Genomic DNA, 144,179 nt, shown 5'->3' with positions numbered 1-144,179 from the left:
ACATCACAGCAGTAGTCTGGCATCACAATTAGTAGCCTTATATCATAGGAGATAAAAGAGCTGGGTGTGAGTGGGCACACACCTGCATATATATATATTAAGCATTCATGAAATCACAAAATGAAATATCTGGTTATGAAAAATTAATTAATATTTCACCATGTCTGTTTTCTAGCAATACTATGTGTTACTATAAATCCAGAAGCAGCAAAACAGGACAGTGAACAAAAAGGGTGCATTGAAAGGTGTCTGACAGCACGAAGTTCACCAGAGGAACACTGACAGATAAAGTATGTTGCTTACCTGGTATGCTTTCTTGAGAAAGATAATTGCTGTTGACGATGAAGGTGGTGGTGCTGACTGTGAGAGCTGTGTAGCGTTGCTGTTGGCCACAGGCAGGTGAGGAACAGAAGTTTCATGACCAGGACCATCTCTTCCAAGAGAGAAACACACCTGATCACCCAATCCACCTTGCTGACTTCTTGTTTTCAGTGTTTTTACTGCTTAGCAACAGCATAGCATACAAAAGATGCACGTGAAGCAAGGCATCACTGAAGTGAGACGACAGGGGCATCCCAGTCCTGACGTCCTCGCCGAGTTCCCCTCATACTTTGGCAAATCATAAATATTTCTTCAGCTGCACATCCCCGCAGCATCTGCTGTCAAAACAGAAGCACCTGGTTCTCAGAAACGTGGTAGATCCAGCAGTTTGTTTGAGCAGGCTGCAGTCTGACCCATTGCTTCCACTCCTTCAGCATAGGCGCGTTTTTAAATTCTCCATCACCCGCTCAGTAACCTCTTCCACATCGCCTGTGCAGGCAAAGTGATGTCAAACATTTAATCCCCCTTAAATCCCACACAAAACCATACAAAAATCTGCCTTAATGACAAAGGTCTCTAAATTAATCTTGCTTTATGTATATGTGTGTCTATCTGCTCAGAATCATTTTCTGTGCAGATCAAGCTCTTCTGTTAACTGGCTACATTGCACTGTCTTCCCAACATCATTTCTGTCTCTGTCATCTCCAAGCATTTTATCTGCACATGCAGAACTACTTTTGGACAGAGCAATATCACAGAACAAGTCCAAACTAAAAAATGAAGTCTTGTTTCAATATTCCCTCTCTTTCTTTCTTTTTTTTTTTACTGAGCTCTGCAGCTATTTAATCTATGCTAAATAGAGGTATGTGCATGTCTAAGATCCAGTATCTTCCACCAACCCCAATTTTATCTTTACCTCATTTAGCCTGCCCTCTGACTGTTCAACAGCAGGCTGAATTGCAAAGCATTTTATTAACAAATTGTTGCTTAAGCAATAAATTGTGCATGCCAGCTACAAAAGATGGTAAGATTTCTTCTGGGCAATGCTGGGGACACATCTTCTTAGATGTCAAATTTATCCTTTTCAAGCCATCAGCAAGTTCAGTCATTATCACAATTGATAGCGTATGTTTATTTTTCTTTATTTAGATAATCAGAGATTTGAGACTGAAAGTCTGGGAAATTAAAACACTCAACCTCTGTCTAACAGATAGAGGAGTAATTGGGGTCTCCCAGCAGTAGATTTCTTCCTAAGTAAAACAAACAGAGGAATAAAACTAAGCCCAACACTGTGTCTGCTGAGATTGTTAACACCCAGGCACCCTGGGACAATAATTCTGTGATGTGGGCAACTGCCTCCTCAGGAGTTTCCTGAGATTTCCAACTAACTTCAGCTGAGCCAAGAAATAATTCCCAGATGTAAATTACTTCCACATGGAGGTTACCAATTGACAGCTAATTCCCACTGGTTTTTTCCATTTGGAGTTGAACAGCTATCTGCCTGTAACTTAAAAAAACATGGAGGGGGGGAAAGAAGTTCCTTCCCAACCATCCATAAAACTTTAACCGTGTTAGATTGAGTTTGGTGGCCTAGATCAATGGCTTTCAACCCTATAATCCATCTCATTCAACTGTTCATTGTTTAATCCTTTCCTGCTCAGCAAACTTAGGGAAGATCACTTGTAGCCTGACCTAGGGATAGTCAGATAGTTCTTCCAGCAGATCTTGTGTATTCCCAGGAGGGAGTTTTTAGACAAGGTAGACACAACCTGTAGTTAATAAGACCTTTAACAAACTTTTAATCATTATCATTTGAATGGAAAAGGGAAAATAAACAATAACTCTAATGAGAATTTATTCCAGGAGGAGATAATACGAGTTCCTGAGCCAGTCTGGTTAAGTTCCCTAGTCTCACCCAGCCTACATATATCAAAGTGTCAGACCATTGATTAAATTACCTACAAGAAAAAACCAAAAGCCTTTGGATCCTGTTCTTTCCCCACCCAAGCACAGGTCCAACAGTAGCTGAGGTTATCCACCAAGAGCTCTGAAGGGGTCTCTGGTTAGATCACGTCATGCTACTGCAGAAATTTTGTGTACTGACCTCAAGGAAGTCAAAGGAGTCCATTAAAAACAAGTAAGGAAAAAAAATTGCTTTGTGAATGTATTTCCCAACTGGAAAAGCGGGTGCTTAGAACCCCTGCTCCAGAAAAATGCAAAATGCATATGCAGAATGACTGGCACACCTCTGGCCAAGCTGCATATGGATGTCTCTCCCTCCAGAAGAGGGGAGCCTTTAGCAGAGAAAGAGGCAATCAGCTGCTGTTTTCATTCAGCTCTCGGCACCCTGCTGTTTTATTACTCCCGGCTGTAGCAAGAACTGTGGTGCTGAAAAGACTGCTCCGTGGAGGGTTTCCAAAACATGCTGAATGCTCCTTTGACTGCCCCTGCTAAAACCAGCTTTACTGAAAAAAAAAAGAAGGGGCTTGGGTGCACTGACACATTCCACACCTTCACGAGGTTGATGCCATAAATACACCCTGAGGGTCCTTGCCTAAGCACACTGAAAATCTAAGCACTACCCCTCTGTCCTTGACTGTGGTATGTTTCCAGAAACGGTCCGGCCCACACACGTGGAGTCCTCAGGACGGATTCCTGCAGAAGGGAATGGCAAACACTTCCACTGACCAGCGGGAATATCAGTGAGGGCAACTCGCTGTCACCCACGGCGACGGGGTTTCTTCATGCTAGAGCTGTTTTCTTTTCCTCGGGGCAAGGGAGCATTACACAGAGAAGATTATAATATCACTATAAATTGCCATTAAGAAAACAGGTTAATCTCCTAGGCATTTGTTGGTAATAAATTCTAAGAAGATCCATCTTTGCAGAAGAATAAAGACAAGGTAATATACTTTGCTTGTGCTGGGTGAGTCGCTGATTGGTTCTTGTGTTTAAACACAGAGCATTTTCTCTTTGCTATCAGTAAAATATTTCTTTAAAATTATCCCTTCTCTGCAGCCCATGAAGAATTTGCAGTGCTTGTCTTTCCAGGACAAAACCCAGCAGAGGGTGCATAAGCTCACTGGAACAGTTTACAAACAAGCAGGGAAAGAAAAGAAACAAAGGTGAATAAACCACCTGATATCAAAAAAATGAGATGCCTTCTTTTAAGTCAGCAAAATAAAACATTGCTTCTGGTAACTGCAATCTGGAATTACCGACCCCTCTCCACCACAGATCACGAGGCAAAGCAAATTGACAACAGCTATTATAAAAATGAAAACAGAAGAATGCCAGGGATGAAGAGACGTTTCAGAGGCTGGAATTTTGCAGGAAATCTGATCACACCTAAAGGCCACTTTAAACACATGGAGCTGAAACACCACAGCACACCAGCACTTACCAACCTGTAAATTAGCTGCAGTGAGAAGAGATGCCAAGTGGAATAGGTAGTGTGGGTTTAAATGGCAGGTCATTTTTTATTCTCCTAATCAGAGAATGAAACACAAGGAAGAAAAACCTCATTAATAAGAGTCTCATAGGAGGCACTCACTTCTGATAAACAACCAGCAAATCACAGAAAGCAGATTAACCAGAGCTGTGTCTGTGAGAGTGTGAATGCAACACCACAGCACAGGAATAGGCAGCATTTTGCTTTTCTATGGTAACAGGCTTGGTATATAAATGGTAACTTACCATTTATATCGTGGTGACTTGCAAAATTAATGTCAGAATTAAGGACAGTTTGTCCCGCTTATATTAATGCAAATGACAAACCAAGTTCCCAGAATAAGGTATCTGTTCACATTTCCTAACAGGATGAAGTGGGAAGGAAAGCAGACACTTGATTCCATATTTGAGTAAGCACATCATATATTTCTGATAAATGCTTAGTTATACTGTTTAAAAAAAAAATCCTGAATGTTTTTCTTTTCCCTTTTACAGGACATATTTTTTTGTGGTCCAAGTACGAATTCCCTGTGAAATCATGGGTTTGGACTTACTGTTTCTTGTATTTTCTTAATACCTCACTGTCTGTGGCATTCTCATATCATCAAAGGGAGCATTCCTGATATGAGACAAACACTGCTGTGAAGGAAACCAAAAATCCAAGCATTACAGATGCACAGTCCCCACCTGCAGTGGGCTCATCACATCACCTGGATCCAGACTGAGCCCAGGAGTTTGGTCCTGGTTCTGATGCCTTGGGAAGTCTGGCTCGACTCTAAACTGCTTTAGTGTGTTGAACACACAGTCTTGAACATGTTTTCCAAAGAAATTCTCTGTTCTGACAGCTTCTCCAGCCATGGATCTGAGGCTATTCCTCTTTTTGAACCCCCTCAATCATTCCCATTAGTAGTAAAGTTAAATCTCAGACTTGTAATCTAAACTCTAAAGCAAAACTGGGAAGTAATGTGAATTCAGAAACCCCTGCAAGAAATGCAAAGTATCTGGCATCCAGTTGGCTTCATTAGCAACTGAGTGGCCAACATATCTTAAAATCAGCACTCTGAAAACCATACACAGCTGACAAGAGATCAAAACTCCAGAAATCAAATGTAACTTCAGTGGTCTGCCTTTTCTTCTCATTACAGAACAACTGTTTGTTATTTTTCATTAAAGTGCTGCACATTTTTGTACAATCAGATATTTGGGTGGAAAAAGTGTCATCTATAACAAAGAAAAGCCACACTCTTCTCCAATTATTTGCATTCCCTACTTCCAGAGCTTTTAAGTCGGGGATTCTTTCCCTTTCATCATTCTTCCCCCGACAGAACAATCACTGAATTAATTTCATCCCTTAATCCCTTTACTTAGGTTCTGCAGCAACAATTCTGAAAGTAAAACAATCAGTTTTACTGCCTCTAGTTAAGGAACAGCTGCATCTTTAGGGTGATCTCTGGCAAAACAAGCAGCCACATTTTTTACAGATTTACACTTCTCATAACCTCAGGGGCAGAAAACTTTGCCTTTCTGCCACCTCATGTTGACCACAGGCATGGGATACAGCACCCTACTCCTGCATTTATGTCCATCTTTTCCCAGGAGGAGTTACTACTGTTTGCTTCTTTATCTTTGTAGGATATATTTCTTTAAAAAAATGTTGGCCTCTCTCCCCAGAGAGGGAAGATCAAGGGGATGACCCATAAGCCCGAGCAATTCACAGTAAGACCATGGTGTATCCCCAGAAAGTAAGCTAGTTTGCCATACTGTGCTTCAATCCAAAAAGCAATATATACTGCATGAGATTATTTTTTTCCTTATTTCCTTGGCAGTCTGGCAAGTTGAGTGGTCTCTCAGCAGTGCTTACCAGCCAGATCCTAACTGCTACCTGAAGTTCTTTTGGCTCATTTCCCTCCACAGATTGAAACAAAACAATCCAGCAACTGTGTTTACTCTTTTCTTGCTGCCACACTGATGCTTATTAAGCACTTCCTGCAGTGTGCCCAGTTTGCTGTCCAGAAGTCAACAATATCTCCGATGGGAACTAATTTATGAAATGTATTGCATCTCTACAAAGCTCCTGTTCTGTCATCAATGAACATGAAGAGAAAAAAAAATGTTGAATAGTGAGGGAAAAAAAAAAGTGCCTTTCAGCTTTGGCACTGCAAACTTTTTTCATCTTGCAGTCAAAACAGAGACAGATTTATTGATTAAAGTCTAATCTCTATTGGTCACAAAACAGCTTCAGAAGCCATCAGGCACAACTCTCTGTGGCTGTTTTCCAGGCTTTTCTTTCCCATTGATATCTTCCAGAGAAACATATGTTAACATCACAGAGCAGGTGCTCATTTCAAACTGGAAAGCCAATTTTAACTACGTGAATTGTACACTAAAGTAAATATATATTTAAGTTTTATAGATTTAACACTTCTAGAGGGTGTTCATGTTTGGGACTTCTAAGGTTTCACAACTTCTGCTTTCCTAGTAGCTGACAAAAGAATGTATTCCTAAATCAATAAACATCTAAACAATTTGCATCAACAAAATCTTGAAGGAGAGGAAAGCAAGGTGAATGGCAGCAGCAATAAAGGTTGGTGGGAAATTTGCTCACAGAATCACAGAATGGTTTGGGTTGGAAGAGATCTTAAAGATCACCAAGTTCCAACCTCCCTGCCATGGGCAGGGACACCTTCCACTAGACCAGGTTGCTCAGAGCCCCATCCAACCTGGCCTTGGACACTTCCAGGGATGGGGCATCCACAGCCTCTCTGGGCAACCTGTTCCAGTGCCTCACCACCCTCACAGGGAAGAATTTCTTCTGAAAGCTTTATCACTTCTGTTCATTATTTCACTGTTAACGTAAAGATAACGCCATTCAAATATTTGGTCTGGGAGATACAACGCAGGTATCAGGGCTATGCCACGTTCCATATGTAAAAAGATATGTAAAGCATAGCTGAGATCACCAGGAAAATGAAGCCACCTTCACTCCAAGATCACCGTGCTGTGCTGCCCTCAGCGCAGAAATCCTGATCCAGTAAATTGCCTTCAGGCACAGGAAAAGCTGTGGGGGATCCCAGAACCTGTGTACCTGGTTTCTGTAAGACAAAACAAGCACGCAGAGAAATCCAAAGCCACAGGTCTTCCAGCTCTGCCTCCTCCTCGCCCCTGGGTGCCTGACACGGGACTCAAGGCAGACCAACTCTCCTTTCCTCCCACTTTTATTTTTGCGGGGGAAAAAAGCCCAAAACCCAACAAACAAACGAACAAAAACCCAAAACAAAACAAATCTTAAAAAAAAACCCCAAAAAACCACAGACAACCCAGGGTTGCTGGGTTGACTATTTCACTAAACTCCTTCCCCATCCTCGAAACATCCTGGGGGAACCACAGGTATTTCCCCCTGCCCGTTCCCAGCGATGCCCTCAGGCAGCGCCTTCCCGGCCGCTCCCACCGAGCGCCGCGAGATGGCAGCGCCGGCCGCCGCCGCCGCCCCGCCCGCCCGCAAGTGCCTATCCCCCGTCTGCCGGGAGCCGCCAACCTTTAACCATTCTGTGATTCTGTGAGCACAATCAGCTGCCCTGCCCTTCCCCTCCCGCGGCTGCGGTGGGGAAGACGGTGAGAGGGCGAGAAGGGCTGGGGAGGCGGGGAAGGAGAGAAAATGGCCGCCGCTGGTGGGGAGGGAGGGCGGTCCGTCAGCGCACCTGAGGGAGAGGGGCTGCGCGTGGAGGAGCGTGTGGGGCAAAAGACCAGCGGGCGGGAAGTATAAGGTGAGAAAAAGAGAAGGGGGCAGCAACAAGGGAAAACAAAAAATGTGCTTGTGAGGCTGGCCAAACGTCCAAGACCATCCAAGGGGACTCACGAGTCCGTATCCAGCAGCCTTGTATTTTCCAGCGGGCTTCAGCCACACCTCGTCCAGAGCAGCTTCCCTGACATTCCGTACAGAGACTGGCTTCCAACCCCTTAGCGTGCGGATAAAATAGGCTCTGGTGGCTGTAATTTAATTTTAATCCCTTCACTAGTTCTTGGTGTATTTTATGATGCAAGAGAACATTAGAAGTAATGAAAAACTGAAATAAAGGTAGAAGCTTCAGAAAGTATGACAGAAGTGGTAGGGGAACAGATGGGCTCTGGTCGGGCTGATCGGAAATGGGAACACTAGAAAAAGGTGAAGGCGTTGATTAGTAAGAAATGAGCACACTCCCTCACAAATAATTTAAGTATGGTAATAGCCTAATTACCTTATGTACATTAAGAATGTTTTAGTTTGTGATAGTACACAGGAGAGGTCTGCTCAAAAATGGTGTTCCTGGCTGCAGCCTGAAGCAGGGAGCTCCACATCCTCCTTACCCAGCCCAGGGATAAATATTCCCTTTATTTGTTCTGAACGTGCCACTGCCACCATCTCTTACTGCCATTCTTTGCACATTTGTTTCGATCCTTATTTAGTTGTGGTTGCTGGCCTTGAACATCTTAAGTAAAATAATTTAATCTGTTGACTGCAAGAGGCCCAAATTTCTCTGAATCCTTGTAATTCACGTTCCACATAAAGCGACCCAGGCCCCAGTCCGGATTCCTGTTTGTTGCCATCAGGCTCGAGCACATCCTCAGTTGTATAACCTGACACAGACGGAGTGTCCTAGTATCGTATGGCCCCTGCCAGGTTACATAAGGTGACACACCATCTGCACTGACATCTGTGACCTGACGCAGGTGGTATCACTCTGTAGCACTTTTTAAGAAGGGGAAGAGGCTCCTTACATCCAACGTCCTTTTTTTCACTTTTAATCTTGATCACGTTAGCACAAGGCATTCCTGGTGACTCAGCAGCGGCCTTCATCTGTCACCAATATTAGCAGGAGTGTCAGGATATATATGGTGGAAATAAACATCACAGATTTGCTGATGTGGAAGTAATATGAGGGCCAACATCAGAGGCACTTTGCCCCCAAAACTTCAAAAGTTGTCAAGAGTGAAAATTCAGGATGACTTGAAGACTTGAAGATAAGTGATTTTAAATAGCAGATATGAAATGCTGTTTTGCTTGCCTTCTACTTCATTAGTCTTGAGTGATCACATTTAAAAGCTTTCCAATAACAAGAGTAAACAAAGCTTTGTTTTACAGAGAATGTAGGTTTGTCAAGTATTATGTTACAGCCTGTTCTAGACCCACAGTGTTCAGAAACATGGAATGGAAGGGAAGGTGATATATATTGCTTTGAGGGTCACCACAGTGTGTGGAGTCCAAGAATATGAAGAAAAATAAAAAAGAATTATGCTTGGGAAATTCGGAGACACTCCAACACCCTGAGATGGCAGGAGTATGATTAATCCTGTGTGGATGGAGGAATGTATGTGCTAACTCTGGCTGAGACATTTCCAGAAGTATGAGCTGAGACTTGACCTTGAGTCCTAGTCAGAAATAAGGTTAATTTGTAGGGGCACTGGCTTTATGCCCCTTATTGAATAAACACTGAGATGAATAAAACCTGTAGCAAAGTACTAGGTCTCACAGGCCCGGGGATTCAGCATCTAAGAATCCTCTCCAATATTTTTGAAGTGGAATTTTTTTCTTTCTGTAACAAAGGAGCTTCGCTCAGCAGAGGGAGGACAACGTGCAGCTGTTATCAGTGTAACTCACAAGGGCTGGATCGTGCCTGGAGAGCGTGACCCTCCCACAGCAGGAGATATCACTCAGGCCCAGGGCAGGCAGAGTCTCCAACACACCCAGAGGTACAGTCAGCAGCCTCAATCAACACCCCACAGCTCCCAGCCCCGTCAGCTGCTCACAGACACACCACATGTACATGCACTGCTGGGATTATTGGGGGTGTGGGTGCCTCCCACCAATGGCGACAGGGAGGGATTTTATTCCTAGGTGTTTTTTAAAAAAAAAAACACAAAAATTGCACTGCAAATACATGTGAGAGCATCCCCGTCTGCATCATGTGAGTCTCATCCCACTGCATCTGAGAGAGAAGCTCAGGGCTCCATTTCACAATTTGTGAAATGTCAGGGAAAAAGAAACTGATTCCGGTTGTGTCACTGAAAAATTATTTCTCTCTTTTCTGCTTTTCACAATGCTTCTTTTACCTCTTTGCTTTTCAGGCTGCAGATCAAGGTTTCCATCAACAGAGAAAAGGATGGTGTAGAGAGCCCAGCATATCACGATTCAGTGCAACAGAGAGACAGGGTCAGTTATTAAACCATCGTCAGCCTGCAGGGTTTTCAGCATTTGGTAAGGAAAGCTGTTGGAAAACTACTTTCTCTCCTGTAGCATTTAAGTGAACATACATACTTTTGTATTTTTTAGCATATTTGTAGTTGAGGCCATTGAGCAAACACCCACTGCGTGGTGTCCCTACAGATTCTGGCCCGTCTGTGTCAGTTCCCTGATGCTGCAGGATCTTAACTCCATAACCTGTATAAAACCAGTACAAAAATATATATAAGTACAAATATTACTACTACAGTAGGAGTGAGGTAGTCAGCTGTATCACTACTGCTAAATACTTTTCCTTACTAAACACTAGGTCAGCAGAGCTCTGATATGCAGCCTTATCTATAAGGAAAATGTAGGGATTATAAAGTTTGTACCTCGTCACCAAGAGTCAACCTGAAAGTACAACTATGCAAATTGAAGTAAAAAGGAGTCATGAAGCTTGACATCCACTGGCAATGATTCACACTTTTGTTTACACTTCGAAAATCCTCTTTGCCTTAAATTTTCTCTTGGGGACATGTGTTTTTACAGGACAATTTCTCACTTCTTCTCCTGCCCAGAACACAGCTAGTCAAGCAAAGGCTGTAACTCTCAGCAAACCTTCCCAAGTATATAAAAGGATTAGGTAAGGGTGTTATTATTGGGTTTGTCATTTCTGGAAATAATGCATCTTCATTACACTGGAATATCATACTTTTTCTAAGATCTTACACAAGGCAAAGAGTTGATTTCTACCATGATGCAGGTAAGAGAATTCAAATTTAAATGGGAAGTATAGGTCAGGATGGAACAACAGTCATGCTGAAGTAAAAGCTCATGAATCATCTCCAGTGTGTCTTACACAGTGTCAAAGCATTTTTTTTTAATATGAAGACATAGTATTTGTTATTCATGCAAAAATTCCAGATAGAAACAAGGGATTGCCAAAAATCCATTTTACCCTTTCTGGTGGTGGTGGGAGACTTTATAATGCTCTAAAAGGACCATCCAGTGTCTTGGCCACTGGCTTTCATTTCACAACAAATGTAATATTCCACTTCCTCCATTTTAGGTAGCCCAGTGTTTTGAGTAAGAGACTGTAAGGAGAAAGGGAAGAGAACAAATGCAAACACACCTCATCTGAATAGCTCCATAGCCCAGCAGAATGAAATATGTCAGGCCAAACCCAATTCCTGTTTTCTTCATTACTGAGTTTTAGAGGTAAAACACAATGGTTTGTGATTTTTATTGGATTAGAAGGCAAGTGATTTTCTATATGTTCTCAAAGCCCCTTGAATATATTTTAAAAAAAATTTTAATAAAAATTAGTCTTTTTTAATATAGGCAAGTTTCAAAAGACTTAAGTAAAAGAACAGCAGCAGATGGAGATCCTGGGGATGGATACTAAAATATTACAAACTCCATCCCAAAAGAACACGTAGTATAAGGCAGAGTCTTTAAATGATAGCGCAGCCCTTCACCATCACTTGCAGGCACAGGAAATTAAAGAGCTGGAATTGAAGCTGACAGGCAGAGCCAAGCATAGAGCTGTCTGCAGCAGGTTATTTCCTCGGTGTCATTGCCTGCAGACTCCTGTGATCCATCCATCTATGGATCTGCTGCCGGCTCACGACCTGGAGCTGCTTTGATGCTGCAGACCCCGAAAAGCAGGGATTCACGAGCGGTCTGCCAGCAAGGCTGGTTTCCAGGAGCAGCCTGGCAGCTCGGGCAGGGCGGTGGGAACGAGCTGCCATCGTGGCTGCTGCAGCTTCTGGGACAGCTTTAGTGTCTCACGGAAGCGAGACCAGGCAGAAATTGTTGGCCGTTCTTTACAATAATCTGCAAAGGGGAAACTGATTTCCCTCTTCTTGCAATATCCTCCTCTCTGCTGTCGTCAAAGAAAATACTTTGCCGGAGCACAACTCGCGCGGTTGCTTCCTAATCCCTGTCCGAGAGCCGCCAGGCTGTGGGGACGGGCAGGGAGGGGACCACAGCTCCCTTCCCTCAGCACCCTGTGTGGAGCTAAGCCACGCTGCTGTCTCTGCCAGGCAGGGCTCACAGGCATCTCCCCAGCGTGGAGGACCGTGGGGAGCCCAGCAGCAGTGAGGGGAGGAGGAAGGAGGACCCACCATCAAATGGACACTTCACGTGTTAAACTTGGCTCAGAGCTGAAGGCAACACACTCATAACAAGTTTGCCTCAGTCTGGCATCTAGACTAAAATTAATCAAATATCTGCTTGTATCTCATTTTATGCCTCCAGCAAGATTAAAAAAGAGTTACAGAAAGGCACTTTTACATTTACTCAAAACCAGAAAATACAGTTTTCATGGAAAGGAAAAGCCTTTCTGGAGACTGAACTGGGCTGATGGAAGAGGTTGTTCTCAAAAGTTTCTGATATGAAGGGGTTTCCGCCATGAAATGAGCTGTTAAATAAATACCCATCAAAATACCAACACTTTTTTTAAAGCTACCTGGCTCTAGGGCTTAAAAAAAAAAAAGGATAAAGTGGTGATGTTCTACCACAGATACCTGTTCATCTGTGAAGGATGATAAGGGAAAAACATCTCTCAAAAGCTAAACTTCTCCTGATGGTTCTCCTCATAAATGAAGGACTCTGTTTCATTCAGAATTTTTCCTAAATTTAGGCTGGCCTGAAACCAAGACACAATTTCTCCACTGATTTAATGAGATTTGCTGCCAATTAATAGCACAGCGTAGCCAATGAGCATTGAGAAGTCTGAGACACAGTTCCCTGGAATTCTTCAGACTCCATGGTCGTGCAAACACCCCAGAACAACTCAAGTGTCCCCTGCAAGCTCTTGGTTCCAGAGGATTTAAGAGCTGGAAGTGTGGGTGAAAACCTAGGGATGTTTATGTTGTCTCTTTAGGAATCACACTGATTACAAGTAAGTTTAAAAGTGCGTTCTATTTTTGAATTAGAATTTTGATGCTGGGTATTGCCTCGATCCTCATGTCTTTTCCAGTGGGCTGGGGCTGCCCAAGACCACTTGCTCCAGCAGCACTTTCTCCTCCTCAGAACCTTGGAGGAGTCTCTGGGACAACCCTCTGACCAGACATGCTGATATAAAGCTGCCATTCCACTCTTGCTTGAATCTCAGCAGTTCTCTCTCCTGGTCCCACAGAAGAGCATTACTACTAATAAAAAAAAAAAAAACAAACACATAATTGACCCAGGCAGGCTCAGAAAAGCTTGGATGTTTGGACAAAACTCACAGGAGGAGGATTACACGGATACTCTGCAGCTGGAACCGGGCAGCCAGAAGTGATGAGCCAGCACAGCAGAAGGGTTGAGCAGGGATCACCAGCTCAAATGCAAGGTACAACAGGATGGAGAAAGTGAGTATGTGTCTGCTTGGTACCTGCCATAGTCAGTGTGGGGGTCCAGGAGAGGCAGAATTTGAGAGAGAGAGGAACACTGTAGGCAAACCGTTGGAATTGGCAGCTGCTTTGCACAGATCACTTCTGAGAACATTTTAATTCCCTGGTTTTACGAAACGCATTTCCCCTTCCTTTGTTGCGCACGTTGTTACACCCAGCAGCCCTGACAGCTCCCGTGTGAGCGAGCGTGGGGGGCTATTGCTCATTCCGAGCCATATGCTTCTGTCAGATGTTTACTTGCACGAGTGACAAGTCGTTCTGAGCCTTTGAAAAGCTACGGGAGGCATCGCTGTTCCCCACTCCCACCTCATTCCTGCAGCCACAGCCCGTGCTGCAGGCAAGGAGCAGGCGGATCGCAGGCAGGCAGGGAGAAGGGACGAGACTCACAGCACAAGCAGATGTGGGCCATGGAGCAGCCCCCCTAAACTGGGAAGGATGATATCCTGGAAGTAACATAACCCCTCAGCAGTTACAGAAGCACCAGTCACTCCAGAGAAGATGATGTTCCTTTCTGTGAAGGAAAAGCTAGCGAGGAAAAGGAGAGCGGTGAGTGCCTGGCACTTCTGCTGCTGCTGCTCTCTGTTGAAGTATCAAAGGCTTTTTAAAACCTCTGCAGTTAAGATCTTGTATCCCCTTAGTGCCATTATCCCTAGGTGCAGTGAGGCAAATTAAGTTTAAAGGTAATACTTCCATTTTCTCTGTGTTTTCTTTTAAAGAGTAAAGGCCCTATATAACTAAATATATTAAAATATACTTCTAATGTCCAGGTTACTTACTGGCAAGTTTGGATGCCCACAAGACCTTAAAACAAAGAAATTCTGTGCCACGAGCAGACAAGGGAAGAAGTGCTCCTCAGAGAGAAGCTGATGAAAGGGACAGCTGTAATATAAAAATTTGAAGGCTCTCACAGAATGAGATGTTCACTTTGGGGCATGTCCTTGGCACAAGCTCTATTGGTGATAGTGTTTCTTTTCTAAGATGTGCTTAACTCCTGAAAAGAGTCTTGGAAGCTCTTATTTGATCAAAGACTGGTCTTACCCAGCAGCATCACCATGAAAAAGAGGAAGAATTTCTACTCCTTCTAAGGAAAACCACAGGTTTTTGCTTTTCTTTGTCATGAAGAGCAGGTGGAGGTTACAGTATCTTAAGTGGTTTGGGGGGTGATGGAAGGTGGAATAGATCCCTCTGACAGTCTGGTCATCCCAGTGCCTGTACATTAGAATACTGCTAAATGTTATTGAAATCCAGTAAAGCAGATATTTTCTAGCAATTTATGATCTGGTAGATGTTGCTCTCAGCTTTCAGGAAATTCCGTTTTCTACAGATATATCAGCTATGCTAAGAGCTTTGTCTTTACGACACCTCAGGGAAAGGTAATCCATTTTGCATCTTCTTAAGCTGTCCCTCTGCCTTTCCATGTCCTAGTGTTCTCTCCATGATTTTACACCGCTTTATCTTCTTTGCTTACAAGTGCTCTACTTCTCTAATCTTGGAAAAGATTGCCCTTCCTTACACTCTACCTTTCTGACTTTCAGTAAATTGGCTGGTGACTCCATGACAACAGAATTGATCATCTCTCCTCAAGCTGTCTCCACAGGTCACAGGCAATCTGTCTGTTTGTGGGACCTTGTCTTCCCCGACAGCTCAGGTCCTGGTTATCCTGCAGTGCTCTTAGACAGTGACTGCTGAGCGAAAGGAGACATTTCTGGTGCTGTTGTACCTGATTGTTCTGCCACTTCAACAAACATTCCTTCCCTGGCTCTCAGTGATTGCTCTCATTTTATCCTCTCTGCTTCACAGACTGCTCCCGCTTGACAGATTTGAAGTTTTGCAACTTTCTGGTTGTTTTTCAGCCAGCACCAGTGTTTCCCCTTTCTTACTTGTTACATTTTCTCACTGGAGCCCCAAAGCCTGGGGTAGTTTTGTACTTCCAGCCATTTGCTGAGCATTTTCTCACCCATATCTCTCACAAAACTGGATTAAAAAGTTCTTACTTTTTAGATCCAGATGTGATAGCTAAATGCAGGTGGTAATTCAGCTTTTACACTCCTCCCTTACAGTTTAAGCAGCTCAGCTGAGTCAGGAAACAGATTTCATAACTCAGTGTTGTAGACTTACTGCCTAGTTTTCTAATAAAGCCAGTTGAGGAAGATTGCTTCTCATATTTTCCAAGATCATTTAGAGTCATTAACTGTTCCACAAGGGAGGTGTCTGTCTGCAAGCCAGCAGTAGGGGTAGAAGACCAGCTATTACTAATGTTCAGCACTTCAGCCAAATCAGGATTTTGAAAGGGCTTTAAAAAGTATTATTATCATCATAGCCTGGATACTCTTACCTAAGGAGGATCTGGTAAAAAATGAAGGTGAGCAGACCACCAAATTACCCACTGAGTAGCCCAAGCTTCCTGCAGTATGAGCAGAATGCAGTCTGAAATCATTTGGCTTGGCAGGCCTGTGAAACTTAATCAACTGTTCCATTAATTGCCTTGTCACTTTTTGAACCACAAGGATATGGTGCTCTGTAGTTGCTGTTTCTGCAGACAGCAGGAATCCAGTACTAATGTCAAACCTGTAGCTTGGACAAAAACGAGGGACACTTGGGTGGAGCACAGCAAGAAACAAAGTCTGCGCTGTCCAAAGGTAGACCAGAGATGGATCAGATTTTCTCAGAGGTAGTAGGTCCAGCCCCTGCAAATTAAGGTTGAAAAAGCCTTTTGATTTAGAGTGAGAAAAGGAGCCATGGTCAGCAAGGCTCTATCTCCGAACCCCCTATGGGGTAATAAATCCTCTTATCCCACAGAGGTTAAAAAAAATGAAGTCCCTCACTTTATTAGTGATTTTTGTAGGCAGCAGTTTGGGCTCTTTTTTGCTCAGGGAATGCTGTGGTTCATGACTATCTAGCTGTCAGTCCCCTTTCCAGAGAGAGCACGCTGCAATCTCATTTATTCTCAGCTTCTGGAGAGCATGTTTCTGTTCTAAACATCTTTGAGAACACTGGGAAGCACCTGTTGAGTAATGGGAAAAAAAACATGTGCAGACACACCCTGGCCAAGTGGAGGTCCATGCTGATGGCCTTGGCCTGGTTCACTACCTCCCTCAGGCCCCTGGATGTCCTTTCTTCTGAATGAATTGTTCAAAATGCTGTCTGTAATCAGCTTAGCAGTGTTCTGCCTGCTCCACACTCGCAGCAGTTTCCATCCACAGCCACACTGCAGATTCCTTGCCCCTCGCTGTGCAGTATCAGAGCTATCGGCTTCTTGCTGCTCTAAATAGCTCCCGTGCCTCACGTTTGAGTGGCTCTCCTGCTCCCAGCTGACATTCCCAGCCCACAGAAACCTGAACGTTCCTGCTCGGCTCCTCAGCTCGGGAAACCTAGAAATAACATGCTGTTTTACTGACTTATCCCTCTGCAAGTTTTGACTTGTGTTTCTTCTGGAGAAAGTAAAAACAGGAGGAAACCCCTGCATGTACAACACTAAAATTCAACAATACACGAGTGAGCTTTTTAGCTGCTTCACAGGCTCATTTGTCACCATGAGTCCCCAGGATAGTTGTTGCCTTGCGTAAGAGGAGCCAGGATCATTTGGCTGCAGACTTAGAAAGGTGGCTCTAATTTCAACTAAAAATACATTTGCATTCTTTCTGCCTTATTCTTAACCACAGAGCTCCCCTCTCACAGTGGCACAACCCTTATGCACGACTTTCCCCTGTCCAGACTTTCTTTACTCAACACTCCTCCTAAACAGGACACAACCCTGTTTGCCTCTTTCCCAGCTCCCACTTTCAAGCCCCATGTTTCTCCCAGCTGAAAGTGATACAGATTTAAGGCCCCAAAACCATCCAAAACTTAATTGATTTTTCCTTGTTTAGGCAAAGACAGAAAATGTTTCTGAACTTCAGGGTTGTATTATATAAAATACATCAGTAAGATGTTATATTAAAATAAGGTCATGAAAGTACAGTTTCATTCCATTTGCACTAAAATTGATGAATTTTTTGCAATTCTTGTTTGACCAAGACAAGTTTCTTTCTCAGAAGTATTTCATTACATAAAATACTGAAGTACATTGTATTGAATCACACTAATTACAATGGCTGGTGCCAAATTAAAAACCAAATGTGCAGTGGGATTTTGGTGATGTGAGTTAAAACAGAATTGGGTTTAAAATCTGTTAAGATTTTACTGAGCAATCACCCTTCTCACAGAGGGAAGATCAGGTGCCAAAGCTGAGGGTCCTCAGCAGTACTAGTGCTGATGGTTTTACTTGCTTCCTTACCCATTTGGATGCTTAAAAAGACACAGATTTGGGACTGGCTTTGCCACCCTAAAACCCCATCCCCTGGGCATGGCTCCCCAAAGCTCGCAGGTGACCAGGAAGCGAAGGTCAGATGTGTGCCAAGCTCTCTCTCTTATGGATATCCCTTCTCCTAAGGCTGTGCATCAACAGAGCTGCTCGCAAGTGCTTTGGAGGGGAAACTGAGAAGTGTTTGCAGTTAGCAATTAGCACACATTGCAAATGAGACTGTAAACAGGTTATCTGGTAATTAGCAGCTGCAGTCCATTTTCCCCATCCTAACACAGTCTCACTTCTTTTTCAATCTGTGTCCCAGAAACCATCAAAGTGATACTTCTGTGAGCTGTCATTACTGATAAACAAACAAACAAAAAGCAATAATCATGATCTTCTTGAGAAATTTCTTCATGTTTCACATCTCCTCGGCAGACATACTGGGGATCAGTTCTTTAAATTAAAAATCAAAGCAAACAAAACAACCACCTTACTTTCCCCAGTGTTTGGTTTTGAAGAACTAACATAATTTGAAAAAGCTGGCTTAATGCATTTTTTTTTTAATATGAAATTTCCTTACAGAGCTTTTGCCCTGTCAGTAATTAACAGATTCAAGTAGTTTTAACTGGATGGGGTTTTTTTTCCCTTGTGTTTATTTTCTTCTATTGCTCAGCCAACTCGTAGTTGGCTGTCAATTCATTCAAGACCCTTCAGTATCTTTGCAGGCTTCTAACAAGAAAATGTGTTTTCTTCATTAATTATTCTTTAAGAAGATAATTTGGATTATTAAAGGTTCTTCAGGTCCTCTTCTCTGTGGTTTACGAGCTATTCTAGTTTCAGTCATCTGGAGAAAAATGAGGGATGTAAGTCTCCAGAAAACAATATTTATTAGTAGCTACAACAAGCCACACAAGTGATATCACTTTGAGACCAGCAGTTATACAAATTTTATGCTAAAATATCTCTGTAAATTATAAATTAAGTCCATTGGGATTTTTTAAGAATGAAAATATTTTTCCTGGAGAAAACATTAGTGGCACCGAAAGAGCTGTGCGCTGCCTCTGGGGACCCATTTTGCTAAAAGCAAAGATAGGAGGTGACCAGCTGGCTCAGAGACATCAAAAAGGCTTGGAAAATCCTATTCCTGTGTTGCTGATTTGGCAGTAGCTTGCTCACTTGAAAAGTCACGATACGATCAGGAACCTTTTCTCACTGGCCAGCCGTGACCTCAGGCAGTTTCCATTTTGCAGCTTGTTGGCAGCATTTGTAAAACTTTAATATCTGAGAGTACAGTTGCTGATACCTTGAATCAAATGCTACAGACACTGAAGAGCCTCCTGAGAGCATCATGTAAAATATGCAAAGGCATTATGTGTACATCTCTCTAAACCCAATGTGTGTACTTCATCTTGCTTTTCTTCTGCTGTAAAGTTGGTGTTCATCTGCATCATTCCATACATTATCATTATTTTTAGGGTCTGCATTTCCTTAGTTCTCAGTGTACATTACATTTCATATTAGCTGTCTCTGTTTGAGACATTATTATTTTGTGCTGACATCTCCACCACTTTGATTCGTATAATGAAATTTAGCCTTAAAGCCATTACAACAGGAGATAATTTATGAAACACTGAACAAGAAGCCCTCCCTTCCCTCAAGAGTTGACTAAGACAGGGACAAAAAGAGGAATCACGGGTGATAATTGCATTGTCTCATTCCATTTTCCTCTGAAACCTTATTACAGCTGTCCCAAGAAAATATGCATTATACAATCCAAGTAATGAAAGAGCAATTCTAAAAGCTAATTGTCTATAAAAATCTAGAGTTGATCCTTTACTCCACGAAGTAGGAAGGTGATTGCATTAGTATGCCAATTCATGGAGATCATCACTGGGTTATTATATCCAAGTTCGGAGTACCAGCTTCCCTCTCTCATAAGGTGTTGGAAGAATAAAAGCACATTAAAATATTGCAGTGAGAGCATTCTAACACAGAGATGACTTCTTATAAAAATGCATACAAGATCCAGTGGCGAAAAACTGAAGAAAAATTCCGTGGCCTGGGGCAGGAGGATTATCCTGGCACCTTCAAGCTTTAAAATCTGTTAAACTGGTAGATCAGTTAGGAAAACAATAAGAGCTCTTCAAGCACTCCTTCCAAGACACAGGAAACTAGAATGAGAAAAGGAAACATATCGAAAGTGGTTACAGACAAGTCATTTTTTGTTGCTCCATTGGCTATATTTCATGCCACAGTAGTGACCTCAGATTGCAGCACTTGGGGTTGTTGCAGAGGTCTGATTGAAGACCACACCTGGAAATGGTCTTCACTCAGCAAGTGAAAAGACAGCGAAAGAAATTGAGAACCATTGCTGTTCACCAAGGGAAATGAGGATACCAAAGATAAGGTCTGGAATGCTTTCTGACTGAAATTTAACCCTGTGAAAGAAAATGCATCAACTCTGCTTGTGAGGGGATGAAGAAAAGCCTAAGCAAGGAACATGAAACAATATCTCAAATTATCCATTATTTCCACAGATTTGGGGTATGGGGTTTTGTTGGTGTTTTTTTTTTCCAGAAGAAATCATTAAGAGACTAAATTTGGACTCCAACCTGCCACTTATCACTGCCTCTCCTACTACCAAGGCCCCAAGCTGATGGTACAACAGAAAGAGACTGACAGCCAAAATGGAATTCAGCTGACACCAACATATCTCTGCTGAGAGGTATCACATGAATGTCTTGGTGCAGACCAGCAGTACAGACCCTTAACAGTGACATTTCTATATAGACAATGTTTAAAAGGCCAGGAACAATGCACACAAATGCAGTACCATATTTTATAGCAGAAAGAACTAACCAGGCTCATCTAATGAAAAAAACAACCCTAAAATCAGCATTACATACATCCTAGTAGACAATGCCATAATTATTCATCTTTACAAGTGAAACTATGGACTGATAAGTATAATCTGTTAGCCTGAAATTCAACTCTGTTTAGTGCTGAGGTAGAAGAGTTTCAATAAATGTAGATGTATGTGAGAAAATGGTATCTGGAAATTTATATTACTTGAAGATAGATCATTAGGTATATGCAAATCATTGTATATCAAATAGAAGTTACAGATTATTATTTTTTTTCCAGAAGAAAAGAAAAATCAGGAAACAGATACAGTAATATTTTCACAGTGATTTAGTGAAATCCTGCTGCCCAGGCAGGTCACGTAACCCTAACAGACCTAAAATGCAGTCACAGTGTAAAGAGTACAAAAGTTAGAGATAACGGAAGATAGCTAAAGGATGTTGCACTGCTAAAGTGTTATGCATGGTTTAAAAAGAAACACACAAACACCTGATTGTCTTTTCTGTATTTTATTTTCTCAGGAATATCCTGAGCATAAGGGCAAGTGATCTTTTTATGCAAGACAATAGCATGTCTCCTAGTAGCCTGAAGAACTGAACAAGTCATACTCACAAAAATGACAAAAAAACCAGTGATGCTAGGTTTTGATCCAAATTTGTTCTGACTAGTAGTAGGATTTTGATCCTGTGCCTTTAAAAACTGGCAGTTTAGCAAAAAATGTCAAGCTGCATAATTTCCCACTGGCGAGAAAAATACTGCTGATGATCTCTCCAGTGAAACCAAGCAAAAAACTTTATCTCATGCAAACAGTAAGTTCTGTGGGATTGGTTGGTTGGATTTTTTTTCTCTGTGTTATATAATAAGAAATCAGGTGCATTCTTCACTTTTCATTGAAAGCCAAACTGCACTATGACATTGGGAAATCCTGATTCCTTTTACAACTGCTGATTTTTGAGAGCTCCACCCCCCAATCTTGTTTATAGGATTGAACATTAATCTATAAAAAAGGCCTAGAATTTGATTACTACTCTCTCAATACAGATTAATTAATCTGCAGATTCTGCTACGTAAGACCCCTGAACTCACCCCTCAAGCAGGGATGATGATCAATGAAAAAAACCTGGTGTATTTGTCCTGGACTTTCCAGGTTGTACCACCCAAACAGAGCCCAGGTGTGATGAGGGAGCCGGGGTGAGGGTTTCTCCCAGGCAGCTGGAACTCCATTTGCACAATATTTGAAAGTTGAAGCTTCACAATGTCTTTATGAGCGCTGAGATGCTGAAGTCCTTCCTCCCATCAGAAACTGGGAAATAGGACTACACTCTCTTTTCCCTCCACTACCCCCTAAAAAACAAAATCTGCCTTTTTTTTTTTTTTTGCCATAACAAGACCACATGTTGTTCACAATGGCAGAACCCAAAGTCAAGCACATGGAATTATGTAGAGAACTGAGAAGCCTCTCTACGCTGCTGCTATTATGGGGTAATTTTTAGTCACTTACTTGGAAGAAGGGCTGGTTTTAACTCTTCCCTTTCCTGTCCTCTCCTGTGTTCTCTCTCCTTCGTCCATTACCAGAGGGACCTTCCTGGTTCTGCCATTTCTTAAAAACCCAGTTCACTGATGAGAAGTTTCAAGTACAGCTTGGCAAATCCAGAGGATGCTGGGGGAAGCAGCTGATACAATTCACATGTTCACTCATCTGCTGCATATGGAATATAAGGAAGAGGAGTCCAACAAAAGGTAGTTTCTAAAGAGCACACCAAAAATCACACACCAAAAATCACACACCACCCTTGTTTCCAGCTGGGGAATTGGGGAAAACTTCCTCCATTTGATGTTTGATGATGATGATAACAAACTATTACATGAGTTTGGGATCTCTGCTGCATCCACCATGATTTTAACCTCTCATCTATCATTTTTGTGTGGCCTGTCTAATGATACTGATTTTGGTGCATTATACTTATGTTTTGCAGTCCTGATGATACTTTGGTCCAGTTTCACCTGAAATCAAAAAGATTGTATTGCTGCAGTCTGTCCTTGGGAAACCACTAAGACAAGAAATGCATTTTCAGTTGCATTAGGGCTTGTGTTGGACCCCAGAGCCCAGAATGACTCTTAGGATTAGGACAAAAAATCAAGAAACTCAGTAAATACAAGTGAATTCAATTGAAAGGATGGAATACGTGCAGGGTTTCAGGTGGGTTTGCTGAGCTCTAAGTACAGTTAGAAGATGGGTAAAGAGAAGTTCACTGTGCTGTAAACAAAAAAAGATTTCTTTTTTCCTGAAGACTGAATTCACTTCTTCATAATCTGCATTTTTCAGCAAGTGAATCCGATTTTTTTTGATGTTCTTGTAAAGCCAGGAAAATGTATTAGAAATTACTAACATTTATCATGTTTCTTGGCAGAATAGTTAGATACTTTGGTTAAAAAAAAAACCCACACTGATGGTCTCTCTTGAATAAATACTTGAAATAAATACTTGAAAAGTAAATAACGGGGGCTGTTGAATGGATTAAAAATAAAAACAGAAAAAAAGATAAACAGAACGTTATTTCTGCAAGAAACCAGTGTCCAGATTTAGCCCATGCAATTTTTTTGTCAGAAGAGAGAGGCTAAAATTATCTCCAGCTAAACCAAGGCTCCCATATCCTTGTCATTTAGGAACTCTTTCAGTGACATGCAGGCAAGGACTAGAACTGACAATTATTTGCAACAGAAAAAAAAGAACAACAACACGGGGGTCAGAGGACGTGTTATTTATTGTGCCCATCTGACAGCCCAAATGCAATGAGATGAGGCAGAAGTGCCCAGGCACTGTTTACAAGAGGAATCATCTCTTGAAATAGATTTTCGTTTCCCTTTGCTCTGTCATAATTAGGAATGTCAAATTTCTTCGGGGGGAAAAAAAAAAGAAAAGAAGGTACGGAAGAAGTTTTTGCTTCTTCCTCTTTCTCAGAAAATGGAAACATGAGTAAGAATTGAAATATCTGCCTGCAAAAAAACATTTGTTTGCTCGGCCTAAAATTTATTTACATTTTTGAAAGTGTAGAGTGCACTGTATATAATCTGGTTAGTTCAAAGAAAGTATATTCAGATCTGTTAAACAAATATGAGGTCTTTACCTTTGAATGATAATAAATCTGTTATCCAATGTACTTAACACAAGATGCCCTTAAACGGGAAAAAATTAAGAAATGCTGCAGGTGGAAAGCAACAGTGTAGCTGAGCAGTGCAGGGAAAAGGTGGTACATACAAGTTTTCCATAGATTTTGGATACCGAGGCATATTGTGTTTCAGAAAACAATCTTGGAAAATGAATTTAATGTAACAACACATTTATTACAATGGGCTTAACACTGCACATGGTATAAAGGAACCACAATAAATGTGGTTCCCGAAACCCCCCGACCCAGAGCAGCAATTATTTAAAACTAAGCTGACTTTTTTATACAGCTAAGGAGCTGGTTATTTTGGGTCGATGGCTGGTTTGTTTTTCTCCTGATTTCTGCCCTTAGATACAGATGTTTCCCCCATGCTCAGGTCCTGAGGACTCCCTACAGCTGGCTGACAAAACAGGATAAAAGATGGGTCTGGGCCATGTTGTAACAAGATGTTTCTTCTCTCCTTTTTTTTTTTCGTTTCAAATTGTTTTGTGAACAGAAAATCCTAAGGACCTTTAGTTTTGGAAACATTTCTGCAACAAAATATGTTGCCTGTGTTTTAAGAGAGGTTCGGTGACTCCAACAACATCAATTCCAGCTCACAGCTGCGTTTGGATCTGGAGTCCTTGGCTCCGCATGTGTGTAAGGCTGCCAAAAGCTTAACTTCCCAGGAAAAATGGGAAGCCCTCCCTGTCTCTGCTGGCTGCTCCTGAGAAAGGGCTGTGAGTGCACCGAGTCCTTTGCTTGGGGCAATCCACAAGGCTTGGATTACATGGGAATTTATCTAACCCTGCACGTTTCATGGCTCAGTGAGCAAATCTGGGAACACACTGATGTTTTAAATTAAATTTTGCTTCTGATGTGCCAAATCGACCACCTGGGTAGATTCCTGAATCTGCATGTCTGGCTGTGGAGCACCACCCTCTGAGGCAGCTGAATCCCATCCATCTGCCACCCTCCAGCCCACAATTTAGCCCAGAAGTTGCGTTTTTCTTAAGTGCACCCCATCCTAGGCAGTTACCATGGCAACCCAGGGCCCGACTGTCAGACATCAATCCTGCTACAACTGTGCTGCTGTCAGGATACAGCTAAATCACTAAGGAATGGAAGACATATTTCATGGTCTTCATTGTAAGGTCTGAGGTGAATGCAGAGCTCAGGTCACACCTGCACTAACCCACCCCATTCAGAGCTGATACTCCCATATTAAATGACAATTACATTTTTTGTACCAGCCTTTTTACATTCCTGTTTTGAGAAAGAGCCCTTGGAGCACTCGGCTTTGCTATCACACAGCTCACCAGGCAGCACATCTGTGCAGCAGCAGTGCCACTGATGGCTTACCAAGGAATACACTTTTTCCCTCACCTCCAGAGGTTAATATGAAGTTGCCAGGGTAGAGGAACATCATTACAGACTGAGTCACCTCCTATTTTTAAAAGGATGATGGGATGGGGGCTTGCCTCAGACACGTTAAAGGGTCCAAACTATGGTTTTATTATTGGGCTGTTAAGGGGTGATGGGCAAATTTTTCATTCCTTCTTGCCCACTTCTTCCACCTGTTGAAAGGGAATTCTGGTGTTGGTGTCTCTCTTTGTAAACTGGATCTGACACCATTTTAAAGCTAAGCTGCATAAAAGCTAATTATTAACATCATGACCACTTACATCATCACTTAGTTGATCTCAGAGCACAGTCAGAAGAGAATGGCGGCATTTGACTCAGAGCCTCACATCTGGATGTTTGAGCATCCCCTTTGCTCTCTTTTACCAGAAAATTTAGTTATACACTTCAAAACCCTGGTGGGCACAAATCTGGGGCTCTGCTGCCAGACAGAAGAGGTTCCCAGCCTCGCTTTCCCATCTCCCCTTTCTCCAGTAATACATCCTAGTGGATGTCCCATATTTTTCAACCTGCAGTGTCACTGAGGTGCCAGCCACACTCTCATGGAAAGAAGAGCCTGTTTCTCTTGTAGATACATAGCACAGCAGTTTGTTATCCTGCATAGCTCTGCAACATGAAAATATTTTGTTGTAACAGTGTCATATGGCCATTACACAGCAGCACAGGAGGTCACATTAATCTGACAGGCAGCTTTAAATGCAGGATACCCCCTGCCATGCCGTGGGCAGGTGGCATTGGAGCTTTCCCTGCAGCCCAGCTACACTTAACAGTCTTCCCTATAGCATCCCTCTGTTTTTAGACTCCTTCAGTGAACAAAAAAAAAAATCACTGCTGCATTGAAAATTTTCCCCTTCCTTGGGTCTGGTTCATCTTTAATTTACCCTCACCTTGCTTGCTTTCAGCTGCTCTCTGCTTTCCAGGGAATGAACACGCAGGGGGAAGTGGAGTCCTTTCTTCTCCTGCTCCTCCTGTCTGCTCTCTGCCTGTCCACTGTCAGTCCAAAAGGCCAGGGGTCCAGCTACCCCTGCATCTCAGGCTCACTCTCACACTTTTGAGTCACTACTCTGAACTACTTGATAGAATGCCAGCAAACAGAATGCCAGAGGGGAAAGATAGTGTGAGAAGTGGGGTGAGAGAAATTAAATTATGAATCTCATTCAGTTTCTCATTTTTGCATCTTTTGCCCAGCTCTCCTCCGTAAGAGTATGTAACAGACCAAATTTAGAGCCTCCAGATTGCAATCAAATCCATTCAGCACAGGGATGTGAAATTCCTTTGGTGTGAGTGAGGCTGAATTCCTGAGGCATCACATGGATTTTCAGAGTGGTGGGGGAAGGCGTGCGACTGTCACCCTCGGTGGCACCCACGGACCCGGAGCGGGCACACGTGGCCTGGCTGTGGCTGTGAGGGAGTGAGGGGCTGGGAATTGCTCCTACCACGGTGAGGGGGTGTTGGTGGAGGTGACGACTGGAACTCTGTGGCTGTGTGAGAGTCTCCCTGCTCTTGGACTGAGCAAGAGCTGCTGCCACAGGGAGAGTCACACTCTTCACAGTACTCACTGCACAGCAACGGTAGCAGGTGCACAATATAATTATATTTTTGAAGAGAGAAAATTCACTTGAGAAAAATTGGAAAGAAGTTCGAAGTCTTGTATGTAACATCCTTGAGCCTGTAAAGCTTCTGTAGTGCAACCAACATCCAAGCCAAATGGCTTTGTCACAGTGCCTAACTTTATTTTAAAAGCCATATTAATTTAAAGATTTACAGAACCCTTCTTTACTCTCTGTAATCCTGGGTCAAATAACCATGAATTATTTTAAAGTGCAGTATTTTCCCTTTGAAATGTTCATGAAATTAAACAGATAATGGTCCCAGACATGTTTTTTCCATGAGCAGAAGTGGTGCATGGATCATCCTATGCCCTCAGAGCCGGCTACTGACAACCATGACAACTTTAAGTCAGCAAGAATTGAAGTGAGATCACCAACTCACCTTGCACCTACTACCTAAGGGTCATCACACTCTGAGGAACAGAAATCCCACCTGGCAGCTTGGCAAGTGTGACATTCAACCCACCATTAAAAGTACCTTCTATTAATTATCATTTCTTTAGATGATTTAACAGTTACAGGTTCATTTTTAATGTATGTAGTTTTTAACCAAAATCCTTTAGGTTTGCAAGGGGATCCAGGACAATAATGAAGACTAGATATGCAAGAAATATTACATAAAAGATAGATAAGGAACATCAGATAGATAAGGAACTGGTGAATCCTGCTCAGTGATGTATCTACCCCTGGAAATAAGTGAGAGCCAGAGAACAAAAAGGCCAATTAACAATTATTATTATTATAGAACACGAAGCAGCTCTATTCAGTTAGAAACAAATGGCCAAGTAACTACTAGAAGATTTGTCTACCATAGCTGGTTTCAAAGATGCAGAGTGGGGCCAGAACTCTTTGTCACGGGGCTGTGGCACTGCCATGGCTGCCCCAGATCAAGTTTGCTGGTGTCTCATCAGAGCAGGAGGGTCCTGGCAAGGGCTGGGGCACAGCACTGTCTGCTGCTGCTAAAAATTCACCACTGCAACTCCTCATCTTTTTGACACAAGCTTCACCATCCACGTTTGAGGTGTTGCTTAGGAAAGGAGTCTTCAGGGTCACTAGGAGACAGGAGTTAGGGAGCTGAGGGTTCTGAGGCCACTGGGGGTAAAGAAGCCAGAAAGATTTTGGGGGTTGCCTCCTTGGCTAGGCAAAAGCAGAGCCCATTTGCCCCTGATCCCTTCAACTCCCTCCCAGCTCTCCTTCTTTCACTACTCACCGGGAATAAAAATAGTGGCTACGGGTGGCCAGATTGCCTGGGGCAGGTCAGGAAGGAGAAAATACTGGGAATGGGGTCTGAGCATGGAGTCATCCCACAGAGAAGAAGATCTACAGTGCTGTTTGTTAACAGCTGCAGATCCCCTGGGATTTGTTTTCCAATTAGTAACAAAGCACATTAACAAAGTCTATTTAGAAGGTTTTACACTTGAGTGAGATTTTCCTAAATTAGTAGCCATCAGTTCTTATTCGGAGAGTGAATCTGTCAAATTCCATGGTTTATACCAGTGTACAGCCCTCCTCCTGCAAAAAAAAAGGGCAGTGAGTCACAATCAGAAAAAAAGGAACTTGCTTTAAGAGTAGCATATCCCTGTTTTTCCTATCAAAACACTTTGTTGTGTCTTTCTGTAGTTTTAGTAGTTGCAGTTTTTTGGACTTCAGTAATGGGAAATTATTCTAGAGGGGAACCTTAACAGAAAGTTCTTAAAAGGCACTGAGAAGGTAGATGGTACCTTTTCATCAAAAGAACAAACCAACTGCAAATAAGAAATGGAACATTTAAACCTAAGGAAAATAAATGTCTATTACCCTAAACAACTCGGTCTCAATAGTAGAGTGTCGCTGAGAAGGCAAACTGGATGCTCACACAGATAACATGCATTTGTGCATGTTACAATTAATGAAAATAGCTTAAAATTGATTTCACCCCACATTTCAAAGACTAAATCAATCTCTGTTTAGGCAGAGCAGATGACCTCAGACCTGCCTCTGTGTCATGTCCTGCACTTCAACTGAGGATTTAGAGTTGGCCTCTTGTAGGGGTGTGTGACTGGGGACCAGGAGGAATATGGGCTTTGACCCAACTGGTGCTAATTGCACCTCAATTTTTCAACAGTGTTGCCAGGTCTGGCCCATGAAACAGTGCTGTGTGGAGTATCCCTAAGGATTATCAGTGATGGCCTTAGCAATAGGCCCGAGCCTCAGGGACTGAACCTGGCTCATAACCTTTCCATAAAAAAAAATGCCTGTAGACATGGCCACTCAGCTCTCCAAGGCAGCACCTCTGAGTGTGTGTGTCTATCCATCCATCCATCCATCCATCCATCCATCCCTTACACACAAGCACACAGACTCAAGAGTTATTTTGCTGGTCCAAGGAGAGTGAAACCTCTACTGAACATTTACTTGTGGAATTTCTTCCTCGAAAATATCATCTGGGATGTTCTCAGAGACCTGAAGGTGTACACAACAGTTCACTGCAATGTTTATCTACTGATTAGGTGGGAAAAATTCACAATAAAAGTGATGCAGGATGCCATTAATGAAACTTGTCCTCCTGCCATCAGGGGAAGGCACGAAGAACTGAACCTAAGAGCGATTTGAACAACCTCAGAATCTTCTACACTTAAAAAAGATATTGTGTCCTACAGGGAACACCAGTTTATTTACCAGGAACTGTAGCAACACATCAAAGAAGTTGTTTTTGGTCTTTGCAATGGCCTTAAGGAATATCTGTTCTAGGAGTGAGCTCAGTGACACCTGATCCCTCACTCTTCCCAGGATTTAAGCACTGACAGCAGGCTGTGGCAGGACACAAGGACCAGCTTTAGCATATCTTCAGTCCACAAAGCAGGAAGAGAAGGTGTTCCCTGTGCTCTTATCACCACCCTGTCCATCAAATTTTGGCTGTTATTAGAAGGTAAAGGGTTTGGATAGGTCTTTTAGCTTCCACCCAAATCACCTGGTCATTTGATGCTTAGCAGGAGTATTATGGTCTACAGGTGCAGCAGGAATGGTGGCACTAGAGGGAGCTATGGCAGCATCACCCACCTCCAAGCCCCCCAGTCTGGAACCAGACCCAGATCACAAGATTTGCCTCTAAAATTGTGAGGGTTTGGACTGTCTGGTGGTTTATTCCTTATATTACCTTCTGTGCACATTTGAATAACATTTTCAAATGGCTTTTTGCTGCTACAAACTCTGGAATTACCAGCATCCCCCCTGTTCCTGCCAACAGCTCCTATGATTGCATGGTTCTAGGAACTCAGATTTAGCCCACCAACTAAATGTTTATGAAAAAAAAAATAACCCAAACACTATGGATATCTTAGTTTTCAAAAAACTACTTGAAAGCTTCACTGAAGTTTAAGAAATCTTCCAAGTATTCAACTTTTTTCCCTTATTGAGATTCAACCCTCCTTTTAATCAGTAAACCCACAGCTAAGCATTGCAAATTAAAGTTAATATTTAGCCTTTGAATAAATAAGAGACATTTTGGGAATAATGTGCTTATTGGGGAACTCTGAAAAAAAAAAAAGACGTACAAAATTATTGCTTTTGTTTTATATTCTATGATCTTCACTGGCAATTGCTGTGACTAAAACTAAAGTGGCAGAAGCAGCTTTGTTATTTTTAGAAAGACATCCGCAGTGATTTATTAAACCTCTCTAGGGAAGACAAAAGGTATCCTCTCCAGATACTTACTTCAGGAAGAATTTATTTTCAAGGCAAAAGTTAATAATTTCTAAATGAGAACAGTCAGGCTTCTGTTGAAACACCACAGTCACTCTTTTTGAAAGCAAATACATCTCAAATATCATCTATAGAGGACCTAAGAACTGCAGCAAACACTGTGCTATTGGATTTAATTCACAGAACTGCTCAGAGGGCCCAACAGGGGAAGAGGTCCCCCTTTGCCACACAGAAACATGGCTTTATTCCTCTTACTGATAACAGATAAAGTGGAGCAGACAATCCTACCTTAAGTATATACTAAGTATCCCATATGTATTTATCATATAGTTCTTTTAAGTCTAATAAGAGGAGAACTCCCATTATAAAAATTCAAGGCTAATTTACATGTGGTATTAAAAATATTGCTCAGTGCAGTGAGCCAAACCTCAGCAAGATTCGAATAATTCTAGACCACTGTGTTCCCCCTGTTCCCAAATAGATGTACCACAAAATCATAAAATATCTTTAATTTCTTGCTGCTCTAAAAATGCTTGCCCAAAATGTTATGCCATGAGGAAAAACAAAAGTTTTGCTCCCTTCTCCAACAAAAGGGCCACTTACTCCATCAGAAAAGACAGATATCAGCTGTTATTTTCACTCCATTTCCCTAACAAACAAGCAACTTACTTTGACTTCTTCTCCCTTGTTCACATTAGATCTGTTCTCAAACACCAGATTTCCATCCTCTGGTGCAGTGACTTCCTCTGGGTGCGAAGTTCCCTGTTTTCCACAGGGCTCCAGTGTTTTTAGACAGCCTTCTTCTCAGCACCCCCTGCCTCCAAAAACTTCTTTTCCCAACAGTTCTCTTCTACTTTTCTAAATTTTCTTCACTGGATCACTTTCAAGGCTTCTATACTTTGCTCTCCCTCAGTAATTTCTTATCTTCTCCTTTAAAATAACAAACAAACAAACCCACCCACTCACCCTCGTCCATCTCCTCACACTTTTCCTCTCCCCTCATGTTATTCTTCCCTTGCCCAAGTATCTACACTGTTGCTGGTGGCTGAGTTCCATGTTAATTCTCACTTCTCCTCCCTCACAAATTCCTCTTCATCTCTTCCAATTGTTTTAGTGTTCCCACCTCCCTCTACTTCTGTGCTTTATATCCCTTCCCCACATCCCTTCAGCCTGCCTGCACTGTGAATCAGGACATCAGAAAGTTGGGCTAATGTTCTTTTTCATTTAGTGTGGGGAATTCTTTTTGTTGAGGTAAGCAAAGTCGGTGAAGGCTGTGTGATGAATGTGTATTTTAATGACAAAATAAAGCCTCCAGTACCCTCACCCCCCTGATTTAGAATTCTTCCCAGCATTCTGTAATCCCCAAAGGAGCCTCTCAGCGTCTGCCATCCTGGCAAGAACTGCCATTGAGCAAACCACTCTCCACTGCTCCACCTTCCTTCCTTCACTTGCTCTCCCCCATTGCCATCCAAAAACGTGTGGAGAAAGGGGAAAGCCTGTTATGCAGACTGAACTACCTTCCTTCCCAAATAATTGGGAAATTCCCAAATAATATTCCTTCCCAAGTAAGTACTCCTATGGAGCAATGCATGGGAACTTTCAAATTCACGTTCCTTTGCACTTCATTTAGCCTTTCCTAAATCCAGTGGAAATGAAGATATATCTGCTGATGTTGCAAAGAATGGAAACTCACAGATCAGTGAAATACAACTATTTCACCAGCATTACAGATTCAATTATTATTACAGATTCATTACAGATTCTCTCATTACAGCCTGGAGAATGGGAAGTGGCACCATAAAACTGATGGCACCATAAAACCCACAGATGTGTGGGTTGCCTGCGGAAGTGCAAGAACCAAGAGATATGGGATCCCAAAGTCACAGAGAATCCCAGTGCTCACTGTAAGAAATAACTGTATTTGTCACTCCACAAACATTGTAAGAAAGAATGCAAATGAAGGCAGTAATGGGGTTATAGTTACAAGGTGATAAATCGCAAAGAAAAAAACCACAGAACTACTTAAAACAACCAAATCTTTTAATTAGAAAGCAACAAACATGCAAACAGCAGGTATAGAAATTTATTTGAACCAACGTTTTTACTATAATGAAAGTTACTTTAAAACATTGATCCAAGCTCCCACATTTGCAGGTTAAGGAAAATATTGCACTTTGCATCTTCTAGCACCCCTCATACATGGCAAAACGTTTGAAAAACATTTTTGCTTATTTTAACTTGCACACTCTCCCCAAGTCATGCACACAGTCATTCGAAAACAAAAGGTTAGGTTATCCAAAAGCAATACCTTAGAATTGCACTAAAGCTCTGTAAGGAAAAATATAATTAATGTCTTATACAAATTCCACTGACGTCTCGGTGCTCGCACACAACTGCCAGTTACTCTTCGTCTTCATTTTCGTTCTCCTGACCAGATCCTTCTGATCTGTCGCCTTCCAATCGGTCTGTAAAACACAGAGATTTAGTAAAGAGAACTTGCAAAATTGTCATTTTCTGGTAACTATAAAATACTGTCTCCCTGGGCTGTTACAGAAGGGGCAGTGGCTGTGGGTTATACGGTAGAAGAAAGTCTGTGTGGACTGACAAGCAGAGAGTGGGTAGGAATGATGCCACAAGAAAGCAGAAGAGGAGAAAAGCCCTAAAGGATTTCCAGGCATAAAAGGGAAATTTGTGTACAGAAGGAAAAACCTTGTAGCTGCTGACTGGCTGTCAGCACAGGGAAGATGAATGCAAGCGTAACATTAAAATGAGATGGTGAGTGCAAGGGACTGAAGTGCTGTTCTGGGGAACTGACACTAGAATAGCTGCAGTTAGAAATCTGAATACTCCAGAAACTGGGAGATCACTGTCTGTGACTGAATATATCAGAAAAAGTACCTTTTGATGTGCATGTTTAGAAAAGGGCAAATACAGAAACGTGCGAGGCAACATGACTGGATCAACATCAATCCCTCAAACAACGTGCACTGTCGGGTTAAGAAACACTCCACTCAGCCATAACACAGAGTTTTGCTGAAATTGTTGTAAACTCAAGTGTTGGGCAGTTCTTTTGGTGTTTTATTCCAAAGAGACTCCCCATATTCAATATCTACAGTCACCTTCACCTTCACCTACAGGTCTGTCAGCAGCTCTGTCAGGATGGATAGCGTGGTGAATATCTAAAAATAAATTTTGATCTTTGTTTTGGGGTAAAAGCAGCTACAAGACTGTTGCAAGCCTCACACTAAAAAGCAATTCCTAAGAACTTCTATTAAGAGGACCTTGAACAACCCTTGAATCTTTTCACCAGCCCCAAGTATAGCCACAGACAGCTGAAGGTCTTGATGATTCTCCAGTCCATCTGCTATTTCACAGACCAGTGTCATGGGCGAGCTGTTCAGGAGTCTCTCACCTGCTCTTATGTGATTCAATGAAGCCAACATTCGTAGCATGAAAGAAGCTGGAACAGTAATAGTGTTTCTGGTCTCTTCCAGCATTAGTTCATTACGGGTTATAACCTGGAGGCAGGGAAGGATAAAAAAACAGCACCAGAAATAAAGACAAAATTGTACTGCATCAGTATGGGGTTGTAGATACAAAGCTCCTATGCAAAAGCCAAAATTACAATAAGGGACCAATATTTTAATAATTACTATTGAATACAGTTACTTCAACTGTATATGGTAAGAAAAGCCAGTCAGTGGACTCTGCCTACAGTATCTAACTGTCTGTCTAAAGAACATTCTAGTAAGATCATCATTCATTGTCCACATGCACGGTAGATATCTGAGAAAAACTTCTGAAATGAGTTCTTGCATGAAGTAAAGCAGAGTGATGAGAGAAAGTGCTGTTCCAGATGGCAACTGTTGGAGAGAACAAGTTCCAGCACCAGCGCTGGCCAAGAATGTGGGAAGGAAAAGAGCTGAGGTTACCCTAAACTCCTACCTTCATGCTGCTTGAAACTTTTGGAGAAAATCCAAGGAACACAAGCAATTTTCTATCCCAGTTCTGGAACATTCTTCAGCTCCATAATTCTTTCTAAACAGATCTACAGCTTGCCTCTAAATTACTTGAAAGAGCCAGTTCCTGCTGTCTTAGTTTAAAGGAAAAAAAAATCCACTAATGAATACTTTTAGCTCTCTTGCCTCATTCCTTCCTCATGGTACTTCCTTGCCATCCTTCTTTCTTCCCCATTAAGTTCTAATCCCACACTGTTGCTGGTCTCTCAGCTTTTTGACTATGTTCTTCCATTTATCACTAAGCACAAAAGTTTCTTTAGGTGGAGACAATTTCTGCCTGTTATTCAGTCCTTCCTCCCAGATCAGCTGCTGTAAGACAGGAAAATAATGCATTTCTTTTTCTCCTTGAGACTCCTCCAAGCCTGTTCCTCATGTAAGGAACAAGTTCTTGCAAATGTTTGCAGTGCCCTTCTCCCAGCCAAACCAAATCACCTCTTCCCTGTCATTCTCAGCTGTTCACCAGGTACTTTGCACAGCTGATCACTCCCTAACAGAAGCAAGCTGAGAAGGCAGCAGGAAGCCATTTTTTCCTCTTTCACCCCCTATTTCTCCAGTGCATCATCAGTAACACCCCCTGACAACCTCCTTCTGATGCTTTTTCTCTATTGAGAGGTTTGTTCCTGTCTCTGCTGTCTTTTCCTATTCACTGAGGTCACGGCCTCTCTCAATTTCCCCAAACACAATACCGCCTACCTAGGTCTTCCCTTCCATGGAAAATTCAGTTTAGGTGTGTTCAACATTTACTGTACCTAATCTTAACATGGTGAACACTGTTTTATTGCTACAAACATCTCCTGTCCTCTACATAGGTGTTTCAATACAGGGATTAAATTAAAATACAAAAAACATGTCAAATTACAAACTGCACTGCAGTCAACTTTTCTACAATTTTTAGTAAAGAAAAAAAATAATCAAATCTCTAAATGTTTTTTTATTATTAAAAATCAAATGACAGAAGTAACAGTACATTAACTACTTTTAGCACACGTTTATGTTTAGCAATATTTCTAAACTCCAAAGGCTCCAAAACACATCACATACTAAAGCTGTCACACAACATTACAAAGAAGTGTCACTTCTCTCAGTGTCACTCCTGCTGCTAAAATAATGGGAAAGGTTCAAAACCCATAAGTGAATGGTTTGGGGTTTTTTTGGGGAATGTGGAATTGTGACTAAGGGTTGTGGGTTTCTGTTTAAAATATGTATAGCATTAATAACAATATATATATATTATCTATAACAATTAGAAACCCCCCCCTTTACTATATCCCTGCTGCCCAAGAGATTTCACAAAAAAACCCCAAACTAGCCACCCCACAACCAAATCTGTCCTGTACTATTAGTTACAGAAAAACATAATATTTTAATAAATTATGTTATGTAAGACACTGATATGATTATTCAGCACTCAGCTATATGATCACCCCAGGCCAGTTGCTATATACAGTTATTGCTCTGAGGGCACAAAAACAATGTGTTACATAACTTCACATACAGACAGACTTTTATAACTGGTTGGGCTTGCAATGTTTGCTTTATTCCAGGAAGTTCCCAATTTGCAATCTTAACCTCAACTCCCCTTTATGCCACTGAGCATTTAAGAGGCTTGATTTTTGCACTCTCTGTTCTCCTGTATTTCTCACTGTATTTCCTTCAGTTTATTTCCTTCAGTTTTCCCTTCATTTATTTGTTTAGAAACAGGGACTACAGTACCTTAATTTATTAATTCCTGCCAGTTTTCCTTCTGTATCTGCCTGTTCACTTCTTCCCTGTACATAATACATTTCTAGGAGAGTTGATGAAATGCAAAGTGCCTCTGTGTGCTGCCAAGGATGTGAAAGTTAACTATTCTAAAGGGCAGCTTTTTATTTGTAGCTCATTTGTGGAGCATTAAGTAACTCTGCTAATTCAATATCAGTAATTTGTACCAAAGGCTTTTATAGCCTTAGAAGATGCAACATTATTATGAAAAAGGAGGAAAGGTTCTTACCTCATCTGCAAGTTTTCTGTTAAAAATCTTGGATTCTTCCAACGGTGACCAGATTTTTATATCATAATCAATACCCGAAGAGGCCAGAACTGGAAGTAAGTCACAGTAATTCTTAAGTGTGTTATAAATTACATGAAGAAAACACATGCAAACATCAATACCCTTCTTTTTTAAATTAAAAAAGCACCAGACTGTGCAAAAGATAGAAGCAGAAAGTAAGAACAAACCCAGCCACTACTAAAGCATTTCTGCTGACAGCCTGATAATACATTACATACATTAATAATAAAGCCTTAGGATTCCTAGACCCAGATACAAAAGCAGAACCAAGATAATTTCAAATGTATTTTGACATTTTATCATTTCAGTGTATTTCATGTAAATTTATTTTATATTTAAATATGAAGATGCAATGGATGTTCTTATAAACACTTATTAAAATATGAAAAACAAAAAGTTGCAGAACATTCTCTAGGTCATTGCACAAAAACCACTACAGGAATTAGAATTCCATAGAAACATCTCAGTAGCTGGAAAACTGTACAAGATTAACTGTCCTAGAAGGAGATTGACCTCTCCATTACATTTGCAGTGTGTGACAGGAGGAGAGTTGCACTCCAACAAGAAATGAGCAAAAAAATGAGGGCACTTGGAAAGATGCTTCCAAAGGAAGTATCCAACCCAGCCACACACTCAAGACATGTCCAGGAACTCAATTTCAATTAAAAATTTAAAAGTTCAAGGCTTATCCAATGTAGGGCAGTATTCCATGTTTCTCCAAACTGTCCAAAAAACCCTCAGCCTCTTTTGGTATCATTATAACAGCTTTTTTTGCTAATTTATTTATAGCTGACTGTTCCTATACAGCCATGTAAGCTATGAAAGAAGAAATAACGCAAATACTTTCTCTGACTGTGTCAGAGGCTGCAGAATGGTTCAGATTTTCCAGCTACATGTGATTCCTTCTACTGCTTTAGTCCATCTTTCCAATAAATATTTTCCTCTAAATATAAATTAATAGAATTTCTATGAATTTTATTAAATTCTTCTAATCTCACAAAGCCAGTGAGATGGAGACACCTACTTCACTCAATTTTTTTAATAGAGCCAAGCAGAGACCAGATTCCAATATAAATTCCCAAAGTGTTGCTGGCATTTCAGTGACCTCACGTTTCCCTCATTAGTGGCATGGAAAACATTTGATATATTGAGGGCAGCAAGAAATGGAGATTCTTCTTGCTACATCTGACAATACTCCTATAAATACTATGTCAGTAATAGTTTCATTTCAATACATTATTGAGTAAGGAGGGGTTTCAGGGCCAAAGCTCCTTTAGCAAGAGGCAAAATTAAAAGCAGTATTATCTAATTTATATGGGAAAAAATGAACAGTAGTTCATTAATCTTTGCAATTCTCTATTGAGCACAGAGTTTAGGAGTGAGCTTTAAAATGCTCTACATTACAGATGCAGAGTGTGAAAAATTAGGATCTTACTTGGGTCAAAGGGATGAGGCTGAAGACAGTTCACCACGTGATTATCAGCTTCCAGCAGCATGAGATGCTCAGCAGTGTGTCGGTCCCATATAAAAATATGGCCACAGTCTGAACCACTCATGACAAAGTTAGATCCCCAAAAGTTGGCTTCCTTTATCTGCAATAAAAACAAAAATGACTTTGTAAGACTATCCAGTGAAAAGCTCAGAGCATGCTCCCATTTCTGCAACAACACTGCTGCTGAAGGAAGAGCCCTGCATATGCAGAAATAAAATTTAAGAAAATTTAAAGGAAACGTTTAAAGAAGAATGGTTGGGATAAAAAGAAAGTTCAGAAGGTTATAGATCTCCAGAGCAAAGTAGTTGCTAACAGAAAGAAAAAGAAAAAGAAAAAGAAAAAGAAAAAGAAAAAGAAAAAGAAAAAGAAAAAGAAAAAGAAAAAGAAAAAGAAAAAGAAAAAGAAAGAAAAAGAGAGTTGGGGTAGATTGAGCAGTTTGAAAATAAATGTCAGCTCTGCCACTTTCTAAAGTGACAGGAATGATACTGGAGACAGGGGTATGTGAAACAGATTTCAGGAAGAGTTTGGTGAGTTAAAGTGTGTGACATAAATCCCTGGGAGGATTTATGAAAACTGGATGGTGGGAGTTAACTGGGTCTGACAGATAAAAAAGGCTCATGAAATCAAACTTAAGGATTTTTTCCTCCTCCCCCCTCTATAATAAATAAGATAAAAACTAAGACCTCTTAGCCCAATGCCAAAATTCAAGTTATAAAAATCACTGAACAATGAAGGCATCCAGGTTGAAGTGACCCTTCAGCTATTACAGTAACAGTAGATGAAAGTAGAATCATCTCTCCCTGCAAGTGGAACCAATAATATCCCAGTTTTCATGACACAGCACACAGTTGTTCCTATCATTACTTTGTTGATGCATTTGAGCAAAATGTTTGGAATGATCTGGCTAACATTTGTCTCCTTATCAGAAGTGTCCCCATGATATCAGCAAAGAGTACGTGGCCAATTTATTATTTCAATTTTTTTTTTTTTAAATGACACATATTGCTGTGTATAAATTTAGAGAGTGAGGTAAAACTGATCTTGCAAAGGCAGTGAGTTGTTTGAGGGCCCACAGTTCACACTGAAGGTCATTCCAGCACCTTGGGCCAGTTTATGGAATTTTACTTTGCACTGACTAGACTGGCATCACACGAATGATATTAATTCTTAAATCACCTGTCAGAAATTATAATTGGGTGATATTTGGGTTTGGCCTACAGCTAAATCCTCTATAATGTTATTGTTAATGCAGTAGTTTGACCCTGGATTAGAATTGGCTGTAATTAAACATTCAAGGGAGGCTTCTCTGATTAGAGAACATTTGAAGAAGGAAATCGTAGAGCTCTGAGAATAACATGGCAATCATTTCTGCATGAAAGATGCACAAATTACTCGAGAATTTTTCATAAACCAGAAAATCTGGGAGGCAATTCACAAACACAGAACTGTGATTTAAAGTGTGCTCATCTGTGAGTGAACACAACTGGGCTGGATGTGCCATTGACTGAAGGGACTGGAGAAAGGTCCAAGGTCCTTGGGAAGGCTTCCAGAAAACCAGATCCCGGGGTTTTAGGAAACACTACGCTCATGCTCCAGGCTACCATACTATATAATGATTTATTACATGATCTATTTCCCTTTCCTTTTGTGAAGGGCTCTTGAGCTCTGTAAGATATTCCTGGGCTCATCAGCCTGGTTGTTCTGGGCACACTTTTGCTGACAATGCTGTGATGGTCAGACTGTCTTGTCCCTTACTCTGAGAATTAAACAAAACAGAAGAGATAGTCAATGACAAGAGAGCTAACTTGACATGTACTTGACTTGCAAAAGTCTTTGGGAGACAAGGGAGTCAATAAATCTACACTTTTCCCCCCCTTTGTTCCCATCCCTATCCCCGAAATGTGGTATTGCCATAGTATTATAAGAACAAAGTTATTATCTGATAACTTATAAATATGTTATACTTCGGTATGGAGTCACACATTTATTATTTATATTAACTATACTATTTATATTTCTTAAATGTTATTTATAAGTAATTAATTGTGTAGCAAATGTAGTATCTATTAATGGTGTATTTACTAATTGTGTATTTACTACTCCTTGAGAGTTTCAGAGATCTGCAGTCTCAGGAGTTTTGGAACTGACAGCAGCTGAAGCAGCCTCTGTGCATTAAACAGAGCAGCATTAGAATGGAAATGATGGAAATTGCAAGCCAGGAAAAACGGTGGTAGTATCAGATATCCATTTCCTTGAAATATAATGTTGATACTATGCTACACCTGCTACTTTCAAGATACCCTGATGATCACAGCCTGAAAGAATGTGACTTATTCAATTTCTGAGCCAAAAAAGCCACCCTAGAATATTTTTTTTCCAAGAAACAACTCTTAGGTTTGCTAAATGTAGAGTGATCTTTCCGTGCCAAGGCCCCTCTTGCCCTCCCTTCCTAAAAAAGTTGTAACCCAAATGATGCCCAGCAATTAGTCTGAACAAACAAAAATGGGCCACTTCCCTCACTAATAGTAAGAATCTTCTTCAGAAATCACTTCTGGTTTCACTCAGAGCAGGACTTCAAAATAACCATTGTTAAATATATGCAACTGTGTCATTGAGGGGAGAGGGGACATTGCTTCAACAACAGCCAAAACACTCAGCCACGAGATGTGAGCTCTGAGCTCCACAACAGTCTCATGTTTGTGCAGGAGGAAAGAGTCTGGAGGGTTAAAGTGTTGTCTTGTGTGCAGGATTGTTGTTTGAAGAGTTCCCAGTGCCTCCTACCAACTCTTTAAATTGACACACACTGGGCAAGTTTACACTTCTGTGTGGACAGAAGTTCCCAGTGCAGCAGCTTCCAGAGTTCACACAGGTGAGTTCCAGTGTTCGGAGTCTACTTTGGTATTTAAGAATGACACTGGCATAAGGGGCAGAATTTTGCATTTGAGACTATTTACACAGGATTCTACTATGAATTATTTTCCAAGTAATGCCTTGTAATAAAGCTCTAAAGAAGGCATTGCCCATATCCTTACATTTCTTTTTGCAGTTTCCTCAGAAAATGCACTGAAGAAAAGGACAGGGATGTTGTCTTCCCTGTGCTTTGCCTCAGCTATTTTGATACAGAATCACTAGTAAGTTGAACACTTAATGCTGTTAAAAATATGTACTTTATTTCCAGCACAAGTATATCCAGTTTTAAATTTCAGGCTTGGTAGATCTTTGTCTACAGAATATGTACCAGTGATTGCAGGCAGTGCAATAAAGTCATCCTGATGTCTAAAAATAGGCCAGAGAAACTGCATTCCTGAATTCTGTAGTGAATTCCAATATATTAACTTTTGGCAGCTTTTGTCTTACAGCTCCTCTTAGTACATATTTTCATTATCCTGTTACATCTAAATTATCCCCAATAATAAATAACTTTATATTTTAATTTTCAGTTATGACCTCTTCCTGTTTCATTTGTATTCTTTTATGTAACTGCTGATTTTACCTTTCTAATGTTAAAAAAATTCAATTTTAGCATCACAGAAATAAACAGAATTGAAATTCACATTTAAAAATTTTGGAGGTTTTTTTCAAGCTCATATACACACTCACTTCTATTGTATGAATACACAACTTATCCCATTTATCCTTTACACTCTGATGCTCCATTGAAGAAAAGTTACTTTGAAGCCCACACTTTAAAAGGGGGAGTCTGGACTTAGGAAAAGTGGATTAAAGGAAGAATGTCTTATGTATAAAAAAATAAGATTATAGAAACATTCTAACCCCACAAATGATACAAGCAAAGATCAGTATAACAGTACTTATCTTTTGCTTTCTGACAATGCAAGAATTACACTTGAATGTGCTTATTAAAAAAAAAATTTAAGATTACCAAATTAAATTCTCAAAAGTAAGGAACTGTCAGAATTATTCAATTTGCCTTCATAATCTTAATTCACTATATATATTGGAAGGGAAATGTCATCAATCCTTGCCTTGCAGGAAAGAGGGGATCACTCAAAACAGTAAATCAAAATGGAGTTTGAGACCATAGACACCAACAGGGAACATTACATTGTCTTTCGTTGTGTGTTCCTTGTCATAGGTGCTCATGTGAAACAAAAGCAAAAAGACCAACACACAACCCGAAGAAACTAAAGAACAAAATCTGTGAAATCATCTGTATAATAACACATATGCAGATGGAGACTGAATTAAGACCCCTTAGATGAGCTCTCCTTTAATATCTCTGAACTACAAAGTGCTTCATGCTAGGACATTTAAATTAATGGGGGTTTGAGCAATTAAAATTGATTTCTGAAATACAGTGCAAAACTCCTTGTCATTAATCAAAGTTTATTCTAAGCCCTGTTGCTTACATAGCCTGAAATATGCATTTATTGAAGCATTTTCCCCAGTGCAATCAAACCTATTCATACAAACTCTAGAAAATTGCTTTCGGAGGTTGGGGGACTTGTCAAATCATCTGCAAAATAACACACCAGCTACTTCTGCAGAACACCACCTAGTACTCAGAACTTCACAGCTTCAAATTACTGTAAAAAGCAAAACAAGAAATAGCAAGGAAAGCTGCATTTGTTTTTCATGCACCGTTGCTTTACAAACACAGTAGTTGCATTTTTCTTAAAACGCAGTATTTTGTATGAAAAAGACCAAGTGTCTGGTAGCCAGGTTGTGATTTAATAACTGGCACTAGTTCCTTTTTTAAATTCAGAGATGTCAAGTCTCTTCAAAACTGTGATTTAATTCTCACTTTCCCTTCCAAGCTGTTCAAAATTATTATTTAATCTTAAACTTTAAAGAGCTTGGAAGGGAAAGTGAGGATTAAATCATAATTTGGAAGGTAGGCACGTTTTATACCATTTAAGATGACGGACAAAATGAAAAAGAAGTCAAGAGAAAATACCCAAAATTTCAAAGGAAGTAAAGAGGAGAGAGTCTTAAACTCAAGAACACTAAATGCTGAGCACAGTGACATTAGTCACATTCATTTTAATTTTCATTTAGAGCAAATTATGTGCCTTATAAATGAATACAGAAGAAAAAGTGCTTGTAATGTGCTTCCCCTTTTTTGGGAAGCACATCAATGGAGCAGCTACACTGATTCAGTGCCTCAAACCTGTACAGTTCCCAAAGGAGACAAAGCGTTTGTACCATTGTCCGGGAGTTCCGATGACCTTTATAAACCATCTTTATTAAAGGACGTCTGATGTTCAACGTTTCCAGTTCTTCCATCTCCTTCCTTTCTTTCCTCCTCCTGAAGAGCTCCTGGATTCGGGCGACAGCGGATCGTCTACAAAGTGCAGACAAAGAGAACAGCACTGAGAGTCCCCCCCTAAACACTGAGCTGGGCTATCGAAAAGGACTATACAATAATAATTAGGCACTCAAACACATTCTCCATGAGTTCGAAACAGACATCAACATTATCCCAAATGTAAAATTACAGAGTTGAATTTTTTCCATCCTGGCTTAGAACAAGAATAGCATGCAAGGCAGTGGAATGTCAAGTGATGCCAGGTTTTATTCCCCCTCTGTAGAACAAACTTCAGCTGTTGGCAAGTTTCACATGCTATTTTATTCTTCAGTGCTAGGGAAATCCCTCCACCCATAATGAGGTAGCAAGGTTCTGAAGTGAAAAAACCTTTGCCAGGACAGAAGGTTTTAAATTTTAAAACGTTATTAAGGATCTGGTGAGCCTTCCAGAGTGATTTGGTTTTTCCATAAAATTTTGTTCAATGTATTTCTCCTCACTGTTTCTGTATGAGAAGACTGAAGATTTAGGCAGCTTATAAAAAGTTCCTACTGAGGCAAAAGATGGTTTGAGATCAATTATTGCAGCAGCTATCCCTTATGTTGGCAGCTAATATTTCCTAGAATGACAGAGAAAAAAAAGTTAAATTACATATTTTGTTTTGTGAACGTTTAGTTGCAGGAATCTGTTTTTTGATTAATCTGTGAAAAGACCTTGGCGCCAAATTTTTCCTGTTTAGCTTTTTAGTTTGCAGATCCTCATAATTCCAGCTATAACCAGACCATCACATTCCAGCACCTGCACCTAGTTCTTTTCCTTCTGTCATTCCTTGTCAGGGTTGCTATGGGCTTTGAAGTCCGGAACACAATCCAAGGGGAATGTTCACTCTCAAGATGGACCAGGTACAGATTTTAGCAGAATGCAAGGTGTCAAAATACTACAGGAATTTATATGATCCTAAGAAGTAAACTGAGCCAGAACAGAATATATTTGGAACCTGATTACACTGCTTCCAGAAAGTAACCTGAATTTGTTCACAGGTAATGTGGTCTAGTGTTTTAGTCATTGATCCTGGAGACTCCAGCTACAAGTCCTTTAGTCCAGAAAAAAACCCCACCACATCTGTCTCATCACTCATTTTCTCAGCCAGTGGTCTGCTTAGATTTTTGTTTAATCTTTGCCACAGAAGAAAGCTGCACCGAAAAGTTAAAGTGAAGTGTTATCTTACAGCCAGGCAAAGAAGGAAAATGAATGCAGGTAATGAGTCATTAATACAGATTTATTATGAAAACAAACAAACCACAAACTGTCATATGAAGACAGATAATACTGCTAAGCTTTTAAAATAAATTTTAATACTTTTTTTTTATAGAAACTAGAAGAGATTTGAAAGCACTAACCAATAGATCCACTTAACACTGTGCTATTTATTATAATATATTTCTTAGATGTTTGCCAAGCAAACAGTCCCAGGGAAAATTGACTACTGCTACTTCCTTGGTGAGAGTTTTCTATCCCCTCAAAATCTCCTGTCTAGGAAATTTTCTGGTTCCTCCTTCTTATACTACACTAAATAAACACATTGTATTTGTTAGTCTTTATAATACAGAGAGTTTCAACTTCGATCTTCAATAGATTTAAGAAGAGGGTTCTTCACAACATCTTCATACAATAGAGGGAGGGGGAAAAGAAGCCCATATTCTTTATCTACCATGCTTTAAAGATCACAGAATATTCTCCTCACCAGTTTACTTCTACATGAAGGAAAAAGGGTGGCATGTACACGATAGGCTACACCAAACACTTGCAGAAACTTCAAACCATTATTTGTGCATATTTGGGTTTGTATTTGCTTCCAAAAAAAGATGGGTTCTGTGTGAGAAAGTAAAAGCAAGAATCACGTAATAACTGCTCTGCTACCAATCCCATCAGTGATCCCACGGCTTTGGAAAGGGCACACACAGCTCTTCAGCACAGTGAGACCCTTTGTGATCGCTATTTGTATTTTTGCTGTATTTATTCACATTAATTAATTAAAGATGTGCAGTGAAAAAGCTGAGAAGTTAAACATCACTAGGACTGACAAAGCAGTAGACTTGTCCAGCTCTTTCAGAAGGGTGACTTGCTGGATAGCAGTAACAAGTATTGGGATTAGAAGGTGGTATTAAAGTAACTAACTGGTAAGGCAGGGTAGTTCCCTGCATATTTTTTCATCTAAACATCTCTAGAAAAATTAATCTCCTCCTCTAAATTCCCCTAGGCTTGAATATGCAGACATTTCAAAAAAACCCTCAATACTACTCAGCAGTCGGAATCACGCGTTTTTAAATAAAAGCAGAAGCACAGAAGCAACTTTTGGTAAAAGCTGCCTTCCAACTAAATTGAGCTCTGAATTTAAAATCCTGATTTTGGGCCTTATTTTAAAATGCATAACTGGATTTACATTTATTTGTCTTGTAAAGGGAATGATTACCCTCAACAGGGAGAATGCAGCCAAACACACACGGCTCTAACTGCGAGACTGTTGTGTGGAGCCCTCTAACAACATACTGCAAAAAGCAGACACCTGGCAGAGGCAAGTCTGCTCCAGAAAAGATAAATATGAGCCCAGTCTAATGGCTTTTCAGAACAAAGAACATTACAGGAAAAAGGATTCCCCCTGAGAGGCATTACTTTTTCATGACTACAGATTTTCTATACATTTTTTTTGTCGCGCGCGCACAAAAAATGTTAAAAATCCAGCATATCTGTTTTCATGGTGTTTTAATTTTCATTTGTATTTGTGGTAAGCAATTCCTGTCCGTGCCAACACGAATTTAGATAGCAGCCTAGTCACTTGGAGCATCAATGGATACAGAAGCATGCTGTGCAATTTGTTCTGTTCTGGAGTTCAGCTTAAGCTAAGCCTGACCGGGAGCTGCTGCTTCCCTTCCAAACTGTGTGCTCTTCCAGGCACAAAATGTCAGACAAGGAGGTTTATGCACAGCCAGCTCCATCAATGGATACAGCTGTAGTATGTATTCACTGCTTTTCCCCTTATGATCAGTCAGGTTTGAAGTCTTCAAAGTCAATTGCAAATATTAATTATCAAAAGCCCGTTTAAATGAAGCCCGAGATGAGGGGAATAGGGATTTAGAAGTGAAGCTGTTATTTTTTTTCAGTTAAGCATAGCTTACAAACAACAGCAACAAAAACCCCACAAAGTCTGTGATGCAGACTGATGCACAGCTATATATCCTACATGGAGAGAAATGGAAAAGATGTAAACATGGAAGTTAAGCCTTAAAATAACTAAATTGTCACGTAGGGTATTTTCTGTATGTTTAGAACTTCTAAAGTGTAATGAGGATATTTTTTATACAAAAATCTGTACAATTTGCACAGTTAAATAACTAGTTTGTTAAAGGACAATAATGCAGTGGCTGCCATAAAATTAATCTGGTACCCCTGATAATCCTGCTTCTTCCAAACCCATTACCCCAGACCAACCATCCCCTGAGCTGGGCTGCAGAGCTGGATGCAAGGCTCACGTCCACCTGCTTCCTTTTCCCATCCCTCTTGTCTCAGCTCTGCATTGAGTGCTGAGCTCAGTATTGATTCCTCCAGTATTAAGGCTTTTTGCCACTTCTGAAGTTTCCAAATTTACTTTCACACAGACAAACTGTCTTTTTCCTGGCAGGCTGCTTTGTCTTGGAGGGACCTTAAAGATCACCTGGTTCCAATGCCCTGCCAGGGGCAGGGACACCTCCCACCAGACCAGTGCCTAGCACAAGCCCTGGTTCCTTCTCTTGTGCTCTTTCAAGTTTAAAATATTATTTTTTCCCATGCTGTTGCCATCTTCTTGTTTGAACTATTTTCCCTGTCCAAAGCAATTGCAGGGAACCTGAGGCTTATAACCATTAATTTAGATCCTATTTCTCCAATCCCTTTTGCTCATTTGGACAACACTCTTAGGCACAGGGTGTGATACCTGGGCTTGTCCTGTGCAGGGGCAGGAGTTGGACTCAATAATCCTTGTGGGTCCTTCCAACTCAGTATATTCTATGTTTCTAATAATATTTTGTGAGTGTGTGTGTGTATCTAGACCAGTACAGCAAACCCTTGATCAAGCTCTGCCTTTTCTTTGTTGATCTTCTAAAGGAATCCACTTGCCAGCTCCCATGCTCCTGCCCAAGACTTCCAAAGGCTTGTCGTAACAAGCTGGTTATCATCACCAAAGTCAAATCTGGCTAATTAATCATTGTCCAGGTCTGCACCCCAACCCATGGCTTCTCTTGCAATTTTTCTCCCTCCTTGGGGGAGAGTGATCCTGGAGCCATGTGGGGCTGAGCTGCCTGCTGCAGTTAACCCACAACTACCATATTAAAATAGATCCCTCTTCTAAATACCAAGATTTGATTATATTTCTGATATTAATTACTAAATAACCATCTTCTTTTAGAAACCTCTGAACCTATGGAAGAGATTTACTACTGCTGTCAAATTTCAAGCACTGAGATAATTCAAAACCAAAGGCAAACCCATCATGTTAACAGCACATTGACACTAACCTAAAGCCCAAGTTATTTCACTGCTGATCCTATAAAAAGAAATGTTTACTGTCACTCACTCCTAGATCATTTCCCAGCCTTCAAACACAATCAATGTTTCAATTATTCTCAGCTCCAAAACATTTTTAAGTTTTCACCTGATATGCTGCCAAATGACAATGAAAATTAGAAAGAAAAAAAAGCCACTGATAAAAAAATTGTATGCTGGATGCGTCATTCACTTTATATTAAATTCATAGCGATATGAAATAAATGTCCCCCTGGGCTGTGCTGAAGAGCTGAAGAACTCCATGGTAGGCGTGTTTAAAGAATGCTTATTGTGAAATTTAAAGTACAAAAAGTACCCAGATTCCTGAACCTCTAAGAAAGTTGACGAGTTAAATCCAGGTATTCCAATTGCAGCTAAGATGAAAATATAAGACAAAGAATTACACATCTGCACTATTTTCCTGTAGGCATTTAAAATATAGGACTCAGGGTAAGTCTTTATGAAGCACATCCTGAGTCTTTGCCCTTCCAGCCACACAAGGCCAAGATGTTAATTCTCATCCGTGGAGTGACTCTGTGCCATTTCCCCTCTATATGGCCTTTGACTTCAATCACAGTAGAGTTTCTCCCTCTTATGGCATGTGGCCAAACACAATTACCCAAATTGCCTTATATGTTCTTACAACTTCACTCAAGTATTTCAGTGAAGAATATGAGAGCGAGTGACTTTTTCATTTAACTTCATTAAAAGAAGTATCATCTAAGATCCAGCGTGTATCTTGCTCGATATGGATTGCCAAATACAGCTCTAATAATTATGCTCAGTTCCATAACCTTGTTCAGACAAATATAAATAGTCTTTGATACGTGTATTTTTATATTTTTGTCTAGAACTGGATGTTCTCTACTACCAGACAAAGCAACTCAGCAGTGGCACATGCAAATATAACTCGTTCCTCAGCAGCTACATTTAAAAAAAAAAAAAGGTATTTCTTTTCACAAACTACACACTTTTCAAATTCCATTAATTTCTATGGCACACAGTAAACAGGTTAATAGGTTGTTAAATGTATACACTGCCATTTCTTTTCAATTTCCATGCAACACATGCAGCTAAATATAACTCAAGCAATATGCTCTGTAATTCATAGCAATTGAAGTATAGCAATTCTTAAAATGCCAGTTAGATATGAAAAACAAGAACCTGAGAAATCCAATATATGGCAATAAAAAGGAGGAGGGGAGGAATAAAATAATTAATTACCTCATTATTCTATCACCTATCGCTGTTCCTCTGATATTATATCTAGTAAAGGGAATAACAACTGAAGTCATTCAAAAATGCTGGGTATCATGTTTTTAAAGGTTAACATCTATTACAAAATGTGCTCTATGTATTCCAGCTGAGAAGATTCCTTCTCAGGGTGTCAGTATATAAGACTACTTTGATTTCAGCAAAAATATTCAGATGACATAACAGTACACAAAGTTGATCTTATAAGATACAGTACTTCTTCATAGATCACAGCAGACATGGAAGCAGCTGCATAATCATTTCCTTTTTACATTCATATTTCTTTAAATTTGAACCTGCCAGTTGTAACATTTTCCAGGCTTAGCCTCTGCTCACAGATCAGCTTCTGTCAAAGTCCAAACAAAATTAATTCAGTTGTTTATGTAGGAAAGCAGCGCCCAGAGAGCTTTTTTGAGTAATCTGTGAAAATTAAGATCAATCTATTAAAAACTGCACTCTGGACAAGAAGAACATACATTTTGCCTAGATTTCTTCCCCCTCCCACAGATTACAATGTACAGTGCTAAGGCAAGCCATGCTCCCTCTCTCTGTTCCAACTCAACTTGCTGGACTCAGTAAGTTTTAAACAAGATATGCTTTGTGCAGACTTGCACATATTTGTAATTTATACATATCCTCAGATTTGTAAGAGAAGGGATCTTTTCCTCTGGGTTCCCCAAAAGGTAGAGAAGGTTATTTTCTCTGATGAGTATCTGGCAAAACTATTTGGCTGTACAAAACAGGTTTCTTTTTATTATTATTATTTATTTCAAAACATTCTGTGCATTTCCTTACATAATTTCTTAAAAAGAACATGTACTGACTAGCCCAGTGATGTGAAAAAATGAAATAACTATTTAGCTTATTTTAGTCACCTGTGAAGGACATTCCTATAGTGATGCTCTAGAAATGCTACTGAAAAAAAAAATCAGGTGTCACATCCTCAGTTATTCCTTTTAAAGAAATGTCCTTAGATGTCCAAACTATTCCCAGCTGATTCCTAGTCAACATGCAGCTGACTTAGCCAACCAACCAAAGGATCATGATATTCCCACACATTTTGTTGATAGTATTTAAGTCCTTTTCAAAATATTAAAGCAGCTGCAAACCTTGCACAATCTTTCCTGATAGTTCAGTTTCAGGTGAGTTGGTGAGAAACCATCTATCCTCACTGTGTTTTGAGATTTATGAGCATCCCCAAAAAGATATTATGTGCCTTGTATCTATTTTTAGATTATTTAAATAGAGAAAAAGATCAAATCCTCAGCTTGAGAACATTAAAAGTTGGATTTGTACCCGAATAAAATTCAAATAATGGAAGCCTTGTAAACATTAGATATGCAAAATGGACAACATTCTGTTTATAAATCTGAAATCTACATCCACCTTACTAAAAATAAAGTGAGACCAGCAGCATTGATGCAGCAGGAAGTTGTCAATTTATTTAACTGCAGGTACTGCCAACAGAGCAACCAAAAGGATATTTCTGCCACTTCCTTTCTTTAAGAGGAAGCTAAAGATCATAATTTCAGAGTACAAAAGAAGAAGTTTACCCTTCTTTTCTCAGTGGAGAAAGTTGTACTTTACAGTGGGGAAGTTACTCTGAGAGTTTCCTTTATCTTAATTTCTCCAACTGTGGAGTTTCTCCTCAATGTAAACAAGAGCTATCAGGTTAATAAGAAAACATAGCCTAAAGAAAAATAAATTGGTTGTAGTAAAGGGAAAGTAATGTTACATACTGGAAGAGGTTTATTAGTCAAACAGTTTTTAGAATTGTTTCAGAAGGCTGTGGCCTCTTTTTTATTTTTTTGTCCTATAGAAAAATTAAACATTTTTTTTCTCCACTGTATAAAATATGTTCACAAAAGGTAGATTATTGCAGGCCAGTATTATAACCTTCAACAGAAAGAGAAAATAAAACAAAACCACAAAGGAAAAAGCCCAAAGCAGCTTCCCCCTCGATATTCTAGAGAGAGAAAAATCTACTTTATTACTCATATATTAACGGCGTTAATTATCTTATAGGATGACACATTGGAAACTAAATTATTAGGTAAACTTGAGAAAATGAGATTTAGTAAAGGAATTGTTAGGTAACACAATTTACTAAGTGAGAAAAGAGGAAACATAAGCCTTTAGAAAGCATACTGGTGGAGTTAAGCACCAGTCTTGCAGGCAGTTTTGTTTAATATATTGCTAATAGTCTTAGAGCAGGATGTAGGAATGTATTCATGCAGGATGTGAGGCTGGGGAACTTTATGAATGTAGAGGGGACTGAAGGATCTTGAGAAAAAGAGGTGGGTGGAAAATCAGTAGTATAAGACTGAGTTATACAGTTCTGAGCTTCCTGCTGGTGAAAGATAACACACATTAATTAGAAATGACAAAATGGGAAAGACTGCAGTGCACTAATTGAGCTTGTGTCTGACCACGGGCCACCACTGAGACAGCCCTAATCAAAGAGGGGAGAAGGATGTAACTGCAGCTCACTTGTGTCTCAGAGAATCCTCTCTAGGCCAAGGGTAACACTCACAGAATTAATCCCAGCAGAATCCAAACAGTGCTGGTCTACCATATTCAGGAATGATGTGAAACATGGAGGAGAACTGACAGGAACCAGCAGGATGGCAGAAAACCCACAGATTTTTACTGCTAAGAGTGAGAAAAACTTGGCACTCTTAAGTCTAATGAGACAAAAGCTGAAAATGGACAGGATGAGCATCATTCAAATGATAAGCACTGGGCGTGAAAAATTATTTCAATCCAAACAGTATGTTAGCACAGAACAAAATGACTAATTTTAGTTAATTTATGCCCATCACAGCAGCAATGTTTTGAGTTGGCTTCCTACTCGTTAAGGAGCCAGGGGGGTTTTATATAATTCTGATCAGTTTGTGAAAGGGATTATAGGCTATAACATCGTAGTAGTAGAGAGGACTTCCAGTTCCTTTCACTCTGTTTCATATGAGATATAAACACTCAGAGGGCTTATAGCCAGCCCTTAAGACCATCAGTGCCTGCTTTCTCTGTGGAAATCCAAATTCCTTTGAGCACACACAGGATGTCTTACTTTTCCTCAGTATCTCAGAGGGCATAGGAGGGAACGTAATGCTCGGAAGTTAAACTAGAAAACCTCACTGCTTGCACACACACAAAAGCAGAACAATATGAATTGGTCAGGCATTAAACCTGAGTGATGGAAACCTGCAGGCAATCCTAAACCAACACTGATTAAAAAACTACTTTTTTTTTCAGATTTTATCTGGGAAAAGAATAAGGGAGCAGAGGGCTGCATAGGGAATTTTAATTATACCATTCATTTAGTTGAATGCTCTTTCCTTTATGATGAATTTAAACTGTTACAGGAAGAAATCTCCCTGCACACAAAGAAGCATGTCAGATGAATTGCAACTTCATTTAAGATGTCCCCACTAGTGGGAAATTGTAACTGCTCTATGATACCTGGAAGTGTCATTCTTATCACATTACTACAAAAACTATTACATTGTAGAGGCAACGTGGTACATGGAGAGGAGCTCTAACTCCTGCTCGGAAATGGAAATGGGATTTAAATTGCAGGGCTTTTCACAGCTTGCTCTTCAATCACTGGATCATAATGAACGTTGGCTCTGCAGTGGAAAATATTTCTGCCATTTGATATTTATCTCCAGTTACTTGGTATTGCATGGGAAGCCAATGGATTAAGACAGGATCTGTATATATTGGCTTCTTCATAAAAACTGTCCTTTGGTGAGCAGAGTTGCTCGTGCTTTGTAATAAACAACCACTGACTGTTCTTTTTGTCACTGCTGACAGTGTGGTGGCTTACAACTTTGAACTGCAAATTACTCAAAACCTTTTCTGTACACAACTATTAAATTCTTACTGATTTCCTAATGAATACATGTTGTAAATTTCTGGAAAGAATTTGCTTTGCCAGCAGAAGGAATTAGTAGCAAGATGATGCTGCCTTTGAACAGGATAGGAGTAAAGCTAAGGAACCTGACACCAGGTTACATCTGAAACTAGTAAAAAAGTTATTGTCTTATGTCACACAATAAAGATGTTGCTTAAATAATTATTACAGCTTTTTAAAAGTCCAAGAATTGAAATTAGTGAACAGAGGTGTTAAACCAACAATACCAAATGGGGGGCTGAGTTTACTGAATGATTAAACAAGTACGTACAGCTGTTTATATTTTTTAAAAACCACAAAGCTTACTAAATACATCTTTTAAAAAAGCACAAAGCTTACTAAATGCCTTTTATTAATAATAACTAGTAGTCTACTTTTTTTTTTTTACTGGCATACACACTAATATTCAATGACCAACAAAAGTAAAAGGATTACAGTTTCTCTTTCAGAGAAAAAGTAGAGTGCAAAATTGAACACACCAGTCTTAATTTATGTACTACAAACACAGCATTGCTGAACAACAGCAGTTAAAAGCTCTTGCTTTGTCAAAGTAAGAACATCTAAAGTTTTGGTTGAAAGAAAATATAAGTCCCTGTACCCTGCATACAAATTTATGAACTTTCTATACTTATGACTACAGGGAGAATAATAAAAAATTAACTGCAAATATTTGGCACTGAGGTATTCAGCAGTCAAGAAATAACCACAAAGAGTATTAGATCTGTAAGGGCCTGTTGGGGTAGGAGGGAAATTATAGCTATACATGTCTTATATACAGGCAAATTAGACTCAGCCATCAAGCTCTTGGCTATTTTAATTAATGATATGAGGCATGAGCTTCTAGATCTTTCATTCAAACAAACAAACAAAACAATTAAAAAAAATTATAAAAAAAGCCTTTTGCCAAGCACCAGCAGAGCTCAGTGTTCCCCTCACCTGTGTCCTGGTCCTCCTCGATACCTCGCCCCTGGGATCAGAACAGGATCATCGTCGCTGTCATCGGTTTCTTGGAGAGCTGAGGTCCTGGTGGAGGACTCATCTGGAGTTGCAAGCCCTGAGGGTTCTGGGTGTGACTGAGGTTCATCACTTGCAGCAAGCAAGTTGGCAGTGGATTCAGTACTTTGATTTGAAGTGTCTTGGTTCACACTCCTTTCACAGGAGGCTTCTTCCTCTACGTTCCCAGAGGCAGCGTCAGCGTCGGGACCATTTTTTTCTGGTTGAGTTCCAGAATGCTCAGGACCAGGTTTATCTGATACAGCTAACAGAAAATATTGGGGAAAATAAATCCACCATTAATGACTATAGTCTATTTTAGAAGACACCAGAAACAGTCACAGAAGTTAAATTATGCATACTGAAATCTTATCAAAAATTTAGATTTTCATTCTCTACTTCTTCCTATAACTATTTGAAAGAGTATAGATACATACTTGCTTCTGTTGTCTCTACAGCTTCATCTGTAGTTTTCAGGTCTTCAGCACTCACATCTTCCTTGTTGGATTCATCAGGAACTCCTGAATTAAACAATTTAATAGTCAATCACATGATTTTATTTGGATGCACATCTATAATGCAAGCAAGTCTGAATGATACCAGCGCTCCCAGGTCAAACCAACCAAAGCAATGCCCTCAAAGTCCATGTGTCATTTTACTGAAGTCTCAGATATCAGTCACATAAAAGTCAATATATATAAACTTATCCAGTTGACCAGGTCAATACACTAACAAAGAAAAAACTATTTCTTTTATGTTCCTTAATCTACTTGACATCCTATGAGAACTTTAGCTGTAAAAATAGCATTAATACTCTTGATACAGATGATCACTTACTGAAAGCTATTATTTCTGAAGACAAATTAAGTTATCCCTCTCTTAAAAGGAATTATTTTTTTTAAACATTTCTCTGGAACCAGTCATTTGACTTGACTGCCCTTTTGGCAATGAATTGACCAAGACAGCCCCATGTAACAAAATCCAGCGAGAGCTTGGAAGAAATGTAACAAAACACTGAGCACTCATTTATGATTGCAAAGTGCAGTTGTCCTATCTTTTGATACAAGTTGTGGCACAGTATGCCCTTAAGAATAAAGAACAATGGTTTTAGAACTCAAGACAGGATAAGTTAATTTTGTTTCTATTTACTTGCAACCATCTCAGGTTGGTGTCTTTTCCTTTCCTAAAAAAACTCATGCTCTGTGATGGCTGCATTCTGCCTTCACATGCACGGCTGTGAGGCTCCCATTGTGTCCACTGATAGTCATGAACACACAAGAGCAGCATTTTTGCCTTGGCAATACAGAAATAATGCTGGATCTTACCTGCTTCTTCACCTTCAGGCCCCGACTCGTCCAGAGCTTTTGTTTTTACAGAGTCTTCTTGGCCTTCGGTTTTGCAGTGAGTTCCACTCCCTCTAGAGCTTGAATTTGTGCTGCTCCTGTCAACGTACACATGAAAGGAAAATGATTTACAATCATGCAAAGCACAGCCTGACACCATTGTCCTTCTCATGCAGTCCCACTGTTCTATAACTCCTGGCAGCAGCTACAACCAACAACCTCCACAGCAATTTCAAAATTCTCTTTTATTATGTCCATTGCCACTCATCCCACACTATTCCTCTGCATCACAGAACCCTGTTCTCTCCTTCTTACCTTTTTTTTAACCTTCAAAGAATTTATTCATTGCTTTTCCAACTATTGTGGGAACTCAAAAGGATTCAGTCTTTTTCACTATTTGCACATTTTTTACACGTATAAATATTCAGAGGTCTTATTAGAGGTATGACAAGCTATCAGCTGAGCACTAATAAATAACCTTATCCCATTCAATTAAAAAATTTGATTCAGATAAAATTCCCCAGGCCCTTCACCCTTAGTTATAATTCCTGTACCTTTTGAGGTATGGACTTTCAGTTCTCAAAGTTTTGTTATTTCTCAGGATTTATTATAAGCTGGTATTTGACATTTACTCCCCATTCATATTTAGATAACTACTGTGGAACAGTAATTTCTGTTTACAATAAGGAAAATGATTCCTCTGGAAATATGTGAAATGCTGTCCTGAATGTCATCAAAACTAATGTTTTTAGACTTTCTAGCAAAGATCTTCTTTTAGGAAATGCAAAGTCTTATTGCTGAGCTCTCTCAGTCTCTCCTGTCCCACTTCTGCGATGTGGCCTCAAACTCATGCAAATCACTGGACAAAAGCACAAAACAAAGATGAGTTATGACAATTGTAAGCATGATTCTCAAGAATTTAGACTGACTCTTTACAAATATCTTCTTACCTCTGTAGGTTATTATTAAATATTTCATATGCTACATTGCTAGAAGCAGCACAGACCATGCTTAGTCTAAATTCTTGAGAATCTAGGACTTGAGAATCAGTACTTTTATTTTTTAAATTAAATGAGAGCTTTGACTCATCTTGATGAGCAATATTCTTTGCTCATTCATGTCATTGCTGTACTGAATTTGCAGAACATAGGGAAGTTTTTGGTAGTCCTTTTAGTATTTCTTCTAAATCAAGGATTTTCAGCATTGTTTCTGAATGGCCAGAAAAGAAGGGTACTGCTAGACACCAAATTGAGCATTTTTACTATTTCATGCCTCATTTATAAACTTAATCATGGTCTAAACACTAAGATTTTTTTTAACTCTTAGTAATCTACTTTCTAGCCCAATGCTCAATTTACATTCACTTATTACCCTGCTTTAATTTTGACTTCAATGTTATTTTTCACCCCACCAGTTACACAAAGAGGATGTTTTTGAGAGAGCAAAATAACCCCCTATGCTTTCATTACATTAAGCCCTGCTGTCTGCTTCCATAGCAGGTTTTCCCTTTCCCCAGTTCTCCACACAACCCTTCTCTGAACCTCTGCCAACACCACCCACCACCAAAGCTGCGTTCAGTTCTCTGACCATCATGTTCACTTTCTTTATTGATTTCTCTTGTGAAATCCGTCTATCCTAAAGCATTACACAAACATGACTACAAAACTAAATGCAGAATTACTTAAAAGCATTACAGCAGAACTGGTTTTTTCAAAGCTTGCTGGATTTGGACTCTAAATAGAGCGTTTCAGATTCACACAGGCAAAATCTTCATTCTTATGAATCACTGTCTGAAGTTTCCAAACTGCTGTGGTCAAAGTGTATATTTTATGTCTAAAGCCACAGCACTTAAGAGTAGCTAAATATGCTTGGATTTGTTGGTTTTTTTCCCCTTTCAATAACAAATGCCAGCAAGCTTTTCTATTTACTGTCTTCTACAATAATTTTGAAAACATAAGCAGAGGAATAGAAGTAAGATGAAATGAAGTAAGGATTGTGGTTATTATGGGAGATCCTGAGATGCTCTGCTGATAGACTGATACAAAACCAAGTAAGTCAGGCCATTAGACAGTGCATTTATTATCTAAAAAGGATGTAATCACTTTTGTGTAACATCTAAGCAGTCCACAAAGTTGATATTTAAACCTTATGCATTCATCAACACTCCTAGGACACAGAAATACTAATTTCAGTATTTTATAACTCAGGAATTGGGCCACAGAAAGACTAATTTGCAGAATACCATATGAGAAGTCCAGTAGAGCAGAGAATTAAAACATAAGCACCAGCCCCTGGACCACCTTTCCATCCCTGTACTACCCTGCTTTATAAGCCACTGATATTATGCCAGGTTTGATGAAAATAGCACATTTCAAATCATGTTTGCATTAAAGAGATTCACAGTAAATATACACACAAAAAAAACCCTCTTGCATAAATGTGATGTTAAAGTATGGCTGTCTCATGTTCTGAATGCATTATGGACTACAGCCATTTCATTTGCCTATACACACCTAAAACCAGACATAAATCATATGGAAAATGATTTACCTACAGCTGTGCCTGACAAGTATTATTGATGGGCTGATCATGAACCACTCAAAACCAAAATTAACTTCTTACCACTCGTCAGTGAAGTCCAGTTTTATTGTGCTTGTCGTCGTTCCTTCTGTGCTGTAGTGCAAACTTAGCACTGGTTCACCTGTTCCTGCTCGTGGCTTATCACTCTCTGTAAATATGGGGTTGATAAAATTTGAATGGGAATTAGTGACACACACAAAGTTGTTCTAATTCTGAAGGTTCATTTAGTTATCCTAGCAAAGCCAAATGTAGCAGTAACATGTATAATATCAGCTTAAGGTCTCTTACAGGCCAAGCAAAAAGTTAAAAAGTTTCAGAGTGAACACACCGAATTTGCAATGCTTGAGAAACCATCTAAAATTATTTCTAATTATAAGAGCAAACAAAGGAGATGCTGTCCTTCAACATGCAAGTAAATAAAATTGCAGATAGGTGTGTGTACACACAATCTAATCATTAATAAGCAGATCCCTTTTCTAATAAATATATTAATAAGAAGACTATAAATTACGTGGTGTTCAGTCCTTTTGCCTCAGTAAATACACAGGAAAAAAAGATGATGAGATCTAGACACAACCAGCAGTCTAGAAAAATCACCATCCCCTTTACTTTGCTGCCTACTTAGAAACCAGACAACTACCAATACCCTTAGATCTGCTGTAAATTGTCAGCCAGTTGTCATAAAACACTGTAAGTTCGTGTTCCAAGAGCTTCATGTTTAAAAAAAAACCCTTTCATATTATAAGAACTGCAAGCAGAAGGGGAGCACTGGCAAAACAAACTGTGCACGATGTCCAAAAGCAACAGAAGTAAATCACATTGAAACGACAGCAAGTCCATGAGTCCTCTGCTGCATGTGAGCATGTAAGATTTGCTTTTCATGAATATTGAGCTTTTTATTTGGACAAAACCATCCCATATTTTCCTATAGAATATAGAAATTTGACTATAAATATACATGCAGTATTGGCAGCACTCTGACAAGTATAATAAAGTAACAGCTTCAGATCATCTTTGTGTAAATCCATTAAAACTTAACATTTGATTTAAACACAAACCTACAAATTTCCCCACTAAAAAGGCCATTATCATACCAGTAATGGCTACAATACTGCCACGGGATATTTATTTTAGAAGATGTAATTAAATTATAGTAACTGTGAAATAGCAAATAAGAATTTAACCTAACAATCAGTGCTCATATTTTTAAACTGCTGACAAGCAGAAGCCCACTCACAGGATCAGAGCTGTGATCGACTGTGCCAAAGAACTTTAAATACTTATGTCTACGTTCTGAAGAGAAATTAAAAAAACCCAAACCATACCACAAAAACCCTGAAAGAAAAAATAAAATATTTTTATGTGAAAGGGAATTAACCAATTACAATGATCCTAATACCAATTACCATGATCCTAATTATGCACATGGTTTGGGCCTCATTCTGTGCAAAGAAAAGTTCATAGTCCTTCTAAAATAAAGATTCCTGTTACACTCTTGTCAGAGTGGATAAAACTGATCAAAAGCAGTGTCTCCAATTCCTGAAATAAACTAAGAAAAAAACTAAGAAAATATTTTATAGTTCTATACAGATAGTTTGAACAAAAATGACATGTTCTTTCTTAACTAAACAGGTGTTTTCTCTATTTTTTGACAACCTATGAGCAAATATCTCCTTGTATAAAAGTCTGGTCAAACTGTAAGCACCCCTAAACAAATACAAATACTGATCCTTCCAATCACTGCACAAGTCATCAGGAGCTGACACTGAAAGAGTCAAAAGAGACAGAGCTGGGGAATTCTTTAGCTCCCTTTTAATAGGTACAGACAAGACCTGCCTTGGAATTGGGAACCCAGATGAAGAAAGACCACTCAGTGCTGTGAACAGTCCAAGACAAGCACCAAACAATGTCTGTGCTGTGACTTCAACATTGCTGTGCAATGTTTGCTTCAGCACAAACCCAGCTAATGTTACCAACCACAGTAACCAAACATTGCTACCCTATAATGAATTTAATTCAATATTAGGCCTGTGTTATAAAGCTCAGATCACATTATCATTACAGTGCTTTCCTCTCTCAAAAATCTCAACACCTGAAAATTTAACCAAGATGCATAAAGACTGTCCTGTGCCTACACTTACCCTGGAAGCAATGTTGATATTTGTTCACACCCAAACAGGTGGAAGATTTGCTGTAGACTTATCCAAAGGGGGCACTGACTGAGAAATTACTTCTACAAATGTCCGGAAACAGAGAGCTGTTAAAATATATCGGGTAATAGAGTTTTCTTAAACCTACAACAACATGAGCTACAATTGGGACTGGGTCAGTTTTTTCTTTAAGGTAGCTTTAGGGCATAGCACAGACACTAATAAGGACAAGAAACATTTTAAAAGGCAGATGAGACAACAACCTGGCAATAAACTGCACAGAATTAGTTGTGCTGTTCAATATTTTGTATAAAACTTACACTGCTTATGAAAGCTGAATGGGAGCCTCTGTGAAGAAAACAAATAAATTTTGCCTAATACACAACTGAACATTCTTTCAGAGAAGGCACATAAAACCCAGAAGTCATGAACTCTTTGTTTTCAGGAAAGGACAATATGATTGCCAAAGACAGCCTAGAGCTGAATGAAGAACTGTTCTCTTTCTCTACTCTGTTCATCCCATCAGGACAGATCTACTTCACACTGATAATGAAGGGAAGAAGAGCAAAAGCTTCTGCCATTTTTTTAGGGGACAGCTATTGCCAAAACCATTTCTGAATGCAAGCTCTAGTAGGGTAATAAACTGCTTCAAGCAGAAGTTGTAGCTTGTCAACACCTTACTCAACTATTCCAAATTCCTCAAAAATGCCTTGAAACTTTATTTAGTTTCACAGCCAAACACATTATACTTTAAAGATACTACCAACAACTTACAGTCTTATTTCATAAACAGCCCTGTCCTAAAGCACACTCCCCATTAAATTGTCCGTTCTCCAGGTGCCTACAGGAAGAAAGCACTTTTAAACTACCACCCTTAAAACTGAAGACAGAATTTCATTCATAACCCTAGATTAAAAAAAAACCCACAAACCCAAACTGCACAATTGACAACAATACCCCTCAGAGACACTTTTTCCCTTAGAAAAGAAACCTGTGCAAGTGTAACTTCACAAAGACTGGGGCTCCCAGCTCTGAAGTGGAAATGCATGAAGACAAGCTTACAGAGTGCATTTCCTAGCTAAACTAACACCCTAAGGAACTTAGAGCTGGTTTCCCACATCTCAAATGCTGTCCTAGTCATTAGTCTATTGGCAACCCCATGAGAAGAGGATAGATGATTTCTCATGGGAAAAAAAACCCCAAAATAATTCCTATACAGCATTATATTCTGTGTGAAGACCAAAGAAAGATTCTTCCGAAGGCAGAAAAATTGATCCAAAGAGGAAAAAAATAGGTGGTGTGTTTCAGAAAATAGGAATTCACTAGGAATGCTTAGCACATGAAAATTCATCAGAGGCAGCTGAACTTGGAGGGAAGTGTGGAGATTCCTTTATCCAGTGAGGAATTCTGACTAAACACTGTTACACTGATACCAGTCAGTATAAGGGAAGACTGAAAAATCAAATAATCAAATAATAAAAATAAAATATAAATTCTTTGTCTAGATGACCCCATCACCATAACAGATTACTAAACCCTCACAGTAATATCTAGAAATATCAGTAAACAGCATGGCTTCTGTGTCTGTAGGAAGCAGCACTGTGATGCTTTGGGATACATGGACACATTTACAGTGTGAGCCTCAAGTTCCCTCTTCACTCATTCCAATTCAGGCAGTACCTTAAAGTCCTAACACTGCAAGAGATCCAACAGCCAACCCTCCATTGTTACAATCACAGTCCAAAAATCCCCAAAATTTAAAAAAAAAATCCAGGGTAGGTCACTGTAATGCATTTGAAACCATTTTGTACAGACAGGAATGACTTAGAGCTTCTGCTGGACTGCCAGAATTATGGCTTTATAAATGTATGTGCTTCCAATATGAGATCTTTAAACCCAAAACCAGTCTTAAAACATAAATGCCAACAGGAGAGACTGGTTCAACAGAACACAGCAGCTGATTCAGTACTAAATTAAGAAAAGACAGGAATAAGAAGGAAATATTTATATATCTATATGAAAAGAACTATTATAAATTCCTTCATTAGCTACTTACAGTATTTTGAGATTTCTGTTCAAATACTAAGTGAAACTAAAGCAGTTTAACTTCAAAAATCCAACTGGACATCAGCAAATTATTCTTTCTGGTTATCATTTGAACAATGGATTTCCTAATAAATTTGCTCCCTTTTCAAATTCCTGGTTTTCAAAATTAGAAGTAACTTTGTCTACCAATGAAACAGAAAAACTGGTGTACTGATAAACAAATGTGTTTTGGGGAGGTGTTTTTGCATATTAAAAAACCTGGAATGCTTCTACAAAAGGAAAGCTCTTCACATTAGTTCAAGTCATTTCTTATATGCAGAAAAAAAACTACTAGAAAAAAAGCCCTAAGAGTCTATTAAAACTATGAGTTTATTACAATTATGCAATTAAAAATACAAACTAGCTGTTAAGACAACTAATCCTGCTTGAGGAAGAATATGATACAAACTTAGCAACTGATTCCTGGGACCAAAACTTCTGGTTTTATCTTTGTTGTCAGTTGGGCTGATTTCATAACTTCACAGAACAATTTAACAGCTTCCCAAAACTTTTACAATTTTAAGAACCTCAGTAAACACACAGACTTTTAACGTTAATTCTACGTTATTCTACTCTGATCAAATAATGTGTTATCCTGTGTTCCTAACAGAAAAGCATAACTTGGCCACTAATTATAAGCAAGTTTTCCAGCTAAACCTGACTATTGGGTTGATGTTGGCTACTGAACCATGGAGAATTAGCAAATTTATACACTGAGGTTTAAGGCTATTTCATCACAAAATAGAATTCCACAAATTGAGTTTATTTTGTCAATATGAAACACAGCTTGATTATTTTTTTTCCTCCTCTGTTCTGGCACCCTAAAATAAACCACACTTTCAACAGTTGCCAAACGGGCTATTTTTCAGAAGTGGGATTTCAAAACGGCTTTCTAGTTTAGAATGTGCAACAAGACAACAGAAAGCTCTTTTGTGGGATTTGAGCTATTAAATCTCTACAGAGGCTTTGCTATGGAAGTAAGCATGATGCAGAGTGTATGGAAATCTATTTTTAAATTAGCATCTATCACTCATTAATTATTCAGGCGTAAATACTCCCCACAGGTGGCACTGGTTCAGCTGGACTGGGGTCACCTATGACCCAGTTCACTGCTCACAATTTGAAGACTGGGCATAGGGAAAGCTCACAAATGTCCTTTCTACCCCCAGCCCACAGGGATCCTACAGGGCAACACCAGTCCTTGTTTAGCAGGAGGGGGGCAGGACAAGGGGTTACAGGGGTAAAGATGCACCCGAGTGCCACAGCTGCTCCTCAGTTACTCAAACTGCAAGAATAACAAAGCTGCACATCTCTCTTGAGATTGTAAGATAAACTAATTTGGCATCATGTGATTATACATTACTTCAATCTTGGTATTTGCATTCTGATCCAAGAACCATGCAGAAAAACAAACCAAAACCAAACCTGTTTAAAGAAGTAATTTTGATTCTCATTTTAGAAAATTATTCTAAATGTGTGTAGAGTACATAAGACATTTACTGCACCTACATTGAACTTTAGTAATTGCATTAAGCATTGAGCATAGGATGGCTTTTGAAAACCTTACTCTGTTACTCATACTGAGAATTAAATAATTAATGAGTTTCCAGCAGATCTGCTTACAGAACTCTACTTTATGCAGATGAACAGCATTTTTAGACTGTTTATCATCATGAAAGGCAATCTGAAAAGGAAGCATTGCAATCAGCTATGGCTGGGGAGAGCGCATTTCCTGTCACACGCACCCTGTTGCTCATCAAGTGACATGGATCCAAGCTGTTTGTTAACCACTGAAGAAGGAGAATCTGAAACAAAAACGAGATTTCAACTTAAAACATAAGCAGCAGAGAACTGCACAGCAATGTCACGATCATAGGTTAGTTTAAAATAAAAAAAAGCAGCAACATAAGGAAGCTTTGGGTTTGTTTTATGAGCAGCCAGCCACATTGCATTTTCTAGGCATGACAGAAGCAAAGCCATTTGTTTCAAGTCATTATTTATTCACTGAACAGCCTGAAGCTTGCTGACATCTTGATACTGAAAGTTCCTGTCCATTACCAAAGATTTTACTGCGTTCTTCAAATTTTTAACACCTCAGGAAAAACACTGGAAAGTCATGGCTTGTAAAGCCTTTGCTCCGGCTACCAAATGACACAGTTATTTCAAACCATGTGATAAATGTAAGTTTCAGAATACTTATCCTTCAACATGGAATATTCAATGGCATACCAGCACCCTCAGTATTTAAATACTGTTTTAATAATAATGTTTTAAAGCATCAAAGCACCAAAATACCTCCCACTTGTGTGAGTTTGGTAGTTCTGCATTCCTAGATGCTGCACCTCTGAGGCACCTCATAACTGAGAACAAGTCTATGAGTTTATCACAGCACCCCTCCACTCTGTCTCATAAAAATACCAATTGAAATAAATGAATAAATAAATAAAGTAATCAACCTCCCCAGCAGTTAAATGCACTTTTTTTCCCCCTAGACACTACCAGTTAATGACTATCACCAGCACTACATTCATTGTGCAGACACATGACAGATGCAACATTTGGTATCTCCTGGGAGTCTCTTTTCCTTGTCACCCCTGAAGAGCAGATCATATTTCTGTATTATCTTAAGATGAGCTGATGTACACAAATGAACACAGTATTCCAGAGATACTGGCTAGACTATCATATTTTGGTTCCACTTGTTAATCTTCTGTTATAAACAAATTCATCCTAAGCTAAAAGGATTTAATACCCTGTATTACAAACTGAGTCACAGTTCATCAGCATCACAGCATGCTAAAGGAATTTTAACATAAATTTAAATCCTACACAAGGAAAGCAATGAAATAATACGCTCTCTCCTACACAAAGCTCCCTTCCAGGTTTGGGCCAGAATCACCAGCATGACCTATTTTGTAGTACAGCCATAAAACCTGCTAAATTGTCAAGCTGATTTGAATAAATATATATATATATCCTCAAGCACTACGTCACTCCCAGCCACTGGTGCAAGAATCACAGTCTGTTCCTTGCTTACACTGATACCAGGGATAGGGAAGGGGAGAAGGAGCAAAGAACAGAGACCAGGACAGTCTGGGGCACTGTGTTTTGGCTTGTTTTGGTAACTGGGCTTATAGATTTTATTTGCGTAACTGAGGAACATAAAATTGCTTCTGTTTGGTCTTCTTTGTTCAGCCATGCCTCTGCCTTGCACCAAACACACCCAAGCCTGACCACAGAATTTACCCCCTAGATTCAGGTGGGATGCAGCTCTTAAGTAGCAGACTTGTTAACACGTTTCACTCTGCAAAAGCAAAGCGTGCTTTACATAAGATTTCTAAATTAGAACAGAAGTCTTTACAGTGTAGTTTTTCCAGTGCAGTAGTAAGCCACTTTTTGGACCATAAATCAGAGCAAAAAGCTGATGTGTAGATGCTTCATGTAGTAAGATGATCTACTTGTATTCCAGCTGACTCAGCACAGGAATCAATCTGCTGCCTCGTTTCCAAGGCTGGCTTTGATTTCTGACTCACAGTTACAAAGTCCATGCTTGGGATTAACTTGTATCAAAAGCGGCAAAGGAGGGGAGGTGCTGGACTGAAAGCTGAGAAGCCCAAAAGGCAGCACAGCGATTCCCAGTCGTGCTCTGCTCCTGCACTCCAATTCTTTCCGTAGGTTTTATGCCCTTGTTTAAAATGCTTATCATGCTGCCAAACATTCCACTTGGCTGGAAAAGCCAATATCGTCAGCTCTTTCATCCTGACCCCGATGAACAGAAGAAACATGACTGAACTAACATATTTTTATTAGAAGCATAAGAAATTACATTTGCTAACCCTATTATCAGCACTTCTGATTTTATTAAGACCTCATGCTATGCAACAGTAACAAAGTAGGTGTGTTTTACCATGTGCATCATTGAATCACAGCAAGTGAAAATGAAGATTTTTCTAGGTAGTAGTCCATGCCAGTGCAGGCTTAAACCTCCTGCATCTCACTATGACTTTGATGTCTTCATACAACTTTGTGAATGCATTTTACTTGTAATAAGAGAATATTTAATCAACACAGAGGAAGCATCCTAAATATTCAAATTGACATGGTTAAGAGCTCAGTTTGTAGCAATTTTAAACTCACTTGTGTCCTTTCCAAGTTCCCTGAAGCCACAGATCACCAGCACCTCTTGAAGTGGCACTGCAGTCTGGGAAACAACCATGACTATGAAACCAGCCTAGGGAAGTTCAGGTAAATGCCTCTTTTTTTAATATATGGCTTTGTTTTGTAAAAAAAAAAAAAAAAAAATCTGAAAAAATACTTTCGTAATTTCTTATAAAGCTTTTGGGAAAAAAAAAAAAGTATTACCAAAACTGTGCCATATAGTTAAAAAAACAAACAAAAATCCAAACTCTTACCTGAGCCTTCACAGGCTGGGTCTACATCCCAATGCAGTTCACCACTGGTTGTAATGTCACCAGTACATTCTAAACTGGAGCACCACTTAAAGAGGGAACTGGAGATTCATAAATTTGGGGAACCTCAAACAGAAAATAGAAGATAATTTTAAGGTCAGTTATATGCTGAAGGATCTTCCTGTAGTTTGGGCAATCAGCAGCTGACTTCATCAAAATATTAGCATGCCACCTCTGTTGTTTTGGCTAAAAAAATTTCCTCCTTATACCACTGTAACACCAGCTCCAGGGTCAGAGCCAGGCCTAAAGCAGTGGGACCTGTTCTAAAAGTCCCAGACACGGTATATACAGTGGACTTTAATCTAAAAAATTAAATACTTGTTTTAGTAATTATGACTAACTGCTTTGCACAGTGAATAAGCTCTCAGTTACATATTTTGGACTTCAAATGGACACGTTTTTACACCTGGGTGTTTACAAAGAATGCAAAGGATCTAGTAAGAAAAGCTACAGTCCTTCCCTTGTTCTTCTCCAAAAGCTTTAACACAGAAATGAAGGTCCAATTTGTTCTGCTTTAAAGACATGGACCATATAGACTTTTGAAACAACCCAAGAGTAAAGAAGAAAAAAAAAAAAAGTCGATTTGCAACACAGGTTTTACAACAGGCCTGCATGCACATGTCTATATCTTTATTCTACAATAAATGAGGTCTAAATCAAATTTTTTTCCTCAGAAAAGAAGGGTTGACATTAGTTTTTGTGGGTAAGATTATGTACACTGATCACTACAGGAACCCTTGATGCACACTGATCTATAATGTGGAGTTTTTTCTCTTCAAGTTTGGCTGGTTCATGTTTCTGTAACTTTTCAAATTGCATTTGATTTCCTAAAAGTTCTCAAAAGGAGAAGTGATGAAGGTAATGGTGATGCATACCTGGATATCAGCACTGGGCAGAGCAGCAACAACAACATGTTAAAAGGGTTTATTTTCTTTGTTGTTTGCATATAGCACATAGATGCTGTTGTTTAAATACTGCACAGGATCTAAATATTATGAAATGCCACAAAAATGTAAGTAAAAAGTAGGCTTTGTGGGAGAAAGTATATAACAACCCCCCCCCAAAACCAATAAACTAAACCAAAAAATTTACCATAGCTCCCCTAATTAAATTGGCTATCAAAAAAAAACCTGAATCTGTTCAATACCTAAGCAAAGGCTTGAAGATAAAACAGACCAGCACATACCTTCTAAAATTCAGCCAAATTTACACAATAATTACGAGAAGTATCCACTAAAACAAAGGCTCACTGCCATCTGAGGAAGTACCACCTTTTTTCTCAGTGTCAAACAGTCCCACTGTGAATCATTACTCACTTAACTCACCTTCATTTTCAACAACAACAAACTTTGGGCCATATTTTTCTAAATGGTGAAGGTTAACTACTATAGACAGAGCTTACAAATCCTCATGGAATTACTACACTTCATTAGACTGGGAGACAGAATAACTACCATACAGTCTAATTTTATATTAACACTGTAAAAGCTTTCAGCTCTTGACGTTTTCAATGGGTAATTTCTAATATGGATGGAATATTTTTCTTCTCCTCATAATTGAGCTTCTGTGATTGCAAAGGTAAGGATTAAAAATGAAATACAAGTTGGAAGAAATGGCCTCGGTTTCACACTGAATTCCCTCCAAAATTGCAAGTGCAAATTATACAAGTTTACCAGAGTAGGGACTGAGAACTTGCAGCCCTGGGCCAGAGGCTCTGATGCCATTTCACAAAGTGGCAGACACATTTTGGAGGGTAATTTTTTGTTTGAAAATTTGAATATGTGCCTGAAAACTGAACATCTGCCTCATGACAGAGCAACAAAGGCAGCCTTGCAGAAAAAAAATAAAATATAGATATTGTCTCTGTATAGGAACTTATTATTAAAAAAACCCCTCCAACAACCCAAAACTAATAACTTCTTTCTCTCTTACCATATTTCTGAAATGTCAACTTACCACAGGGTTAGAAACCAACTGTGTTTATGGAGAAGCGAGAGACCAAAAGTCTGAAGCTCTGGTTTTCCAAATGAATAGACTGTGAATACACAACTTCCAAAAATAAATCTTGGGAGTTCAGAAAAAGGTAACAAAACAAAGCAACTTGCATAAACAGAAATGAGCAAGTACAGAGAATATTTCCATATCCAGAGAGCAGAAATCTTATGAAGGAAATAACGATTCCCCAATCCAAAGAAATGAGCTTCACTTGTTCCCTCCCACAGCAGGGGTAGGAGGAATACAAGGAAAGAAGCTGATGAAGTGCAACGAGAATTTCTTCTATTTACATAGACAAGTAGAAAGGAAAAGGCAATGCAATCTTTTATCAAATTTCTTGAGGAATAATTGACCAAATATATTAAATATTTCAATTTGAATTCCTCATTTTAAGTCTTCCACTGTCCATAATACTGAAGGCAACAAATTCCACCCATCAGACCAAACCTCAAGATACACATCCTCAGGATCTGGAGGTCAGCTATAAAAATGCTTCCTTCTGTTTCCACAATGCTGAGTGAATTTGTCTTTCAAAGCAATTACTTACTAAATAAAATGGTTTAATTTGCAGATTCACTGTCATCACCTCAAGAAAGAGGTAAATGCTTGAATATTGAAATTTTGAATGCCAGTTTCCTCCAAGGCTATATATGTGTTCTGCTGGTGATTCCAAACAAAAGGATCAGACATTCCCACTAGTTCCCTTAAAATTCAGAACATGTGCAAGCTCACAACTACAAGAGGCAGTGGTGGGGCTCCAAGCCAAGCACAATACACCTCTGACTCCCAGTCAAAGCAATTCCTCAGCTTAAACCTTCAAGTTTGAGGCACTATGGATCCTACAGGATGTTGACCCACAAGCAACTGGGAGTGAAAAAATTACACTGCATTCTTGAAAGTGCACTAAAAGAGAAGGACAAGATGCATCAAGTAAAATCCAGACCAACACACACTTCAGAGGTAGTAAAACACCCACAGACAAACCTCCAGGTGAAAATTTACAGATATGGTTGTAACCAAACTTTTTTCCCCCAACCTCAATTCAATGGGAAGCAATTTAATGGGAAAAAAAATAAAAATCTTTTAAGCTGTTTTGAAAAGAAAATGGAAGATCAAGACGTGATGACTGTTTTAGTTATGGTTTTGCCTCTATCATCACTCAATATCTTTGAGTTAATAAATTGTGATGTTCGGTTTGCTGAATAAAAACCTCAAACATTGCTAGTTTTTTGGTTGGGTTTTTTCAGGTTTTTGGGGTTTTCTTGGCCTGGCAGGAAACTGCAGTCACCTCCAAGGACACTGTTTTTCTTGCTCTTCTCCTACAGGTAACAGGCACTCATGGTTGCCATCCCTAGGATAAGCACATATCCTTCCTGGATATACTGGTTTCCAAACATTCTGAAAACTCACAGTAGAATTTTCTAGTGAAGAAAGTTATTCAAAATTCAGTAACTACATATTTGCATTAGCCACTGCTATAACAAGCTGTTCTGGAAGGCTCTAGATAAAGGAATGGAATGGACTGAACTATAGCAAGACAGCTGTGAATTTATGACACAATCCTTGTAATAAGCAATTTAGCCACATCTCAACTGTCACAGAATTTATCCACAGAGGAAACATTGCCAGACACGACTTCTCAACACAAAATATACTGATTTTTCACACAGCATGCAGCTCACTCGTTTTTACATGGTGCCATGACAAAATTTGCTTCAAGTTTATGCTTTAGGGTTTGCCTCTTGGTTCATATGCATGCTTCTACCCTAACTTTCTCAAATATGTTATTATAAACATATCTGAGGCTTTCTTGTAATAATTTTTATACTCCATAAAACAAGAGAGAGAGGGTGGTGAAAGGAAAAGTCGCTCTGTTCAAAGAAGGGGAGCATTTCTGGGGACTTTGGCTTGTTAAAAGTATTTTCACTGTACTTACTGTAAAACCATAGCATTTAGGAGTGCCAAAATTCTGTTTTACTGAGTTGTTACTCTGATTTGGAACATATGCTAACCCAAAGCCAAATCTCAAATGTTGCTTTTGGATACAATTAACAGCAAAATAAGATTTCAAGTACATAATTCTTATTCTATTCAAGGCACGGCAATTTCTTGCTCAGCTGCTCTGACAAACATTGCACAAACCTGATACCATGCACCTAGAACACCTTTTCCACATATTATCATTGTAATCCAAACATGTTAGATAAATCAAACCTGGCAACACAACTCTTTTCCCTAACCATGTGATGATAGACACCACCACATGCAAGGCAAGACAAGCAGCAAACGCATTAAACTGCCTTGTTCTGGAGGAGAAGCATCTCAGCAAACAACAGCAGCACAAACTGGAGCTTTGTTATCTGCTCAAGAAACCTGGGCAAAGGACAACCTGATGCCTGAGGGTCCTGTGAGGAGCCCTTAGAGGAGGACTGAGCAGAGGAGGATGCCTGTGGAGCAGAACCCTCAGCTAGTTCTCGTTCTCGCTGTCTCTGTTGTTCTTTCTTAAGCCTCAGTCGCTGCAGACCCCTACGGATTATTGCTAACTCAGGTCCCATCAACTCTGACAAACAGGGAGGGGGAAAAACAAACAAAAAAAAGTATGTAAAAGAAAGAATAATTGAACATACAATATATAGAACAGTGAGGAGGGGTGGGGGGGCTAACCGAAGAGAGAAGCAACAGATACCGAGTGTAATTACAGTGAAAAAAAATTATGTGAATAACAGATACTAGATGCAATTACAGTGGAAAAAAAAAAATATGTGAGTAATTTATTAACATCCAGAAATTATAAAATGAAATACTGAAATTGTTTTTTCTCTCCCTAAAGGCACAAATCACTGGACTTAAACGTTGAGGGTTTATGTCCTTCAGTGCAAACCCCTCCCCATCTCCAAGAATTAAACTACTTTACGAAGAATTCTTTAATGAAAATAGATACAGCCTGACTGAGTCAAAACAAAGCAAACAAGAGAAGTATTCATTTTCATGTTCCTAACACGTAGAATAAATTAGTATGTTTGTGGTGTAAAATTATGCAACTGTGGTTTCCTGAAAACAGGTAAGCTGTCAAAATTAATGTGATAGCTTCCTGATGTGACCAAAAAAATTTTGATCACAGCAAACCTGTGCCAAAAGTAAATTCAGACTATGGAAATAGGTGGCAGAACAAGAGCTAAACAAACAAAAAAACCCGCAACAACTTTACTCTGAACCCTTTTTTTTTAATTTCAGAAATTCCCAGTGGATGAGGATTCACAGTCTGAAAACACTGCTAAGTGGTCCTACAAAGACAGTAATTTATTGGATCATTAGCAATTCTTAGTATCATTCTCTTAATAGATTATTCTCTCAGTTCCATTTTTGAGGCTTCACTGTTTTCATCACTTTGTCTTTATTCATCTGTCACTTGTACTGTTTTGGAATGTACCAGTTCACTGCCTGGCTAACAGTATTTTTGCAAACTGCTATAAAACCACATTTCCAAGTAACCTTTTATTCTCTCCATGCTCTTTGCAGATTTTCTCCACGTGCACAAGTGCTGGATAGGGAGTGCTTCTCTTTATACAACACAGATTGTGTCTTTATTGGCAGTAACAGAAGCACATGGACCTGAAGCACTGCTGAACTAGTCCCATCTATGATATATGGGGTAGAGGAGCTAATTCAGGCTCAAATATTCACATCAAATGCTCCAGCTAGTTCTGCTATAAACTGCTTGTCTACACCTATCCTGAAAGGATTTATATGAAGAGCACTCAGAAATATTTTGTAGATATGAGGAAATCTGCAAATAAAAAAGAAATCAAGCTGCAATGTTAAAATACATGAGAGCATTATGCTGGCATAACCTTTCATCCAAACAAAGGCTTAACAAATAATCCGTAACCCTTATCCAGGCAGCGAAGCAAACAAATCCTAAATTTTTATTTATAAAGAGAAACAAATCCAGAGACAAAATCCAATAATTGAAAAGTCAGTGGCAAGCACCAGTTCATATTGAATGGTCATGAGCTCTAATGTCCTCATTCTAATGCCATTTTCTGGGAAAAGCATCCTGCCAGTTTAGGGTTGATGAGGTATAACAAGAATAAAAAGATAGACTTCCTAAAAGGAATACGAAATCAAAGAGATTTGCTATGAATAGTTTTCATGTTCCATGAACACTTACAGAAATTAGAAATCCAACCAGTCCAGACAATGCTTTTAAGGAAATTTCAATGATGCCTAAAATTGCTGCTGATTCAGTTCCACTCAGTGCAGAGACAGCCACAATTTAAGATGTAACAAGAACTACAGTAAGAATGTAAAGACATAACTACTATCCTGAATAGTATGTTCAATGACAAGACCTTTCAATGCATTTCAGAATACCTAAGCAAATGTTTATTTTGCCAGCAAATGGAGTGAGGAAACAGAAATGGAAATAAATTAAAAAAAACAGCTATTGCCACTTTCCCATTTAAAATTTATATCAGAACACTTATTAGGATTAAGGTTTGTACTAATTAGCCAACTGCCCCTCTGCATCCCCTTCAATGGTACCATTGTGAATTTTATTTTATATTATACTGTTTGTTGTATCTGATGTTCATTAGTGGTTTAAAACGTCACCATCTTAAAACTAATGCAAAAAAATTAATTGAAGCTTTCCACTGAAAGTAAATTTGTTATATTTTTCCTTAGTGATAAGTATGAAAATTTCCAGCAATTGTTCTCATTATAAAAAAAAATTATTCAAATGTACTGACAAAAACAGGCTACTGAGATTTTGCACTGATCTTGTTGTTTATTTGTAACTTACTCAGATATTCCAACTTCTAGAATATACAGATAAAGAGAATTACCCCAATGAGCTCCAGCACTGAACCATTTTTGTACTGACTCTATTTTGAACATGTACTGTTCATCTCTTAATTTTAAAAAAGTAATTGGGAGGTAGAGGCTCAAATCCTCACCACATGGCACATTTTCTGGAACACCACACCAACAATATATTTGAACTGTAACACCTAAGCAAAGGTATTGCTGTTTTAAAGACAGGATTACCATGGGTGCCCATGTACAGAAATCTGTAGGACTGATTTAGGGAAAGTTGTTCACAAGGCTGTATTAGGAATTTGTGTTCTGATTCCAAAGAAGTAATTTCCTGAAAACATATTCTATATTTGCTAACTCTTAGCTATGATATTAAGACTTGTATCTCCCACCACTTCACGCAAAATGCTGGCTGAAAACCTCTTGCTTTCCTTCTTCCATTTTCCAAAATGCTTCCCCAGCCATCTATCTTTCATAACACACCTTCTATCTGGTCTTCCTACTTAACCCCACTGTATTTAAACTACTATTCCCATTATCACTCTCCCCATCCCTTCATCCCAGAAAAAGCAGCAGGTTTTAATCACATCTAATGCAGCTGAACAAACTCGGGGGATCCTGTTGATGCAGAGGGCAGTGTTTCCACCTTTACAGGCTACAAACCAGGAGTAAATAAAATCTCAAAACTGAGCACACTCATGGGTTACCTAAGCATGCAAACATTGCAAAATGGACATTCCCAACCAAGCCTCCTCATCCACAAACCCACAGCTGCTGCTCCCTCTGCCCAGGAGCTTCCCCTCTCCCCAAACTCACCCATGTTACCCAAAGGCTTCTTTTACAGCAACTTCAGTTTGCACTGCCTTTGAAACCTCAGGTGCAAACACTCAGTACTATTAAGTTTGCTCCTGCAGGAGTCCTGTAGACAATTTTAAGCAGCCAATCTGACACCCTGTTTAGGTACAGTCAAAGAGCCTACCAAATATTATACAGCAAATTGCAAAGTATATCCACTGTCTGTCAACAAAACAACCACCACTACCCCTTTCAAAACTAAATACATGGAGAATCGTAAGTCCAAAGTAACACTGGGAAAGAGGAAATGTTCTCAGAGAAGAGCTGGATCAAGAAATAACAACCTCATGCTAGCAGAATAAACTTTTACTTAGAAATGCAGGCAGATTCAGAGAAAAATATTTTTCTGGTCACCACAGATTCCTTAAAATGCAGGCTAGAAAATGCATCACAATTCCAAAAATGCTCTCTAGTGCATTATCATTATGCAACCCACAAAGTTTCAATGATGTAGCTTGAAGCAATTATTTTTAATATGGTAGGTACTCTCCTGGCCACTCTAACTTCCAGAATATACTGCATATTTTAAAAAATAAATAAATAGATCAAAATGAACCTTTGGTAATGGTATGAGTGCTGTTTAGTGGCTATCCCTCTGGACCAAGATGGCAGCTAAACTGGGTTATACTGAACTAGAGTAGACCCCTTAATCATCTTGTGAGTGCACTGTGAAAAAACTTGACACTGCAGCAAGCTCACACCAACACTAATAAAAATCATAGGTGACTACAAGCCTCTGATACTAAATAAACCCTCTGGCATTTTCTGAATTTCCTGTGTGTGTTGTCATGCTTCTGATCACTGTTTATTTCCTCTAAATAAGTATCAGACTAGTTGCAAGGTTTGAAAAGCAAAAATGACATGTCTCATGAGTCTCAACTTATGTCTTCATCTTCCCTGTCTTTCAGGTACCAGGTGCCCCCTCATTTCTCACCTGTCCCAAAGACTGGCTACAGCAGCCACAGTACAGTGAATGGCACACTCTCCCTGGGAAGATCCCCATCTCTCCTATACTCCAGAACACCAAATTTAGGGCCTGAAGATGCTTATCAGTCATCTTTTCCAGTGATAAACAGCTTGGTATTTTTACAACAGAATAAGACAAAAGGTCTGACCCTGTAGGTCTTTCAGAGCACATCAGCCTTTCCACCACAACTGTGAGGCCTAGAAGCTCACTTCAAAAAACTAAAAACAATAAACTCTTGTGCAAATATTCAACTCTAAAGGCTGTGGCATCTTTTCCTTCACTGAGATGGAAAAGGTCAAGTCAAACCATAAGGTGCCCAAATTAGTTTTTGACATCAACAGTGGGATATACTTTTGTCTTTTTCCCACAATAAGAATGTAAGTCTGTATTAAATACAGATGAATTTCTTCAAGATGCACAAACTTACATATCAATACGTAGTATAATTCATTAACCAATAAAGGAATGTCATGCAAGGTGAGACAAATGTACACAGTTGATGTTTTACTATTTCTTTGAACCACAGCTGCAATCCCTTGGTACCTATAAAATATCTAGTCTCATTAAGGGTGTGCAAGGAAGAAAGCAGACTGTGATCTATTAACCAAAATATCCCAAAATAGAGTCGTTTCTTATTGGAAGCATTTTTCATAAACAATGACAAGATGGATTTCTTCTCACCAGACTGATGCAGCACAGGCTGAGTTGAGGCCCCTAAAGAAGGCCTTTGTTCATTATCAGGAGAGGACAGTAATGAAGTTGAAGGGGGACTTTCTGTTGAAGATGATGTTGAAGGAGCTTGAGCTGACATTGTAGAGGAGGAAGATGATGGAAGCTGCTCGGTACCATCTACTTCCATTGCAGTTTCTGATTCTGCACTAGGTGGCATGTTATTGGTAGCAGGAGCATCTGTCCGATTAGTCCCACCTTTGATTAAAAATAAAACAAAAAAGCAAGAAAAACAAGAGCCCAAAGGTAAACTTACTCTATCTCTAAAGATCTCTTTGCATTACCATTCCTGTGGCAAATGAAAGTGCTCAGCTCTTCAGAGTGCACTAGGAAGATTTTAGTTCACACCCCAGGAAGGTTGATATTCAAGGCCTGTGCATCCAGTACAAACATACTTTCTGTTGTAATTATTATTCTGGAAAAGAAGGAAATCACCTCTGGACCGTGATCTTCCTCGCCCTCGATTGCTTTGTGCAACTTCACTGGCTTCTTCAAACCACCTGGACAGCATGTCTGACATCCTCTGCATCAGAGACACATTGGGACTTTGCTCCCCTGTAAAATAAGTAGTGCTAAAGTTTTACCTACGAGTTCACCAAAGTGCACATTTCCCCCCTCATTTCTTCCAGAAATGGAGAAGGGGAACACATCAACACCCCCACCCCCTGCCAAGTAACAATGCCCTTCCACCTGATCCCAATGTCTATCCTCATTTCCAAATTGCAGGACTCTGACTCTCTTGCTGGGATCCCTCATTCTCTTCCTGTACCCCAAAAGGAGGAGTTCCAGCCTTGAAACACAGAAAAATGGAATGCAGTGGCCAAGGAAAACAGACCAAGCGTGGCTAATGATGCCATAGGAAATAATACCAACAGGTTCAAAAAAAGATGACTGAAACTCACAGGCAACAGAACTACATGGAGATTTTAAAGGAAGAGACGGGAACACACCCTCTAATGTTTCTAATCCAGCAATTCCAAATACTGGGGGAGCAACAAAGGTAGACTAAGGTAAGAGGACAGCCTTATGTTCTCTCCCTAAACAGCATTTCTCATTGCCTGTGTCAGATACAGAATCCTACTCCACAAGGACCACTAATCTTATACAGCTAAACACTTCTATTCTACTCTGGGGAATCAGGAAAATGAGAAAACCAACACAGAAAATCTGGAAAGAGAAGCTCTAGGCAGAAAAGGAAGACAGATCTAAGGGAACTAGAATCAAGTACTTGGAACCCCTCAACATGTCAGATTTAAAAAGGAACAGATAAAGAGTAAGATGAGTGGCAAAGCATCCTCTGCCCGGCTTTGGTATCCCATTCTCTGACACTCAAGCATGGCTTTGGAAATCTTCTATCTCCTGAAATCCCAAGTAATTGAGTAATATATTATAAACATGAAAATATAAGCACAAAAATTTAGTCATCCTGTGTGACTAAATGACATTAAGGCAGTGAAAGATGTAATATTAGAATCCTATTGCTTTGAATTCCAGTCCCCTAATGTAACCGCTAAAGAGCAACTCATTTGTAACCGTGATTGCATGTGAGGTTTGACTGCAAAATAAAAAGAAATAAGTGTTTGTGTTACTCCCTGACCAACAACAATGAAACAGGTTCCCCTTTATTTGCATCAGCCTAACTGAAGCAAAACAATTTTTCTGGTAAGGATCTTTTCAATTTAGACATTTTTAAAAATCATTTTACAGTAGCAGTTCTGTGTTAAAATTCTAAGGAAACCATCTCGGCTGATTCTTAAAGCATGGACAGTTTAATCTGAAGCACATTTTTCAGGAATACCTCAGAAAAAAATGGAAAACAAAACCCAAAAGTGCAAAAGCTTTTACCATCTCTCTCCCTCTCACTCTCAGGCCTTGCCCTTGGCCCAGTGTCCGACCAGTCCCCTCTGAGCCGCAGACGTTTGACAGGAGGTTGCCTTAACTGGGGGGGAGAGGGGAGGAAAAAAGGAACAAAAAAAAAAAAGAAAAAAAAGGCATTACAAAGCTATTCATGTTGGACAGTACAGAATTCTAAGTCTAAATATAAATGCACTACCACGATTTTCTTAAGTTACATCAATTTGTATCCGTCACCAAAAAATGGAGTGTCAGCCACATGTTCAGATGGACTGTGAATAAGCACAATGCTGCATTGACAGAATGCAAGAGTTTTAGCTCCACAGGAGTACATCTAAATCAATGCCTCTCAGAACTAATTCACCTTGTATTTTATGCCATACTAACATTATTATGTTAATTGAGGCTTTCCACAGCCAACAATAACAATTAAGGTTTTCCGAATTCAGCCTGAATTCTGCAAAAATATTCATTTCTTCACATTAAAAACTATGTGAAATGTGGATTGCAATTAAGAAGGAAAAAAGTCAGACATTAACAAAACAAAGAAATTTTATGAAAATAAACTCTCCAGTTTATTTTTAACCTATTTTCTTCTAAATTTTTAAAACATTTTTATTACAACATATAGAGTACAAAACGAGTACTCTACAGGGAGTGTTACTTTCAGTGACTTGAAGAGAAACAGCTAATGCTTTGAACATTCAGAAAGGCAGCTCTGAGTTTGAAATTGAGTGTATTGGCTGGATATTTTCAGCTTTAACAAAAAACAAACAAAAAAAAAACAAACAAAAAAAAGAAAAAGTGAATAGCTATTTTAAAGTAAATGCAAAGCCCCTGTGGTGAAAGCATATTAAAGTGTCAACTTCCATGAGCCAGCAGATTCAGGAAGAAGTCTTTACATTTCTTCTACTCTACAGAACTTAAAGCCAGGCTAAAATGAAAATAACATTTAAGGAAAATGATTTGGCAAGAAGAGATTACAGGACATATTCTGTGCCTACAAAACAAAAGAATACATAGGATCTGTTGGTAACAGGTGGTCACAATCCTCTCTCTCTCTAATAACTGGGCAGTCAATTCTCCACTAAACTGCTTCAGACCAGATTAACATTCCACAGGAAAAAGGGAGAAGTGCAGAACCATCTGTGCATCTCATGGGTTTTTCTGGGTTCCTGTTTGCTTTTTCCTGTTTCAGTGTAACTCAGACATTCCTCCCCAGTCCTATGAATCCAAAGCCCTTCTGATCAACAATATTTGTGCCAGTAGTGGCAGCCCGTGGCTCTGTGAGTACAGCCCAGTCATGGCTGTGACACTGAAGCAACACCAGCCTGACACTTGCCAGGCTTTGGCTGGACTTTAATTGCTTGGAGCATCCTTTTAGCTCATTTAGCTGCAGCAGCAATTGTCCAGTGACCAGGTCAAATTACCATCTAATTTGCTTTAGTTTTGCTTAGATTTGCATAGATGTGTGGTGTTAACAACCTCTTGTTAACAGTTTTGATATATACAGGAATAACAATTAACTAGAGTGTGTGAGGTAGAACTACTTATAGTACAGGCACAGGCTGGCAGCAGGGGTGGATACAGGAGGATACCAGAGACACCTTCTCAGCACCTCACCTGTGCTGTAAAGGCTGGAGCCAAACAACAATTGTTTCAGGGATGACAGCAAGGACAAAGAATAAGCATTTAAAAGCAAAACCACGCTGTACTGAAAAAAGAAGTAGTGGATGGTTGAGGGAGCGCAGGGGGAGAGACACAACGTAACTTTGCTGTAGCTAAAGACATTTTTTTTATATTGATCAGAAAATTTAGACTGGAAGGGTCAGCAACATTGTAGATGGGCTGATAAACAGCTGCTTAAGTTTTGGCTACACTACAGAAGATTTTAATACTGCTCAGTAACAGTGGCTCACCTCCTCGATCTAAACATCTTGTACTCCCTCATATGTGTCATTAAATGGTAATTTTTAACAAGGAGTATCAATACTTGATTTCAAGGAATGTGTTTTTGGTGGCATGGAAAATAACGGAGCATACACCTCAGTTACAAGAGTGACCTTGCTGGTCATATAACCCAAGATTCGTGTAGATGCTTTCTCATCTCTGAGAGGGAAACCAGACAAGAAAGAAAACCAGAGTGGCAAAGCATTGTAAACAAATACATATATAAAAAATACATACTATAAATACACAAATTTTGTGACACAATCTACTTGCCACGTCTTAGTCTATGAACAGCAATATTGTTTTCAGAATAATTTAAAGGGAAATACAACTGATTTCATTTCTTGTGTGCTGCAGCAAAACAAATATAAAACAAGAAAACAGGTCATCTCAATCACTTGCCTCTTCCCTTCTCTCTTCAGCAGAAGGAACTTTAAGTTCTCGTGCTGTGTCATCCTTGGGATCAAACAAATATATGTAATCTGAAGAGTAGCTAACGAGGATCTCTTGCCCATCTTCACTATAACAAAGGGATGTTACTCTGCAGGATTTGTTATTGAGATGAGGAGGAACAAAACGTGCCACCATTCCAACAGTGCCCCTGCCAGCATAATTCCCTTTATTGGGAAAAAAAAAAAAGGAGGGGGAGGAGAGAAGGAAGAAAAAGAAATTACATGTTTACTAGTGTGAATTTTCAACAGCTTCAACAAACTCCTTCTTTAATATTCAACAAAAGATAATCAGGGAAAAGCTACATATCCTGCAGTTCCTGCATTAAATTTTATCTGAAGAATGACATATCAGATCTTACTGCTCTTTTATATTTTTGCTTACAAACTTTATGTCTGTATAAAAATATGAAAACACACACACAATATCACATACCCACCCCATGATGGTGTGTGGATGCTATCTGTCAAATGTAGAACAAATGGAAATTTTACAAATTAAAACCATTTACAAAATAGTAACACAAATCTGTATCTACACATAAGTTAGAAAGGGATTAATTATAGGAAACTTTGAAAATTTAGGACATACCTCTCTTTTCTACCCATTTTTAAAAAAAAACCACTAATTTTTCTTCAAGGCATAATACTGTCACATTGAAGCTGCAGAACTATACACTACATTGGACTTATCACGCTTTCCTGACAAGTCACCTCCAATCCACACACTAAAACAGTCTTAAACTCTAGAATTACAAGTTTGTGAGCAGACAAAAGTTGCCTATAAGAAGCTCTAAAACTGAGAAAAACTGACTGTCCCAAAATCCCCTAATTTGACATGTAACTGTTTCCCACATGGCCTATCTGTTGCAACAGTCTGTCCTCGACCACAGACAAGTTCAAAGTTTATCATCTCACATTATGTAAGGAATGAAACAGAAAACTTTAAATGAAAATCAACAAGTAGACACAGGATGCTTCACCTCTTAAAAAAAACAAACAAAAAACCCCCAAAACAAAAGCTCCACACAAACTCAAACAAACAACAGAACACTATACCAATATATCAAAAAATTACGGTCTTCAAAATCTTGTCTTTTCTTTTATTGTATAGGCCAGCATACCAAATTCGTCTTATTCCTCTATTGTTACAATACAAGAGCACATACAGGACTTTTTAGTCAAGCCCCAGAATCTGTTCCTCAGGCAGTTCTCACAGAATTTTGCTGACTTCTCTGATGAAAGGGAGGGCTCTTATAGAATTTCAGTCTGATGAGAAGGGTACTTTTTATTTTTTAGTTATATATACATATTTCTATATATATTTATTAAGTGATCTTTTGTGTTCCCTTTCTCCTCTAACACAATCAGAAACAGAAAAATGCTGCACAAAATGACAGATTTTGTGACTGACTGTGGGCAGGAATGTGTGTGCACAGCTAAGTGTATTAATTCCTGTGTGTCCAAACAGACATTGATCATACATTATAAGCAAGAGATATGTTAGAATCACATAAAACACTTTTGCTTGCCACCTGCAATTTTTAAATAAAATGCTTAGGTAAGCATCTGAAGCACACTGAGCTTTCACTTGGAGAATTTGAGGCTTTCCAGTGAAATTATATTAGATACAGCAGTAACTACTGCAAAGTTGAGCATATTGCATGATATTATGGAGTTCCTAAGATCTCTTTCCACAAGAAGCAAGAGATTCCAGCCTGGCAGAGTACAAGAAGATAAGGACTTAATTAAAATTCAGGTGCACCACTGCAGGTTGCAATGACTGGCTTTTTGCAATACTGGAATCAGGTGTTTTGAGACAAAAGAAGAGACATTACAAAATGTCTTTTTCTGCATTCAGTGTTCAATGCATGAAGAGATTAAGTTTACTTACTTGAAGATTTCTGCATGAGCAAATATTAGAGTGAAATGACTATTATACAAAGCACAGATCCCAGAGCAGAAAACTACACTTCATGCAGTGTCACACTTCTCTCATCCACCATCCACTATGGAAAAAAGAAAGAACCTGAAACTGGAAATGCTATAAGGGTTAGAAAAGCTTACTCCAAAGTTTGGTTCCTACCTGTTGCTCTTGTGCCAAGCATTCTCCTGTCATATATCCTTACTGAGCTGTCAGAACAACCCACAGCCAGATAGTAGGGGATGGGGGGACAGATGGCAACAGAGGTGGCAGCACGGCGACAGTTTATCAAAATATCCTGCAACAAACAAAAACGCAGCATTCAAATAATAGCTCTGAACATTTGAAGTACAATTCTGGTTTTTTTTACTTCAGGACACAGGGCCCTTAGTCAAGGAGGTTTTGAGAAAAACTAAGCCTGGCCCTGTGAAGATTTGAGCATAAATGTGTTATTGGAAAAGCCACTGCAGAGAAGGAGAACTATCAGAGAAAGAAAACTAGCTCCAGATCGACTGAAAAAGAAACCAAACCAAAACAGAAACACAGAACAGCATTTAAAAACAGACAAATACAGCAACCACAGATTTATAAACTAGCTTGCACTTTGGATTTTCATATTGAAACATAGTAACTGTTGAGTCAGGTGAGTACTAAATACACAGAAACAGTTTAAATTCATTAAAGGACCAGCAGAGGTTTCATCCATGGGAGGGAAGGAGAAGGGGAGAAAGGGAAGAAAGAAAGGAAAGAAAGGAAGACAGAAATCCCTAGAAATGGTCAATATGCACAAAGTAGAATAAAATTGATCAAGAACAGCAATCCATACTTTGGTAGCTTTTCTCCAATTCAATATTAAAACTGTTTCTGAAATCCAAGCACAGTGGACACCACCAATACCTTACCTTGTAGGGAGTAATACCAGTGAGGTAGTATAATTCATTACCAAATCTTTTCTCACAGAGGGGCAAAGGATGCTCAAGAACACAAGGCTGCAGATGATTTTCTAGGTTCATTTTCTGCCTCCAACTCTGCACTCTATAGTACTAATGTAAACCAGATCAAGAGATTCCATTTCAATGTACAATATTTTCTACCTATCTGCAGCCTCACACCAAAGTTTGTAAACTAAAAAATGCCAAAGGAGATATTAAAATTAAAAAAAAAAATAAAAAGACTCCCCAAACTGTTATTGTTTCTTGGGAAACATGTTGTCATCTCCACCAACGACCCTGAAACCTATTATTTCTAAAAGCCTTACCAGAATTCATATCCTATGTTTGTATGATGTACAGCTCTACATTTAGGTCATCTTTATTAAAAGATTTCACTCTTACATCTTTACAATCTTCCTTTGTGCAACTTGTTTTGATTCGAGTATCAAACCATCTTACAGTGCCATCTTCACCACAAGAGAGGAAAGTATAGGGATCATTTGGTACTGTCATAATCTGCACAAAAAAAAGAAAGAATGAAAAAAATAAAAGTATGAATACAGCCAGAAATAGCATTAATTTAAAAATAAAAGCATCAACATTTTGAGCAGCAGTACAAACTGAAGCAATTATTACTCAAGTCCAGCTTTCCACTGAAATAAAGAGGAAAACCAAAAAACTGGTGATGTTTCTTTATTTTCAAGAGAAGGTTTGAACTACTGAAGTAGACTATTAAATGTCAGATAAGATTAAATATCTGTAGGTCAAAGCTTACAGATATTTCTATTATCTTTTAACACACAACCTACTTTTACTGCTATCAGTTTTCAGATAACTAATCAATTTTCCTGTAATCATTCAACAAAAGCTCAGTTTATTCTCTATCAAGTAATAGAAGACAATAATAAACAATACCCTCAAGTCTGAATGACTTGAAAATACTAAATGGGTTTTATTCTCATTGCCCATTCCTTTACATTCTAAGTAGTCCCCTGAAGCAACTCTGCAATAAAGGCTGTTACTAACCTACCCCCTCATTGCAATTTATATTTTTAATTTTTTTTTTTTTTTTAGGAGGGCACTGTATTGAACTGTATTCCTAAACTCAGCCCTACTCCAAGTAGGGAAGTGGAGTCCCACATGTATGGCTTAATTCAAGAAGGCCTCCTTAAGACAAAATAAAAAGGCAAGAGGCCAAAATGTTAAAGCTGAATTCCACAGGTCAGTGAATGCACAGGAAATGTCACGTTTTTCACACTCTGCCTCTCAAACAGGAAACAGAGAACGTGGTAGAACTACACTGCTGCTACTACCAGTAACTTCACAGAAATTTATAAAGCCACAAAAATGGTTAATAGTGCAATACACTCATTCAACAGAGAGCAAATGGGTGATTCTTTAATGTTTTGAATGGGATGATTTATTCCACCCCCCCTCCTGAACTCTTATTAAAAGTAACTTAAGGATATCTATAAATCTTGTAACCTAAAGTGGGATTACAAAGGCAATCACTGCAGGATTCAGCATTTTTTTGTAGTACTGAGACAATGTGTGCTGTGCCAAATCGTTGTGCTGACCAACAAGAAGTTCAACAGGCAGAACAAAGGCAAGGTTTGAGCAACAATTGAACAACAAACTTCTGAGCTGTGACCATTATTCCTCTATATGTTAGTGTAACATATTTAAAAGACTGTTTTTCACTGCACATTTCATTCAAATTAACTTTATTTGTGTCCTTATAAAAGCCATCAATCATTCTTCAGTCCACTAAATTCTTCCAGCACGTTTGCTGGATTCCCATGCAGAGCTTGCAGTGAAAATATTTGCTTTGTTCCAGGAGTGGTGCTGAATGTGGGAAGCTCTTATTTCTAGTAGCTGTATTTTGTTTTTGTTCATACTAATGCTACTTCACAGTATACCTGTAACATAACTTGCACGTGCCAACTTCCATGTATGGTGTTTACAAATCTGTTAAGTAATTTATAAGCACTAAAACAGAGACCTGCAGACTCCAATAACTAAGAGTCGTTGTTACTACATTAAAGTTCAACAAGAACACATTATATATGTATAAAATCCTTTATAATAACTACAAAAAAAGTCTTCTATTTAACTTTAAAAGCATATAGCTATGTGATTGTTTTACTGTATTTAAAATATGAAGGTAAGAGTTGTCCATTAAAGTACATTCTCTTTCTGAAATGCAATTCCTAATGAAGGGCAACAAAGAAAAGCATTTGGCTGAGTAAAAATAAACTTGTCATGGCCTTGTATAAACAACAAATTCTTCAGAAACATGTCTCAAGAACTTCTCCCTCTCTCTCTACTTATTCTCTTCTCACCCAGAATTAAAAACAATCATACAATTATCTCAGAGTTTATCACAATCTAAACAAATTTCCACATTCCTCTGTTTTGCTGGATGTTTTTATAATGCCTTGAACAATCACAAACTCCAAGTTTAAAGAGCAGTTCAAATTCAAACCACATTCAAATTTAGAATTAGTACCTCAGGGGCAGCTCTTAGCTTTTGTTATTTAGAGAATCCAGTGAGTCAAAGTTCTATATTTAATGTGATGATGTGGTTACATACAGCTGGGCAGTAACATCACGATACGTAGAAATTATCTTCCCACTCCAGAAAACTCCCAGTGACAAGGTTGGGTCATGTCAGAAGCTGAAGCTGCATCTCAGCCATTTGTTTAAAACTCCCTGCTATTTGCTCTATTATATTTCATGTGCCAAGGATCAAAAAAAGGTCTGCTATGCCACACAGGAACACATGCATTTGGTGTCCCAGTGTCAGGTTTAAGACACAGCAACAGAATTTATAGCCTTTATAAAAAAGTATTTCCCAAAAATGTATTATAAACCTATGTTTTTAAAGGGAGCTCAATTCTAGATATGTTAAACCTCAGTGCAAAACTAGATAAGAAAAATAACTTCAGAAAGAGACACAGTTGTTAAAATAATCATTGTCACGCAGGGATTTTGATATTCCTTCCATTAACTGTGTTTAAAAACTATAAACAACCAAACTGTATCACATTACTGTCATTCAAAACAACAATAATCATATGTTTAAAATATTTAAATTTGAGCTCTCTTCAAAAACGAAGGTTTATAATACATCTTGGGAAATACTTTTTATAAAGGCTATAAATTCTGTTACTGTGTCTTAAACCTGACACTCGAATATTAAATGCATGCATTACTGTGTGGCATTTTGTTAAAGCAAATTGCTGAATAAAAATCATCCCAAATAAGACCATTTTAACTGTGCAATATAGCAGGCAAATGTCCCTGCCCTCTTCAAGTAATGATTTTGAAAAAAAAAAAACTACACTCCTACAACTAGTTACTGTTCAGTGATAGTCATTCTCTAGAGACAACAATAAAACTTGCATCTCCATTTGCCAGACAGTTGGGCTCTCCATATTTCTTCTAAAATATTTTTTAAACTGTTACTGGTTTGTTTTGACAAGTTTAACTTGTTGTATCCACGAAATTTGTATTTATCATCTGGTTCAGTAGCTTGCAGCGTGCACACCATCACCACTGATGACAAACAACACCTTGCAAAGAGACAATCTTTGCATCTCCTGTGACAGGCCAGTTCTGGTCTCTGTTGCTTCTCCTCACCCACAACCACAACTGGCAGCTGCTTTCAGTTCTGATTTCCTCAGGAAGTGACAGTGACCTGGCAGACACCCTCCCCTACAAGGACATTTCAGCTTTAGGAAACAGCATCTCAGTGTGCAGATGTTGCTGTGAAAAGGCAGGTTTTTATTTCCGATGCAGAGAACACCCAATGGACGAGGGCAGTTCCCAGAGCAGCACAGACTGCTATATATAGTCAACCTCAGAGAGAACAGAGGCACTTCAGGCTTCTGGCTGGGGGCCCTGAGAGCTGATGGTGTTCAAAGGAAACAGGAGTTTCTCAATCAAAAAAAAACCTCAAAAATAACAGCAGGCGATGCGAGCCTGGGATCCGGAATCACATTTTGCAAAACTGAAAGTTTTGTATTAAACCCAGGGAAAAAACCAAACCAAACCAAACCACAAATCCCAGAAACAGAGGAAATATCACAGGGTTCACTCGACTGACCTGAAAAGTGACCCTGCAGACAGGATGTGTTTTGACAAAAGGCCTTAGTGGAACATGTGTAATTACAACCATAAGGATACTTTTACTACATGATCAAAAATTAATTATGGCAGCACCTCAACCACTTTCTTTTTTCATACACTCCAAATGTTTTTAGCAGAGATTTTAAAATATTTTGTTCACGTAACATGCAAAGAAAGAGATCTAACAACTTGCTATGAAATCTGAGCTAAATAGTTAAAAAAAGAGATGGATTTGGGATTATTTTCCCCCTGTGTGTATACTGTGGAAGTATTAAAAAACCCCAAACAAATAAATAATTAAAAAAGGGGTACATTTATAACCTAAGAAGAAAATAGCAGTATTTTTTCCTATTTTAACCACACTAACTTTTACAAGCAGCACATTTTGCTACTTGTAAAAAATACATAGATCAAATATTTAAAAAAACCCTCAATAAATCTTATTATCTTCCTAAGCTAACTAACACTTTGCTCCTTCACTTGCCTAGTTTATATGAACCAAACTTCCAAGGGAGGATTGAAAACACTGTCATTAAACTTACAGCTAAAGAGTTAACTAGAATACACAATAGAAAAATTATCTAAAACTGTAAACACAGTTGTCAGACTAAGCTGTTCACACATGCTGAAATAAGCATTTCTTAGAAGGATTTAAGTTGTGAAAAAGGCATTAAACTGCTGAAACGTTCGGGGGGGAGAGAAGAGGGAGGGCACGAGGGGAAGAATAAAAATAAAAATGCAAACGCCATTGCTCCCACCTCCCATCTTACTTCAGGAAGAAATTCACAACACAATTTAAATCGGTTTTGCTCTGCAGCACATTCATTCAGTGAAGGTGAATTCATATTTGCAAAAAAAAGGGGTGTCTTAACAACTGGGAAGTCCTCCATTTAATTTAGACAGCACATTTCTTTGTTAAAGCCTACTCTAAGAGAAAAAAAAAAAAAGAAAAAAAGGAAAAACAAAAACCCTCAAAAAAGAAAGAAGAAAAGTTCTATAATTCTCACTGAAATAAAATTTTCAGTGCTCTGGTTAGAATCTTGGGCAACAGCGTAAGAAAATATGTATTTTCCCCATTTAAATGATCATATACTCGTGAGAGGTACCTCATAGGTGGTTCCATAGTGGCAGGTGTATTGGCATTGCCTGTTGGTCTCTGCATCTTGTTCAACATTGGTGTAAAAAATGACTCCATCTCCAGAGCAGGACACAATCTGTTTGTCATTGGTGCACGGCAAGAACTTTGCGCTGAAAATATTGGCCCTGTGTCCTGAGCGAATCGTCGTTAAAACCTGAGGGAGGAAGAAAAAAAAGGAAGGTTGTACCAGGCTGATGTTTTCTGAGCAAATAAAGAATGGCACAATAACACAGAGTGTGGTACTTTGAAACATGAGTTATGCACAGGCTGCCAGTGACCTGCAGCGCAATGCAACAGAGAAACTGTTTTTACACTGAATTTTTTCCAAGAACAAAGTGGTTCCACAAGAGACATTCGCTTAGGCACTTGCACGAAGTTGTCTGCAAAATAAAAGGACTGGAATGGAAGTGCCACCTTTTGTTTTTGCAGTGCTTGTTATATATCACATCGGGTTTCTCGAAGTGAAACGTTAGTCCAGGGTGATGGTGCAGCCAATAGGCCACGAGCAGAGATTTAGAAGACCTGGAATATTGTAGGTCAAGAAGAATAAAGCATTGTAATTCAAGCCAACTTTATAGCCTTTAAAAATTGATGTTACTCATAAAATGAACTCACTCTGAAAAGAAGAACTGAAGTTTACAGGGAAGGATGTTTTGAAACCAGCCATAAATAAATAAACATTTAAGAACATGATTAAAGGGCAATAACCAAGACTTGGTCACAGTGAATGTCTTTCATCTACAGTACAAGCAGAGAAGCACATGATTTACTTCACCATCACAGCTGATTTTAAACACTTTGTGGTGACCCTTTATACTTCCTAACATACTTCTTATTAGACTATCAAAACTGAAAAACCCCTCCATATGCTTTCCTGTGCACTAGTGAACGTTCTATTCTTACCTTATTTCCCCCAGCTGCAGCACTTAAACCAAACTGCATTTTTCACCACTTCTATTAGGGGAAAAAAATACTTCCCAAGTTGTTTACAGTATGAAAATTACTTCCAAATTTCCACTCAATTAACTTAATCAAAGAAAACATTATGCAAATGAAGTTGTTCTGTTAGTAATAGCTCATGCCTAACATTTCAGAAGTGCTATTTCCCACCTCTTAAATAATTCACACAAAGAAAGATTAACAGTGTATCTGCATATTCTGAATGGTACACATGGCTTAGTGTTAAAAATAAAAAAATAATTATCAAACTCAGGAAATATAATCCATTAATTTTATTTCAATAAATAAAGGTTTGTTCAGATCTCTGCATTTTACTGAAAACATTTAAAAAACACATATTCAACAGAAATTAGGAACTCTGTATCAGAGCAACTCAGAACAAGAAGTCCATAAGTTATCCTAGTTCAGATGACAGCTAAAGATGTCAGGAGTCAATCCCACCTCTGATTTCACACTGTTGCTACCATGAAATAAATATTTTTGTCGTGGTAAAGATGATAAAGGGACTGAAGCAACTCTCTCGTGAGGAAAGGCTGAGGGAGCTGGGCCTGTTCAGCCTCAAGAAGAGACAACTGAGAGGGAACCTCATCCCTGTCTGTCAGGGGCTGCAGGAGGGGGCAGGGGATGGACCAGGCTCTGCTTGGGGGGGTCCAGCAATGGCACGAGAGGAACGGGCAGGAACTGATGCCCAGGAAGTTCCACCTGGACATGAGGAAGAACTTCCTTGCCGTGCAGTGACCCAGCACTGGAACAGGTTGCCCAGAGAGGGTGTGGAGTCTCCCTCGCTGGAGATACCCAAGAACTGCCTGGACACAACCCTGTGCCCTGTGCTCTGGGATGACCCTGCTGGAGCAGGGAGGTGGGACCAGGTGACCCACCGTGGTCCCTTCCAGCCTTGCCCATTCTGTGAAATGCTTCCTTATTAAATTAGATATTTTTGTAACACAGGACACTGCATTGATGGCTGAAGTCTATTTTTGCTGCTCTAGCTAGTTCATAACAGAAAATATGGTGATAAGGGTATTTGCCAAGATGACAGATTACACTACAGTTCTAATACCAATACCAATTTGCTCCCTTTTCCTGTATTGATTCTGTTATTCAAGCCAGAGAAAATCAGCTAACACAGCTCTAACAGTCATTAAAAATCCCATGTCTAGATATTTCAGGAACAAAACTGATTATTAAGTCTTCTTGCTAGTACCTGCTGTTTTATAATTGCATTTGCATGTATTGGGGGGAAAAAATAATAGTAATTAAAAAAAAAATCTATCTCCTCCTCTGAAGTTATGTAAAATAAATAACTCAGCTAACTGTAAAAAATAAGAAAACAAGACATCTCCTATATTTCTTATTAGTCTTAAGTAAAGCAGTAGTACACAATGGAGAAAAAAACCCAAAATTGTCCCATGAAAGCATAAAGCTTCAATTGCTGCATCTATTAAAACAATACAACATTTTAATGCAATAATTATATAGTAAGATAATAATGTAGCAACTACCTGATAGTGAGATATTAAAATAAACCCTGAACAATAAGTAATACTGAACATCCTTTACTTGCACAAAAAATTCTTACTCTGCAAATCTGTCCAACACCACTCACTTTGGAATATATCCATCATCTACTTCATACCTGTCTTAGACACCTTTTCTTCTTCAGCTGAACTCCCAGACCAAGAGAAATCTGAGTCTAATGACACTGATCTGAACTTTGTCGGACTGACACCAAGAGTTGAAAGGAAGAGATGAAGTTTGAAAGGTATGGATTTATTTGGGGAAGTGAGGAAAATGGCCTTATCTATAGGCACAGGCAACTCTCCAAATCACTATAATTATCCCTCCAAAACTCTTCAGGAAAGCAAAATATCATCTTCTACTCAAACTCTCTTCCACCATCACAGCCACACGTTCTGGCTCTCTCACCACATTTAATTTTTTTATCACCTCTTCAGGGTTTAGTTCTCAGCCTCTGAGCGAGCACGGGAGAGAGGACAGAGAGTTCAGAGCATCTGTTCCATCAAACTACAGCAGTTCCTTAAAGAGCAAAGTGTGGGACACTGCTACTACCTGATGGATGCCAGCTGGCATTTCTGGAAACCATCCAACTGCATCTTAACCCCTGTGAGTGGAGGAGTGGAAAGGCAGAGACCTCTACAGCACCTTCTGCTTCACAAACCTCCTTCCCTTGTATCAGTACAAATTCTGCTGCATCCACACACAGGTACACACAAGGCAATGTCATTTCAAGTGGGAGTGAACCATTTGAATCAAGATTGACACCTCAACGACACCAACTCAGTACATTACACAGAGCAAAGGCCAACACAATATTTTAAAACGAAAGTGAAAGGAAAACAATTTATCTGACGATAAGATTTCACAGGAATTACTGAATCCTATTTATAGTCCTGACACTAATCTGCTGTGAGACCATGTTCCCTTTGTGCCAGACCACGTACCGTAAAATGGGATAATACCTATGTCGCAAGGGATTAGAGTACTAAGGTTTTAAAGCACTGTGGGGTTCTATTCCCATTTATAAATGCTGTGAAGTGCATGATATTATCTCTGTCAGATGATAATTAATATCTGAAAACCAATATATTGAAAAAGAACTTTAATATGCTGAAAAATAATAACTTACACTTTATTTTAAAATTAGCAAGTATCCAGAAACAAACCTACCTTTCTGCTGTAGGGATTACTAATTACCAGGTTGGTGTCATCTGAGCCAGATAAAATATATTCTCCTGTGTCGTTCCAACAAATTGTATTCACCTGCATGAATTAAAAAAAACTTGTTTAGGCATAGAGCAATTCAATTTTCCCTGTATTAAAACATCTATATTCACCCAACACTACAGAAATAGGAGTTAAGAAATTCAAATGAAATGATGTCATTTCTAAGTAGCTAGCACCAAAAAAAAAAAAACAAAAAACAAAACAAAAAAAAAATCTGTGTTTTTTAAAACAAATTGATAAGGCATCTCAATTACTCCCTCTGCTTCTCAAGAGTTCATCAGGTAAATTAAGCCTTCCCACAAGGGCCTCAGTAGCCACAATTTTACACATTCAGGTGCTTTAATGTACCAAATCTACTCCATAGAGTTCTCCAAATTTGATCTGGAGGGCATCACAATCTTTATTGTGGCTTCACCATATCCAAATTCTGACCATCCATTGCTTTGTGCACTTTTCACTGACCACACTTTCTCAGGGAAAAGCAGCATCCATCCCAGATCCCTTTTGAAAAGTAAGAGTATGCTGGGAAAGAAGAATCCTACAGGGAGGTACAGAATCTTATTGGAAGAGCTTTACAATATATTTCCTTATCAATTCTCCTTTTCACAAGCCTGTGCTTTATAAGGTGTCATTGAAATAAAGCTGTGAAAGCACTCAAAGTCCAGGAAGCTCAGAAAGTATCCTCCAAGCAGCAGCTCATGCACAAGCACCAAGGACTGCATGCATGACCATTATTATTTCAAGTAGCCTCTAAAATACCTTCAAGTGCCAAACTGCAGCCATCATCATTTTCTGCTGGCTGTATTCTGTTGGCAGAACAACTGCCTTAGTATGATGAATCAGAATGGATTATAAAATTAATAAAAAAGAACTTTGTTCTAAATCCTTTTTCTTTTTGGTTTTGCTCGTTTGTTTTTTTTTTTAATTCAAATGTTTCATTCTGAGCCCCCCAAAAAACAAAACCAATTTTTGTTTAAAATAAATACACCCATTTTAGCTACTGCTTTAATTGCAAGCTTAGTTGGGGTTAGTTGCACAACCAGAGTTAGCTGTTTCAGGTGGATCATATGGAGAACACCTTGATACACTCAAGTCTAGGAACTTTAGGAGAGACCTTTGTGTTACAAGAGTTAGCTCTCAGCAGCAGTCAAATATTGTTAGGACTCATTAGGCAATGCACACAAAAGCAAACACTATTCTGTCAGAGTATACATCCATGCATGGCAATTCCATGTCTTCCACACTATCCAGTTTTGGTTCATGTCCTGCTCCCATATTCTCCTTTTCTATTTAGTGCCCATTCGAAAAGAGAAATTGTGATGAAGAGTTACCAGGGTGCTCAGAGATATCTAACAACTTTTATTGCAAGAATAAAATAATTTGTACTACCCTGATGCTTATGAAATCCTGACTGACAGGGAAAAAGTAAGAAATAATTTTCTGTGGAAATTAGGAATGGAAGGCCTTAAATTAAACCATCACATGACACACTTGGCATTTTAATGAAACTGGAAATCATTGTCATGGAACGTTCTAAACATCAGAAGTGGAAGAATATACATATTTATCAAAGAAAAATGAAAAATTATCAGAAACAAGCATGCACTGTCTTTACTTCCATCTATCCATTAAAGTCTGATGTGTTCTCTAAAATACCCATCAAGCACTGTCTGCTTCCCCTGTCTCAACTTTCTTCAAAAATATGTACTGGCCACTCTCAGGGCCAAGTTATTGGGCTCAACTGAGCATTGGTGTGATCTTGCATGGCCACTTTTATGATCTTATAACTCTGGCTGTCAATCACCAAGAACCACTCATTCAACCAGCCCCCAGAACCATCTGCCATTGAAATAACCTGTCCTGACAGCGACTGTGCTCTGAAAATGTTGTCAAACATAGCACACTACTACAGCTAGAGCAAGCACTAAACCCAAGAATGTTTGTTTTCATCTACATTTCCCTTCAGGCAGAAAAATGTTATCATTGCCCTAAAGAATCCAAAATGCTAATATAGGAATACAGGAATAGAAACCAAAACAAAATACTGAAAAAACCGAGGAAGCTACCAAAAAGAATTAAAAACACGATGTGAGAAAGAAGAGTTAGCAAAGGAATTAAACAAATTGAGGGGGTGGATGTGTATATTTATGTACAAAATCAAAATCAGAAGGACAGGAAAGCAGAGAAAGCATTGAAGATGCAAAGGGGAGACAAGATTATATAAATTGTAGCATCACAAGCCTACTCAAGACATCAATCATTCTCCTTTTAAATTCCAATTTCTTTGCACTGATTGCCTCAGTGGAGCAATTTCAACACACTCTACCCAGGCCAAAGTTGGTTCAAAAAAAATCTTGAAGTGAGATGACACAACCGGATGTGTACTAGAGGTCTATAACTAAACAGGCTTTTTATTCTGTACCCAGTCACCTTCTTGATATTGCTGTCCATAAATAAGCCAAAAAATAACAAAGGCTCTCAGTGGGATAAGCTTGATCTTTTTTTCCAGACAACACTGACTTTCCAATAAGTGATCAGTCAATACACACAGTGCTCAGGACAACCTATTGACCAGCTCTGAATAACCCAAATAAAATGGCACAAGGATCACTAAAAAGAGATGCTCAATAAAAGCAGATAAATAAAAGTTCTCATCTCATTCCACTGGTAGCAAACCCACTTTTAAAATATCCTCTAAAATGAGGACTAGCTAGAAAATTGGTCTGTGTTTCAAAACCCTGTAGAAAAGCTACAGATGTGCTGCCTTCACAGCCACTTAACACCCAACTAAAAGCATAATGTAACAGTAACTCCACCAAGGGTTTGGAATTCTTGGGAAAAGGTGTTAGAGCCAAAAGAAAGGATAGATTAATCACAAATGGCAGACAGTTACTAACAAGGTAAGAAAAGTCAAAGTGTGTGTAATTAGCTTTTTTCTATTAAGTATTCCACATTATTAATTGTATCTAATTCAATTTGTCACTCATCTAGCCTTGCACTGGGCACTTTTGATTCATTAGTCAATTAATCAAACACAAATTTACTATCAAAGACAATGCAGGAGGCAGTGCAGCCAATCTTAAAAAAACTGAAAAAGCAAAGTCCTCACTTCTACGCCAAGCGGCAGGAGAATCAACTCTTTTGTGAACAGGATGAATTAACGGAATACAAGAAATAGAGGAAAGGAAATAAAAATGACTGTAGATATTCAGAACACCAGGAAGATCTCCCAAGCAAGGAAAGGGGTGGAAAAGGCAGTGCTTTTCATCTGTGGAGGACAAGGTAAAAACTGCACATTCTAACAATACACAAACTTCCTGTACTAATTCGAGCATAGCTTTGAGGACTACATCTAAAAATGACCTGCTCCCAAGTGCCATCCTGAAGGAGACGTGTGCCACAAAGAATGCTTGTTTGCTACTGGTCTAAATGTCTATACAAAGAAATGAAAAATTATTCTTCCAGGTAATCCTCTTTACTTTAAAAATGTAGTATTTGATCATGTCAAAGGCTCCATCTACATTCTGTATCTCTACCTTCCTCAGCTTTCAAAGGGCCAAAACAGGAAGAAAATAAGCCATATTTTTAATGCAATTCAATATGGTTCAGAGTTGCTTTATCCTCTACTTTCCTCAGGCTTCGTTGTTGGTGGTCCAAATTGATTGGCTTTTAATGTTTCTCCTTTGGATTTAATTACTTCATGAAGAAAACAGCTCACGTAACTCCATATGTTCCCTCATCACCTTAAGCTCCCTTCAGAGCTTAGAAAATGGCAACTTCTGGCACACATATGACTTCACTGAATTTGACAATGTGAATCCTGTTGAAAGAGGGAAATCATGCCCTGGCAGGATGGTAAGGTTACAAGCAGACACCAGTAGAGTAATTCAATTACCTCACATGCTGCTGCTAGGAACTGTGACTTCAAACCAAGTGGAAAACTGGACTGTTTCAAAGATAATGGTACCTAAACTCTGAGATGAAAATACACCTCAAACAAGAAGGTGCTGTGGTAATATTAGTGCTACAAGAGCAAGTATACTTGAAGTAATTCCAACAACTAGTCCCTTCTTCACAGATATCCCCACCTGAGTGTGACTATACTGTTGTATTTCCCATCAGATCTCTCTTTAGTGTAACAAGAGACCAAATGGCAGGTAGGAATCTGGGCTTTTATCCTCAATTAGTAAAAAAATTCCTTGCCTTAAGTAAGTTGTCCACCTTGTCCAATTATACAGCGTGCTTTATATAGAAAATATAAGTCATGACTTATCCAACAGAACAATGCAAAAGTTCCTAAAAAACCCATCCAAACAAACAAACAGCAACCAAAACCAACCCACAAACCCCTGCCATCCAACCCTCATAAAAACCCCAACCACCCCAAAAAACCCAAATCCAGGAACACCCTTAATAAGACAATATGGTATTTATTCCCCACATTTGAAATGCATACTGACTCAGCAGTTGTGGGAAATAAAAAAAATAAAAGACCCTAATTACCATTGATTGTATAATGACTTTAATCAGTAAGAGCATTGTAATATCATTGACTTTTATTTCACAGATGCTTTTTAAGCAAACAGTAAGAAATTACACTGAGTGGTTGTTGGCCATACAAGATTATTCCTCACAAAAGACCACACAGTAAAGGACATCAGAACTCCCAATACCCCATTCTTTAAAGGTGAAGGGTTCTGAGCAAATTCACCTTCTAGAGACATTTTTTTCAAACCATAGCAGTATTTTAAACACCTGCACATGATGCTGTAAATTCGCAATTAAAACATTTTCCTTCCGTGGAAACAATTAAGTTAAGCCACATGTTAAAGCATTTTTTAAAAGCCAGGACAATCAAATCAAAAGTAGCTTTCAAATACATATCCACCAGATGGATCCAAGAAACACCAAATAGCCAACACCAAATCTGCAATTTCCATTACATGAAACAGATGTAAATTAAAATTTAGATCAGTCACTCCACTTTTAACAGGTAGTGAAGCAACACTATTTTCCTGTCTTCTGTTTTTAGAGGAAAAAAATACTATTTTTACAAGACAACTTAGAAAAAAAAATAAAAAACCCAATCAATTTCAGGAAGAGAAACTTGAAAAATTTCATCTTAAGTATTTGAAGAGAAGAAAAATTACCAGAAGAGAAATTGTAAAGTAAAAAAATCACTGTTACAATCTTGAATATAAAAAATTGACATATAACTTTCTACATATAGATTCCTAGAATGGTTTGGGTTGGAAGAGACCTTACATCATTTTTATAACATTTCTTGAAAGAAAAAAAAAAAAGAGAAATCAATGCATTTGTTTCATTACATCAATACCATCTGTACCAGAACATTAAACTTACAGTGGTAGCCAGTACAGGAGAAGTAGCTGACATTTTATGCACAGCAATTCTAATCCTTGCCTTCTCCAGTCTCTCTAGTCTCTCAAAAATATAGGCACATCCAAACCATCCTTCTGATCTCAAGAAGGATGTTGTTAACATCCGTTAACAACACTTTTTCTTTAAAACTACTCCTGTGTCAGTTAGCAATTATAACACTCCTTAATTGTAAACTATAGGTGCAAGCAACTCAAGCTAAAATAATCCTTACATTTGAATAGCTTTAGAAATAAAGATGGTAAACTATGAAAGTTACCCTTAAATTTTCTTTTTTTTTTTTTACAGCATACTTTCACTTTTCCTATATCTTGTACAACAAAGACTTAGAGAGTCATGAATTTCTGCTCTATTCATCAAAGGTAACATGGCAACCTCTTTGCCCTCTACCTAGTTTAAGTGAAACCTTTTATTTTAAAGAATATGATTTAAAATATTTGGACCACTTTCAATAATTAAGTACTCAAATAAACAATATTTCGAGTTATGGTATTGCCTTTCAGGGGAGGCTTGGTTTTGTTTTCATTTTCTCTTTAACTAAGCATGTAGCACTTGATCATTTGCTTTTTAGACTTGGAGAATAAACACTCAAAACACTAATACAAAATATATCAACATAGCAAGAAACTGCTAAAAATACCTTTTAACATGAGTCCTAACTGAAAAGGCACGAATGTGTTTTACTGGCACTGGGTATTAATTCATTCAGTGCTAGACACAGACAAGGATCAGATACTTTGGTTCAAAGATAAAGTGTCAGATGTTTAAGAAACAAATACCTAGAGAATTCAGATATAGGTCTCAGCAAACAGAGTTGTCCTCCTCAGCTTTAATGCATAGTATTTGAATTTTTAAGTTAAGGAACTATTACCATGGCAACAAAATCAAAATTTAACGTCTTTCAACAAAGAAAAAAGCGACAGGTGACTTACACATCCATCATGCACATTCAAGGTTGCTTCAAGTTTTAATCTTTGGATGAATTCTCTTCTCCCTGTAAAGAAAAACACCAATTAATTACTTTTAAAAAACAATAACACTGAAGAAGTAATTAAGACCCTGCTAATGAGCACTCACAGCTTAAAACCTAAAAATAAAGAACTAGAATATAAATGTAAATCTTGAAACAATTCATGTGGTATTGTTATTTCAGTAAAGAACTGAAAGGTGATCTTCCAAACATTGCCTACAAATCTACATCTCCTCTTCAACTAGAGAAAACCCAGCTTCAATTTTGTTATTAACGTTGCATTTGGAAAAGTAACATTTAAGACCAGTAACATTCCCATATATTTAAGGGATAAAACACAGTGGAAACTTTTGGAAAGGTAATGTGAGAGGAAGAAATGAAGGGGAAACAAGAAATCTATAAATGCATATTGAATAAGGCAAGGTCCCCAGAAATTTATGTACTTATTCCCCATATACAAACTGATTTACCACTGCACTTAAAAGCACCATTGTACAAAACACATGAAGAGGGAAAAATAAAGTATATTGACAAAAATGTGGTCTTTTCCTGAACTAGATGTTTAAGCACACAGCTTTCATTTAATTCAGAGTGCCCCCATTCCATGAAAGCAGGTTATAATGAACCTAATATTCCCTTGAAAGCACTTTCAGAAATACTGATGAACCTGATATTTTTACTTGAATCCTAAAAGCATTTAAACTCAAGGATCACCAACTTTTTTTCTCTGTGTTTGTACAACTGTCAGAACAAAATTCCAGGTAAAAATATCAGATTGTAGATCTATGCTTGGCTGCATTGTTTTCAAATATGAAACTATGGAATTCACTCAAAACTGACCTCCCTTTGAAGAAACAACCAAATCAGGAAAAGAACTACAAGGGCATGTAGCGACAGGACAAGGGGGAATGGCTTTAAATTGAAAGAGAACAGGTTTAGATTAGATATTAGGAAGAAATTCTTGTCTGTCAGGGTGGGGAGGCCCAGGCACAGGCTGTCCAGAGAAGCTGTGGCTGCCCCATCCCTGGAAATGTCCCAGACCAGGTTGGATGGGGCTTGGAGCAACCTGGTCTAGTGGAAGGTGTCCCTGCTCATGGCAGGGAGATTGGATTTAGATTATCTTTAAGGTCCCTTCCAATCCAAACCATTCTGTGATTCTAGTTCACTATTCTTTCTTTATCCATTCTTTTTTCCCTGGAGGAACAGATTTGACCATAGGTTCTTAATGGTTGGGTTTTCCACCTTTCAGTTAAATCCTATTATTTGTACGAATCACAGAATGATTTCTGTATTTTTAATGAAGATTTCTGTTTTCAGGCTAATTTGATTTCACTTGTTTGTAAGTAAGTGTGAATACAGAGGTGGGAAATATCACCTGCTGCATCCTTATATCTCACTCTGCATGACAGAAACCCAACAATTTGCTGCTGGGCTGCTACCGTAAAGCAAAATACAGTAAGACATGACCCCCAAAAGCACAACTTCATTAAGAAAGGCATACTCCACAGGCCAACACAAAAATCCAGTGCTTGCCAGTCCCATCACACTTCCAGTTGCAGGACAAAAAATTTTGACAGCAGTGGGTGATTCTTGGGCACTGCATATCACAGATCTGCATGTGCATTGTGCTTGCTCAGAATGCTCTGGACACACACACTAAAGATCACTAAACAATTTTTAAAAACAAGCAGAGCAACAGACTCTTCTCTCCTGGTCTTAATCCAAACCACTTAAACCAGCAAGTAAGAAGCAACAGCTGTGTTCCAATCCCATCTTCAATGGCAATTTTAATTTCCTTAGAGGAGTCTGTTGACAAAATTAGATATGAACTGACTTGCTCTCATTGTTAGATTAGGATTTTTTGGTCTTAATAAGGACACTGTACTTATACAAGTTTCAGTAAATGTTTAACTTGAGATGCAGACATAAGGTGTCTCATATATTTAACACTTGCCCATTTTAAAAACACTAAAAACATATGTTGGGATTGCACGTGCTAGCATATGTTAGTTGTTACATATGTGATTAGTTTTTTATCATTTGATCACTATCTATCTAAATACTGTTTCAAGGAAGGAACTAAATACAAGCAAAACTACAACACTTATGGTTTCCTTATTCCCTAAAGTAAAGAGGGGGCAAGGGAGAAAACAGTTAAAATGTTTTGCCTCCAAAAACCTATTTGATTAAGTACTAAACACCATAAGACAACTGAATGGATTGTTTCTAATTTGTCTTATCACTTAAAACTAGAACCACCGGATTCTAAGTGGTGGGGTTTTTTCTGAAAGAAAAAACTGAAGTACTCTAATAAACTGACCTGAAGAAAATATTGCCTCTGCATTTGCTGTTGTTAAAAGCTGAGTAAAGTCAGTGAATTTGTGTTCCTTGTACTTCAGCAATGACTTCCACAGGTTCACTGGTTTGCTAACAAAGCTCAGCAATAAGTACTAGAGTACTTTTCACTTGATTATTTTTGTCACTGACCCATTTTTATCGCAGTAAAAAAAAAAAAAAAAAACAATCCTTTCTGGGTTGTTTTGTTTTATTCTTCAGGTGCATCACAACTGTTATTGTTGGATGTTCTAACAGTCAAAGGACTGCCAAGAACTCTGCTCTCACAGGTGACGAGAATCTTCACAATCCTTAACTCTCATTCCCATTAATCCCATGGACACCTGAGCCCTCCTGGCTCCCCTTTGAACTACGATGATGGAGGAGACCCCAGTCTTTGACAAAACCCCAGAGAGTACTTTTTTCTTTCAAAATCAGCATCAAGACCTGTGTCATGTTTTGGTTTTTCACCACCCAATACTGTGTGCAGGCTCTTGTGAGAGCCAGAAACTATTTCTCTGTCCCCTTAACTAAGAACTGCCACTAGAAACAGAATCATTTATTTCTGTGAGGGTGTTTCAATATATCGTTTCCTATATTCAAATAGGGCCTCTCTAAGACAGGGATCAAGTGATCAAGGTGTCATCACCAAGATTATCTCACTGGACAGTGGAGCACACATGGGGTTTGCTCTGAAACTGCTCAGGTAAAGCTACGGACAAGAATCCGATAAAACAAACCAAAAAAAGCCCTCTTAAATTTCAAATGGCAATGATGAGCCCCCTGTGAAGTGTTTACAAAGCTGAAATTTGGAAAGCTATCAAGCTAATGCTCCACCCACCCATTTTCACTAGACATTGTGCACCAGCTGAAGCCTCAAGGTCCAGTACCACTCTCAGTAGAACGATCAATAATACTTTCAGTTTTTATCCATCTACCCATTTTCACCAAACATTATGCACTGCTGAAGCCTCAAGGTACAGTGAAACCCTCAATACAGTAATTTTTTTTTAGTATATATTGATCTAGAGACTAGAGGACCATTTCCAAGGCCATGTTCTATTTGTGAAAGAAGCACCACCTTGAGTCATTCATAATATGAATTTAAAGATGGAAAAGCGAGCAAAAGAGAAACTGCAGCTGCTTCCTTGTAACTTTATTGCTACAAAACATCCACTGCACACACAAGGTCAAACCAAAAGGCTGCCTTGCTGCTCCCATCTGGAGAATTACCTAACTTGGGTGTTTGGAAGCATTCACAGCTCTAATCTCGCTTCAGGGAGCAACACCAAAATACCACAGTGTCCCTTGTATTCCCGGCTCACCATCCTTATGGCACCATTTAGGTCACAATCCTCAGTTCAGGAATCGCTGATCAGGTGCTTTCTACATGGCTATTTTGGCAGAGGTACACATGCCTTTCTTTTGTAAGCAACTTTGAGTCAAAGCTGCTTCAGAACTGATGACAGCAGAGAAGTTAAATGCTTTAAGCATGTAAAACCTTCTTATATTTAAAACTGTGCTCCGGAATATCCCACTGAAGAAGTACAGATCATTCCACGATGAAGGTTTAGCTTTAAAGTACATTTGTGCTCTACAGAAATACAACTACACTTTGATCCAAAGCAGCACCACCGTGGCATGAGACGCTAAAAGACAACCCTTATTCAGTAATAGATCCCATTTATCAAATGAACACTCATTTATATCAAGCTGGCTCTTTCCAAGGCCAAGTCCCTCAGTGCTGGCTTGCTGTGACATTTGGAATGCCCTAGTTTAAAACTGAAATGGAGCCAGCATCTGTTCCCAATGCAGAGCACATGTTATCTTGCACTCTAAGTGCATTTCAAAACCACTCCTGATTTTTCAGGGTAGAGTTTACGGGTTTCTGAAGTAACTCCACGAAAAGATGGCAAGTCCAGTTCTTCTGTATACAGTTTATTTTGCTCAAACTCTACATCGTTATCCAATATAACTTCTGATCCACACCTCAACAGGCTGTTTTTTCAACAACCAGAATTCTCCATCTACCACACAGTAAGCAGGACTACACACAATATGCACCGAATTAACTTTCATCGAGGTACGTTAAAAATCTTGAAGATGAATTAAAATCCTGAAAATAATTTGTCAGCTGTATGGGCTGACAGTGGCCCCATTTTATAGTCACTCAAACTGTGACACAGGAAACTGAAGCAATTTATCAAAGGAAAGAGTGAACCAGCAGTGCTACCAGAAACCAAATCCATCGGTGTGACCTCCAGTCCTTTGAACAAGGCCCTGAGTTATATTTCTTTATTGTTCTGTACTACTGTATAAATGCCAAAAAATTATAAATCCTGGCTCTACCAATGTTTAAAAGAATACCTTTCAAGTGACTATGAACAACTACTTTACTATGGTTTAAGTTCAAAACAGGTTAACCTGATTTTTTCTCTGCTCTTAATGATACATCACACAGTCTGAAAGTTTGAACACTACAGAGAAAACACAAGATATTTTAGTGTCTCAGAAGAGACTTACCATTTTAATACGTAAGAGCTTTGCTACTAAACACCCAGCATCAAACAACTTGGTGTTAATCAAGCTGGTAACTCAAATCCTAAGACAGGCTTAAGGAATGAGCTTTATGTGTTAAGAAACACAAAACCTTCAGCTCTCAACACTAAGACAGAAACTACAGAAGATGGGATGCTATGCCCTCAATTACAATCCAGCAAGCCTGTAATATCTCATGGTGAATATATTGATACAAAATTTGACCTCAATTAAAACCCACAAAAAAAAAAAGCAGCTCAGCAATGTTTTATACATTTTAGGGTAATTAAAAAGCATTTTGAAAAATACTCCTGCTTAGGTTTGCTTCTGCTGTAACATCAGATAAGATTTGTTTGCATTTGTGGCAAAGGCTGTAATTAAGTTGCAAACACATTTCAGATATCAAGAGTGTTCACTCTTGAATATAAGTTCCCATTGGGCTCCAAAACTCCAATGCTACAAGCTACAAGCATTTGAGCTTTAAACCAATGTGTTTAATTTCTGTTTGATATTTACCATGTTTTATCATGCCCGAAAGATACTCAACACTTAAAATCCAACTGTATTAATATCAATTGTTTAATGTGTTCTCAGTGACAAAAATGTGGCATAAAGTACAACTCCCTGTCTCAAAGGAGGCATTTTATCTGTTCTTTCCAAGCACTAGTTGTCAGGTGAGTGTGCTGTGCTGACTAGTGCTAAGTGGATTTCATTCACAAGTACACCATATTCTGACAGCTCTCCTGCCCCCTCACACTGCCCATAGTAAATTCTTCTGTATTGTTCCTGCCACAGATTGCAGCTGAGCAGAAGGTAAAACAGGTGTGGTTTTGCAACAGGAGAAAAAAATGCCAGTTTTCAGCAATTTTGATATTTACTGGATCCCTTAAAGTAGTCCAATGATCATATACAAACGGCTCACTGAGATAAAAGGTACTTGAAATTTTTATATTATGTCACGAATATTTCTAATTTCTACAGAGCAGAGGACAAAATTCATTATTCATGTGATAAAACAAAGAGAAGCTGTATCTATGTAAAAGACAACCAAAGGCAAAAAGATAACACGTACCACCTTACACTTCTCAACACAAAACTACCTGAAACAGCTCAAGTGATTAACTGGATCCAGGGTTAACCACATGCAAAAGGTTTCTTCTGTTTTCTCCACCAGCACTAAAATATGTCTCCCAAGGAAACACCTCAAAATTCTGAAACAGATGGCAACACAGAACAAGAGTCATCATATCAAGAAAAATACACTTGAGCCCTGCTTTCTTCTCATCAAAAGAATCAAAGGAGGCTTCCACTAACTGAAGGCAAAAAAGGAATATTATGCAGAATGTTGCAAGTCAGAGTAAAGAGCATTACTGTAGGTTTCAACATGTTTTTGGAAATTCTTTTTGTTGACTTTGAAAAGTCTTCATCTGAAACTGTTACGTGGAACAGCAATGTATGTGGAATATTTTCTTATAAAAATGATATCAACGTAGTAACCCAGACAATCCTTAAAATGCTGGGAAACACCCATCAGGTACGTGTTCTCAAGCACTACCTATCTGTGTAACACCCCAGGTTAATTAGGAGCTCCACTTTCCAGCAAGAGAAGATGATTCCAAGGAGCTGGAACAGGGGGATTGTTCTGCCCCAGCACAAAAGTCTGAACCGCTCACGGCAGAACCGCGATCTGTCGCCTGTGAACTCTCACACAAAACGAGTCCTGGGGCGTGGAAAATCATAGCAGAAGGAAAAATTACTGGAATCTGCTTTTAAGAGGAGCACATTCCTAGCAGGCATGTCCAGGCTGAAGAGGTGTGTGTCCAGTACTGCTGCCAGTGCTTCCATTACCTCCAAGTGTCCGGGAGAGGCTGCTGATCCTCCCGGTCAGCCACCAGGACCACTCACACCAATTTTGGACAAAGGTTCTGGGATAAACAAAAGCCTACTATTTAAAGTTGTTTAAGCTCACTGGATACTCATTTTTAAACAGATTAAGTGATTATACAGGAGCTTACCAAGGTATCTAAAGAGACATGTCTTCTAGCAAAAAAAACCAAGCAGGGCCTGCCTTTCCCACAAGGGTGTCCCAGTGAAAACGAGAACCTGGACACAGGGAACTGACTTAAAGCATTTACCATTCTGCACACCTACCTAATTAAACATACCATTCAATCCTGAGTACTACAGGCACTGCACACTGCTGGGTTTGGGGGAACATGAGAAATTATAAATAGAGATTTAGGTACCACAACAGATACAGGTCATAACCCCGTAAGATTCCAAGTGTAAACACTTGGAATTTGCCCAGGATTACAGTTTGAAGAAGACAGATGATGTCAAAAGTTGAGGTCAAGTAGAAAGCTGAGTCTTGCTGGTAGATAACTATTAAGTTAACACTGTGACATAGGTTAAATTATCATTGAGCATTTAAAAACAAATAGGAAAAAAAAACCCCTTGTTCTTAAAAATTACACTGCTTGTTGCCTTAAACATCCTAGATGACAAAATAACCCTATTGTTTAACCCAAGGGACTCCTTTTCCACTGAAGAGAGTTTTCAGGACATAACAGTGTTTCTAAAATAAAAAGAAATTGAAAAGGAACCACATTTTTCCTCATTTCCAGGGAAAGGTAAATAACAGGAACACATCACAATACCAGTAAAAACAAAGCCATGTAACCTAAGTAGAGAGGTGGGTTTGGTTTAATGGTTTAATTTCTGTGTTGGTTTTAGATATAAAGGTTTTAATTTCTATATCAGTGAAGGTTCATAATTTAGTAAGTGTTGAATAAACGTCACTAATGATTCTGAACACATTCAGTTCACAGGGAAGAGAAGGATAGATCCTCATCTAACTCATGATATCTACTAAGTAGAGAGCAGTCAGCATTAATGACACATTCAACTTCCCCAGAGGAAAGGCCGCAAATCCTTGCAGAACAAAACGAGGGAAAAGGGGGGATATTAAAATTCACTGCTGTGACGCAGATCAGACTCACGATACTCGCGTTCAATATTTAACGATTCAACACACGCTAAAGCATCTGGGACATGTCTGAATCAGCAACTCACTAAGCCCCAAAGACATGAAAACAGTAAGACTTGCACTTAAACTGTGAAAAATCGACCTTTGTTTGAAGGCTGGCCCACTTTGTGTCTGGACTGATCTTTTTCCTTACTGCTGGGACAGGACTAGTCTCAAGTGTCAACAGGTTCTTGATACATGATCAGTTATATCCCACCAGACTATTTTGGGGACATTCAAGGATAGAAGATCAGAAATCACATGCAAAGACACAAGAACTCATAGTATTGCAGTGCAACAACTTAAAAGAGACCGAACACAGATTTGTTTAATGGCCTACCCTAATGCAGTTAATGGAAGCAATCCAACTGGAAGAAGGATACTGGGTGGGAGGCGGTATTAAAATAAATAAATAAAAGAAAGAGATCTAAAGGATCTCTCACATCACTGCCTCATCCTGAAATACAAATCCAGTACACGTTGTACACGACTTGTTTTTGCAGCAGGAGACAGCTTTCATGTAACCAAAGCTCATTATTAGAAGATCAAGGTACAACTTAACTACAGAGCTGTCTGAAACACTCAGGATCAAGACACAGGCAGTTATTTACAAAGCAAGCACATTCCTGGTACAAAGATTGTCTTTAATAGCACACAATGTAAATTCGATGAAATATTGCAATCAAAAATGAAAATATGTTTGAAGTGCACACAAACCTCTGCAGTTTCCAGCTGTTTGCATGAGAACACTGAGGCTCCAAAGAATATAAAGCAAATACATTTGCATCCTGAGACTAATTCAAATATAATAATTATACATGCAAGGCCTACAACACACTCACACTTCTTGGCAGCCACTAACACACATGATTAATGTTCAGTGCACAGACATTACACGTAAGGTTAATCCCTTAAAATCAAAAAGCACAAGTACATCTGCATACTTCAGCCCATTTCAAGCAAAACTGCAAAAACACAAAATGCCTCTTCAATTTTTGAGGGACGGAAAACAGCAATCTCAAACAGCTGTACCAATTTTTGATCATTTCCTTCCAGCTGAATGCAAAGCCAGAAATCCACCTTCTGTTAATGTTGTTGTCATATGTCAAAATCAAACAGCAGCAAAAATTTTGGTCATTTATTAAATTAAAACATCAAAACTCAATAAGTTAATTGATAACAATATCTGATCTACACAGTAGTATTAAAAAAAAAAAAGAAAAGGAAAAAACAAAACCCCAAAACCAAGTTTCTGCAAACTAGTGCCACTGAAGAACATAAAAGTGTGATCTGTAAGGGTCTACAGTTTTTTACAAATTGATGTTAGTACATAAAAAGCAGAAACTGTACTCCCATCAATCCCCAGCATCCTAAAAACAAACACTGGAATTTATTCTCTTTATTCAGGACAGAGTGACAGAAGGCACCGAGTAATCCCAGATCCTGCATGTATTTTTTTTAGAAAAGAAAATACCTAAAAATTATCATCAACATGTTGTCACAGAAGTAGCAAAATTGGACAACACTGAGGAGACAAAAGTAGTAGCACAAACAGTATCAATTAAACCACAAAACACACAGGAAAGACGTAACTGAAAAAAGGTCAATGATATTAACTACAAGCAAAGATTTCCGAGATAATAGCAAAACAAGCTATCAAATTTACTTAGAGGTCCAAATTTACTTGCAGGTCCAACTGGCTCCTGCACCTCCACCTCCATAGCTCGGTTAGTCTACAAGGGAAATAATCCTAAAGATAACAGAAGGCTGATTAGACTGAAATTAAAACTAAGTATTCAGCACTCAGGCACCAGGAATACTCATCCAACCTTATCCTCCCTCCAGCTCACATCTCTTTCTGGTCTTCTGCTATGTACCAAATTATAACCACCCAGCGTTGATTTGTTCCCTTGTCCAGATGATTCTCCTATGCTATGCTTTTATTTTCCTTTACTGATATTAAAGCATTTAATCTGGGTGTATTTATTATCTGAGGTGATTTACTTCGAAGTAGAGGAAAAAAAAATCATTAATCTTGTATGCTGGGATCAGCCCTAACATCTTTTCCCAAAAGCTGTTTGAGATGTACACATTGTGCCTTTCTGTTCCTCGGGACCAATTTAAACGAGATAATATCAGGGAATTCGTTTCAGACACAGTCTCTTTATTAAACTCCTCCAAATTCAATTTGTTATCAACAGGTCCCGATGACACATTGTTCTTGGAATTGCTCATCTGTAATTTTTTAAGGACTGTAGTCACTAAGTCTTGCTTTTATTAACAGGGGAGGGAAAAAACTCCAAACATATCCAGTTTAAGGCAATACTTGATCAGTGTACTCTCTTGTGTTTATTTCAATTAAGAAGTAACATCTCTTTTCTGCAATGCTCTTATATGTCTTAAACTTTTCTACACAACCAGTGAAAATCCAATGACTGTACCAAATTTCCTGCTTTCCTCATGTTTCCTGCCTCCTTCCAAAATTAGATCGAGCATGTTAAAGATGTCTCACAGATGTATTTTCCTCTAATTCATTTATTACACCGTGAATTTCAATTCTGACTCTGCCTTTTTCTATTATTCAGAAAACATCTCTGATGAAAAAAATCTGAAGAAGATATAGCTGAGCTATATCTTTCCCAAATCTTCAGTCAGTCCAGTTTCCCACTTGGTGTGTGACAGAATACATCACTGCAGAACTGGTTTCTGGGCACACACTGAAGTGCAGTGGAAAATGATGCACATCAGGAAGTTACACTGTTTACATTGAAACAGCAGATTTGTGTCCTCATAATCAGGCAATCAGGCTAATTTATAATGGTCCTTCTTCAAGCAGAAGTTAATTTGATAGACTTGTAGAAGAAAAATATAACATAAACCCCCTCTAGCAGTTCTGGAGCTTAGCTGTGACAGATGAGTGTTTTTAACTCACGTTGGAAGAGAAAATTAATACAGGAGGTTTAGGAGGTTACATTTAGAAATGTAACAGTCCACCTGAAAATAACTAAACATCAAAGGTATTATGCAAAGAATTAAAGAAGAAAGGTTGATTAAATACACTGTGACCATTGCCAAGTCTGCAAGAGCACCAGCTACAAAGCTGATCATAGCAAAGCTGTCTAACCCTTCTTACTCTGCGTTATTTTCAAAGACCAAGACACCACATGTTCAAATATAGCTGGAGCAAAAACTGGGCAAAACAGCACCTCTCTTTCTGGTTGTTCTCCCTAGCGTTCCAGTTTCCATTCTGCTGGGTTTTGTGTTTGTTTGTTTGTTTGTTTGTTCAAGAAAAGCAAAAGAGAGAATGAAAGTTTACAGCACTTTAAGGAACTGACTTCACTCTCACACCCAGGGCAACATATTTTAGGAAGAACCAAATTCTATCTACATTCCACAAACCACTACTGGTTTTATAAACTAATATGTTAATGAATGTGACACAGTCAATATCAAAACTAATAAGTTGTCCATGCATGTAAACAGCTGCACTCGCCTGTTTTTCCTGTTTTTCAACCCTGCCAGTGAGCCGGGCAATCAACTTACTTTAAAACTCTAATTAGTTTTGCTTTCACTATGGTTCATCTCTGTAAAGAGGGGGAACTACTGAAACCTAAGTAGTTCCCAGTAAGTTCTCCCTACCTACATAATGTATTCACAGCTGTCTTTTTAGTAAGAACTGTTGAAACTTTACAAAATTTGACCTCGATGAACCTCACTACTGGTTTTCTTGCAGTGAATTTGTACATTGCAAACCTTCCCCCAATCTTAAATAACAGGATGATAAAAACTTAGTAAGATGTGAAACAATCTTTAAAGAGGGGGGAGTGGAAGCTCAGACATCACAGTTCTATCTCTAAGATATCTGGTAAGCTTAAAAATTTCACATCACACGAAAAGAAGATTTCAGAATATAGTATGTGAACAGGGATATCACAGATTGGGAAGAACTGATTATTTTGATATTTGCTTCCATTCTATCAAGCACCACAACTTCCAACTCCAAGCTAAAAACCAGCATCAGTTCCTCTCTACAGACTATTTTAGACTGGCAGACTTTCTCTGGATAACCTGCTATGTCAGATAAGAAAAATAACAAACAAACAAACAAACAAAACCCCCAAAACAAACTAACAAAAAAAGGAAAAGAAAAGGAAAAGTCTTCATTGTTCCTACTGGCTAAACAGAGCCACTCTCACCAGCATGACCCTTCACAGGAAAGCAAATAAATACAAATAAATAATACCATCACATTAAATACTTCAGGGAAATTATGGATCCCTTCTTTCTTGCAACAAACCCATGCTGCCATTTCTCCAGTCAAATCATTATATGCTGTATTTAATCCACATAGAGGCCTTTTATTGTGCTGGCACTGAGCACTTCCCCTGTTATGAGAACCTACAAGTCCACGAGTCACTGAAAGAACGATGCAAAATTGCAACAAAGGTTCTGAGAGTCTTCTGAAAGTATCGCTGCTGATAATTACACTTGCCAGTTTCAAAGCAGAACTTAAGTGCTTCACTAATTTAAGTGCTACAGTTTACTATCAATGTTTTCCAGTGTAAAAGCAACGTGATGTTTTTAACAACTGCGAGTCCACCGATACCCAGTTTTCATCGGTGACCCAGCAGCAGGACTCCTCCCACGAGCACTGGGCTAAGAGGACGCCCAAACTGAATCCAAGAGAAGAGTTACTGACAGCCCTCCCTGAGGATTGGCTTTCTCTGGAGACTTCAGATACAGACACAAGCACTGTCTGAAACTGAGACTAATTAGCCTACAAATGCTGAAGAAAACGTAGCTAACAGACACATTGCTAAGACCCACATTCTCCCTCTCACCACAGCGGGAATTCTCACCAAGGGACAACCTCTGAAGGACACGTCCCAGGCACGCTTGTATTGCCCCACCTTCACGAGGTGTTTCTGTGGAACTCCGTCCAGAACTGACTAGGATTCAGAGCAATTATTTAGGGATCCTGCAAAATCAGACAGGGTTTTGCAAGGACATAAATTCTGCGGGTGAATTACCCACAGGGAAAGGTACAATGCGATGCACACATCCTTCCTGGAGCAGCTGTTTTCGAAAGCTGAAAGGGGCTATAAATAGAGTGTCACTTGATTGCCAGTTCACATGAAACTAAAACACGGAGTAAATAGGAAACAGCAATTAGTTCTCAGATGTCTTCCTTCAATACAGTCTCGCTTTCAATATTTCTGGTACTTTGCACCGCAGCATAACACTATGATTTTATCCTAATTAATGTTTCACTATGCCATCACCATCCACACAGACACCTCTTCCCTCCAACACACTGTGAACTGCATTGGTAGTTATGGACTTGCTATAAAGGTTCTCATCTGATTTGGTGGCTGAAAAACAGCAGCAGACAATGAAGATATACATAAACTTCTTAATTTTGTACTGACATCCATAATGGCTTTGACAAATTTACTAAAAAAAAATCCACCCAAACAAACAAAAAGCAAAAAAAAAAAATGCACGTGGGCAGTGCCTCAAGTCTCCCAATACTATTTCTAAGTCAAAATGAAATGCTTGACTTGCACTTGTTCTGTCAGTCACACTGCTGAAACGTTATTAAAAAAATTATGAATAGGAAGAAACCTTCCTTCCCGTTCAGATCAGGGAGCAATGACCAACAACCAGGGCTACCCATCCAAACAACAAAGCTTCTACATGGAACTGCCAAAGTCTGAAAGGGAAAAGACCCACATATACAGTAAACTACAAAAAGGCACAACAATGGGCCTGTTGTCTTGTAAGTCTGCACACAAGCAACCACACCTGGTTTATTAAGGCCATAAACACCATTTTGAGCAAAAGTGCAGTGGCTCCATAAGACAAGCACACCATGTACCAACCCCTTCTTTAAAAGCAGGAGTCAGTAAGGACTGAGTATCTCCTGCCACCTCCGGCATGGATCTCAACATAATTCAGTGGGAAGGCTCTCCCAGGTCCTATTTTCTCAAGGCAATAAAGCTACTGAAGTTGTTTAGGTTAAATGAAAAACAGTAAATGCGAGACCTTAACCTTAAGCCACCAGAGGAATTTTGTTCTTAGCTAAAGTTATGTACATTTTATTGGAGCAGCATCCAGAAAAGAGATCTTAGTAAATCCAGGAGGATGATTTCAACTGATCAAATCTTAATACTTCAGCTGTCAGAGACACAATCATGCAATATCAAAAGAGAAAAGACCAAAAAGGTCTTACAGCGCTTCTTCAGAATCTGCACACTACGGTCCTAATTTCAACACTGAGCTTTTCTGCTCTGACTGGAGCAGAAAAAAAACCCAAACCAAACAAAAACAAAACTAAACAAAACCCCAACCCCCCCCCAAAAAACCCAAATTCAGTCAGAAGGACTGATCACTAAAAGTTAGGACAATCCTCAGCTAAGACTTGACCAAAAGCAGCTGTCGAGACATAACGAAAGTCAAAAGCAGTTAGACCATTAGGATTTTTTTAATTTTAGGGCTTCAAAATTCCTTTCCAAGGGACTTCTGTGCATGTGGGTGCTACAGACACACACACACACACACACACACATCCACACACACACACCCCCCTCGCTGGTGTGAAAACCAACCAGCAATGACCTTGATTTCCTTCGGTGGATTACTGAGTGCTCAGGGACCACGGGCAGAAAACTACCGAGTTAGGCTCGGTAATGTGATATCCCACCTTAAATTCCACCACGAAACAAGAGGAAAACCAATACCGTCCACGGTCAGAGACGCCTGGGAGGCACAAGAAGACACACGTTTTACAGCGCTGTAAATCAGCTCCATCTCGAGCACTCGGAGGTTTCGACTCAAAGGCAGGAATTGTTTTGCCACTCGAGCACAAAAGAACAACCCATTTTCCCTGGAGAGCTACCCCCTCCCTCCCCAAAAACCCACGGCGGCACTACGATGGATCGCCACACCTCCAAAGCCACGGGAATAAATATTGCGGAGTGGGTTTTTTTTAAATATTTTTGGTAACGTTTCGCACGAAACCTGCGCCATGACAAAGAACACACCGATAGTTCCTTCTACAGCACGGGAACGTCCCCGCGGCCTCGCGAACTGAAAGTAGCGCTGGGTTCAACTTCCAAAGTGGAAATAACCTGGATGGGGTGTGGGAGCGAGGGCAGTGCGGGGCTGGAGAGCCGGGGACACAAATCCCGGCTGGATCGGGCGGCACCGGGCGCGTCCCGGCTCCCGAACCCCCGGGAACACCCCGGGATCGCCCGCGCCATTATCCCACGGGCGTTCACGCGCTTTGTTCCCGGCAAACCCGGACCCTGCCCGGCCTCCGAGGGTGATCCCGGGGCTATCCCGAGCCGCCGCCGCCCAAGTTCCCCGCTGGATCCCCGCGTGCAACAGTTCCTCCGGGAAGCGGAGGGACCGCCGGGTCCTGGGGCACCGCCGGGGGTTGGGGCGGGGGACGGAGGTCCCGGAGCACCCCCGGGGTGGGATGGGATGAGTCGAGCGGAATGTTGGGGGGTGTCCAAGGAAACTTGGGAGCTGCGGGACAGCGCGGCCGAGGGGCGGAGCGGCAGCGCCGGGAAGGGGCTCCCGGCCCCCTCCTCACTTTCGCGGGGCGCCAGGAAGGGCTCCCACCCCCCGTCCCGCCCGCCCTTACCGAGGTAGTGCCTCCGCAGCAATCCGGGCTCCTCCAGCCCCAGGCTCCGCTTCTGCACGTCCCAGAGCAGGTGCGGGCAGCGCCCGCGGGACATGGCCCCGCGCGGTGTCGGGGGGAGCGGGTCGGTGATGGATCGGGATGAGGGTCGGGATGGGGGTCGGGATGGGGGTCGGGCCGATGGAGCGCCGGGACGGGCCGGCGCGCGCGATCACCATGGGAACCGCCGAGCGGGCCCCGCGCGCGCCCCGCGCCCGCCGCGCGCCCCGCCGCCGACCGCGAGCCGGGGGGCGGGGCCGGCAGCGGGACACGCCCACCGGGCACGCGGCGGGACACGCCTATCGGGGGGGGAGCGGGGGCGCCGGGACTGACGCGCGTCTCGCGAGAGACAGTGACGTCACCCCGGCCCCAAGTGAGGTCAGGCGTAGGCGTGGCCGGCCGCCGAACCGGCTCTCTGGAGTCAAACCGGGGCGAAGCCTCAAGGCCGCCATCTTGGATTTGGGTTTATTAAGGTTCCACCGCACCGGCCATCTTGAGCGGGAGAGTGAAGCCGCCCCGCCGGCGGCCATCTTTGAGCCGGGCGCCGGTGCCCTTCCCGCGGGCGGACGGCGCGCCAGATCTCCTCAGGGGGCGGGGCCAGCCCGCTCAGCCAATGGCTCTGCGCTCAGCGCCCCGCCCCGCCCCACCCCCTGCGGGGGCAGCCAATCAGCGCGCGGGACCGGCGGGGGCGCGGCCGGCGGGGGAAGGACGCGCAGTCGGTCCCCGCTGTCTCCGCGGTCCCCTTTGGTCGCCTCCGTTCGGTCCCCGCTCGCCCCGCTCGTCTCGCCATGGCCGCCGCCGCCACGGGGCTCCGAGCCTCCTACCACCGCCTGCTCGACCGCATCGAGCTCATGCTGCCGCCGCGGTTCCGGCCCTTCTACAACCACCCGGCGGGTAACGCGCGGGGGGTCACCTTGGGCGGGGGGCGGGAGCGGGGACGCGGGTGCGGTGGCTCCGCTCCTTAACGGGGACGTGGATGTGTCTGGGAAGGGGAAATACAAAAAGGCGGGCGCCACACGAGTGGTCCCATCCGGGTGTCGCTGTCACGGCGCTCGCGGGGAGCGGCGGCGCTGCCAGAGCCCGTCCCGGGGAATTCGATGCTTCCAAAGGAGCCTGGAGGCCCCCGCAGCCAAGTGGATGTGCTGAGGAAACAGAATGGAAAATAGGCTCGTGGAATCACGGCATGGTTCAGGTTGGAAGGGACCTTAAAGAGCATCTCGTTCCAACCCCCCTGCCAAGGGCAGGGACACCTCCCAGCAGACCAAGGTGCTCGGAGCCCCATCCAGCCTGGCCTTGGACACTTCCAGGGACGGGGGAGAGCGCTGACAGGGCTGCTGTGGGTAAGGAATTTCCCTGGAATGAGCTCCCCTCGCCTGACCTACGACTTGCCTTTGCATGAGCAAACAGGGGAGACTGTGTTATTAGGGAGAAGCCTCTTGTAAAATGATCTCCTTCGGTGCCATTTAGGTGGTGTTTGTCCTGTAAACAAACTGTCGGGCAATTGAAAGCAGTCCTCGATAAAATCCTGGAATTCTATAGGCTGCTGTTCCCACTGTTTCCTGTCTGTGGGATAGGCATCCTTGACTCTTGACCCATCTGGAATATGCACTGTGAAAATGGACTTTGGCTTTCAGTCTGTCCTCTTGAAACGGTTCTTTCTTGGGAGGAAAATTGTTTCTCTACAGAAATCACAAAGAGTGAAAAAACTGCAGTTCTCAAAATGTTTGGCTTATACTGAATACACTAGGCCAATATATTTAATACTAATGTATTTTTATATATGAAAAGCCAATATATCCAACACTTCCATTGTAAAGGTGCTGAGAGACACGTTCAATCTGTGAGAAAAGCAGATGGAAGCTGCTTTTATTGGATACAAGGCACAGAAAGCACTGGGAATATTTGTGTTCCTTGTTCATCAGACCTGCAGTAGTAACTGAATAAGGCTTTGGGGGTTCTTTTGCAGTGCTTTTCACTTCATGGAACTGCCCATGGGCCACTTTTGTTCACCACCATAACGTTGTAATTAATAAATCCTTTTTCATGGACTCTTTGTGTGTGTGTATGTATGTATGTATATGTATATATACATACACACACATCTATCTGCATGAGAAAAGCCCTAAGCAGGTCCTGAAACTGAACCTTTGCCACTTCTGATTCAGCTCTGAACATCTTGAAGGTGTGTCTGTGAGAAAGTTATGCAATAGGTGTCACTCTGACTAGGAAAAAAAAAAAAAAGTAGGTTAAAAATGAAAGGCTGGCATTTTATCTCTGGTGATATCCTGATTTCTAGTCTAATTTAGGAATATAAGTGTCATTGTCGTGGAATTATGAATCACTTGTGAGGGATGGAGAATGTGCTTTCTTCTTTCCTGGCACAAAGAAAGCTTCCAGCGAGATAATTGATGCCTGGTCTGAAAATCTGTTTCTTTGGCTGGCACTGCTGGAGGACAGTGGAGGGCCTGGCACACCAACTCCCCAGGCTGCCACAGGAAAGCCTGGGCTCAACTTGTCCCCCCTCCCCTTTGGCCTTTTGGGTTCACTTTGCCTGATTAAACCAAACTTTTCAGCACAAAGACTTCTTGCATTTAATTAGAAGTCATAAATCCTATAAACTGGTCACACCTGTGATATCCAGGTGAGCCTCTGCTATTCCCCCTGCTCTGATATGCTGCTGTCGAATTCCTCCTTGAGAAATTCTGGATGTCAGGATCAGGGAAGAGCTTTCCCTGGCTGGGTGCTTGCTGGAGTGCTTCCAGGAGAGGTGTTCTGCTCCAGGCAGATTTGAAAGTATTCCCTAATTACCAGCTTGGATTGGTACCTTCCCTTTGTACCTTCTTGCACTGTTTCTTACTTCTGTAGTCAGCAGTTTTAAACGATCAAGTTATTTATCTATTATTAATAAAAATTAGCGTCAGTCTTCTTGAGAACTTTAGTGGCTGTTTATGGGATGTCAGTTTAATAATTTATACTCACCCCACATTCTCTAGTACTCCAAATCTGAATTTGTCTTTTAGAATAAATTAAATGATAGGGATTAAAGCCGTTTACAGAGGGCCTCTGTGAGACTGATTTGTAACAATCTGTATTTGCAGCCTGATACTGCTACACTGAGCAGCTGCCTAAGAGAACAGCAACTTAAGTTTGTATCTTTAAGGGATAATACTGTATTTATTCAGCAATATTAGATAAAAAGTAACATGCTAGTAGTTATTAACTGCGGCGTGAAGCTTGATCGCAAGCAGCGTGGGTTAAAGAGGGCTTTATACAAAGCAGCCAGGCCAGTTTTTGTGGCTTTCTGCCCTGCCCTTTTGAGGTCCTAGTTGCCTTTAGAGCAGGTGATATTTGTGACACTCTTATCCCCCCAAATTATGAGTTGCTTCACAGGTGCCTGCTGTAGAAACGCAGCGGTCACATTTTCCCCATGTCACAGTTTTAAACTTGAGGGTGCTTAAAACAGTGCAAACAGTCGCTGCAAGGTCTTTTTAAGGCTGAATTGTTATTGAAAAAGTAGCTCACATAAAAAGCAAGCAAAGTGATTACTCATATATAACGTGTTTGACACCTGTTACATGTTACAGTGAAAACTTGGCTTCATGTTGGATGTTCCCAGAGTGGTGAACAGTGGCACACTGAGACCTAAACCCCGTGTTCTGATGGAACTGGAACCAGTGTCCTGACTGTCATCCAGTGCTTTGAGTCGTGGGCTCCCATTCAAGACTTGGAGCAGTACTCTTGGATTAATGATTTCTGGCATGGTTGTAGCCGTGGCTTTACACTGCTTTGTTTTAACCAACCAGTTGCCACTTTGGCAACACTGCAAGATACATGTATTTGTAAGAGAGCTGTTTTCCCCCAGACCCCATTGCATTGATTTTTCTCCCTTTCTCCTGGAGATTTTTAACTCTTCCTCCATAATCCTCCTTTGCCTCCTGGTAGATTCCTGGGGTGTGGGTTTGAAGCCTTATTTCTGCCAGGAAGACAAGGCTATTGAGAGGTACAGGTCAGAGAACACTCTCCTTGTGACACTTACTGCTGCTTCTATTTGTGATTTGTGCTCTCACTTGAACCATCTAATGCCTGTAGCGTGAAGAGGTGGACTGTGATTTCGGAAAGGAAGGAGGGACTGGCTTGTTACAGTCCTAGTAATAAAATATTTTTGAGTTTTAGTTTACAATATTCAGTTTGCAAAGATTTAAAATACTATTTCTGTTAGTCCAGCTGTAAAGGAAGTTTTAATCATTCTTTGGAAACTGTTTTCACTATTCCTAGGCCTTATCTTAACTCTTTTCACTCATAAATCAACTTTGCCTGCTCTGGTGTCCTCAGTTGCTTAAAAATGGACATGCAAAATCCTACTCACCTGTTGCAGAAGTGTGTGGCCTGATTACACAACTGAAGGTTGATGAACTATGGATATAAGGTGCTAGAGCTTGTACAGTGGTAGAAACTGTGCTAATACACACAATTCATTATTTAAAAAAGCCCCAAAACAACCCAAACTTACTGTGGGTATTAAAATAGCTACTGCATCTCACTGAATAATTTAACTTCTTTTCTGTTTCCTCCCCCACTCCCTCAGGTCCCAAGACAGTGTTTTTCTGGGCACCGGTTATGAAATGGGTAAGTATAAGATCCCAGCTGGTGTCTGGGTGTCAATCAGCAGCAATCCACTTGAGAAAGCAATAGTTTCCCAGCAGATATCTGAGCCTACAGAAAGATTCAGCACTGAGGTTCTAATTTTTAATATATGTGGAGGAACAAAATTAACCCTGGTAACCCAGAGCACAACATGCAGGGAGAAAATTCTTTGTGGAAAAACTGTACTTTTCACTGCAAGTTTCACAAAAGCTTTCTCTTGTGGAACACTAGCTCCAGGTAGGCATGAGCTGGCATAATGCAAAACTCCTAAAGCATGTATCTCTTCAGAGACTGAGGAATTTGAAGAGTATCTTATGGAAGCTAAATTCCTAGGCCTCCTAAGCTTGAAGGTAGGTTAAAGCATGTCAGAGTGCAAGGTAGTCTTGAGAAAGCAGAAGAAAAAGGCAGCTGCCATTTTGACTGTCAGTGGCTCTCTGCCTCCCGTGAGGTTCCACTTCCCACTTGGCTGCACCTCTGGGCTCTGTTTGTGCCCAGGTGAAGTGTTTGCCTCCTCCTAATTCGCTGTACTCCTCCTAGTTGTTGTATTGGCACAGATAAAACAAACCACCTCCAAGCCCACAAAGCTGTTTGATAACCAGCAAGGATGTCACCTGCTCTTGCTACTGCCAGCTGGTTCCTCACTTTGCCATTGTGAACTCCAGCTTTTCACAGGCCACAGGCCTTGCCTTATGGTCTAAGCTACAGCTTGGTTTCTTTGTCAGTCTAGACTGGAGCTGCAGTAACCGTGGTCAAACCCTCCCCTTCCTCAGAGGTTCTCCCTGAGCCTGAGCAGCAGGCTGGTGTCAACCACTGCCATGTCAAAAGAGCTGATACACAGCTGCCTTTTCTCTTGTGAGCACACAGAAATACTTCTCTAAGCTCACAGTGGGTGTCTCCACTGAGAAGTTAAAAAAGACTTTCCCTCCAGATGGTCAAGGCACATTTACTTCAGGTACCCAGGAGTGTTAAAAGTCCATCCCTCCCATGGCACCAGTCCCATAAGTGAGGCAGCACACAGGAGTCTCTTCCCTTGAAAACTGGTTTCTTGGTTGGAGCCAATGGAGTCCTTACTGGCAGTCATGGAATTAAAAGCATTAGGACTCTCTTATTTGTGGGATTTTGGTTTGGGGGGCTATTTTTGTGGATTTTTTTTGTGAACTCCTGTAACATGACTATGACATTATATGTCCAGTAGAGGGCAATAACACAACAAACAAATCAGGCAGTTTACTGCTAATATTGTCAAGTAGATCAGCCAAGCTCTTTCTCAGTTCACCTGGAAGTTTTCCACTTTTACTGAAATTATATTTAAAAAGAAGCACTTTTATCCCCTTTAAATGGAGCTGAGTGAAGACTATATGGTGTCAAACCTACATCTTTACCAGCAATATCTTAGCCTGAACCGTAGGAATAAGGGCCTTATTTAGATAAGCATCTACTTGTTGCTTACAGCAAAAAACCCCAGGTTTGGTTAAGAAAGCAGCTGTGCTAAAATTAACCTTGTTCTTGAATTAATAAAAAATTGCCACTGCCTGGGATTTTATTGCCAGCCAGTTGAAACCCTCATAACTGTGTCCTTATCCCTACCACAAGGGACTGGAAGTGGGTGGTGTCTCCAAGAGTCTAATTGCTCACAGAATGCATCCCATCTCCTGCATAATGCATGTAGCTGTGAAGCAACTTCCCCTTGTAAATCCCTTGACCCATTACAGGAGGTCCTGGACTGGTGCTCACTGAATTTCTCTTTACAGGGTTTGGTGTGTGCTGGACTGGCTGACATGGCCAGACCAGCAGAAAAGCTCAGCACAGCACAGTCTGCAGTACTAATGGCCACAGGTAAAGCCACAGTTACTCCATGTTTTTGCCATCTCTGAACCTGAATACAGTCCTTTCCAAATCCTCCATCAGCACTAATCCACTTCTACAGAAAGGCTTTAACTATAACATGCCAGCTCTCACTATTGCTGTTGGATGATAGTTCTGGGACAGCTGTACACTTTTTATCAAACCTGTAAGTGTTCTGTAATCATGTAACAGTTTTCTACATGTGTCTTAATTTGGAATTGCCCAGACCAAATTGCTAAGAGTTAGGACATGAGCTTCATCCCTTAAGTTACCATGAGACCACTCATTCCTCTAAGTGACCTCTTTTGCTTCAGATCAAGTAATTTTGAAATCAGGCCAGGATATAGTGACTTTTTTTAAACAGACTTTAGGGATTAAAGAATGGTAGGGTATTTACACCAACTGGAAAGAATCTGCAAGTGTTACAAGGAATTGGAAGCAGTGGTACATGGACTACTGCACTGCTGTCTGCCAAGAACGTTCACACTGGCAGAAGCAATAGTCTGTAATGACCTCTAAGATCATTGAATCCAACCAATAACCCAGCACTGCCAAACTCACCACTAAACCATGTCCCTAAATGACACATCTACACAACTTATGACTCCACCACTTCCCTGGGCAGCCTGTTTCGATGCTGACAACCCTTTCAGTGAAGATGTTTTTTCCTGATATCTGATTTAAACCCCGTCAGTACAACTTGGGGACATTTCTTCTTGTCCTGTCTGTCACTTGTTCCCTGAGAGCAGAGCCCAAACCCCACCTGGCTACAACCTCCTTTCAGGGAGTTGTAGAGAGTGATAAGGTCACCCCTGAGCCTCCTTTTCTTCAGGTTAAACTATCCAAGCTGGACATACTACAGCAAAATACCACTACCCTGCAACTGTGCTGGAGAATTAAGGTCTCTGCTCTGTAGAGTACAGAGATTTTCGTTTGATATTCAGACTACGATTGACCTTACTGTCTAGTTATTTTGGGAAAATGCAGTACATACCTGTAGCCATCTCAGTGGCACTTGCTGCACTTATCACTGAGAAACAGGTAATTATGAAAAAAGCAGTTGTCTAACATGAAGTTGTAAAACTCGTCTACTTAAACTGGCCCACGTATCAGTCTCCAAACTTAGGGAAATGTCCAAGTATTTTGCTTTAAAGGATTAACATCTTTAAACCTTCCATTTGATTCAACAGGCCTTATTTGGTCACGATACTCTCTAGTTATTATTCCTAAAAACTGGAGTCTGTTTGCTGTGAACTTCTTTGTTGGCTGTGCCGGTGGCTCTCAGCTCTTCCGGATATGGAGGTAGGTGTTAAGAAGGGCTTCTCCACATTCCCTAACTGAGCATTCAAACCACCTCTTCTTAACCAGGAGTTCATAAATGCTGCCAGCCCCAATGTCAGTGCATCAGACAAGAGGAACTGTATGCTTAATTGAACACTGCACAACTCTTTTGCTACGTTGTTAGTTTTCCAGTTCAGTCGGAGGGAAGATTTAAATAGCTTCAGTCCAACTAGAGCACATGTTAAGGAATGCTCCATGTAAGCTGCAGTTTCTGGGTCTAAGGCATTTAAAAGCTGTGGTTCTGACTGACAAACAGCCTAGACTTCATCCTCATAAGCTGTGCACTTCTATCAGCTTTGAGCATTGAATCTTGTCAGTTCCAGCTGCATCAAAGGATTCTTAAGCAGAGCAGCACTTTTCAATTTTTTTTTAATTATTTCTTGAAGGAAACTTTGGAGTTTTCTGGCTTCAGGACTGGCCAGGAATGCAGCAAACTTAGCTACTTTGGAACTTTTTACATTAATTAAGCTATCCTATGCTGAGTTTCCACCCTCAAGCCCATTGTAATTTTAAACCTCCTCTGCTGAACAGATTGTTAGGAAGACACTGTTATTGTAACTATTCTATTCTTAGTCTGTGCTCTTTTATTTTTTTTTCCTATAGGTATAATCAGGAGCTAAAAGCAAAACAACAAGAGCAGCTGCAGTAAAGAGATGCTTAACCTAACAGGTCAAATCTAACAACGCACAAACCCATCCCCATGGGACCCAGCTTCACTAATTTTAATGTGCTTTTCCTCAGAGAAAAATCAAAGAGGAAATTTAAATGCCTAGAGAGCAAATGTTTTCTAAGTGCAAATAACAAAAGTATCACCACACATTTAAATAAAGGGCGACCTTTTAAATCAAAGCAAAACTGTGTGTTTGTATTGTCTCTTTAAAGAGACACTGACTGTGGACTGTGCCTGGAATGAGTTGCTGGGTCTCACCTTATCTGACTCCAGGAGTGACAGCCAGAGCCTCAGAATGAAGTGATCTTTCCTGTCACACTCAGACCTGGGCAGGGGTTTACCACACTTTCAGAAACCAGCAGTAGCATTCATATTTCGTTCCCTGTGATGCTCTTCCCTGGTAGCTAAGGACATTCTTTTCAGCTTCAGTTATGTGTATCTTCATTTGTTTCTCAGCCACCACTGTCTCTAACAAAAGGAGAACAAACTAGTATGTGCCACTGGTGTTTTAGCTTCTGTCATCCTTTATAACTCGAAGCAGAAGAGCATTGCATTGAAGTACCAGAGCTCAGGAATTTATATCCAGGGGAGAAGATGACAGGGACCAGGTAGCTTCTTCAGGATTGAGCTTTCATGAAAATGAATGCCTTGAAACACTGGAGTTTTGCAAAGTCCTATTTTATGTCTCTCTCCACCCCTACTCTCCCCTAGCCTCATGTGAGTTACCACTCCAGCATGGCAGGGGTGGAAAGGAACTGCACCTTGCTGTGGCACCGATGGTCCCCTCCTTTTTCACTCTTTGTACAATGTTATGTTATCCTGTGCAAAGCATCTGTGCAGGACGCTCCAAGGAAAGAATTTCCATTCTTACAAGGCATGCACCTGATACTCTGTCAGCTCCCCTTCTTCAAAGGCTGTCCCACAGTGAAGCCAGTAGTGTTCTGCTACAATTCCACTTGCATTCCTTGGCTCTTCCAGCTGGAGCAGTAACACAGGGTGTGAATTCCAAGGGTGAGCTCTCCAGCTGTGTTGTTGCTGAGTGGACACAGACTGCAGTGACTGAAGAACACTGCCAGAGACAGAGGTGTTGTATTTCAGTCCCCCTCCCTTCCCAATCCTCACCCAGGTAAAATTCATCCAGCAAACCAGTAATGGGAAAAAAAAAAAAGTGTATTAAAATATTCACAAGATTACAATACAAAACATGGAAGTCCATTCAAGAAAAAATATCCAAGATAACTGTTTCCAGATGAGTCTGTAAAAGCAAAAGCACTAACAGTTGGTACACTGGCTCTTCAAGTAATCAGGCCATGCAATGCATATCTAGCTCCCTCACACAGATTATACACCTGTCTTACAGGTGTTTGTTTTCTTGCACACCTCCAGGACAGAGGTTCACAAAAGACAAGTACCCGTGTACTGTGTTTTCAATCACATTTACCACATAAGAACAGCTGGCATTGCAGGGAGACAGAAGACATTGCACAGCACACTGATCTCCAAAGGCATGGAACTTAGATTTTAGAGTGCAAAAATACCTGTAAATGAAAGGGCTTATTAGCTTTAGGGCAGTGAAGAGAAGGGAAAGAGAAGCCTCAAGAAGAGTATAATTGCTGAGCGTAGTTAATATGATTTTGTAGTGTCCCATATAAAAATGTCACCTAAATTCTAGAACAGCCCAGAAGTCTTACCCATCTTCTCCACTTTGGTGGTTTTAAAGAGAAAATATTTCCATCACCTACTATACAATAAGAGCATTTGAGGTCCCAGGCAGATACATCAGTAATGCAAAATTCCAAGACAAGATTTCAATACAGATTGAAGGTGTTTTGGTTACAAATCAATCAGTCTGTGCCTGACCTCAGTGAATCCACTCTAAGGCGATGTAGCTCCTAAGTTGCACATACACATTTACTGCAGTTACAGATGGTTACCTAAACAGTTCTCACAGGTTTAAAAAGTTTAAAAACCTAATAACAGCTCTTCTAGTCACAAACTGAAATATCACTAAAGCTCTGAGAGAAAACAAAACCCTGCAGGTCTCTGGTTGTAAATGACACATCAGACAATGAGTTACAGGGACGTACTTGCCACCCTGTTATGGCTCTTAATGCCACCTCGTGAACATGGTGACCATCTTCCCCACAGAACAACTGCTGAAGTCAGAAGGGGCAGTGGAAATCTGATGTACTGAGTACAGCTATCAAATTACTTCCATTGGTACCTTACAATTATTTGTAATCCTTCTCCTGAAACTCATTTATGGTACTCAAAAATAAAGAAGATTTCAGATTGATCCCAGTTTTGTTTGCATAATGAATAAAAGAGAATTCATTGCAAGTCTTTTCCATCACACAGACCTTCCCCAGGTCCACTATCCAGGAGCAATGACCCACCTAGTTTTACTCCTCAAGGCTGCTGCCTCAAGAGAGGCACCTACTCCTCTGCTGGGCTGCTGCAAGCTTGGCATGCAGCACTTCTTTTTAAAATAGATGGTCCTAAAAAGAGCTGGCAGCAGTCCTACAGCAGGACAAGGGCAATGCCCTTCGTGCTCCTCAAAGTTCAAGCTGTTCTTTTTAACCTGCAAGGAGCAGCAGAGCAAGCAGAGCTAAACTTCTGGTCACCACAACGTCAGGATACAATGACCTTGTTTGACTTTAACCTCTGCTTGCTCTACCCATCAAGGAAGTAGAAGTCCTCTGTCTCCCGTGACTTTACTAAGTAAGCCAACTCACCCTCAGTCCCGTTCACCAGCACAAGGTTATCATATCATTAAACAAGATAAGATAACCTGATGGACAGAGAGTTCACAAGTGTTGTCTCACAATGCCTGAAGTCCTTTTGACTTCAATCTGTTACTTAATAGCTACATTGTTCACATTTTCATGACAAAAAAAAATATTGAACAGCCCTACCACTGGAGAGGGATTCAGGCTGATTTCTGCCATTCCTGGGGGAAGAGACTTTTGTTTCTTTCTAAAAAGATGTTCAGCGTTTTTTAAAAATACTTCAAAGCTCATTCTGCCTTCACAAAGAGGACCCAAGCAGCCCTGCAAGGTGCCTCCTCAGTCTAGGCAATATCTATGTACCCGTAGCCAGACAAAAGCCATGCAAGGAGGTGTCTCCTTACATCAGTCAGCATTAGCCAGATCAGTGTTTCTCCTAAAGTCAGCACCAGATCAGCACGTCTGCCAAAGTTAGCACCAGATTAGTGTGATTCCTAAAGTTAGCACCACATCAGAATTGTGCTCAGATTCTCCAGTATATTCCAGCAGGAAAAGAAACAAACATTAGTAGCAGAATTCAGAGGCAAGGCCAGCCCCATCTTCTCATAGCAGCAAGTTTTTGATCACTACATTCATCGCAATTCTCCCTCTTACTCGAAAATACTTTCCTGGGGAGAAAGATGGTGATGTACAGACATGAATGCAAGTAGATCAAAATCAAGGTTCTCCATCAACCACATCAAAAGCATTAGTTTATTATTAAGTGTAAAACAAATGTTGGGAAGTAATAGCCTGGTAGTTAAGGAAAGCAGCAGCAGCAGGATTCATTCTGCTCCTAATCACAGAACCACAGAATATGCTGAGTTGGAAGGGACCCACCAGGACCATCAAGTCCAATTCCTGGTCCTGCACAGGACCATCCCCAAGAGTCATGTGCCTGATAGTGTTGTCCAAAACTTCTTGAACTCTGTCAGGCTTGGTGCTGTGACCACTTCTCTGGGGAGCCTGTTCCAGTGTACCCAACCTCCCTCTGGGTAAAGAACCTTTTTCTAATATCCAACCTAAATCTCCCCCAGCTCAGCTTCACACCCTTTCCTCGAGCCCTGTCACTGGTCACGAGATGAAGAGATCAGTTCCTGCCTCTCCTCTTCCCCTCCCAAGGAAGTTGTAACTGCAGTGAGGTCTCCCCTCAGCCTCCTCTTCTCCAGGATGATCACGCCAAGTGCCCTGAGCTGCTCCTCACACGGCTTCCCCTCCAGACCCTTCCCCATCCTTGTTGCCCTCCTCTGGATGCTCTCTAATGGCTTAATATCTTTCTTATACTGTGACACCCAAAACTGCCCCAATATTGCAGGTGAGGTTGCCCCAGCTCAGAGCACAGAGGGACAATCCCCTCCCTGGCCCGGCCAGCAATGCTTTGCCTGATGCCCCCCCCAGGACAGGGTTGGCCCTCCTGGCTGCCAGGGCACTGCTGACTCAGGGCCAACTGGCCACCCACCAGGACCCCCAGGGCCCTTTCCGTGGCACTCCTTTCCAGCATCTCATTCCCCAGTCTGTCCGTGCACCCAGGGCTGCCCCGTCCCAGGTGCAGAATCCAGCACCTGAGGAGATCATATAGAATCACAGAATGGTTTGGGTTGGAAGGGACCTTAAGGACCATCTTGTTCCAACACCCCTGCCATGGGCAGGGGCACCTTCCACTAGACCAGGTTGCTCAGAGCTCCATCCAACCTGGCCTTGAACACTTCCAGGGACGGGACATCCACAACTTCTCTGGGCAACCTGTGCCAGGGCGTCCCCATCTTCTGAGTAAAGAATTTGCTGGCTACAGTCACCAGTGTGAGTACTGCAGCAACCAAGAACAGTGCTTTGGCACACAACAGATACTGGACGGTATCAACAGACAGAAGCTTGAGTTGGGAAACTCCCCCTGAGTGTGTCTGGGACAAGTAGGTCCCACTCCATCAGCTTCCAGCACTGGGAAGAAGCATCATAGCCCATCATGTGGAGTCTTGCTAAAACCCGTTTAATCCTCAAAGTAGAAAATGATATTTAAAGGCCTTCTGTGGAGAAGAAATTTGTTCATTTTTCATCTTGTATGCATTACTGCCAAAAAATAAAATGCTACATACTTTTCAGAGCTGCAATGGTTAATGAGCCACAGCACAGTGTCTCAGCTCCCAACAGGACTTGGCAAACATCTGAAAACTGATATCTTAAAAACATCTTGAAACATGTCCTTTCTTTGATATCAGCCAAGTCCTGTAACAAGGGTTACACAAATTCAGATATTGCAGGATTAGGAACTGACATCTAGCAGAATAAATTAATCCATGGTTTCCTTTTGACCCTCAGTTTTAAGAAGCTGGTTCTGGCTTTGAGGACAATGTCTTAAAATCTAGCCAGTGCATGTATACAAAAATAAAGCTGTCAACTTCTAATAAAGGCAGGTGTTGTCAGAAAACCTGTGAAGGCTGATCCTGATGAAGGGATATAGTGTTGGCATGCCCAACTTTGTTGGGAAAAAAACCCCCACTCTACAAAAAACAGCTATTAAAGTTCCACTGTTATAATCAAAGGATTATCTAATGTGGTTCTGAAAGGGTCTTCCACGGGCCTATAACTATTTCTCATTTACTTGTTGTTACATTAGGCTTGAGTTCGTTTGGAACAGATTGCCCAGAGATGCTGTACAGTTTCCACCCATGGAGATACTCAGAGCTGGGCACAGTGCTGGGCAACCCGCTCTGGCTGACCCTGCTTGAGGAGCAGGGGTTGGACTAGATGATCTCCAGAGGTCCCTTCCAACCTCAACCATTCTGTGACTGATTCCATGCAACAAGACAGAACTAGGAAATGGGTAAGAATCAGAGACAAGGTGTTATGACAGACCAAACTGAAAATCATTTGCTGCCACAAAAAAAGGCCAAACGACACCACGTTAGGATGTACAAAACAGAAATCCTTCTACCATGTGTTACTCTGAGAAGATCTCTGCTGGAATGCCACTTCTAGCTCTGAGCACCAGATTTCAGGATACTGTGGATCAGCAGAAGAAAGATCCTCATCAGCAGAGATCCTTAACAACCTAGGAGGAGTTTAACCTAGAAACAAGAGGCTGGGGAACTATACTCAAGCAGTAGACTTGCAGAGATGAAGGAAATAAACTGCCCTTCCGCATCCTCTGTGCAAATATAGGTTACACCAAAAAAAACCACACATCAAAAAAACCCAAAGAGCCCTAGACATTCTCCAGAGGTTATTCAGCATCCACTACAGGCTTTTAAGAACAGATAAAGCACCTCTAAGGAGGTGACAGTGGTATAACGGAGCCATGGGAGAAGTAAGGGAGTACTACAGCTTCCAGATCCTTTGGAGCCCTTTTTCACACTTACATGAAATGACACAGCTTTGAGGAAGAAACATTTCACTGAAAGGTTCAACAGAGTCTGAGGTAACCACCTACAGCTACAGCTTCCTATGCCTTTAACTCACTATCTCCTTAGTGTTCACAAAATTCATTCATACCATTCCACAAAATTCATTAGATCAACACTATCCCTGCACCTCAAAGGACTAATCTTGAATAGCTGGGCTCATAGAGAAGTAAACAGTTCTGTGACCTGTGTTACACAGGTCAGGTAGGCCTAAAGATTTCCTTCACTTACACTGCTAAGACATACATTTCTGACAGCTAGGAGTCACAAGTTGGCTTACAAGACCAAGTGAGAGGGTCTAGTTTACATGAGAAGGCAGCTTTTACCGAGAATCTGACCAAAGAAAGATAAATACCCTGTATACATAAGGAATTCAGTGGATATAAAGAAGATGTCTCCTTTATATTCATCTCAACAAAAGAAGGCCTTATAAGCAAAAAAAACAAAAAAAAAAGAAAAAAAAGAATCTCCAGGTCAATCTAGAATCTTCAGGCATCTTCCAGTTTCTCCATTAATAATCAAGATAAAAATATTTAAAAATCGTGATGCGAGTTTTCACTTTCTCTCTCGTCACACATGATACAAAAAAGGATATCGGCGATTTATAAGCAAAAATTCTTACCGCATTTCAACATGCAACATTGGTCTCACTTCTGTACGATTAAATAGACTATTTACACACAATACATATATATCTTTCCCTCTGTATGCACATGCATTGGTCCTAGCCTAGGCATCAAAGGCCACATGTGAGTTCTCTGGGTCAAATCTTGTTCAAGCAATTCCAGTCTGAGTGTGTGTTCTCCTTTGGACAGCTTAGGATCTCATCTCAGTTCTTCCGGATGTCGGCGTAGACCACGGACTCTGACTTGTTGATCTTGTCGCTGTGCTGTCCCCCGGAGTGATCTAACTGCGCGTAAATGACTGGGCCCTGGGGACACAACAGAGAGGAGCCATCAGGACTTCTCAGAACAGGCAGCACGTCTGCAGCAAGGTGAAAGCCAAAGCAAGACCACAAACCTTTAATGACTGCAAACGGCACTTGGAAGCAGGTGGAATGAACCCTGGCCTGCGAATGAGCTCTAGTCTGCCACCTTTCTGCTCTTGGGAGCAATGCCAACAGCGCCCTTTCCTCCCTCTGAGACTTCTTCCTCCCCATGAAAAGCAAAATCTAGAATCCTTTGCTCTGAAATGCAGCAATTCTTACGTGTTATGGAGTAAAGACACGTGGCTTAGTCAGATGCACGCCAGATTTGTTATTGTTCAGAAGGATCTGTACTACGGATTTATCAGTCCACAGTAGAGGGTACTTCCCCTTCTGCCACTCAGTTCCCGTAAATTCCAGCACCCCTAGACCACTTGGATAATAAGGGAGGGAATAAACCTGCAGCCCCCCTGTGACATGGGTCACTGCCCAAACAAGTGATGGAATCAAGACTTACACAGCAGTGTAGTACAGAAAGTACTGCAGTGGTGCAGCAATACAGAATTCTTACCTGACTTCTGAACCAGCCCAAGCTCTGCACAGCTCCATAAACACCCTGGGCAGGCACGGCCACACACCTTTGTTACCTCTGCTGGGGTGCAGTGGGGGACATTACCAGCACTGTCCTTCAGCTGAGCAAACGTGCCTGCGCCTTCCCAAAACACCACGTCCTCCAAAACAGCCCACAGGAGAGAAAACTGCAGCTATTGGAGACAGGACTGGAGCCTACACAGAACAGGTGCCCAACAAGACAAGTGGGACCTCTATGGCCAGGTCTGACCTGCAGCTCCCACACTGCACTCCTCAGCTGACACAAGCACAGAGCACAAGGCTGGGACCACCTCAGCACAGAGAACACCCCTCACACCCCCCTGCAGGAGGGAAAGGGACTGTCCTGTTTGGGGCTGAGTGGGGGGAATTACAGAGAGAGAGAGAGCTTTTAGTTTGGTTGTGGCTTTTTTAGCAGTTTTTCCTTCAAAACATTTCATCCAATTAACTGTTTCAGTTTCCCTCATGTTCCAGGAAGAAGGAGCCTTCACAGGCACTTCTCCTACTCCATTCTTGCCAATACTTTTGGAATCCTGGCAAATTAGGAAACACTTCTACAGAACTGACCCAGAAATCCTTCCATCTATCTCCCAAACCAATCAGGAGCCAGAGATGAAAAGAGACAGAAAATTAAGCCCTTGAAGGACCGTAAAGTACCTTCCTGCACAGCTGTTTTCCCCCCAGCACAGTGGCAAAGCACACACCTGATAAATACCTTGTTCTCTTTCAGAAGTAATTTAAATCCACATTATTCTTCCTTCTGGGTAAGGTATTTCCAAGGTGATAAAAGAGCAGAAGACAGACAGAAGGGCAAAAACTTGCGAGTGGATATAAAACACTGAATATAAACAGCAGACTGAGAAAATGAAGGAGAAAAAAAAAAGGACACTGATGTCTTAGAAAATCCTGGATTTTAAATCTCAATATAGCCATTTTTTTCCTTTTTCTGCTATTTGCTTTCATGTTGTTCTGGTCTCCAACACTGTACCAGGATTACATTACTGATTCCAATTAGAGTGCAGTATTTACATAAACTTCAAGGCAAAGTAACCTTAAAGTTTATTTGCAAGCAATTTTGGAAGTCTCATCTGCCTGAAGGCAGAGGTAGGATAAATTCAGCTCAAGAGCACTTTCTATCAGTTAAAAAAAAATAAAATTAATAAATCTCTAACTGCATAAAGCAATCATTATGACTCTCCAAGTTTTGTTCAAGTAATTCTGATGGATCAATTTTCTACCACGGGAGTTCACTCTGGACCAGTTATCACTATTCTGACCTGACTGATCCTGTCCCCTCAGGATCAGTTATCACTATTCTAGGTTTATGCCATTTAAATACAGCTATTCTGCTGCAACCAGAATGTTAGGTGGTGGTGGAGAGACTGACTGGCCTGATCACCTGACCCAAACCAAGCTACCACTGTCTCAATATGTTCACTGTCAGCCACCTAAGTAAGTGGTAGGTTAGCTAACAAAGGGCAAAGGAGGACCAAGGATTTATTACAATGCTCCATCTATTTAATTTGCTGTCAGTTGATTTTCTAGTTGACTACAATCAACTAATTCAGGGCCACTTAAAAAAAAAGTCTTAACAATTCAGAACTTTCATCTAATCCCAAATAAGCTCATCCTGACTCTTCAGAATCAGAAGACAGGCTGGCACTGCTACACAAAACCAGCATTTCCCAGAACCTTGCAATTTTTCCATTTAGAACTGAAGGGAAAAGAACAGCAGGAGTACCTGCTAAGGGTTTGTCAGCTGTCATGAATTGCAAGTTACAGCAAAGAAAAAGGAATTACAAAGTTAGACCATCATGGTCTAACAGGAGTCTATAGTATTTCAAATTCTCTAGATTCTGAAACCTGTTCCAACTACCACAGATTCCAGCTCCAGGAAAGTTACCTGAAATTTAAATCAAGATTCCTGGCACTATGAACTGCTCCTTCTCGGGGTCGTGAGAACCAGTTTAAAGCCTGGAACAGAGCTCAAACACAGCCTGTTCAGATCTATCTTAAACCAGAAAGAGCAAAGCCAGAGATCTGCACTTCTGTAGCAGATGTTAATGCAGCTTCAGTGCTCCCCAGTTCTACACTGAGAGACCTCCCTGCTCAGGAACCTCTGCTCCAACCTGCTCTGTACATCAGAAATGCCTTCTGTGGACGTCACTCTTGAGCATCACTGTCCTTCAGCCTGCCCAGAAGTGAACACTCAGCTCCTTGCAAAGCACAAAGACAAGTGACAGCCACCTTGGAGTTTGGCATATTTTGGGACAATCTGCCTTCCCATTTGACTGCTGCAACCCAGTTTACTAAATGAGGACATCCATGTGGGAAATACGTGTAATTCTGGCCTTCAAATAATAGTCATGGTAGGACAGGAGTCACTACAGAGTGATGGCACGGACAAGAAACACCACACACAAATTTGACAGGACAGAACGTACCTGAGGAGAAGGAAGGCACAGTGAAAACAAGTGGAGCTGATTCAATCAGCTGAGCACTCACAGAATCAGATTTTCACACTTTCAGCACTCTGGGGTACTCCAAAAAGCAAGGTCCACACCTGATTAACTTGCACTCAAAACACACAAAGGAAATGCAGCCTCAGTGCACTTTCAGCTGAGAAGTGATGTGGACAAATACTCCACCATTGATACTTAAACTGACACATAAATAAAAAAAAGGAATAAACTTAATTTAATCAATTTAAATGCCACTCTTCAAGAGTGACCACCTCTGTCACTGTTTTTAACTTGCAGAGGCAGGGGTTGTGTATTTGTATTCACAGTTCTTTTCCAGCACAAAGCACTCAGTCACTTCCTGCACATCCCACCAAGTGAAAGGCTACAAGGAAGACCACAGGCCTTTGCTGTTTGACCACAGCACTGACTGTGGGAACCACTGGTCTAAAACTGCCAGGCATTCCAAGAGACAAGAGTGTGCCTGAATCAGCAAGCAGCTTCTGGGAACTCCAGGAATCTGGATATCTGCATTTCACCCTACACAACACCTCAAAAGCTTGGATACTGCAACTAATTTCTTGATTACCAAGAAATACTGGGTTTTACTCATATGTGATGCTAGATTTCAAATATGTTGAATTTGAAATATTTAGATTTTGGGGCTATCTCAAACCATGACAGACCCTTATAAAAATAATCAACAAAACAATGGCTAGAAGTTAAAAATATAAGTGAAATACAGAAATGCAACTGAAATTTAGTTTTCTCACTGATTTAAACATTCTGTTCAAAATCTGATCTACTCTGATTTCATTGTGGATGTTTTTAAAGAAAAGTAAATTTGTTTGCTTGTTCTGTAAAATGGGGCAAATGTTTAACAGAAGGCAGAGGAACCACTTGCTGCTACAAATGTTTGCCAAGAAAAGAAAATCCAGACAAAACTCTTTTTTGCCTAAGAGATTAAAAATCTAAAAATCTGAAGGAAACAAAAGCCATTTGCAGTATTTTTCCTTTGAGATCAGTAGTGTTCAGACTGTGAGTTTCCCTTTAGGAACTTACCTGCAGGAAGACCCTGGAGGGCCCTCTTAAGGAATAAAGCAGACCAGGGTAACTACAGAAGGGCAAAAGCTCACTGATTCTGAGTTATCTTTACACAGTTTAGATTTACTCTGACATGTTCCTTCCAGTACATTGAGACCCAGAACACTGAGGACATGGGAACGTGAGGACACTGCAAGTTTTCACACCAAAACATTAAAGTCTTTTAACATGTAAGCGCAGAACAGCAAAACTCTTAATCCCTGTAGCTCTCAGGGCACTTCCATGTACTGCTTCATACCAGGACAGTAATTAGACAAAACATCTTGGTCTTGTGACCTAGGGACATCAACTCCAACACCTACTGCAATTTAAATCCCACAAAACCTTTTTTTTTTTTTTTTTGGAAGAGGGAACAGCAGGAAGCACCTGTCTCACTCACCCATTCTAGAAGCTCCTCCCGTGAACTAGAAAAGACAAGCTTTATCTAGGCCTTATAACCTGCTGCTACTAGACCCATTCCAGTCAAAATCTGAACTTATCTTTAAATCTTACAACTTGAGTATATAGCCTCTGTGTTCAGAGAATAACTGATCTCCCAAGTCAGAAGGCAGATTTGTGGGCCTGTGTGCTAAAACTCTAGAAATACTGCAAGGCCCAGAACAAAATGCATTTCAAAACCAAACTAGAAGCCCAACAGAGTAGGGACTTTGACTTTATCCAGCTCACTGGATAAAGCACATTTAGGTTTTTTCCCGTAGTGTTAACACATTAACACACATCTCCATTGTTTTGTCGGGAAAAATTAGGAACCCAGGTATTAACTTTGACTTAGAAACCCACCAGTTCACACACTTTCTAAAAGGTGGCTAATCAAGAAAAAGTCCATTTTTAACTTAAATTCATTCAGGGTCCGTACCTCCACAGGAAAATTGCTGGGAATACATGAATCAAGAGGTAAGAAAGAGCTTCCAAATTAGGAAATCTTGCACACTTTTAACAGGTAATCATACGTTGCATAGAATCCCTGTCTGACTCATGCCCTCTCCCCTCTAACTAATTTCCCATGCAATGTTAAGTCTGGATAAGAGACAGTTTTTTCCTTCAAAGTCAGCAGGACTTTGCCAACAGCAGCAAGCATGAAGAGTGGCACTTTCAAGCCCACACAAGTTGGGAGGCTCTGCAGAAGAGAGCTCTCAGCAGCACGAGCCATCTGCAAACTGACCATCGCTGCTCAGTGTCTGCACCGCGCTGCCTCGTCGCCCTCTGAAGGGAGTACACACCACAGAGCATGAGAGAGGAAAATTCCTCCCCACTACAACCTCAAAAGACATTAGGCAGCTTTATGGGGTGATTACATATCTAGTAGACAATGCTGTCTCTTCACTGAACAGCTAGTCGTTGCCCACTCCTGATCCTTGCCAACCCTGCACTGCACTACAACCTGTGTATGCTGACGCACAAGACCACAACCGTCTTTTTCTTATAATTTAGGATGAAAAGGGCATAAAACTCCATCCCAGCCAGTAGCAAAATGCTGATCTTCTAATTGCACTAAGCCTTCTGCAGAAGAGTCCACCAGTCCCAGCTTACTGTCCACCCCCGGTTTGGGGCACACACTTTCACCCCCCAGCACTTTAACAGGCAGCACCTAACGCACGCATCCCACCCTGCCTTTATGTTTTCCATACCATGTTCCCCACGCTCTGGGAGGATCCTGCTCGGGGAAGCAGCAGGAAGCAGTTTACCTGGTGTGATCTGGCGGGCACGCTGTTTACCAGGCCCTCTGTGTCGGAGGGCGCCTTCTGCGGAGCCTGCTTAACCGGAGACATCAAGCTCTCAGAGGTACTGCAGCTGACGAGGTGGCAGAGCAGAGTTTGCACGACAATGTTCAAGAGGCAACACAAAAAACCCAAAAAAAAAACAGAACAAAAAACAAAAAGACGAGTGATGGCAAGATGAGAGTGGCAGATAACGCCAAAGTAAAAGTGAACACAATGGATTCTAAAATAAACACACATGATTCTCCATCTCTCCCGAGGTATTTCTCTAACCTTCCTCCGAGTTTTATTAGTAAGCAACATGAAGGAGCAACTATTAACATAGGACAGCAGCTCCTCCAAAACCCCTGTTCCTTAGATATTCCCATTCAACCCAACCCATGTGTTTTCTTCTCTGGGGCTTCAGACTCAACTAACAGTGGTAAATGGCAATTATCTTCTAACTAGAAGTTAAACAGTCCTAGTTACTGAGTCAACTGTTATACCAGTGTTAGAGCCAACACTTGCAAGAGCCACCAGCTTTCCATATCAGCAAGGTACTTCCTACCGAACTCCACATTAGTTCCCTTGCTTTGCTTAGGCTGTGATCCCAAATTAATGCTGCCCACTCACAGCAGATATTTGTCTCTGGAGCAATCACCTCAAGAGTCCCACATGACATTTTAAGCTATGTGCCCTCATGGCTACCTGAATAATCAAGCAAATTGTGTTTTTCAAACAGAAGAACTGTCTTGTGGTGAGAACCAACAGCCCTAAAAGAAGGCTGCCAGTTTTCACTCTCTGATTGCTTCTTTCCATCTGCTTAAAGCAGGACTGAAAAGAAAGCAAGCCTGTGACAGAGAAAGGAATATCACAGATCTAAGTAGAAGGAGCAAATGTCCTTAAAGTCAGCAGCTTCTGGGCAATGCAGTAATGGGTCTCTCAGTGCTAGATCTACCTCCTTGTACCAAAGCACCCAGGAAAGTAAACCAGCCATCTCCTTGGTAGCAGACATGGGAGCTCCCTTTGCTACCACAACCCTCTGACCACTGGGCCTCCTTTTTCCTCAATCTTCATAGACAGATAATCTACAAAGCAAGTACAGAAGCAAACAAACGAGGACAGTGACATTAAGCAGACCACATCCTCACAGGGCAAGCATTTTTTACCCTTTGATAAGTCTAACCATAGCAGACTTAGCTCCTCATACATGCAGCAGTTAAGAATTTAAAAAAAAAAAAAATACCACCCCAGCCATCATGGAAGGGGTTTCTACTGTATTAGAGACAATGCAGCCCTTCTGTTACTAAAATTATGTATCACTCATTGTTTTAGCCACAAAATTCCTCAGATCTACACTATCTAAATGTTATCACTCAGGTTTAAGCAACTAATGTACTTAGATCTCTCCAAGTTTTCAAACACCCAAGCTGTCTGAGAGAGAGGAACACTTCCAGGGAATTTACTTTTATTTTGAAACAGAAAGGGCTCTGAATTTTCTGTGCTTTAGTCAATGCACTGGCGAGTTCACTGTTGGAAGAGATGGAGGGACACCATCTGGGCTAAACAGCAAACTCCACCCCAGTTAGACATGAGACAATGAAACCCAAGCACCCAGTGAAATGCATCATCCCTTTGCCAACAGATTCCAGCACAAATTACAGTGAAGTTATGTTAGTGGAGAGCTAGCTGGTTAGTCAGCAAAGGAAGAGGAAATGTGTACACACACACACAGGTATTAACAGCAACCACCAACTTGATTAGTTACCATGGTGTCTAGTGGGACTGGAAGAGAAGACCCAGCCCTGTTACATTCCCAATCTGGCGTCTATATCAGGATCTCTGTAAGGAGAGGAAGGTAAGCAGGATCCGATCCCAGCACACCAAGGCAGAAAGAAAAACAAAACAAAACAAAACAAAAGAAACACCAAAGTCAGAGCATGAATGGAGACTGTGGCCATGCAGGGGTTCCAGATGCCGCGCAGGGCCCCGGCCCACCTCAGTTCAAGGCAGAATGGTTATCTGGGAGTAAGTGCATCTCTCCACCACCACCACCACCACACACCGAGTTAGCATCGTATAGAAGACAGTCCATAAGTTTGGAAGGGGTCACAGCACAGCTGGTTTCTCTCTACACATCATGCAGAGCTGGCATGGTCAGTGAAAGCAGTATTTAAACTTCAGAGGTTACTTTCCCAAGAGAGCAGTTAAATCTACTACAAGAAATCACAGTGCATGAACTACTGCTCCAGGCTCGGCACCAGCGTGTGTCCTTCAGCAGGAAGACACTGGAGGGCAGGTCAGTGGGAAACAAGGCAAGCAGGCCACCTCAGGCACACTGCTGGTGCATGACACTGCAGGCTTCTTCTCAATTCTTAGGGGAAGGACACATGCAGAGAGGGAAAACCAGGCTTTCCACACAATTTTGAGCACACACAGCCGCCTTTGATGTATTTAGCCTTACCATTGGGCAATAGCCAACTCCCTTTCTCTAAGCTCTCCAACTGGGAAAAGGACAGGGCAAAGTTTAATTTGGAAATCCCCACAAGTTTATTTTTGGAGTTATTTTCTTTTATCCCAAGGGCAACCCAAAGGACCTGCAGCAAGCAGGAATATTTGTTGGGGAAAGAACAGAAGAAAGTTATAAGTTTGGGGTTTGTTTCTAAGACTCCATACATAATTTTCATTCTTTCTTATAGAAGCAAATTACCATCTAATTAGAGAGGAGAAAAAAGGAAGCACCTCCTCCACCAGTATCAAGCTTCATCACCACAGGACTCAAGTCTGCCTTGGTTAGTTCTTGTTGCTTTTTCATATGCCCACGCAAAGAACTGTGCTTCACTTTGGGGTTACCCTCCTAACACTAAAAACCCTGCAGGGATGGGAACAGTTAACAAAAACCAGACAGTGAATGAGAACGGATGCAGAGTGGCTACTCCTTCCTTACTTTGAAGTGTGGTGATGAATGGGGTTTTGGCAAGTATACTCTAGGCTTAGGAGTCAGACTGAAAAATCCAGTCCTAATCTCAACACAGAGCATTCCTTGAAAGTGTACATATGGCACTTTTCCTTTGGAGGTGGTAGGGAAAGTAGAGCTGGAGGGAAGGGGAACAGACCAGAGCTAGGGGATCTTGGATTAAATGTTCTTAGGGCATATATGCCTGTGGCTGGGGATCAACTTCAATATCTAGTGATTTTCAGGTGCAACTCCTGGTCAGTATGCCTTTTCAAGCACAGTACAAAGATAATTCATTAAAGGCAGATGATCAGTGCTCCACATGGCCATACCCTATCTGTAGCCATGGCTGCCAAGACTTGGCCGAAACAACTCCTCCTACCCCCCTTCAAGCCCTCCCTCTGCTCCTGCTGCTGTTCCTCACATCACCCAAAGGTGAGGAGGGAGATCTCTTACCCAGAGTATCGTTTTTTAGAGTTGTTCTTTCTGATGACAAGACACACGACAATAGAGATGAGCGATGAGAGACCTGTAACCGTACCGATGGCTATCCCCGCCACCGTGGCAATGGGGAACGCAGGCAGGCTGTCTGGGGAGAGAAGGGAGAAAACATTCAACTCTTCTGCATTCCCTCATCAACAGAAGTGCAAACCACAAACGCTCTCGAGCTTGGATTCGTTTAGAGCGGGAGGCACTAATGCAACATCCAGAAATCACAACCTGCAGCCTGAGAGGCGGTGACAGCAGGCAGGCAGCAGAACAGTGTGTGGACAGAGCACGCACCGGGAGTGTTCTCAGTGCCACCGTCCTTCAGAACTGCCTTTATATCGAACCGAGAATTTTTACATGTCAGGGAACACAGCTGACAGTGAGGACAACCCTGTCTCGTTTTGTATCTGAAGGGGTGGGGGGTGGGGTAACTTACATCCATCTGCAAATTCCCACCAAGGTCAAAAGGAAAAGGCAGGCACGCTTGAAAGCAGATTTGAACACAGCACGTTGATAACCCACTGAAGGCTGGGTGTTCTCCAGGTAGCATGCAGCAGATAGCACAGTTCCTACCCATGATCACTCTTACTAGTGTTTTTACATGATTCTGGTGTCTCTAAATACAGCTCTATACATTTGTATGGACCCATTTTTTTCCTTCTTGCATCAGGATCACTGCACAATACCAGACATATACGTAGAGGAATGCAGTATCGCTTTACTCACATTTTCCCTAATATTATTTTGGGGGAATGTAGGCCAAGAAAGAGCAGTCAGAAACAAAAGCCAATCAGAAGAGAATGAGTGGAAAAGACCTACAAGATAAAGAACACACAGACTACCATTATAGCTTTTCCCAGGAAGAAACAAAGCCCTTTCCTTCCCCCTGCACTGTGTTTAATGCAAGGAACATCTTAGGCCAGAGGGTTTCTTACAAGACTCCAAGCTGTACCAGCTACTTGTACCAAATACAAGTGAATCAGCAAAAGACCCAACAGGTCTTCTTATACAGAAAAATCTGTCTCAGACTTTTCTCTCACCTTTGTCTGGTTATCACAGAACTGCTGAGGTTGGAAGGGACATCTTGAGATTGTCCAGTCCAACCCCCCTGCTCAAGTGGGATCAGGCAGCTCAGATTGCTCAACACTGTTCAGTTTGGAATTGACTGTCCCCAGGGATGGGAGACTCTTTGGGCAACCTACTCCAGTGTTCAGTCACAGTGAAAATGTGGAGTTAAGCTCAGATGGAATTTAGTGTTGTGGTGGTTTGGACCTTGGGTTTTCCCCCAGAGGCTGAGAAGTGGTAACCCCCAGGGGTGGTAACACTTGAGATTTGTCCAATCTGCGCTCCTGCAAAAATGTAAACATATCACAAGCTCACCGGAAGAGACAAGTTGTAGTTTTGTTGTTGATGGAGAGGTGGCCATGTTGTAGAGCCACGAGGAAGGGGCTCGGAGCCCCACAGGGGGGCTTTGGCCCCCAGCCCCCAGCGGGGGACTGCAGAGACTTGGAACAGTCTTAGACTGGGCTAAGCGTCTGTAGTTATGCCGGGAGATGTTTTTCTCCATGGGTGCAGAGCAGCAGCCGGCACTGACCAGAGAAACAGTGGCACAGAGCCAGGACAGATAAGACCTGAACCGGAGAAGCCACAGAGACATGCAGCACCGCAGAGAGGACTCCTGGAAGGAGAGCCGGGAAAAGAGAGCCAGCAGCTGAGAGACAGAGTTCTTGGGGGTAAGAACTGTACCAGACCCCAAAACTCCTTTGAGACCTCCAAGAAAGGAGGCAGATGGACTCCTATTATGGAGAGCAGTTTTGGACATGCAGCACCAGAGAGAGAGATGAGCTAAGAAGCTCAAAGGCGTCCTGAAACTGGACCGGGACGACCAGAGGAATGCAGAGGGGGGTGACCTTGGCTCCCCCCTCACACTGCTGCCATGGTGGCAGCCTGAGAACAGGGCACAGAGGCCCTGCAAGGAGCTTGAGTCTCCTGGAGATACCAGAACGTCACGAAGACCCCCTGTGTCTTCGTGATATGACCGTGGTGAAACAACCTTGTCTGGGGTGAACGAAGCCCACGGAAGACCCCTCGGTTGGAGGCGATGGGGCCGAGGGAGCTTGGATACCTCCCTCGTGAGTGCTGGCAGAAATCCAGCTATCAGCTGCTGCATGCATGTGAAGAAGACAGACTGCTGCTGCTTAAGGACTAGAAGGGATCTGTCCTTCTTTCCCTCCTGGACTTTTATTTGGAGGGGAGAGGAGATCTGATCATTGTAAATACTATATGTCATGGTAGAGATATTGTGATCGTGTGTATAATGTATTGTAGTAATATATTCCCTTTCCCCCATTCGGAGTCTGGTGTGTTTTGTCTGGAAAAATCCATCTCACATTAGGTTGAAATGTGGGAGGGGGCTTAGACTAGGGAATTAGGATTTTGGGGCTATCTCAAACCATGACACCTGTGTTTCAATTTACACTTATTGTCTCTTGTCCTGTCACCAGGCACCGCTGAAGAGCCTGGCTCAGTCTTCTTTAGATGCCATCAATGTACATAAACACTGACGAGAGGATTCCCCTGAGCCTTTCTTCTCTTTTGCAGGCTAGATCACCCCTTCTTCTCGTTTGCAGCCTGGACAGCCCCATTTCTCTCCATTTCTCCTCATATGAAAGGTGGTTCAGTCCCTTAATCATCTTAGTCATCCTTTGCCAGACTTGTTCCAGCAAGGACCACAGACCAGGTATATTCAAGCCCTTCCCAGCCAGTCTGTAGTCTGTTGACCAAGCCCATTTTGACACACTTATGTAGAAGGGAGCAGTACCCTGAAGCAGGTGCATCATACTAAGAAAACAGGGCTTTCACTTAGTTCTGTTCTTTTGGGGTTCAGTGACTTTCAGAAGAGCTGCCTCAGTAAGACATTACAGATGAAGACATGAGTGCCACAACTTAAAAGAAGACATCCCTTCTTTTCAGAACCTTCAGCAGCCCAGAGATCCTTCTGCTATTAAGGAAGAAAGTCCTACAGATGGTAATATTTTTCAGGTGATTGTGTTTGAGCCCCATGCAAAAATAAATTTATTTTGAGGCACATAAGGAGTTCCCTATTTTCTGTGCTTTTTCACCTTTCCAAAAGTGCAGGAATAACTGCCTGCAAAAGCATCAAAACAGACATGCATTTCTGTCAGCAGAGCAGCTGCTGCCTTGTACACCATAAAAGAAAACACACACGTTTTCAGAGCAAGAAATCAAGTAACAATCCAAAACTAGGGAGCAGAGTGTTTGCTGGAAGAACAATGTTAAAATTTGATGGTGTTGTCACTTTGACTCAGGGGGGTTTCTGGTTTGTCGAGTCTGAGTGATGGACAGCAGTTACGTTCTGTTGACAGAGGTTATTAAGACCATATAAAAAAATGCAACTGTTTGCATGTGAAACTAGAGTGTGGCTTTATTGCTTCTCAGAACATGGTCCAGCAGACTACAGAAGAGCTCAATTTTATGATCACTTAGTTCAGCTAAAGAATGTTTCACCCCCATGTTTTTCCTATATTTTCCAGCATTCCAGTTACATGATTTCCTCATGAGTACTTCCAGAGCAGCCAATGACTTCATTGTAACAGATACTCCCCGCTACATAACAGAACATCAGCTCTGAAAGCTAACATTTTAGTTAACAGCTCAACACAAACCAAAAATCCAGCCATCCAGAGAACACTTTCCAGTAATTATCACTGTAATTCAAAGCAATTTCCATTTTCGCTGAAAGTGTGTTAGCATCAGTTTTATGAAACAGGCAGGAAAGGGAAGTTTCCGTTGCTCCTAAGAATAAAGATTTTCACACAATTCTCATTTTTTCCCCCATGTGCTTTCAGATCAAAGATGAACAACCTCCAGGCAACACCAGCTGTCTCGAACACACTGTGAAGCAGCTGCCTATTACAACTAGAGTTACAACCTATTTATTACAGGAGCAGTACTTTCAGCTGAAGTCAGAATGCAAGACAGCATTGCAGCTATAGCTTGAAAACCTGTTTTCACAGTCTTCTTAAGAATTCGAAGACAACTGTTGCAGCATTTTTCTCAGGATGAGAACTATTTTGAATACAAGGTTTTCTCCGCAATCATTGTGATCCTCTTGTCCAGATGCCCCACCTATGGGGAAGCCAGCGTGCAAGTCTGTTGAAAAAATATCAGCTGAATTAGTGGACCTAAGTCAGCCTTCATTTGCTTAACCTGGGTTAAAATCTGAAGAGGCTTTGCCAAGAACAGCCTGACTTTGCCAAACTGGCAGCTCCTTTACTGCTTCTTCATGGTGACCATCAATACTCTGTGAGTATATAGACTTCAAACTTCCAAGAAACAGAAAGTTCTAAGTGATGCTTGGACCTCCAGAGGTCCGTCCAACTCAAACTGCTGCATGAAAAGTTAAATACAGACCTTGCCTACAAAGGAACATGGAATGACCTCATGAGCAGGGGTACACACCTGCTATTAGCAGCAGCATCATTCTAATTAGAGCATACACATAGGTATCTTCCTTAACATACTAACATCTCATGAAACAGCTGCATCTGCACTGCCATTTGAGAACTCAGCATTTATTCTCGTCCTTATTCAATTACGAGTTTGGAAATCCAATCACTGCAAGAATCATTTCATTGCAGGAAGCATCTCACTTTGGCTGACCTCCAGCTTAGGCAGAACAATCAAACGTTTTGGATGATCAAGGGAAATAAAGAGCCAAATTGACACACAGAATCTAAGTGTTTGGACTGTGAGTGATGTTGCCAAATGCTAACCAGAAGCCTTATGTGGCTGCAAGCAGCCAGCCCTTGCTGTTTATAAGGGTCACCACTGAAAGAACATCCCAATAGAAGAGACTGAATGTACATCCAACACAAACACCTTTGCAGGGAAGACAGCAGCATTTCACTGTCAGTAGGTGCTTGGGCCAGATTTATGGTGTTGTATTCCATTATATGTACCAGAAGGGTTCCAAAGGAAAGAGTCTGCCACTTTGTTTCCTTGCTCCCCAGATTTCAAATGTCATCCTAGCCCTTAATGTAGCGAAATGCAGGAAATGCGTTCGTAGGACTTTGAAATGAGAGGACAAGTTTTCATCAAGGCTTCCACCAGCTTTTGCTAATAATTGTTCAAAGCATAGGAATTAACGGGTATGCAGGAAAAGTGTGTGACATTCAGTTTTTTAAACAGCTGACAGATATCGGTTCAATCATTAGGACCTGGAAGAAGAGAATTAAAAGTATAATTGTTCCCTCCAGGCTACTCCCCCACCCCCAACAAAAG

At 40.4% G+C, this 144,179-nt stretch overlaps 5 protein-coding genes and 1 long non-coding RNA gene across 25 annotated transcripts in view; 2 read left to right on the top strand and 4 right to left on the bottom strand.

The window, feature by feature from the left end:
* Positions 1–7,652, bottom strand: part of GABRR3 (gamma-aminobutyric acid type A receptor rho3 subunit) — a 34,164-nt gene extending 26,512 nt beyond the window's left edge. The window contains exons 1-4 of one of the 10 annotated variants that reach the window (XM_017830736.1): positions 7,307–7,461; positions 6,749–6,863; positions 3,729–3,805; positions 304–810 (exon numbers count right to left, since the gene is read on the bottom strand). In XM_017830736.1, coding sequence (XP_017686225.1) covers positions 304–431 — 128 coding nt within the window. In that variant the 5' untranslated portion in view covers positions 432–810; positions 3,729–3,805; positions 6,749–6,863; positions 7,307–7,461. Of the gene's footprint in view, positions 1–303; positions 3,806–5,632; positions 6,460–6,748; positions 7,228–7,306; positions 7,462–7,627 lie in introns of those variants that run through there. The other 9 variants (XM_017830740.1, XM_017830734.1, XM_017830737.1 and 6 more) reach the window with 9 other exon arrangements.
* Positions 7,185–26,467, top strand: LOC108505069. Its single transcript, XM_017830717.1, has 5 exons — positions 7,185–7,269; positions 7,342–7,535; positions 9,874–10,003; positions 22,094–22,258; positions 25,992–26,467. The coding sequence occupies exons 1-5, from the start codon at positions 7,185–7,187 to the stop codon at positions 26,237–26,239; spliced, it is 822 nt and encodes a 273-aa protein (XP_017686206.1). The 3' UTR covers positions 26,240–26,467.
* Positions 16,174–16,774, bottom strand: LOC108505083. Its single transcript, XR_001877384.1, has 2 exons — positions 16,459–16,774; positions 16,174–16,372 (listed from the first exon to the last, which is right to left on the bottom strand). It is a non-coding gene; the product is annotated as an uncharacterized LOC108505083 (long non-coding RNA).
* Positions 26,468–32,402: 5,935 nt separating the features above from the next.
* Positions 32,403–114,068, bottom strand: DCAF6 (DDB1 and CUL4 associated factor 6). 7 transcript variants are annotated; one of them, XM_017830727.1, is made up of 22 exons: positions 113,938–114,068; positions 98,355–98,416; positions 91,966–92,058; positions 88,286–88,471; positions 83,451–83,564; positions 82,279–82,414; positions 80,146–80,360; positions 77,785–77,878; positions 76,375–76,494; positions 75,892–76,137; positions 70,960–71,130; positions 63,852–63,911; positions 57,914–58,019; positions 55,274–55,389; positions 54,386–54,469; positions 53,892–54,213; positions 49,010–49,051; positions 43,108–43,246; positions 37,885–38,041; positions 36,390–36,478; positions 33,793–33,898; positions 32,403–32,845 (listed from the first exon to the last, which is right to left on the bottom strand). In XM_017830727.1, exons 1-22 carry the CDS (start codon positions 114,029–114,031, stop codon positions 32,781–32,783), a joined length of 2,817 nt encoding a protein of 938 aa, XP_017686216.1. In that variant the 5' UTR covers positions 114,032–114,068; the 3' UTR covers positions 32,403–32,780. The 7 variants fall into 7 exon arrangements, with proteins under 7 accessions (XP_017686216.1, XP_017686217.1, XP_017686218.1 ...); XM_017830728.1 differs by lacking the exon at positions 49,010–49,051 and having other exon boundaries at positions 113,938–114,067; XM_017830729.1 differs by lacking the exon at positions 63,852–63,911 and having other exon boundaries at positions 113,938–114,067.
* Positions 114,069–114,655: 587 nt separating this feature from the next.
* MPC2 (mitochondrial pyruvate carrier 2) lies at positions 114,656–122,652 on the top strand. The gene is made up of 5 exons (XM_017830751.1): positions 114,656–114,867; positions 118,559–118,599; positions 120,369–120,453; positions 121,653–121,764; positions 122,407–122,652. The coding sequence occupies exons 1-5, from the start codon at positions 114,762–114,764 to the stop codon at positions 122,450–122,452; spliced, it is 390 nt and encodes a 129-aa protein (XP_017686240.1). The 5' UTR covers positions 114,656–114,761; the 3' UTR covers positions 122,453–122,652.
* A 4,266-nt stretch (positions 122,653–126,918) lies between these two features.
* Positions 126,919–144,179, bottom strand: part of MPZL1 (myelin protein zero like 1) — a 35,262-nt gene continuing 18,001 nt past the window's right edge. For all 5 annotated transcript variants that reach the window (XM_017830747.1, XM_017830750.1, XM_017830749.1 and 2 more), the window contains 3 exons: positions 138,843–138,975; positions 135,419–135,524; positions 126,919–129,567 (listed from right to left, as the gene is read on the bottom strand). In XM_017830747.1, coding sequence (XP_017686236.1) covers positions 129,466–129,567; positions 135,419–135,524; positions 138,843–138,975 — 341 coding nt within the window. In that variant the 3' untranslated portion in view covers positions 126,919–129,465. The remainder of the gene's footprint in view (positions 129,568–135,418; positions 135,525–138,842; positions 138,976–144,179) is intronic.

The sequence above is a fragment of the Lepidothrix coronata genome, unplaced genomic scaffold (genome assembly GCF_001604755.1).
Source record: "Lepidothrix coronata isolate B3197 unplaced genomic scaffold, Lepidothrix_coronata-1.0 Scaffold183, whole genome shotgun sequence".
Classification (NCBI taxonomy): Eukaryota; Metazoa; Chordata; class Aves; order Passeriformes; family Pipridae; genus Lepidothrix; species Lepidothrix coronata.
This window is presented reverse-complemented; position numbering and strand designations above follow the sequence as displayed.

Coding starts and splice junctions, on each gene's coding strand:
- MPC2 (XM_017830751.1), top strand. CDS start 114,762: ATGGCCGCCGCCGCCACGGGGCTCCGAGCCTCCTACCACCGCCTGCTC. Junction 118,600..120,368: donor GGGCACCGGTTATGAAATGG/GTAAGTATAAGA, acceptor TTCTCTTTACAG/GGTTTGGTGTGTGCTGGACT. Junction 120,454..121,652: donor TGCAGTACTAATGGCCACAG/GTAAAGCCACAG, acceptor TTGATTCAACAG/GCCTTATTTGGTCACGATAC.
- DCAF6 (XM_017830727.1), bottom strand. CDS start 114,031: ATGTCCCGCGGGCGCTGCCCGCACCTGCTCTGGGACGTGCAGAAGCGG. Junction 63,912..70,959: donor ACAGGACCCTCAGGCATCAG/GTTGTCCTTTGC, acceptor TTTTTGTTTCAG/ATTCTCCTTCTTCAGTGGTT. Junction 54,214..54,385: donor TGTAGAGACAACAGAAGCAA/GTATGTATCTAT, acceptor ATTTTCTGTTAG/CTGTATCAGATAAACCTGGT.
- LOC108505069 (XM_017830717.1), top strand. CDS start 7,185: ATGCCCTCAGGCAGCGCCTTCCCGGCCGCTCCCACCGAGCGCCGCGAG. Junction 7,270..7,341: donor CGCCGCCGCCCCGCCCGCCC/GCAAGTGCCTAT, acceptor GAGCACAATCAG/CTGCCCTGCCCTTCCCCTCC. Junction 7,536..9,873: donor CAGCGGGCGGGAAGTATAAG/GTGAGAAAAAGA, acceptor TTTGCTTTTCAG/GCTGCAGATCAAGGTTTCCA.